Source organism: Pristiophorus japonicus, chromosome 4 (genome assembly GCF_044704955.1).
Source record: "Pristiophorus japonicus isolate sPriJap1 chromosome 4, sPriJap1.hap1, whole genome shotgun sequence".
NCBI lineage: Eukaryota > Metazoa > Chordata > Chondrichthyes > Pristiophoridae > Pristiophorus > Pristiophorus japonicus.
In genome coordinates this window covers 18,320,491-18,464,669 of record NC_091980.1, presented here as the reverse complement: position 1 = coordinate 18,464,669, position 144,179 = coordinate 18,320,491, and positions in this window count along the sequence as shown.

The window sequence follows — 144,179 nt, the reverse complement described above, 5'->3', positions numbered from 1 at the left end:
CCCGGTTCCTTTATCGTCGCTGGGTCAAAATCCTGGAACTCCCTCCCTAACAGCACTGTGAGAGTACCTTCACCACACGGACTACAGTGGTTCAAGAAGGCGGCTCACCATCACATTCGCAAGGGCAATGAGGGATGGGCAATAAATGCCGACCTTGCCAGCGACGCTCACATCCCGTGAACGAATAAAAAAAAAAAATTGGGCCTATATTTAAAGGTGGCCTATCTATGGCCAAGGGCTTGAACCTCCACTTTTTTTGCACGCTTAACGCCCACTTAGCTGCTGAAATGAATTATAACGCCCATATATCGCCCATTTTGGCACAAAATGGAAACTGGCAGGCATTGTTAGAAAACTTATCGCCGAGCGTTACTTTCCCCATGTGCTTAACGCCAGGAAAAAATATTACCACCAGCCCATTTGTTTGGGACGGAATCAGCGGATTGAGTGAAATCAACGCCCATAATATCACCCAGCGTTACTTTCCGCACGGAATTAACGCCGAGATTCAATAGTACTGCCAGCTGCTGTGTGTGCAACTCAGACATCAATGATGCCCATCACCTTGGTGCCAGTTAAAGTTTACGTTGATTGACTGTTTTTTGTCATAAAGAGCATATTTACCCAAATTAGTGGCCATGGACATCGCCCATCGTCAATTTCACCACCTCGCACACATATCGGCCACAATATCGTTCGCTCAAAAAAGCGCCCACAAAAAGTGGAACTAACCGGAATGAATGCCAGCAGTGTGGCTGGCATTTGTTAAATCCCACTCTTACGCGAGGAGCTGATATCTGAACGATTTGCCTGAAAGCGCGCTGATGTGAGTGACAATGCTGCCACACTGCTGTGTGTGCAACTCAGACATCAATGATGCCCATCACCTTGGTGCCAGTTAAAGTTTACGTTGATTGATGTTAATTTGTATTTAACCCTTTCACGATAAGGAATTACCAGTGTGTAATGGTGCAGCTATCTGAGACAATACGGTACAAGGTTATGTTCAATAACAAAAATTTAATACCAACATTGGTCTGAAATCATAAGTATCATGGGCAATAACACCCAACCCCCGCCCACACCCCACTTTTGCCACCATTGGCATAAATCACATGTTCAACATGTCCAGCAACACAGAATACAAAGGCAAAGCAGGAGCGTGGTCCCCAGCCCCCGTACATTGCAACAAATTACATACACCCAGATGGAGATATTACACAGCCATCACCTGCGCACATGCACCTCACTTTCCTTCCCCCCTCTCCTTCTTCTCCCCAACTCTACCCCTGCCCCTCCTTGCTTCACGGCACCTGGCTGAGGAGCTCCTCAGACAGTGCCTCATTGGGGGGGGGGGCGGTGAAGGCAGATGCATTGGTTGGACGGGTATGGGAGCAAGAGGTGCTAAGGGGGCAACATTCTCTGAAGCAAAAGCAGGATCTTGGTCCTTGCTCTCAACTGTCATTCGCAGTGGTGGTGCGGAACCTAGGGGTGGAGTGCCGCGCTCGGGGACCACTGGGAGGCCTGTGGCAGCAGTGTTCCTGGCTATCGCATCCAGGGCTTCCGCCATGCATGGAATGTACGCGTTCATGGTGGCCAGCTGTCAGGATACGCCCCCCAATGCTTCGATGAGCTGGTCACCAATGTCTATAGTCCTCGTGGACAACTGTACAATCTTGCCGCTGTCATGGCGCGCTCGTGGAGCAGACCTGCCGCATCCACGAGGCCTCCACGGGGTCAACCCCGTCCTGGGGACAAATGGGGTGCCCTGTGAAGAGGTGCTTGGGTCCAGTACCTCCAGAGTGGAGGCGGGAATGACCGGAGGACCACTAGGTGGCCTTGAGGTGGAATGGGTTCTGGAGCGTGGCGATGCAGCTTCTTCAAAGTCCGCGCTCTCATCCATCGAGAACAGACCCAGCGGACTGATGGGCGACAATCGGAGCTCCTCAGCACCAGATGTAATAGGATCGTCCGCCGACTCCTGCCCCGTGACCCCACCTTCTGGCCTCTGTGGCCTTGCCTGTGTAAAGTCCTTACTCTACAGCATGAAACCACACGAGGCACATTCTGGGGACAAGGTCATTCTGTGACCTTAACTCTTTATTCACAGGACTCCAAAAGTGATGACCCTGCGTGGGACCTCCCTTTTTATACCTGTGTGATCAGGTAAGGAGTGTCTCTCACACCTTGTGGTCAAGGTGTGCATCTAGGTTGAGTGTATACAGTAATACAGTGATGTTACATTGTGGTTACATACATGACATCACCTCCCCCCCCCCGCCCCCAAAGTCTTATTGGGATCATAGGTTTAGTCTTTCAGGTGGTCTACGCTCCCTCGTGGAGCGCCGCAGTTGCGGCTCTGGTTGTTGGACACTGACGTAAGTGACTGTCACCTGTGGTGATTCCGGCCTGTCCGGGCTGACCGCAGAGACTGTGCATTCTTCTGATTGCTCTTGTTGCTTGTTCACTGGCGGTGTTGTGAGCTCCATCTCATGGTCTTCTTCAGGTTCCTCCGTGTCGATGCTGAACCTCTTTTTTACTTGGTCCAGAAGCTTGCAGCATATCTGACCATTGTTGAGTTTTACCACGATGACCATATTCCCCTTTTTGTCAATTACAGTGCCCTCAAGCCATTTTGGCCCCATGGCGTGATTGAGGACGAATACAGGATAATTTATTTCTATACATCTCCCCCTCGAATTACTGTCATGGTACTCGTTTTGTGACTTGCGCTTGCCCTCAACTATGTCGGTCAGGACTGGGTGAATGAGGGACAACCGAGTTTTGAGTGTCCGTTTCCTTAGTAGCTTTGCGGGCGGGACCCCCGTGAGCGAGTGCGGTCGGGATCAATATGACAGCAGGAGACGCGATAGGCGGCATTGTAGGGAGGGTCCTTGAATCCTGAGCATACCTTGCTTAATGATTTGGACCGCGCGTTCCGCCTGGCCATTGGAGGCCGGCTTGAATGGTGCAGTCCTGACGTGGTTGATGCCATTGCCCGACATAAACTCTCGGAAGGCGGAGTTTGTGAAACATGGGCCATTATCACTAACCAGGATGTCCTGCAAGCCTTGGGTTGCAAAGACCGCACATAGGCTTTCCACGGTTGAGGATGATTGCATGAATTCAGAATGATGCACTCGATCCATTTCGAGTACGCATCGACCACAATAAGGAACATCTTACCCAAAACGGGCCCGCATAGTCAACATGAATGCGTGACCATGGCCTGGTGGGCCAGGGCCACAGGCTGAGCGGGGCCTCCCTGGGGGCATTACCCAGCTGGGCACACATCGTGCACCCGTGAACACAGTGTTCCAGGTCTGAATCAATTCCAGGCCACCAAACGTGTGACTGGGCAATGGCCTTCATCAGCACAATGCCTGGGTGCTCGCTGTGGAGTTCCCTGATGAATGCCTCCCTGCCCTTCTGGGGCATAACTACCCAGCTGCCCCATAGTAAGCAGTCGGCTTGGATGGAGAGCTCATCCATCCGTCTGTGGAATGGTCTGACCTTCTCAGGGCATGCTCTGTGTGCGGGCGTCCAATCCCCAGTCAGGACACATTTCTTAATCAGGGATAGGAGGGGATCTCTGTTTGTCCAGATTTTGATCTGGCGGGCTGTGATGGGGGAGCCTGCGCTGTCAAAGGCATTGACAGCTATGACCATCTCGGCGCTTTGCTCTGCTGCTCCCTCAGTGGTAGCCAGTGGAAGCCTGCTGAGCGCGTCAGCGCAATTTTCAGTGCCGGGCCAGTGCCGGATGGAGTAGTCATAAGCAGCCAGTGTGAGAGCCCATCGCTGTATGCGAGCTGAAGCGTTGGCACTGATAGCCTTGCTGTCTGACAACAGGGATGTTAATGGCTTGTGGTCCGTCTCTAAGTCAAAATTCCGACCAAAGAGGTACTGATGCATTTTTTTTACACCATAGACACATGCAAGCGCTTCCTTCTCGAACATCCCATATCCCCGTTCTGCTTGAGAGAGCGACCTGGAGGCATAAGCCACAGGTTGTAGTTGACCCTCAGCATTGCCCTGCTGCAACACGCACCCAACCCCATAGGACGACGTATCACATGTCAGAACCAATTTTTTACAGGGGTCATACAGGGTCAACAACTTGTTTGAACAAAGTAGGTTTTGCGCCCGATCAAAAGCCCATTCCTGACAGTCCCCCCAAAACCAATCGCAACCCTTACGCAGGAGCACGTGTAGCGGCTCCAACAATGTGCTCAAGTTCAGTAGAAAATTCCCGAAATAGTTCAACAGTCCCAGGAATGAACGCAATCCAATGTGTTGCAGGGTCTGGGTGCTCGTCGAATCAGCTCTGTTTTGGATTCGGTGGGCCGAATCCCATCTGCAGCAACCCACCTGCCCAGAAACTCAACCTCAGGAGCTAAGAACACACATTTAGGCTTCTTGAGTCGCAGGCCTACCTGGTCCAGTCGGCATAGCACCCCCTCCAAGTTGTGGAGGTGTTCCTCGGTGTCTCGACCCGTGATGAGGATGTCGTCCTGGAATACAATCGTTTCAGGAATGGATTTAAGCAGGCTTTCCATGTTTCGTTGAAAAATCGCGGCCGCTGATTGAATGCCAAATGGGCACCTGTTATAAACGAACAGTTCCTTGTGCGTGGTGATGGTGGTCAGTAGTTCAGATTCGTCGGCCAGTTCCTGGGTCATATAGGCTGAAGTGAGGTCCAACTTGGTGAACAGCTTGCCGCCTGCCAGCGTGGCGAAGAGGTCCTCCGCTCTCGGGAGCGGATATTGATCTTGTAGGGACACCCTATTGATGATGGCCTTGCAGTCGCCACAGATCCTGACAGAGCCATCCACTATTAGGACGGGAATGATGGGGCTCGCCCAGTCGCTGAATTCAAAAGGCGAGATGATGCCCTCTCTCAACGGCCGGTCCAATTTGCTCTCGATCCTTTCCCGCATCACATACGGCACCGCTCTAGCTTTGTGATGCACTGGCCTGGCGTCCGGTGTGATATGTATCCCTACTTTAGTGCCTTTGAAAGATCCGACGCCAGGTTGGAATAGTGAATCGAATTGTTGTAGGACTTGTGAACACAAACTTCGCTCCACAGATGACATTGCGTGAACATCCTCCCATTTCCAGTTCATCTCGGCTAACCAGCTGCTCCCCAACAGTGCGGGACCATTGCCCGGGACAATCCAGAGCGACAGCCGATTCACTAACCCGTTGTGCGTGACAGCTAACATTGCAATGCCTAGCACCGGAATGATTTCTTTATGTAAGTCCGTAATCGTGTCTCAATATGTGCTAATTTGGGTCTACTGGTCTTAAGTGGCCATAGCTTCTCAAATTACTGAACGCCCATGAGTGACTGGCTGGCCCCATTGTCCAGCTCCATGTGTACAGGGATACCATTTATTAAAACCCTCATCATCATTGGTGGCATTCTGGTGTATGAAATGTGAATATTCTCCACATGGACCCGCTGAACCTCGGTGTCCATCGATTTGCCCCAAAAGTCATCCTGCCTCAAAGAACCCTCTTCTGGTCCATCCACCTCATATATTAGTCTGGTTGCAGACTTTCTGCACATTCGAGCTAAGTGGCCACTGAGATTGCAGTTCCTGCAGATAAACTGTTGAAATCTGCAAGATCTAGCTGAGTGTTTTCCCCCACACCTCCAGCACGAGTTAAAGTTTCCATTGTTGGGAACAAAGGGACTATGGCCAGACATTCCGCGCTGACTGTCCCTTTGACTGCTCTTAAGTACCCTATTAGTGGGTGTCAATGGCCCCATCCCGGGCCGCATTGTCCACTGTGATGGTGTGAATGTCCGTTCAGCCTGCCATTGCCTCTGTTGAAGTCCTGCTCTAGGGTCTATTGCTGCCTGGGGAGTGTCGGACTGCCCCTGCCTGCCTGCGGGCTCTGAGTCGCATTGATGATGTTGACTCCCTGAGCCATCGCTGCGTTAGAGGCAGAATTGCGCACGTATATTATTTTCGTCTCTTCCTCCCCGCCATGAAAGTTTGAGCTATCAACGCCGCCGCTTCCAGGATCAAATCCTTAGTCTCAATTAATTTGCGGAACATTCCCGCATGACCGATGCCCTCGATAAAGAAGTCCCTTAGCATCTCCCCACTGCAGGCATCTGTGAACTTACAGAGGCTGGCCAAACGCCGGAGGTCCGCTACGAAGTTCGGTATGCTCTGTCCTTCACGATATCTGTGTCGGGCCATATGTATGCTACTCGCTGCTTTGAAGTGCTCCCTGATCAATTTGCTAAGTTCTTCAAAGGTTTTGTCCGCCGGCTTTTCGGGTGCTAGTAAGTCCTTCATGAGCGCGTAAGTCTTTGGTCCGCAGCTGGTCAAAAGATGAGCCCTTCGCTTGTCGGCCGCTGCATCCCTCCTTTCGTAACGAAACTTTGCTGAAACTTGTCGACAAAATCGTCCCAGTCTTCCCCAACACAGTACCGTTCTTCTGTGCTACCGGTGGCCATTCTCGTGGGCCGTGAATTCCTGTTTCTTGTCACCAATGTAAAGTCTTTACTCTTCAGTATGAAACCACATGAGGCACATTCTGGGGACAAGTTCACTCTGTGACCTTAACTCTTTCTTCACAGGACTCCAAAAGTGATGACCCTGCGTGGGACCTCCCTTTTTATACCTGTGTGATCAGGTAAGGAGTGTCTCCCACAAGTTCACCCCTTGTGGTCAAGGTGTGCATCTAGGTTGAGTGTATACAGTAATACAGTGGTGTTACATTGTGGTTACATACATGACAGCCTGGGGCCGTGCTGCTGGCTGAGCTGCAAGACACAAATGAGGATGTTAGAGGAGAAGGGGGTGCTAGGGTCACAAGGTGAGTCCAGTGCCACACACAGCATATGCACGACTAAAGCACCACCGCACTCAAAATCATCGCAGACATAACATTTCATGCCCATCAACACATTGTGCATTGCAATGATTTTCATTAGGCCAGCATTATTTTTATAACACTTTTAGAAACCATCTATCATATATGATTGTTCGGATATAAGTTGGTGTGGCATCAATTGAATAACATCACGCAATGGTCTAAGCTTTACTCACGTGGCATCACTTCAGGGTCTGCAGCTGCATCCGTGGCTGTCCGGGAGTACTTTCCCATGAGTGTGAGCACTCGCTCCTCCATCTCTGATGTTGCTGGGGACTGGTGGCCCCCCACCCGTTCGCCTCTGCACGGACCTCATCTTCGATAGCTTCTTCTGTAAAAGGTGACAGGACGACATGGCATGAGATCATTGCGTGATATCATTGTTATCACAGACACTGATCCAACACATAACCGACAGATGTAATCATGATTATTATGATTATTGTTATTCTTTACCTAAAGACGTACACCTTGACTGCAGGCTTTGAGTAAAACATTCCCGGTAAAAGTGCAAGACCTCACATCTGCTGATAGTCACTCATGACTGTTACAAATCAAATTATATTAGTACATAACTACATGTAAATCAATGTAACACTTTTGCGGATGGCACAAAGTCGTTCCATCGTTTGTGGCATTGGTTGCCCTCACGTACCTCGTCGATCGCCGACAAGACCATCTCTGCTATTTCGGTCCATATCCTCTGCTAAGCCTTTGGGGTGGGCTTCCCACGCCCTCCCTGTGTCAAATCACCCCAGCGTAACTCGACCTCCTGCATTTGCCTCGTCCGAGAACCTCCTGGCTCTTTTGCGGCCTCCATTGTGCTCCTCTCCCCCCTCACTGCTCTCTCCAGCTTCAGTCTCCACAGCGTGCTGTGATGCCTCCTCCTCTCTCTCCATTATGGGCCAAATTCTGTCAAATATGTGGCTGGTAACACCTTCTTTTTGATTGCCTACTTGCTGTGAAGCTCTAAAATCTCCCTCCTTCCTCCCAAAGCAGCCACACCACACCCAGACACGCCTTCAGTCCCTCTGAACTCCCTTTCTCTCTATCTCCTCTTTTGCGCATGTCATGGTGACCCTTGACCTCCAGAATTACGGGAATTGAGCATTGCCATGCCGTTGCCGCGGCCACACTTTACAGCAGGAGGTCAAAAAAATTTAACGCTCGCCGTAACGCTCATTTTCAAAAGTGGAGACTAGGTGATTTGAGAATGGGCGAGAAGCCGGCGATCTGAAAACCCTTTTTTACCGCCCACGCCGGAAATCGATAACCACAAACGTGGAGGTTCTAGCCCCAAGTGTTTTCATCAGTAGAGGTCGCGGGTTTAGGCGGTGTTGTCGAAGAAGCCTTGGCAAGTTGCTGCAGTGCATCTTGTAGATGGTACACACTGCAGCCACGGTGCGCCGGTGGTGGAGGGAGTGAATGTTTAAGGTGGTGGATGGGGTGCCAATCAAGCGGGCTGCTATGTCCATCAGTGTTGTTGGAGTTGCACTCATCCAGGCAAGTGGAGAATAGTCCATCACACTCCTGACTTGTGCCTTGTAGGGAGCCAGGAGGTGAATCATGCACGACAGAATACGCAACCTCTGACCTGCTCCTGAAGCCACAGTATTTATGTGGCTGGTCCAGTTAAGTTTCTGGTCAATGGTGACCCCCCAGGATGTTGATGGTTCAATGCTGGAAATCGGCATGGTCCCGGCCTGTAAGACCATCAGCAGGCCGGAGCCATTGGAGAGAGCAGCGTGCGGCGGCATACCACTGCAGGGAGCAGCGCGTGCTGCTGCAGGAGGGCGACGGCTGTGAAGCCAGGTCACTGATTGCAGTCTGTGCAGGCACAGCAGGAGGGGCGAAGGAGCGACAAGCCCGTGTGGTGGCTGGTGTGCAACAGCCACCACACGTTAAAATAATTCCACGCACAGGCATCTTCCACCCTTCACGATGTAGTTCTGGATCTGGAATATTAGGTCCTTCATTGAAACACCTGCGAACTCATCTCTTTTTGGCGTAGAAGCACGTCATCCTCGATACGAGGGACTGCCTATGATGATGATGATGATGATGATGGAATTGAATGTAATATCTCCAAGTTTGCTGATGATACTAAGCTGGGTGGCAGTGTGAGCTTGAGGAGGAGGCTAAGAGGCTACAGGGTGACTTGGACAGGTTAGGTAAGTGGGCAAATGCATGGCAGATGCAGTATAATGTGGATAAATGTGAGGTTATCCACTTTGGTGGCAGAAACAGGAAGGCAGAATATTATCTGAATGGCGGCAGATTAGGAAAAGGGGAAATGCAATGAAACCTGGGTGTCATGGTACATCAGCCGTTGAAAGTAGGCATGCAGGTACAGCAGGCGGTGAAGAAGACAAATGGCATGCTGGCTTTCATAGCGAGAGGATTTGAGTTCAGGAGCAGGGAGGTCTTACTGCAGTTGTACAGGGCCTTGGTGAGGCCACACCTTGAATATTGTGTACAGTTTTGGTTTCCTAATCTGAGGAAAGACATTCTTGCTATTGAGGGAGTGCAGCGAAGGTTCACCAGACTGATTCCCGGGATGGCAGGACTGACATATGAAGAAAGACTGGATCGACTAGGCTTATATTCACTGGATTTTAGAAGAATGAGAGGGGATCTCATTGAAACATATAAAATTCTGATGGGATTGGACAGGTTAGATGCAGGAAGAATGTTCCCGATTTTGGGGAAGTCCAGAACCAGGGGTCACAGTCTAAGGATAAGAGATAAGCCATTTAGGACCGAGATGAGGAGAAACTTCTTCACTCAGAGAGTTGAAAGCATCTGGAATTCTCTACCACAGAAAGTTGTTGAGGCCAGTTCGTTAGATATATTCAAAAGGGAGTTAGAAGTGGCCCTTACGGCTAAAGGGATCAAGGGGTATGGAGAGAAAGCATGAATGTGGTACTGAAGTTACATGATCAGCCATGATCATATTGAATGGTGGTGCAGGGCCGAATGTTCTACTCCTGCACCTATTTTCTATGTTTCTATGTTGCTATGGTGGGAGATTCAGCAATGGTAATGCAGTTGAATGGAAATAGGAGGTGGGTGGGGTGGCTTGACCCATCCACCTCCACAGAGGTGTGTGGGGGGCCTGACCCATCCACCTCCATGGCACGAACCTAGTATTGCAGTACTTCCAGGAACGGTGCAGTGGCTCTCGGCCTTTTGGCTAAGAGCATTGGCGCAGAGTGATCCTTGATGTGTGCAAGGTGACCTCTGGCGTTTGTGATTTGACAAAGAATTGGAAAGATTGGCAACGAAAAATTAATGCAGTTGAATGTCAAGGGGACTCTTTTGTTGGAGATTGTCTTTGCCCGGCACTAATTGAACTTCAATCCAACCTTATCAAATGTCACTCCTCCACATTCCATCTCTGGAAATGCTGTCTCATGGTGCTACATGTTATCAACAACCTTGTAAAGCACTCTGATGTTTCTCAGAGCTTGAGGAGATCTATAGAAATACAACTTCCTTCGGATTTTGCCCCTTCAATAAACTTAAGCTCATGCAAAATTTCCGTATCATAACTCACACCAAGTTTCGTGTTTGCTAACCTACAATGGATCCCAGTTTGGCAACGTCTCGCTTTTAAGTTCTCAGCTTTATTTTCGAACCCCTCCATGGCCTCGCCACTCCCTATTTTCGTATCCTTCCCAGCCCTACATCCCTCTGATACCTCTGCGCTCCTCCAATTCTGGCCTCTTGCACATCCCTGTTTTTAATCACTCCACCATTTGCGTGTCTTCAGCTGTTTAGGCCCTGAGCTCTGGAATTCCCTCACTAACCCTCTCCGCCTCGCTACCTCTCTCCTCCTTTAAGATGCTCCTTAAAACCTACCTCTTTGATCAGGCTTTTGGCCACCTGCCCTAATATCTCCTTATGTGGCATGGTGACAATTTTGTTTGATAACGCTCCTGTGAAGGACCTTGGGACGTTTTACTATGTTAAAGGTGCTATATAAAAGGAAGCTGTTGTTGTATTAAGGGAAATGAGAACAGTAATTGAGGCATTATTCTCACCATTGTAAAGGATTCTGAATTCAGAGGACACAGATTATGACTTCGGAGTAAGAAGATGAGTCAAGCAATTTTTCCATCAAGACGAGATTTGAGTTTCCAAGGAGGGCTATTCAAGCCATGGATTCAAGAGAAAATGGAGTTTGTTTCTGGGGAAAGGAGAGGGTTGTGGTGAGTTGGAAGCTATGCGTGGTTGGCCTTTACAAAATGGATTGACTTGTCTTGTCTGTTCCTACGGGTTCTTAGGTTCTTGTCTGTATTTGGCTTATATCATCCCACTCATTGAATGAAACAAGTTCTTCAAAAAATAAATAATGGAATTCACTTTAAAGTGCCAAGTTTTTGAGTGTACTGTCCAGTGTGGTACCATGCCAGTCATCCCTTGGGGTGATCCTTGGTCTGGACTGAGCAGCCTGATCTGTGCAAGGACGGATGCATCTCTGTGACAGCTATGGCTCAGTGGGTAGCACACTCACTTCTGAGTCAGAATGGTTGCAGGTTCAAGTCCCACTCCATGGATCTTGAGCACAGAAATCTAATCTGACACTGCAGTGCTGAGGGAGTGTTGCACTGTTGGAAGTGTCATCTTTCTGATGAGATGTTAAACTGAATCCATGCCTGCTCTCTCAAGATGCATAACAGATCCCATGGCACTATTTTGAAGAAGAGCAGGGGAGCTGTCCCCGGTGTCCTGGGCCAATATTTATCCCTCAATCAACATAACAGGTTATCTGGTCATTATCACATTGCTGTTTGTGGAAGCTTGCTGTGAACAAATTGGCTCCTGCTATTACAATAGTGATTACACTCCGAAAGTACTTCATTGGCTGTAAAGCGCTTTGAGATCTCCAGTGGTCGTGAAAGTCGCTATATGTATTCAAGTCGGTCTTTCTTTATGACCTGTGCTGCAAAGAGTTCTTCTGCTGCTGAAACTCTCATCCATGCTTCTGTGACCTCCAAAATCGACTGTTCCAATGCTCTCCTGTTCGGCCTTCCAGCTTCCACCCGCCATGAACTTGAGCTCATCTGAAACTCTGCTGCCCACAACCGAACTCACATCAAGTCGCGTTCGCCCATCACCTCTGTACTTGCTGACCTATGTAGGATTGTGATCCACCGACACATCCAATTTAACATGCTCAATTACCTCCATGGCCCTGCCCTGCCCGATCCCTGTAACCTCCTCCAGCCCTGTAACTCTCCAAGAACTCTGGATTCCTCAAATGCTGGCTTCTTGCACGTCTCGACTTGCGTCTCCCCACCATTGGCGGCTGTGCCTTCAGTTCTCTAGGCCCTAAACTCTGGAACTCCCTCCTTAAATCTCTCCCCCTCTCTCTGCCCCTCTTTCCTCTTTTAAGACGCGCCACCATTTGCGTGCCTTCAGCTGCATAGGCCCTGTGCCCTAGCCACTGACTCCATTCCTCTCCCCAACTTCTATCTGAGGCTGAACCAGACTGTTCGCAACCTTGGTGTCATATTGGACCCTGAAATTAGCTTTCGACCACATATCCATAGCATAACTAAGACCGCCTATTTTCACCTCCGTAACATCGCCCATCTCCGCCCACCCTTGCGTCCGCTCATCTGCTGCTGAAACCCTCATCCTTGCCTTTGTTACCTCTAGACCTGACTATTCTAACGTACTCCTGGCTGGACTCCCACATTCTAACCAGCCATGATCATATTGAATGGTGGTGCAGGCTCGAAGGGCGGAATGGCCTTCTTCTGCAACTATTTTCTATGTTTCTCCATAAACTAGAGGTGATTCAAAACTCGGCTGCCTGTGTCCTAACTCGTACCATGTCCCGCTCGCCCATCACCCCCTGTGCTCGCTGAACTACATTGGCTCCTGGTTAAGCAACACCTCGATTTCAAAATTCTCATCCTTGTTTTCAAATCCCTCCATGGCCTCACCCCTCCCTATCCCTGTAATCTCCTCCAGCCCCACGACTCCTAATTCTCTAATTCTGCCCTCTTGAACATTCCTGATTATAATCGCTGTGCATTGGTGGCTGTGCCTAGACTCTAAGCTCTCAAATGCCTGTCTAAACCTCTCTGCCTCTCTTTCCTCTTCAAGACGCTCTGTAAAACCTACCTCTTTGAACAAACTTCTGATCACCTGCCTTAATTTCTCCTTAGCGGCTTGGTGTCAATTTTTAAAAATCCCATAATACTCCTGTGAAGCACCTTGGGACGTTACATTAAAGGCGCTATATAAATACAAGTTGTTGTTGTCATTAAAACCTACCTCTTTGGTCAAGCTTTTGGTCATCTGTCTGAAAATCTCCTTCTGTGGCTCGGTGTCAATTTTTGTCTGGTTACATTGCTGTGAAGAGCCTTGGGATGTTTTACTACTATAAATGGAAGTTACATTACATAGTATTACAAAGTGCTTGCAGCACAGAAACAGACCATTCGGCCCATCAGGTCTATGCCGGTGTTTATGCTCCACACGAGCCTCCTCCCACCTTTTTTCATCTCACCCCATCAACATATACTTCGATTCCTTTCTCCCTCATGTGTTTCTCCAGCTTCAGCTCAAATGCATCTATGCTATTCACTTTGACTATTCTCTACGGTAGCTCCAGGAACTTGTGCACATAAATCTAGGCTGACGCTCCGGTACAGTACTGAGGGAGTGCTGCGCGGTCATTGGTGTTGTCTTTCAGATGAGACATTAAGCCAAAGCTCCACCTGCCCTCTCAGGTGGACATAAAAGATCCCATGGCAATATTTCGAAGAAGAGCAGGGGATTTCTCCCTGGTGTCCTGTTGCCAATATTTATCCCTCAATCCACATAACAAAAAACAGATTATCTGGTCATTATCACGTGCTGTTTGTGGGAGCTTGCTGTGCATAAATTGGCTGCCGCGATTCCTACATTGCATCAGTGACTACGCTTCAAAACGTACTTCATTGGCTGAAAAGCGCTTTGAGACGTCCAGTGGTCGTGAAAGGCGCTATGAAAATGCAAGTCTTTCTTATGGTGCGTTCCGCAGTCTGGCCAGTTGTTGTTGGCTGGTGAAGATGGGATCCGCTCAGATGTGTTGCAGTCTACAGTCGATTAGCTTACTGAAACTCTCACTTCAGGAGCAGAGGCGAGAGATTCAGGTGGATAAAGAGAATCACTCGATTAGTTAAATCCCTGAATAACGTAGGCTTTCCAATTCAGTATTCACATTATATCCGGCTTAGAAAACTATTAATAATGAATACCGAGCTTGAATCTCTAATGAATGTTAGTCACACCAGCATCATGTAAAATGTTTAAATAGAGAGGCTTCAATGACCTAATTAATGACTCCAATGTGACATTCTCATTGAATATGCTGTGCATGATGTAACATAGTTTTAATAACTGTTGAGTTTGGCTTTAAATGAATATCATATTTGTCACAAAATATGCTTGAACTATTAGGTAATAGTCACTTCATGGTGATTCAGACTGATATATTAGAACAATGAGTAACCCCTTCATATAACACTCCCTTAGGGAGCCATAAGACAACAGCATTATTATGAAGGACATATTATAAATGAAGTGCCACACACTTCAATATAGTAAAAAAAATTATTTAGTGAAATGTACAATTGACCTGGTGTCATTTTAAGTGCCTCCTTTGTGGTGGTGATCTGAAATCTTCCAGGGAGCTGCACACAATGCACATTATGTTTGAGGCTCTCGTGGAGCTGTGCACGTGACCTGTGCTAGCATTTCTTTTGGGTTCCAGCCAAGTTTCTGCCTTCCTCTACTGACGGGTGTTGGCAGGCTTCTAATGACTCTGTGCTAGGAACATAGGAACAGGAGCAGGCCATTCAGCCCCTCGAGCCTGAACAGAAAGTGCGGCACAGAAACAAGCCAGTCAGCCCAACTGGTCCATGCCGATGTTTTAGGCTCCATGAGAGCCAGCTCCCACCCGACTCCAAACTCTATCAGCATATCCCTTTGTCCGGACAAAAGCAAAATACTGCGGATGCGGGAATCTGAAATAAAAGCAGAAAATGCTGGATATCTCAGCATCTGTGGAGAGAGAAACAGAGTTAATGTTTTGATGAGCCTTCGTCAGAACTGGCAATAGTTCGAAATGTCACAGAATCTTGAGGAAGTGCTGGGGCCCTGAAAGAGGGAGGGGAGGAAAGAACAAAAGGGAAGGTCCGTGACAGGGCGGAAGGCAGGAGAGATTTGAGAGACAAAGGGGAGGGTGGGCCGAATTGAGGTGGTTTTGGCACAAGTTAGGAAACAAAAGATGAGTCTAGATAGGGTGTGAATGACGGAATAATTACCAGCTGCAATGGGAGGCAGAGAGAGACAAAATCAAAATAAAAAGGGGGAGTGGGAGTTTTTGTAAAATGTCTTTGGCTATATCCAGCTTCCCCTTAAATGCTACTCGCCTCAACTGTTCCAGATGGTAGCGAGTTCCTCAATGTAACTACTCTCTGGGTAAAGAAGTTCCTCGTAAATTCCCAATTGGATTTATTGGTGACTACTTTATATTTATGGCCCCTTGTTTTGGTCTCCCCCACAAGTGGAAACATCTCTCTAGCTTTACGCTATCGAACCCCTTGATAATCTAAATTACCTCTATCAGATCACCCCTCAGCCTTCTCTTGTCTAGAGACAAGAGCCCCAGGCCGATTTGTCTTTCCTGAGATGTACCGTCATTTAATTAGATCATAGTTGATCTGTTCCTTAACTCCATCTACCTGCCTTGGTTCCATAACCCTTAATAACCTTGCCCAACAAAAGTCTTATCCATCCCAGTTTTAAAATTTAAACATTGACCCACAGCTCTTTGAGGGAAAGAGCTCCAGATTGCCACTACCCTTTGTGTGAAGGGTTTCCAACTTCACCCTTGAACGGGCTAGCTGTAATCTTGAAGTTTTGCCCCCTTGCCTATTAAATAACGACAAGAGCAGGCTTGGCTTAGATATACCCCCCACCTCACGCCCCCCGTGGTTGAATATCTTCTCGTGCTTCATTATCTAGTCACACTCATGTAGAATGTAGCTTAACACTGTTGAATGCATGGGACACTATTCCAGCAGGAGGCACCAGCTGAAGGAAGGAGGGGGGTTGGAGAAATTGGGAACAATTGATGCGTATAGCACCAGTGTTGAACACGAAGCCTACAGTCGCAACTGATGCTAGGATTTACTGCCCGGCAACGTCTCAATTTTAAAATTGTGTGAAGAAGTGTTTCCTGACTCAAGTGAGCCTGGAGAGCGAGAGTCAGCAGGCTGTTGGCCTGCAGGTTTGTGGGGCGGGTGTGGGGCATGGGGAATGGGAGGTGGGGGGAGGGCAGGGGGCGGATAGCCCAGACGAGCCAAATGGTCGGGCCGAAAGCCTGCAGGCCGTTCCGATTACGCTCCCAGCGCAACTCTGGCAAGGAGTGTGGCAGAGGGGCCATGGACCGTGCTGGGTCCGACAGATGCCAGGGTCCTGCCCTTGCGCTGGCAGCTTTCTGGGGGTGTTGTCGGGTAGGACAGGAGTGGGACATACTGACGGCCGGGAGTGGCTGTGTTTTTGGCCCAGTGATTGACTGTCGGATCGTTGGCGTTCATTGTGCGAGGTGAGGCAAAATAGCGGGCCTCATCTAGATGCGGGGTCAAGGTTTGGGTTGTAGCCTGGGCCACCTGGACAGGAGGTTCTAGAAATTTCCGCCTCATAGTTTGGCATGCAACCAGCATAATGTGAGTAGAGCGAGGCGGGGGGGGGGGGGGGTGAGAAATGTGGGGTGGAACCCAATCACACTGGCCTCTTTCCAGCCAGCCTTATGCATTATGACAGAGGACGCAGATTTAAAATAATTGGCAAAAAAAAGTCAGAGGAGAGATGAGGAGATGAGGAGTTGTTATGATCTGGGAGGCACTGCCTGAAAGGATGATGGAAGCAGATTCAATCGTAACTTCCAAATGGGAATTGGATATATACTTGCAAAAAAGAAAAATTCACAGGGCTGTGTGGAACGTTCAAGGAATTGGGACTAATCAGATAGCTCTTTCAAAGGCTTAGGCAAAGGCACAATGGGCTAAATCACCTCCTTTTGTAGTGTAACATTGAATAGTAGGGACCAGGCAGTTCCTCCCACCCCCACTCCACCCCGCCTCCATTGTGACATCACATTTGGAGGCGGGGCTGGTGGAATGTTGGGATCCCATGGAAACCCTACCAGGTCCACCCAGTGCACAGCCAGCAGTAGCTAGGAACATCGGAACATAGGAAGAGGAACAGCCCCTTGAGCCTGTTCCGCCATTCAATGAGATCATAGCTGATTTGTGACATAACTCCATATACCCGCCTTTGGCCCGTATCCCTCAATACCTTTGGTCAACAAAAAGCCATCAATCATAGATTTAAAATTAACAATTGATCTAGCATCAACCACTGTTTGCGAAAGGGTTCCAGATTTCTATCACGCTTTGCCTAAGGTTTGTCGTAACTTCACTGCTGAATGCCCTGGCTCTAATTTTTAGGCGATGCCCCCTGGTCCTAGATTCCACAACCAATGGAAATTGTTTCTCTCTATGTGGCGATCAGTTCCCCTTATTATCTTGTAAACTTCAATCAATTCACCCGTTCATCTTCTAAATTCCAGGGTATTCAACCCTACATTGTGTAATCTCTTCTCGTGATTTAACCCTTAGAGTCCAAGTAACATTCTCGTAAATCTATGCTGCACTCCAAGGACAATATATCCTCCCTAAGGTGTGGTGCCCAGAAAAGAACATTGTACTCCAGGTGTGGTCTAACCAGGGCTTTGTAAAGCTGTAGCATGACTTCTAACTCTTTGTTTTCTAGTTGTAAGAACATAAGAATTAGGAACAGGAGTAGGCCATTCAACCCCTCGAACCTGCTCCACCATTCAATAATATCATGGCTGATCTTCGACCTCAACACTTTCCTGTACTATCCCCATATAGAATCATAGAATCATAGAAATTTGCAGCACAGAAGGGGGCCATTTCGGCCCATCGTGTCCACGCCTGCCGACCAAGAGCTATCCAGCCTAATCCCACTATCCAGCTCTTGATCCGTAGCCCTGTAGCTTATGGCACTTTAAGTGCACATCCAAGTATTTTTAAAATGTGGTAAGGGTTTCTGCCTCTCCCACCCTTTCAGGCACTAAGTTCCAAACCGCCACTACCCTCTAGATGAAGAAATTTCCCCTCATATCTCCTCTAAACCTCCCCACAATTACTTTAAACCTATGTCCCCTGGTTGTTGACCCCTCCACCAAGGGAAACAGGTCCTTCCTATCCACTCTATCCAGGCCCCTCATAATTTCATACACGTCAATCAGGTCTCCCCTCAGTCTCCTCTGTTGCAAAGAAAACAGATCCAGCATCTTTAATCTTTTCTGATAACCAAAATTCTCCAAGTCCAGGCAACCTTCTTGTAAATCTCCTCTGCACCCTTTCCAGTGCAATCACATCTTTCCTGTAATGTGATAACTAGAACTGCACACAGTCATCATCGGCAGTCCCTCAAAATTGAGGAAGACTTGCTTCCACTCTAAAAGTGAGTTCTTAGGTGACTGAACAGTCCTACACAGGAATTACTGTCTGCCACAGGTGGGACAGACAGTCGTTGAAGGAAAGGGCGGGTGGGGAATCTGGTTTGCCGCACGCTCCTTCCGCTGCCTGCGCTTGTTCCAATTGTGGCCTAACCAGTGTTTTATACAGTTCAAGCATAACCTCTTTGCTCTTGTATTCTATACCTCGACTAATAAAGGCAAGTATTCTATGTGCCTTCTTAACCACCTTATCTACCTGACCTGCTACCTTCAGGAATCTGCGGACCTGCACTCCAAGGTCCCTTTGTTCCTCTACACTTTTCAGTATCGTATCATTTAATGTGTATTTCCTTGTTAGACCTCCCCAAATGCATTACCTCACACTTATCCGGATTGAATTCCATTTGCCACTGTTCTGCCCACCTGGTCTGCACCTGGGCAGGACCGGGACCAATGTCCGAGGGGGAATATTTGCTAGTGCTGTTCGGGAGGAGTTAAACTAATATGGCAGGGGGATGGGAACCAATGCAGGGAGAGAGAGGGAAACAAAATGGAGACAAAAGCAAAAGACAGAAAGGAGATGAGTAAAAGTGGAGGGCAGAGAAACCCAAGGCAAAAAACAAAAAGGGCCACTGAACAGCAAAATTCGAAAGGGTCAAAGTGTAATAAAAAGGCAAGCATGAAAGCTCGGTGCCTCAATGCAAGGAGTATTCGGAACCCAGGAGAGGGCTCTGAGCTAGTTAGAGTGGGTGAGAACTCAGATGAACAGGACCCCAAGAAAGAATGCAAAAGGCAGGAGGCAACAGAGCAGAGTAGCACTAGGGTAAGTGTAAACCACAAGGTGACAGGAAGGGACAATATGTATGAATATAAAGGGGCTGCAGGAGGGATCAAAAATAAAAATCATGGTTTTAAAAACTAGTATTAAAACACTCTACCTAAACGCATGCAGCATTCGAAATAAAGTAAATGAGTTGACGCACAAATCATTACAAATGGGTATGATTTGGTGGCCATTACAGAAACATGGTTGCAGGGGGGCCAAGACTGGGAATTAAACATACAGGGGTATCTGACAATTTGGAAAGATAGACAAGAAGGGAAAGGAGGTGGGGTAGCTCTGTTAATAAAGGATGATATCAGGGCAATTGTGAGAGACGATATTGGCTCTAATGAACAAAATGTTGAATCATTGTGGGTGGAGATTAGAGATAGTAAGGGGAAAAAGTCACTGGTGGGCGTAGTTTATAGGCCCCCAAATAATAACTTCATGGCAGGGCAGGCAATAATCAAGGGAATAATGAAGGCACGTGAAAAAGGAACGGCAGTAATCATGGGGTATTTTAACCTACATATCGATTGGTCAAATCAAATCGCACGGGGTAGCCTGGAGGAGGAATTCATAGAATGCATACGGGATTGTTTCTTAGAACAGTATGCTACAGAACCTACAAGGGAGCAAGCTATCTTAGATCTGGTCCTGTGTAATGAGACAGGAATAATAAATGATCTCCGAGTAAAAGATCCTCTTGGAATGAGTGATCATAGTATGGTTGAATTTGTAATACAGATTGAGGGTGAGGAAGTAATGTCTCAAATGAGCGTACTATGCTTAAACAAAGGGGACTATAGTGGGATGAGGGCAGAGTTGGCTAAAGTAGACTGGAAACACAGACTAAATGGTGACACAATTGAGGAACAGTGGAGGACTTTTAAGGAGCTCTTTCATAGTGCTCAACAAAAATATATTCCAGTGAAAAAGAAGGGCGGTAAGAGAAGGGATAACCAGCCGTGGATAACCAAGGAAATAAGGGAGAGTATCAAATTAAAAACCATTACATATAAGGTGGCCAAGGTTAGTGGGAAACTAGAAGATTGGGAAAATTTTAAACGACAGCAAAGAATGACTAAGAAAGCAATAAAGAAAGGAAAGATAGATTACGAAAGTAAACTTGCGCAAAACATAAAAACAAATAGTAAAAGCTTTTACCGATATATAAAACGGAAAAGACTGACTAAAGTAAATGTTGGTCCCTTCGAAGATGAGAAGGGGGATTTAATAATGGGAAATGTGGAAATGGCTGAGACCTTAAACAATTATTTTGCTTCGGTCTTCACAGTGGAAGACACAAAAACCATGCCAAAAATTGCTGGTCACGGGAATGTGGGAAGGGAGGACCTTGAGATAATCACTATCATTACGGGGGTAGTGCTGGATAGGCTAATGGGACTCAAGGTAGACAAGTCCCCTGGTCCGGATGAAATGCATCCCAGGGTATTAAAAGAGATGACGGAAGTTATAGCAGATGCATTCGTTATAATCTACCAAAATTCTCTGGACTCTGGGGAGGTACCAGCGGATTGGAAAGCAGCTAATGTAACGCCTCTGTTTAAAAAAGAGGGCAGACAAAAGGCAGGTAACTATAGGCCGGTTAGTTTAACATCTGTAGTGGGGAAAATGCTTGAAGCTATCATTAAGGAAGAAATAGCGGGACATCTGGATAGGAATAGTGCAATCAAGCCGACGCAACATGGATTCATGAAGGGGAAATCATGTTTAACTAATTTACTGGAATTCTTTGAGGATATAACGAGCATGGTGGATAGAGGTGTACCGATGGATGTGGTATATTTCGATTTCCAAAAGGCATTCGATAAGGTGCCACACAAAAGGTTACTGCAGAAGATAAAGGTATGCGGAGTCAGAGGAAATGTACTAGCATGGATCGAGAATTGGCTGGCGAACAGAAAGCAGAGAGTCGGGATAAATGGGTCCTTTTCGGGTTGGAAATCGGTGGTTAGTGGTGTGCCACAGGGATCGGTGCTGGGACCACAACTGTTTACTGAGCTGGAAGAGGGGACAGAGTGTAGTGTAATAAAATTTGCAGATGACACAAAGATTAGTGGGAAAGCGGGTTGTGTGGAGGACACAGAGAGGTTGCAAAGAGATTTAGATAGGTTAAGCGAATGGGCGGAGGTTTGGCAGATGGAATACAATATCGGAAAGTGTGAGGTCATCCACCTTGGGGAAAAAAAACAGTAAAAGGGAATATTATTTGAATGGGGAGAAATTACAACATGCTGCGTGCAGAAGGACCTGGGGGTCCTTGTGCATGAATCCCAAAAAGTTAGTTTGCAGGTGCAGCAGGTAATCAGGAAGGCGAATGGAATGTTGGCCTTCATTGCGAGAGGGATGGAGTACAAAAGCAGGGAGGTCCTGCTGCAACTGTATAGTGTATTGGTGAGGCCGCACCTGGAGTATTGCGTGCAGTTTTGTCACCTTACTTAAGGAAGGATATACTGGCTTTGGAGGGGGTACAGAGACGATTCACTCGGCTGATTCCGGAGATGAGAGGGTTACGTTATGATGATAGATTGAGCAGACTGGTTCTTTACTCGTTGGAGTTCAGAAGGATGAGGGGTGATCTTATAGAAACATTTTAAATAATGAAAGGGATAGACAAGAAAGAAGCAGAGAGGTTGTTTCCACTGGTCGGGGAGACTAGAACTAAGGGGCACAGCCTCAAAATACGGGGGTGCCAATTTAAAACCGAGTTGAGAAGGAATTTCTTCTCCCAGAGGGTTGTGAATCTGTGGAATTCTCTGCCCAAGGAAGCAGTTGAGGCTAGCTCATTGAATGTATTCAAATCACAGATAGATAGATTTTTAACCAATAAGGGAATTAAGGGTTACGGGGAGCGGGCGGGTAAATGGAGCTGAGTCCACGGCCAGATCAGCCATGATCTTGTTGAATGGCGGAGCAGGCTCGAGGGGCTAGATGGCCTACTCCTGTTCCTAATTGTTATGTTCTTATGTTCTTACCAGTACACTGATATCTTCCTGCAATCCGCAGCTTTCTTCTTCATTATCAACCACACAGCTTATTTTAGTGTCATCTGCAAACTTCTTAATCATACCCCCAACATTCAAGTCCAAGTCATTGATTATATACCACAAAAAGCAAGGACCCAGCACTGAGCCTTCCAGAAACTCACTGGAAACAGCCTTTCAGTCACAAAAACATTCATCAACCATTACCCTTTGCTTCCTGCCTCTGAGTCAATTTTGAATCCAACTTGCCACTTTTCCCTGGATCCCATGGGCTATTACTTTCGTGACCAGTCTGCCATGTGGGACCTTATCAAAAACTTTGCTAAAATCCATGTACGCTGCATCATACGCACTGCCCTCATCGACCATCCAGGTTACCTCCTTGAAAAATTCAATCAAGTTCGTCAGACGTGACCTTCCCTTCACAAACCCATGTGACTGTCCTTGATTAATCCATGTCTTTCCAAATGAAGATTTATCCTGTCCCTCAGTATGTTCCCAATAATTTTCCTACCACTGAGGTTAGGCTGACTGGCCTGTAATTACTCAGTCTATCCCTTTCTCCCTTTTTAAACAAAAGTACAACATTAGAAGTCCTCCAATCCTCTGGCACAAAACGTGTAGCCACAGACGTTTGGAAAATGATGAGCTGAGCCTCTGCTATTTCCTCTTTTGCTTTTCTTAACATTCTGGGATACATTTCATCTGGGCCTGTGGATTTATCCACATTCAAAGTTCCAGGCCCATTAATACATCCTCTCTCACTATGTTTATCTCATCTAATATTTCACACTCCTCCTCTCTCATTACCAAGTCTGCATTGCCCCTCTCTTTTGTGAAAACAGATGCAAAGTGTTCATTAAGAATCATACCCACATCTTCTGCCTCCACACACAGATTAACTTTGTGGTCTCTAATAGATCTTTCTCTAGTTATCTTCTTGCTCTTAATATATTTATAAAACACCTTTGGGTTTTCCCAAATTTTCCCTGATTTTATCTGTCAACATTTTTTCATACCCTCTCTTTGCTTTCCTGATATCTTTTTTAATTGCACCCCTGCACTTCTTATACTGCTCAAGAATCGCTGCAATATTGAGTTCTTGGAATCTGTCATAAGCTTCCCTTTTTTTCTTTATCTTACCCTGCATGTCACTTGACATCCAGGGGGCTCTATGTTTGTTCGTGCCACCCTTTTTTTTAAGGGAACATACTTACTCTTGATATCCCTTGAGTAGCTTAATACTCAAAAATCTATCGAGCTTTGTCTTGAATATACTCAATGACTGAAGCTCCCCATTTTGGGATAGTGAATTCCAAAGATTCACCACCCTCTGAGTGAAGAGATTTCTGCTCATCTCGGTCCTAAATGGCTGACCCCTTATTCTGAGATGGTGACCCCTGGTTCAAGATTCCCCAGACAGGGGATACATCCTCCCTGCATCTACCCTGTCAAGTCCTTTAAGAATTTTGTATGTTTCAATGAGATCACCTCTAGATATAAAGGACAGCATTCCATTCACCTTTTTGAAGACCTTGTCTATCTGTCCATGATAATTTAATTAGCTATGTACATGAACCCCTAAGTTTGAGCAGGTTGGGCTTCTAATCATTGGAATTCAGAAGAATGAGAGGTGATCTTATTAAAACTGATAGGGGAGACTGGAACTAGGGGGCTAATCTTAGAATAAGGAGCCGCCCATTTAAAACTGAGATGAGGAGGAATTTCTTCTCTCAGAGGGTTGTAAATCTGTCTCAGAGAGCTGTGGAAGCTGGGCCATTGAATGAATTTAAGACAGAGGTAGACAGTTTCTTAACTGATAAGGGAATAAGGGGTTATTGGGAGCAGGCAGGGAAGTGGAGCTGAGTCCATGATCGGATCAGCCATGGTGGAGCAGGCTCGAGGGGCTGTATGGCCTACTCCTGCTCCTATTTCTTATGTTCTTATGTTCTTGGGAACTCCACTGCTTCACTAATTAGAAAGTACTCTGATTTATCTTTTTTATGTCCAAATTGGATGACCTCACAATTGCACTGGTGTAAGTTGGCTTGAATGAGCAGACATGCGAACTGTGCAATGGCCCACAGTGCACTATCCCAACAGCCATCAATCTTGGGGTGGTCGAGTGACATTGGAATGCAGCACAGCAATGAGTGAACAGCCAGCAGTGGGATGTTTAATGTTGGGACGCTGCTCCGGTGGACGTTAAATATCCCATGGCACTTCACCAAGGAAAAGCAAGGAATTGCCCCCAGTATTCCAGACCTCATCTTATCTCTCAACCAACAGCACCAGAACAGAGAGGAACTGATCATTTGCTATTCATGGGAACTTGCTCTTTGCAGATTGGTTGCTGTGATCGGCTACCTATCAGCAACAGCACTTCAGGAGTAATTCAGTAGCTGTGACTCATGTTGGTGTGTCCTGCGAGTCATGATAAGGCACGTGCAACTCTGTAACCTCCTCCAGCCCTACAAACCTCCGAGATCTCTGCGCTCCTCCAATTCTGGCCTCTTGCACATCTCTGATTTTCATCGCTCTGCCATTGGCGGCCGTGCTTGAGCCCTAATCTCTCCTTAAACCTCTCCGTCTCTCTACCTCTCGCTCTCCTCCTTTGAACGCTCCTCAAAACCACCCTCTTTCCCTGTCCTAATAGCTCCTTATGTGGCTCGGTGTCCAATTTTGTTTGAGAACGCTCCTGTGATGTTCCTTGGGACATTTTAACCACATGAAAAATGCGATATAATTGCAAGTTGTTGTATAAATGTAAATTCTTTACTTGCAAACATTGCACCACTACACCTATGAATGTGCAGTCTCCAGAGAATACAACCGCTACACCAGAAAACACATGCCGATCCAGGCCGACTTGAACAACCTACCGCCAACCCGTCTCAAATCTACAAGGCCATTTTGAACTGTTGCTGAAGCCCTTCAGTGATCTCCCCTCAGCCTTGATGACCGATAGTGAAATGCTTGGAAGAACTGTGACATATGGAATAGATTCCTTACAGAGGACCTCACAGTAACAACCTGAAGGATCAAACTTTCCTCGCAAACAGTGGACAACCCATCAATAGCCTCATAACCGGTCATGGTCGAGACTGCCAACATCTCCATAGGTGGAAGATTAAAGCATCCCCATCATGCAACTGTGAAGCTCCTAATCAGACCCTGGAACACATCATTGAGCACTGCCCTCAGAGGGAATTCGCAGGCAGCCTACAAGATATCCACGCTGTTACACCGAAAGCTTTGGCCCGGATATCTGACTTAGATATTGACATTTGATTTGCTTTTCGTTATTGTTATGTGTGCAACACTATGTAACCAGCATTCTACCACCACCAGAGGGCCTACCTGTTGGAGTCCCAAGGGATCCCAGCATTCCTTGGGAGTACTGTATATAAGCAGGCCTCCCATGCTGTACCAGGAAACAGGAGTCAGAATAAAGAGACTAAGGTCACTCTTACTCATGTCTACAGTACTCAGTCACATTGCTTTATTCGAGACATAACAGTTTATTACCACATGGAAGAAGAAGAAGAATGGAAACGCTTTGTAATAATTGGGCTGTGATTTTGTTTTTTGCAGCACCACTACTGTAAGCGAGACTGCCAGATGGGCAGCACTTCTGCACTCCTGCAAATGGAGTTTAATGTGGGGAAGTGTGAGGTCATCCACTTTGGATCCAAGGAAGATAAATCGGGGCATTTTCTAAATGATGAGAAACTAGGATCTGTAGCAGAGCAGAGAGATTTGGGAGTTCAAGTACACAAATCATCTAAAACCAGTAGACAGGAGCAAAAAGCAATCAAAAAGGCTAATAGAATGTCGGTCCTTATCTCAAGGGCTGGGACTACAAAGGGGAGGGAGTTATTCTTCAGTTGTACAGAGACTTGATCAGACCCACCTGGAGGAACTGCCTTCAGTTCTGAGAAGCGTGCCTCAGGAATGGTATATTGGCCTTCGAATGGGTGCAGTGCAGATTCACCAGACTGATACCGGGGATTAGAGGGTTAAATTAGAGGTTGCATAAACTTGACTTGTTTTTCCTTGAGGATAGAAGATTTAGGAATGATCTGATCAAAATGTTAAAAGCTTCGATAGCATTGACACAGAGAAGCTATTTCCTCTGATGGGGGAACTCAAGACCAAGGGGGCTCGATCTTAAAATGAGAGCCTTGCCATTTAGGCGGGAAATCAGGAAGACTTTTTTTTTCCCGTACAAAGGGTAAATATGGAATTATTTCTCCCTCAAAACGCTGCAGATGCGAGAAAAGCTGGAGCTGAGATTGAGATTGATAGATTTTTGCTGGGTAAGGGTCTAACGGGATAAGGAGCAAACGTGGGTGAATGGAGTTGAGCTGCAAATCAGCCAGGATGTCATTGAATGTCGGAGCAGGCCCGAGGGGCTGAATGGCCTCCTCCTTTTTCTGTGACTGTTGTGACACAGCCCAGGACCATGTTTCAGGCGGACCCCGCGTTGTATACCTGCCTGCTCGCGGAAGCCCACCGCAGAGACGGGAAGGGGTGTGGTCAACGGTGGGCAATGCTAGGTGTCTGAGCACAGACGTCTGGCGAGAACTATTTGACAAGGGATTGCCGACACCTGGGATATGCAAGTAGCGGTGGGAAGTATTGAATGCGATGGGTTCAATTCTTACCGAGGAGTACGTGGGGCAGATTTTCCCTTTAGTCGACCAGCTTTGGGCGGGTGTTCAATGCTACTATGGTAATGTCGTGCCGGAATTTGCGATCGGAGGCATACCTCCGAACTGAAACAAAATACAAACCTACCTGCTGGCTCCTGGGTTGCGAAAAAAGTTCAATTGGTTTATTTTGTTGGTTTTAATCCCCTCCCCCTTTTAATCAGGGGCACTTGATTAATGTTTACAACTAAAATAGTTGTAGAGCTGTTGTGAGAGTGGCCGAGCCACTTGAAAGCTGTGAGCCTGGTGGAGGTTCAACGGCTGCTGCTGCTACCGCTGTGTGCAACCTGAGTCTCCAGGAGAGGAGGAAGAGGCCTGGATTGTGGAGACTTCGGGTCCTCGGCCTGCAAGCGTACGCCTGCATAAAGGCCCACGGATGCCAGGGACGCAGGCGGTTTGGAAGCGCCCCCCGGGATCACATGGGCTTGGTTCTCCAAACAGAAAGGAGGATTCCATTGCTGTCATTTCCAAATAGAACCTCCTAATGACAAGCATTGGAACCTAATTCTAATAAAAAATAAATGTAACCACTTTTATATTTAAAATTAAAAATCCCTTTAATGAAGCATCTACAATAAAAAATTAATGTTATGAAAAATAATGTTAGATATTTTAAGCCGGGCCAAAATTTACATAAACTAATTTTAAATGTTTGTGGATGATTTTTAATCATTTTTAATTTTTAATTTAACAAATATATTAACCCTTTACGCTGGTGAAAGCAGGCCCTACGCCTGCTTTTACCAGGCGTAAGGGTTTCATGTGCATTTCTGGGCAGTGGTTGGGCAACGAGCCCAATTCTGTACTGGTGCGAGCGAATTTTCTTTCAGTTCGGAGCATCTGTCAAGGCGACAGATCGCAAGTTCTGGGTTTGCATGTACGCCCAAAATCTGGGCCAATGCCAACCTTGGGTTAGTGATGGCCCTCACGTCTCTGAGTCAAAAAATCGTGGGTCAAGCCCCAATCCACAGACTTGAGCACGTAATCCAGGCTGACACTTTACCGCAGTACTCTAGAGCAGGGAAACAAAGAAATGGCAGACCAATTAAACAAGTAATTTGGTTCTGTCTTCAGGAAGGGAGACACAAATAACCTTCCGGAAATACTAGAGGACCGAGGGTCTAGCGAGAAGGAGGAACTGAAGGAAATCCTTATGTCAGGAAATTGTGTAAGGGAAATTGATGGGATTGAAGGCTGATAAATCCCCAGTGCCTGATAGTCTGCATCTCAGAGTACTTAAAGAAGTGGCCCTAGAAATAGTGGATGCATTGGTGATCATTTTCCAACAGTCTATCGACTGGATCAGTTCCTATGAAGCAATGTAACACCACTTTTTAAGAAAAGAAGGGAGAGAGAAAACGGGGAATTTATAGACCGGTTAGCCTGACATTGGTAGTGGGAAAAATGTTGGAATCAGTAATTAAAGATGGAACAACAGCGCATTTGGAAAGCAGTGACAGGATCGGTCCAAGTCAGCATGGATTTATGAAAGGGAAATCATGTTTGACAAATCTTCTAGAATTTTTTGAGGATGTAACTAATAGAGTGGACAAGGGAAAACCAATGGATGTGGTGTATTTGGACTTTCAAAGGCTTTTGACAAGGTCCCACACAAGAGATTGGTGTACTAAATTAAAGCACATAGTATTGGGGGTAATGTACTGACGTGGATAGAGAACTGGTTGGCAGACAGGAAGCAGAGAGTCGGGATAAATGGGTCATTTTTAGAATGGCAGGCAGTGACTAGTAGGGTGCTGCAGGGCTCAGTGCTGGGACCCCAGCTATTTACAATATACATCAATGATTTAGGTGAAGGAATTGAGTGTAATATCTCCTAGTTTGCAGATGACACAAAGCTGTGTGGCGGTGTGAGCTGTGAGGAGGATGCTAAGAGGCTGCAGGGTGACTTGGACAGGTTAGGTGAGTGGGCAAATGCATGGCAGATGCAGTATAATGTGGATAAATGTGAGGTTATCCACTTTGGGGGCAAAAACAGGAAGGCAGAATATTATCTGAATGGCGACAGATTAGGAGAAGGGGAGGTGCAGCGAGACCTGGGTGTCATGGTACATTAGTCATTGAAAGTTGGCATACAGGTACAGCAGGCGGTGAAGAAGACAAATGGCATGTTGGCCTTCATAGCTAGGGTATTTGAGTACAGGAGCAGCGAGGTCTTACTGCAGTTGTACAGGGCCTCACCTGGAATATTGAGTTCAGTTTTGGACTCCTAATCTGAGGAAGGACGTTCTTGCTATTGAGGGAGTGCAGTGAACTTCACCAGACTGATTCCTGGGATGGCAGGATTGACTTATGAGGAGAGACTGGATCGACTGGGCCTGTATTCACTGGAGTTTAGAAGAGTGAGAGGGGATCTCATAGAACCATCTAAAATTCTGACGGGACTGGACTGGACAAGAATGTTCCCGATGTTGGGGAAGTCTAGAATCAGGGGTCACATTCGAAGGATAAGTAGTAAGCCATTTAGGACCGAGATGAGGAGAAACGTCTTCACTCAGGGAGTTGTTAACCTGTGGCATTCTCTACCACAGAAAGTTATTGATGCCAGTGAGAAACATAGAAACATAGAAAATAGGTGCAGAAGCAGGCCATTCAGCCCTTCTAGCCTGCACCGCCATTCAATGAGTTCATGGCTGAACATGAAACTTTAGTACCCACTTCCTGCTTTCTCGCCATACCCCTTGATCCCCCGAGTAGTAAGGACTTCATCTAACTTCCTTTTGAATATATTTAGTGAATTGGCCTCAACTACTTTCTGTGGTAGAGAATTCCACAGGTTCACCACTCTCTGGGTGAAGAAGTTTCTCCTCATCTTGGTCCTAAATGGCTTACCACTTATCCTTAGACTGTGACCCCTGGTTCTGGACTTCCCCAACATTGGGAACATTCTTCCTGCATCCAACCTGTCCAAACCCGTCAGAATTTTAAATGTTTCTATGAGGTCCCCTCTCACTCTTCTGAACTCCAGTGAATACAAGCCCAGTTGATCCAGTCTTTCTTGATAGGTCAGTCCCACCATCCCGGGAATCAGTCTGGTGAATCTTCGCTGCACTCCCTCAATAGCAAGAATGTCCTTCCTCAAGTTAGGAGACCAAAACTGTACACAATACTCCAGGTGTGGCCTCACCAAGGCCCTGTACAACTGTAGCAACATCTCCCTGCCCCTGTACTCAAATCCCCTTGCTATGAAGGCCAACATGCCATTTGCTTTCTTAACCGCCTGCTGTATCTGCATGCCAACCTTCAATCACTGATGTACCATGACACCCAGGTCTCGTTGCACCTTCCCTTTTCCTAATCTGTCACCATTCAGATAATAGTCTGTCTCTCTGTTTTTACCACCAAAGTGGATAACCTCACATTTATCCACATTATACTTCATCTGCCATGCATTTGCCCACTCACCTAACCTATCCAAGTCACTCTGCAGCCTCATAGCATCCTCCTCGCAGCTCACACTGCCACCCAACTTAGTGTCATCCGCAAATTTGGAGATACTACATTTAATCCCCTCGTCTAAATCATTAATGTACAATGTAAACAGCTGGGGCCCCAGCACAGAACCCTGCGATACCCCACTAGTCACTGCCTGCCATTCTGAAAAGTACCCATTTACTCCTACTCTTTGCTTCCTGTCTGACAACCAGTTCTCAATCCATGTCAGCACACTACCCCCAATCCCATGTGCTTTAACTTTGCACATTAATCTCTTGTGTGGGACCTTGTCGAAAGCCTTCTGAAAGTCCAAATATACCACATCAACTGGTTCTCCTTTGTCCACTTTACTGGAAACATCCTCAAAAAATTCCAGAAGATTTGTCAAGCATGATTTCCCTTTCACAAATCCATGCTGACTTGGACCTATCATGTCACCATATTCCAAATGCGCTGCTGTAACATCCTTAATAATTGATTCCATCATTTTACCCACTACTGAGGTCAGGCTGACCAGTCTATAATTCCCTGCTTTCTCTCTCCCTCCTTTTTTAAAAAGTGGGGTTACATTGGCTACCCTCCACTCGATAGGAACTGATCCAGAGTCAATGGAATGTTGGAAAATGACTGTCAATGCATCCGCTATTTCCAAGGCCACCTCCTTAAGTACTCTGGGATGTAGTCCATCAGGCCCTGGGGATTTATCGGCCTTCAATCCCATCAATTTCCCCAACACAATTTCTGACTAATAAAGATTTCCCTCAGTTCCTCCTCCTTACTAGACCCTCTGACCCCTTTTATATCCGGAAGGTTGTTTGTGTCCTCCTTAGTGAATACTGAACCAAAGTACTTGTTCAATTGGTATGCCATTTCTTTGTTCCCCGTTATGACTTCCCCTGATTCTGACTGCAGGGGACCTACGTTTGTCTTCACCAACCTTTTTCTCTTTACATACCTATAGAAACTTTTGCAATCCGCCTTAATGTTCCCTGCAAGCTTCTTCTCGTACTCCATTTTCCCTGCCCTAATCAAACTCTTTGTCCTCCTCTGCTGAGTTCTAAATTTCTCCCAGTCCCCAGGTTCGCTGCTATTTCTGGCCAATTTGTATGCCACTTCCTTGGCTTTAATACTATCCCTGATTTCCCTTGATAGCCACGGTTGAGCCACATTCCCTTTTGTATTTTTACGCCAGACAGGAATGTACAATTGTTTTAATTCATCCATGCGGTCTCTAAATGTCTGCCATTGCCCATCCACAGTCAACCCCTTAAGTATCATTCGCCAATCTATCCTAGCCAACTAGCCAAACTGGAAGCAATACGGTGGAGGAGGATTTCCTGGAATGCATAAGGGATGGTTTTCTAGACCAATATGTCGAGGAACCAACTAGGGGGGAGGCCATCTTAGACTGGGTGTTGTGTAATGAGAGAGGATTAATTAGCAATCTCATTGTGGGAGGCCCCTTGGGGAAGAGTGACCATAATATGGTGGAATTCTGCATTAGGATGGAGAATGAAACAGTTAATTCAGAGACCATGGTCCAGAACTTAAAGAAGGGTAACTTTGAAGGTATGAGGCATGAATTGGCTAAGATAGATTGGCTAATGATACTTAAGGGGTTGACTGTCTGGCGTAAAAATAAAAAAGGGAAGGTGGCTCAACCGTGGCTATCTAGGGAAATCAGGGATAGTATTAAAGCCAAGGAAATGGCATACAAATTGGCCAGAAATAGCAGCGAACCTGGGGACTGGGAGAAATTTAGAACTCAGCAGAGGAGGACAAAGGGTTTGATTAGGGCAGGGAAAATGGAGTACGAGAAGAAGCTTGCAGGGAACATTAAGGCGGATTGCAAAAGTTTCTATAGGTATGTAAAGAGAAAAAGGTTAGTAAAGACAAACGTAGGTCCCCTGCAGTCAGAATCAGGGGAAGTCATAACGGGGAACAAAGAAATGGCAGACCAATTGAACAAGTATTTTGGTTCAGTATTCACTAAGGAGGACACAAACAACCTTCCGGATATAAAAGTGGTCAGAGGGTCTATTAAGGAGGAGGAACTGAGGGAAATCTTTATTAGTCGGGAAATTGTGTTGGGGAAATTGATGGGATTGAAGGCCGATAAATCCCCAGGGCCTGAGGGACTGCATCCCAGAGTACTTAAGGAGATGGCCTTGGAAATAGCGGATGCATTGACAGTCATTTTCCAACATTCCATTGACTCTGGATCAGTTCCTATCGAGTGGAGGGTAGCCAATGTAACCCCACTTTTTAAAAAAGGAGGGAGAGAGAAAACAGGGAATTATAGACCGGTCAGCCTGACCTCAGTAGTGGGTAAAATGATGGAATCAATTATTAAGGATGTCATAGCAGCGCATTTGGAAAATGGTGACATGATAGGTCCAAGTCAGCATGGATTTGTGAAAGGGAGATCATGCTTGACAAATCTTCTGGAATTTTTTGAGGATGTTTCCAATAAAGTGGACAAAGGAGTACCAGTTGATGTGGTATATTTGGACTTTCAGAAGGCTTTCGACAAGGTCCCACACAGGAGATTAATGTGCAAAGTTAAAGCACATGGGATTGGGGGTAGTGTGCTGACGTGGATTGAGAACTGGTTGTCAGACAGGAAGCAAAGAGTAGGAGTAAATGGGTACTTTTCGGAATGGCAGGCAGTGACTAGTGGGGTACCGCAGGGTTCTGTGCTGGGGCCCCAGCTGTTTACATTGTACATTAATGATTTAGACGAGGGGATTAAATGTAGTATCTCCAAATTTGCGGATGACACTAAGTTGGGTGGCAGTGTGAGCTGCGAGGAGGATGCTATGAGGCTACAGAGCGACTTGGATAGGTTAGGTGAGTGGGCAAATGCGTGGCAGATGAAGTATAATGTGGATAAATGTGAGGTTATCCACTTTGGTGGTAAAAACAGAGAGACAGACTATTATCTGAATGGTGACAGATTAGGAAAAGGGAAGGTGCAACGAGACCTGGGTGTCATGGTACATCAGTGATTGAAGGTTGGCATGCAGGTACAGCAGGCGGTTAAGAAAGCAAATGGCATGTTGGCCTTCATAGCGAGGGGATTTGAGTACAGGGGCAGGGAGGTGTTGCTACAGTTGTACAGGGCCTTGGTGAGGCCACACCTGGAGTATTGTGTACAGTTTTGGTCTCCTAACTTGAGGAAGGACATTCTTGCTATTGAGGGAGTGCAGCGAAGATTCACCAGACTGATTCCCGGGATGGTGGGACTGACCTATCAAGAAAGACTGGATCAACTGGGCTTGTATTCACTGGAGTTCAGAAGAGTGAGAGGGGACCTCATAGAAACATTTAAAATTCTGACGGGTTTGGACAGGTTGGATGCAGGAAGAATGTTCCCAATGTTGGGGAAGTCCAGAACCAGGGGTCACAGTCTAAGGATAAGGGGTAAGCCATTTAGGACCGAGATAAGGAGAAACTTCTTCACCCAGAGAGTGGTGAACCTGTGGAATTCTCTACCACAGAAAGTAGTTGAGGCCAATTCACTAAATATATTCAAAAGGGAGTTAGATGAAGTCCTTTCTACTCGGGGGATCAAGGGGTATGGCGTGAAAGCAGGAAGTGGGTACTGAAGTTTCATGTTCAGCCATGAACTCATTGAATGGCGGTGCAGGCTAGAAGGGCTGAATGGCCTGCTCCTGCACCTATTTTCTATGTTTCTATGTTAATTCACGCCTCATACCTTCAAAGTTACCCTTCTTTAAGTTCTGGACCATGGTCTCTGAATTAACTGTTTCATTCTCCATCCGAATGCAGAATTCCACCATATTATGGTCACTCTTCCCCAAGGGGCCTCGCACAATGAGATTGCTAATGAATCCTCTCTCATTACACAACACCCAGTCTAAGATGGCCTCCCCCCTAGTTGGTTCCTCGACATATTGGTCTAGAAAACCATCCCTTATGCACTCCAGGAAATCCTCCTCCACCGTATTGCTTCCAGTTTGGCTAGCCCAATCTATGTGCATATTAAAGTCACCCATTATAACTGCTGCACCTTTATTGCATGCACTCCTAATTTCCTGTTTGATGCCCTCCCCAACATCACTACTACTGTTTGGAGGTCTGTACACAACTCCCACTAACGTTTTTTGCCCTTTAGTGTTCTGCAGCTCTACCCATATAGATCCACATCATCCAAGCTAATGTCTTTCCTAACTATTGCATTAATCTCCTCTTTAACCAGCAATGCTACCTCACCTCCTTTTCCTTTTATTCTATCCTTCCTGAATGTTGAATACCCCTGGATGTTGAGTTCCCAGCCCTGAACATCCTGGAGCCACGTCTCCGTAATCCCAATCACATCATATTTGTTAACATCTATTTGCACAGTTAATTCATCCACCTTATTGTGGATACTCCTTGCATTAAGACACAAAGCCTTCAGGCTTGTTTTTTTAACACCCTTTGTCCTTTTAGAATTTTGCTGTACAGTGGCCCTTTTTGTTCTTTGCCTTGGGTTTCTCTGCCCTCCACTTTTCCTCATCTCCTTTCTGTCTTTTGCTTTTGCCTCCTTTTTGTCTCCCTCTGTCTCCCTGCATTGGTTCCCATCCCCCTGCCATATTAGTTTAACTCCTCCCCAACAGCACTAGCAAACACTCCCCCTAGGACATTGGTTCTGGTCCTGCCCAGGTGCAGACCGTCCGGTTTGTACTGGTCCCACCTCCCCCAGAACCGGTTCCAATGCCCCAGGAATTTGAATCCCTCCCTGCTGCACCAATGCTCAAGCCACATATTTATCTGCGCTATCCTGCGATTTCTACTCTGACTAGCATGTGGCACTGGTAGCAATCCCGTGATTACTACTTTTGAGGTCCTACTTTTTAATTTAGCTCCTAGCTCCTTAAATTCGTTTCGTAGGACCTCATCCCATTTTTTTACCTATGTCGTTGGTACCAATGTGCACCACGACAACTGGCTGTTCTCCCTCCCATTTCAGAATGTCCTGCACCCGCTCCGAGACATCCTTGACCCTTGCACCAGGGAGGCAACATACCATCCTGGAGTCTCGGTTGCGGCCGCAGAAACGCCTATCTATTCCCCTCACCATTGAATCCCCTATCACTATCGCGCTCCCACTCTTTTTCCTGCCCTCCTGTGCTGCAGAGCCAGCCATGGTGCCATGTACTTGGCTGCTGCTGCCCTCCCCTGATGAGTCATCCCCCCCAATAGTACTCAAAGCGGTGTATCTGTTTTGCAGGGGGATGACCACAGGGGACCCCTGCACTACCTTTCTTGCACTGCTCTTCCTGCTGGTCTTCCATTCCCTATCTGGCTGTGGACCCTTCTCCGGTAAGACCAACTCACTACATGTGATACTCACGTCATTCTCAGCATCGTGGATGCTCCAGAGTGAATCCACCCTCAGCTCCAATTCCGCAACGTGGACCGTCAGGAGCTCGAGGCGGATACACTTCCCACACACGTAGTCCCCAGGGACACCGGAAGTGTCCCAGAGTTCCCACATGGTACAGGAGGAGCATAACACGTGACCGAGCTCTCCTGCCATGCCTTAACCCTTAGATACCCTTAAATTGGTAATAACAATGTTACAGTTCACTTACTGATATAAAAAAGAAAAAGAAAAGCTATTCACCAATCACCAGCCAATCACTTACCCCATTGGCTGTGACGTCACTTTTTGATTCCTTTCTACTTCTATTTTGCTTTCTCTCCCGCTGTAGCTGCACTGGTACGCCTTTATAGGCCGCTCCGACGCTGCTCCCACCTCTCGCCAACTGCCGCTGGTACTCGAGCTCACGCTGGGCCTTTATAGGCCACTCCGACGCTGTTCGTTAGATATATTCAAGAGAGAGTTAGATATGGCCCTTACGGCTAAAGGGATCAATGGGTATGGAGAGAAAGCAGGAAAGGGGTACTGAGGTGAATGATCAGTCATGATCTTATTGAATGGTGGTGCAGGCTCGAAGGGCCGAATGGCCTACTCCTGCACCTATTTTCTATGTTTCTATGTTTACTGAGGGTGTGCTACACTGTCGAAGGTTCCGTCTTTCGGATGAGACGTTAAAGCGAGGCCCCGTCTGCCCTCTCAGGTGGCACTGTCGGAATGAAGAGCAGGGTTCTCCCTGCTGTCCTGACCTGTATTTATCTCTCAACCAATATAGTAAAAACAGATCTGGTCATTATCATCATCATCATCATCATAGGTAGTCCCTCGGATGACTTGCTTCCACAATAAAAATTAGTTCTCAGGTGAATGAAGAGTCCAATGTGTCACAGGTGGGGCAGACGGTGGTTGAAGGAATGGTGGGTAGGGTCCTTGATTTGCCGTGCGCTCCTTCCGCTTTCGACGCTTGGCTTTAGCTTGCTCTCGGCATAGAGACTTAAGGTGTTGAGTGCCTTCCCGTATGCTTTCCCTTCACTTTGGGCTGTCTTGCGCCAGGGATTCCCAAGTGTCAGTGGGGATGTTATATTTTTTAAAGGAGGTTTTGAGGGTGTCCTTGAAACATTTCCTCTGCCCACCTGGGGCTCACTTGCCATGTCAGAGCTCCGAGTAGAGCGCTTGTTTTGGAAGTCTCGTGTCAGGCATGCGGACGATGTTACCCGCCCAGAGGAGCTGATCGAGCGTGTTCAATGCTTCGATGCTGGGGATGTTGGTCTGAGCGAGAACACTGACGTCGGTGCGCATATCATGGCAATGGATTTGCAGGATCTTGCGGAGGCAGCATTGGTGGTACCTCTCCAGTGTTTTGAGGTGTCTGCTGTACATAATCCATGTATCTGAGCCATATAGGAGGGCGGGTATCACCACTGCTCTGTAGACCATGTGCTTGATGCCGGGTTTGAGGTCCTGGTCTTCAAACACTCTCTTCCTCAGGTGACCGAAGGCTGCACTGGCACACTGAAGGCAGTGTTGGACCTCATCGTCGATATTTGTCCTTGTTGACAGTAGGATCCAGAAGTATGGAAAATGGTCCACGTTGTCCAAAGCCGCGGCATGGATTTTGACAACTGGGAGCTGTGCTGTGTGGCGGGGGCAAGATGGACGAGGACCTTCATCTTACGAATGTTTACGTAAGGCCCATGCTCTCGTATGCCTCGGTGAAGGTGTTGACAATGGCTTGGAGTGCGGTCTCCGAGTGTGTGCAGATGCAGGAATCGTCTGTCCCCTGTAATTCGATTGTGGACGATGGGTCGAACTTGGATCTGGCTTGGAGGCGGTGGAGGTTGAACAGTTTCCCGCTTGTCCTGTAATTTAGCTCCACTCCACCCTTGCTGAGAGTGAGATGGAGCATTGCAGCAAGGAAGATCGAGTAGGGCGTAGGTACGATTACACAGCCTTGCTTGACCCCAGTCTGAACGTGGATTGGGTCTGTGGTGGAACCATTGGTCAGGATCATGGCTTGTATGTCATCATGGAGCAGATGGAGGATGATGACAAACTTTTGAGGGCATTCGAATCTGAGGAGGACGCTCCATAATCATTCACGGTTGACAGTGTTGAAGGCTTTTCTAAGATCAAAGAAGGCCATGTACAGGGGTTGGTGCTTTTCCCTGCATTTCTTTTGTTTCGGTCACGTAGTGAAGATCATGTCCATTGTAGCCCTTAGTGGGCAGAATCCGCATTGCGACTCTGGGAGGACCTCTTCAGCCAATGGGAGAAGGCAATTGAGGAGGATTCTTGCGATGACTTTCCTGGTGGTCAACAGCAGAGAGATTCCTCTGCAGTTACCGCAGTCGGACTTGTCACCTTTCTTGAAGATGGTCATGATTACAGTGTCTCTGAGATCTCCTGGCATGATCTCTTCCTTCCAGATAAGAGAAAATGAGGTCATGAATGAGCGGTAGTCGTGCTTCTCCGCCATGTTTTAGTGTTTTGGCGGGGATTCTATCTGCTCCTGATGGCTTGTTGTTCTTCAGTTGTTGGATGGCCTTTTCAACTTTGTGCCGGGCTGGGATTGTGCTGAAATGGTGGCGGGTAGCATGCTGTGGGATAGAGCCGAGGGCACTCACATCGAAGAGCCACCGATTAAGGAGATCCTCGAAGTGCTCCTTCCAGCGGGCACTGACTGCCTCTCTGTCCTTGATGAGTTCCTTTCCGTTCTTGACCAGCAGTGGGGTAGGGCCTTTGGTGCTTGGGCCATTGGTCGTCTTGACCGTGCTGAAAAATCCTCGCATGTCGTGGTTGTCGGCTAACTGCTGGATTTCTTGAGCTTTCTCCACGCACCGTCTGATCTCTAGATCACAGGTTTTCTGTTAGACCTCGGCCTTCAGACGCCTGCCGAGTTGCTTTCTTACCCTCGAGTTGTGTTGCTGCTTCCAATTGAAGAATGCCTTGCGGTTACGACATGTTAGGTCCTGGATCTCCTGGTCGTTCTCGCCCAAACAGTCTTGCTGTTTCCTGGTCGAGTGACTGAGCGTCTCTTCACTGGTGCTATTTATGGAGGCCTTGAGGGCAGACTCAGCACTGTGGACACTCTGCGTCTCCGGGTCACTGGGAGTGGTCAGGTTAACAGTGAGGCGCAGGCTGAATAGGGTTTTCTTATTGGGATCTTTGAGTGCTCCGGCGTTGATTTTCCTGCGGCATTGTTTCTGTTGCCATCGCTGTTTTGGGGCAATGTTGATGGCGATGGCAGAGCAAATTATGCGGTGGTCTGTCCAGCAGTCGCCAGCTCCTGTCATGGCACGGGTGATGCGCACGTCTTTGCGGTCCCTCGCTCGGACAATCACTTAGTCATGAGGCGTTCATAAACTTCGTAGGGGGAGTCTCTGAGATGGCCCACTGGCTCGTTTTTTACGGTGAAGCCAACCCGATGGAGGCGTCGTTCTTCCTCTGGTTTGCATTTCCAGAAGGTGTAGTCACCACCTTGTTCTTTGAGCTGGACTTCCCCTGCCCACTGGGTCTTACTTAGGGCAGTGATGTCGACATCGAAGCACTTGAGTTCCTGAGCAACGACAGCGGTGCGGCGTTCCAGTCTGTTGCTGTTGGGGTTGTCCATGAACGGCTGACATTCTAGGTCCTGAACTTAAAGTGTGGAAGATGCCTGCACGTATATTCTTTTAACGTTGGGTGGCCGTTGCACACCAGCTACCACATGGACTTGACAGTGCAAGGTCTTGGTCCAGTGGCAAGGGGATCCAAGGTGACTGGAGACCAGGCTCTGCTGTATGGGCCGAGTTCATACAGACAGGCCTACTCCTACTCTCCTACTGTCCTCCTTCCTCCTTTCCACAGGAACTCTCTCCTTGAGATTCACAGTGTAGTCCTCGCGACACCTCGTTGTTGGCCTGTTCTGTTCCTTTCCTTGGCCACTCCTTGGCCTCAACCTCACCGCCCCTGGGCTTCCAACCTCCGCTTTGAGTCCCGACCTCTGCTCTGGGTCCCGACCTCCGCTCTGGGTCTTGACACCCGACTCCTCCTGGCCCCAACCTCCAACTTCTGCCTCCTCCTGGCCCTGACTCCTCCTGGCCCCAACCTCCATCTCCTCCTGACCCCGACACCTCCTGCTTCCTGACTCTCCGACGCCTCCTGGCCCCGACCCCTCTGCTGGGCTTGGTCTTGCTCCACGACACCCCAACAATCAGCTCCCTGGACACCGATGACCTTGATGTAGTCGCCCTCTGGGGAAAGCTTGCGTTGCTCCCTGCTGGCTGCTCCTCCTGCTCCTCTGTTCCCACCCAGGTCGGCTCGGGTCTGCGCTGCGGGTCTGGTCATTATCACATTGCTGTTTGCGGGACCTTGCTGTGCACAAATTGACGGCTGTGTCTCCTACATTGCAACATTGACTGCACTTCAAAAGTACATGGTTGTGAAATGCTTTGGGACGTCCTGAGGTCATGAAAGGCACTGTATAAAAGCAAGTCTTCTTAGTATAACATCACTCCATCATTTCTCTACTTTGAACACTACTTGCCATACTTGGACATGCATAGTCAACGTCTGTCATCACTGCTGCCGGAAAATCCTGGCAGTGACAGCAATCGGTGGGGAGCTGGCTCAGCAGATATTTAACCAATTTTTCCACCTCTTCCCACCTCATTAACAGAGTGATGTGTTGCACCAAATCTCTTGGCCTACTCCATGCAGTTGACCAACATCTTGTATTTATGTAATGCCATTGACACAGTAAAACATCCCAAGGCACGTCACAGGAGCGTAAATCGGACAAAATTTGATCATGCATGTCCAAATATAGCAAGCAGTGTTCAAAGTAGACAATAATGATGGAGTGATGTTATATCAAATAAAGAATTGCATTTATATAGCGCCTTTCATGACTTCGGGATGTCCCAAAGCATTCCACAGCAAATTAAGTACTTTTGAAGTGCAGTCAATGTTGTAATGTAGGAGACACAGCAACCAATTTGTGCACAGCAAGCTCCCACAGACAGCAATGGGATAATGACCAGATCTGTTTTGACTGACGCTGGTTGAGAGATAAACATAGGACAGGACACCAGGGAAAACACCCCTGCTCTTCCTCCGATAGTGTCGTGCGATCCGTGCCATAGAAGGGGATGTGAGGACAGGAACCAAAAGCTTGGTCAAAGATGTAGGTTTTAAGGAGCGACTTAAAGGAGGAAAGAGAGGTAGAGAGGTGGAGAGGTTTAGGGAGGGAATTCCAGACTTAGGGTCCCAGCAGCTGAAGGCACGGCCTCCAATGGTCACGAATGAAGTCAATCAGTTTAAACAGGGAAATACATCCAGAAAGTAACATCTGGAAGATCTCTGACTTGCACGTCTGTGTTTATCAATGAGAGACAGGGCTGTGTCGCAGAATGATTAGCACGGCCCATTGATTTTGCTGCTCTTCTGGCTCCATACACCTAGCACAATACCAGCCCGCAGACATTGAATCTCTCGAGCAACTGATAACAGTCGTCCAAAATTGAAATCTTAGTTTGTTTGAAATCTGGTGTGTTTTTAAAAAAGAATTGGAACAGCATTGGATTGCTGTGATCTATCTGCTGTGCTTCTGCCATTTATTGGGCCCAAATTTGGTCCTATGTTTTTTTCGGCGCACCTCCGAGCCCCCTGCCAACATTTTACATCAGAACAGCAGTGCCAAAAAAAATCCGTCCGATCATGGCCGATTCTCGGGCCGTCTGTGAAACTGGCATGGCGCAGAAGAAAGAAAGGGGGGGGGGCGGAGCTAGGTCCCGGCGCTGAAAGCAGTGTCGGGACCTCTGCACATGAGCACTAGAGTCTGCGCACATGTGCAGTCGCTCCTGGCAGGCCGTTTCGGCAAACGCGCGTTGCAGGCTGTGTGAGAGGGACCGAAGCACACCGTCCCTAGCCCTGGCCGAATGGGCTCCCTCATCGGCGGCCCGCTGCATTCCCTAAGTTAGGAATTCTATTTTTTATTTGTTATTTACGGATTGATTTTGGTGCTTTAGGTGCAGGGTTCCTTCTATTTTATTTGTTAACTAATTGCTTATTACTTTTTGTGCTTTGTTTGGTGCTTTAAATGTAGTTACTTGCGCCGATTCCTTAACTGTAAGTAAGGTCTTTCTGTGTGGACAAAAGTGGACACATACACTGCCCTAAGTTAGTTTAGTACAACTTTTTTCTGGCCAAATTGGCATTAATGGTGTAAGTGGCTGGGAACGCCCCCTTTTAAAAAAAAATGACCTAACAAAAAACCTAACTAACTCACTTACACTGGCGCAAATTAAATGGCCATATTTGCAACTAAAAAGATGCACCAGAAAAATCAAGTTACACCAAAAAAACCGGTGCAACTCATGGGGAAATTTGGGCCCGTAATAGTGCACCGGCCTTTCGATAGTCGACTCCCAAAACAAACACTCTACTCGGAACACCGTTACGGCAAGCGAGTCCCAAGTGGGCAGAGGAAACGCTTCAAGGATACCCTCAAAGCCTCCTTGAAAAAGTGCAACATCCCCACCGGCCCCCAGGAATCCCTGGCCCAAGACCGCTCAAAGTGGAGGAAGAGCATCCGGGAAGGCACCGAAAACCTCGGGTCTCTTCGCCGGGAGCAAGTTGAAGCCAACTACAAACAGCGGAAGGAGCGTACGACAACCCAAGCACCCCACACACCCGTCCCTTCCACCACCGTCTGCCCTTTCTGTGACAGAGACTGTAGATCCCGCATTGGACTCATCAGTCACCTGAGAACTCATATTAGTGTGGAAGCTTTAAAGTCCTTACTCTACAGCATGAAACCACACGAGGCACATTCTGGGGACAAGGTCACTCTGTGACCTGCTCTCTTTATTTACAGGACTCCAAAGACAATGACCCTGCGAGGGACCTCCCTTTTTATACCTGTGTGACCAGGTAAGGAGTGTCTCCCACAAGTTCACCCCTTGTGGTCAAGGTGTGCATCAAGGTCGAGCGTATACAGTAATACAGTGGTGTTACATTGTGGTGACATACATGACACAAACAATTCATCCTCGACTCAGAGGGAGTGCCGAAGAAGAAGGAAGGAGAAGACCGGCCTTAAGAAAAGATTGAAAGCACATGGAAAATACATATTTTGTGTTGTGTATAATGTTGAGCAGCCAGCTGTCACTTGGCTGTTGTAGCTCTGTACTTCCTGCCTGCAATGGATCAGGGTGACCACAGCCTCACATGGCGTTTGAAACAAAGCTTGACATTGATAAAGCATGTGTGAGGCTCCAGTACATCATTTGCCTGATTGGTTCCTTTTGAGAGGGAGGTTGTTTGGTCAGCTCCATTGGGAGGACTGACACTGAAAGATCAACATAGGCATTCTGCTTGATTCATAACCTTCTTGTTCTGGCAGCAGTGCTGCCAACACTGAGGATCTGACACCAAGTTAAAAATCTATTAAAAAATCGCTGAATTGCCTAATGGGTAAAATGACTGCATGATGTAGTACCAAGAATAACAGACCAGAACAAAGTCCCAGGTTTGATCTTCAGTCTGGTTTCAATTAGTTTATTTCAACCAAGGTAACATATTGGAACATTACAATTGACCTCACTGACCGAGGCTATATAGGGAATAATCTTCCCTGACCACTATCAATTGACATTTGCTGGAAGGTCCGTGTGTGGCTAGGAATGCCATCATCATCATCATAGGCAGTCCCTTGGTATCGAGGAAGACTTGCTTCCACTCTTAACATGAGTTCTTAGGTGGCTGTACAGTCCAATATGAGAACCACAGTCTCTGTCACAGGTGGGACAAATAGTCGTTGAGGGAAGGGGTGGGTGGGACTGGTTTGCCGCACGCTCTTTCCGCTGCCTGCACTTGATTTCTGCATGCTCTCGGCGACGAGACTCGAGTTGCTCAGCGCCCTCCCGGATGCACTTCCTCCACTTAGGGTGGTCTTTGGCCAGGGACTCCCAGGTGTCGGTGGGGATGTTGCACTTTATCAGCGAGGCTTTGTGGGTGTCCTTGTAACGTTTCCGCTGCCCACCTTTGGCTCGTTTGCCGTGAAGAAGTTCCAAGTAGAGCGTTTGCTTTGGGAGTCTCGTGTCTGGCATGCGAGCTGTGTGGCCTGCCCAGCGGAGCTGATCAAGTGTGGTCAGTGCTTCGATATCGGGGATGTTGGCCTGGACGAGGACGCTAACGTTGGTGCGTCCGTCCTCCCAGGGGATTAGTAGGATCTTGCGGAGTCATCATTGATGGTATTTCTCCAGCGACTTGAGGTGTCTCGGAGCATAGGGACATAGGAACCGAGTAGGCCATTTAGCCCCTTCAGCCTATTCCACCTGATTCAACTGTATCTCAACTCAACTTACCCACCTTGGTTCCATAACCCCTTAAAACCCTTGCCTAACAATACTCTCAGTTTTGAAATTGTCAATTGACACCCCAGCCTCAGCAGCTTTTTGGGGGGAGGGAGTTCCAGATTTGCACTACCCTTGATGTGAAGAAGTGCTTCCTGACATCAGGCCTGAACATCCTGGATCTCATTTTAAGGTTATGCCTCTTGGCCATTGGTTAACAACTGCATCTGGCTTGGGTTTTATACCCCCCCGTCCTTCCCATGGTTGAATATCTCCCACTGCTTCATTTTCTAGATGTGCTCATGAAGAATGGTGGCGGTATGTTGCTGAACCCATGGGACTGTATTCCTGCACGAGGAACTGCCTGAGGGAAGGTGAGTAGATGGAATTAAGATACACATCGGCCAGGCTCTCATTGAAGGGCGGAACAGTTTGGTGGGGCTCAATGGGATCCTCCTATGGTGCTATGTAGATGAAACTGGGGGAAAATGGATGTGGTTAGCTCCATGGCTGAACATATAACCTGCAGTTCCAACTGTTCCTATGATTTTATGTCCAGCAAAGTCTCGATTTTTAAAATTCTCATCCTCGTTTTCAAATCCCTCCAAGATCTCATCCCTCCCTATCACTGTTGCCTCCTCCAGACCTACAACCAATGCTCACTCTAATTTTTCTCCCTGCACGGACCCTTTCAATTTGTGGTGCGCGCAGTATCCCTTTCAGCGGCAGCGCTGGTAAGCCACCTGCGCGGGACCTCAAAATTGGCACGCGGCCGGCACCTGAGGGGAAACATGGCCTATTGACCGCCGAGAGCTCTGTGCTCCTCCAATTCTGGCATCTTGCACATCCTTGATTTTCATCGCTCCACCATTGGCTGCCGCGCCTTCAGCTGTCTGGGTCCTAAACTCTGGAATTCCCTCCCTAAACCTCTCCGACTCTCCACATCTCTCGCCTCCTTTAACGTGCTCCCTAAAACCTCCCTCTTTGACCAAACTTTTGGTCACCTGCCCTAATATCGCCTTCTGCGGCTCGGTATCAAATTTTGTTTGATAACGTCTTCTGTCAAGCACCTTGGGACGTCTTACTACATTAAAGGCGCTATATAAATGCAGGTTGTAGTTATTGTTCGCGTCTTGAGAGTGAAAAAGAAAAGAAAGACTTGCATTTATTTAGCGCTTTTCACGACCACCGGATGTCTCAAAGCTCTTTACAGCCAAGGAAGTACTTTTGGAGGGTAGTCACTGTTGTAATGTGGGAAATGCGGCAGCCAATTTGCGCACAGCAAGCTCCCACAAACAGCAATATGATAATGACCAGATAATCTGTTTTTTTGTTATGTTGATTGAGGGGTAAATAATGGACAGGACACCGAGGATAACTCCCCGGCTCTTCTTCGAAATAGTGCCATGGGATCGTTTACGTGACCTGAGAGGGCAGACGGGGCCTCGGTTTAACGACTCAACCGAAAGACGGCACCTCCGACAGTGCAGCACTCCCTCAGCACTGGATTGCCAGCCTAGATTTATGTGCTCTGGTCCCCTGGCGTGAACAGATTTCGGCACAGCTTGCATAACTTGCTTCAGCAAGAGTGAACTGAAAGCCATTATGCTGAGGCACACGACCATGTTCACTGTGTACCCTGGGTACTTGTGTGGGCATGAAAGATTAATGATGCTTTTTGTGTTTGGGTGCATGATGCTCTAGAATGACAGCACGCTGTACAGCCTTCATTCCGTCTAATTAATCCTTAATTGAAGGGCCGATTGCTCCCTCAGGACATCTTCACTCTTCGGATTGTATGACACACACTGTTTGTTAAGACTCTGAGACAACAAGGCATATCGATCTGTTATAATGTTTACATGGATACTTATCTTAATATGTCCCACATAAAATGATTGCTTAAGCTCTCCGATCTGTTCTCACTTTCTACTTCTGTCGATCTGTTCACTTTTATCTCTGCAGTTAATGTGTTGGCTCCTATCTGTCCCATTTTTCATTGTTAATTTTAAAAAATTCTGTCGGGATGTGACCGTCACTGGCAAGGCCGGCATTTATTGCCCATCCCCATGTCCTTTGAGAAGGTGGTGGTGAGCCGTCTGCTTGAACCGCTGCTGTCGGTGTGGTGAAGGTTACTCTCACAGTGCTGTTAGGGAGGGTGTGCCTGGATTTTGACCCAGCGACGATGAAGGAACGGCAGCTATGTGTTCAGGCTGGTATGGTGTGTGACGTGCAGGGGAACCTGGAGAAGATCGTTGCTGCCATGAACCTGCTACGCTCGCCGTTTAATGAGGATCGCCATCTCATTGCACATTTTTTTCTGATCCAACACTTCTGGCCCCTCCTCTTTTCTCGCCTCTTTTGCTGAAGGTTCCACAGATAAAAACCACCCTCTGGCAGCTTGCCCAAGTAACTATTCCTCAGCCAATGTCAGCAGGCTTGCTGGCCTGTGGGTGATGGGAAGATGATGTCACAACCACCCCTGATCCTGACTTCACCGGATGTTGGTACGCATACGCGTTCGAGCAGGAATCCTTGGATAGAAGTTAAAACTGGGAACGCCTTGGTACAATAGCATGACAGCTGTTTGACGGATGATACGGCGGTGAGAAATTATATGAATGTGACCGATAGAGGAGAGATTGTTCCGAGGTTCACACGAAAAAATGTAGACAAAATATTACATTTCTATTGCAACTCCAAAGAAGGGTCCAACTAGATTGATTCCTGGGATGAGAGGGCTGTCCTATGTGGAGATATTGAGTAGAATGAGACTATGCTCTCCCGAGTTTAGAAGAATGAGAGGTGATCTCATTGAAATTCGAAGAGGGCTTGAAAAGGTAGATGCTAAGAGGCTGTTTCCACTGACTAAAGAAGGGGGAAGCGGGTGGTTTCACAGTCTCAAGGTAAGGGGTTCACCATGATGAGGGCAATACGGTTGGCGTGGACTTTCAAAAGGTGTTTGATAAAGTGCCACCGAATAGGCTTGCCAGCAAAGTTGAAGACCCTGGACAGCGGCATGGATTCGAAATTGGCTAAGTGGCAGGAAGCAAAGAGCAGTGGTGAACGGTTGTTTTTCAGACTGGAGGAAGGTATACAATGGTGTTCCACAGGGGTCGGTTCTAGGACCACTGCTTTTCTTGATATATATTAATGACTTGGACTTGGGTGGTACAGGGCACAGTTTCAAAATTTGCAGATTGACACAAAACTTGGAAGTATAGTGAACAGTGAGGAGGATAGTGATCGACGTCAAGAAGACATCGGCAGGCTTGGGAAATGGTCGGACACGTGGCAGATTAAATTTAACGCAGAATAGTGCGAAGAGCTACATTTTGGTAGGAAGAATGATGAGAGGCAATATAAATTAAAGGATACAATCCTAAAGGGGGTGCATGAACAGAAAGACCTGGGGGTATGCGTGCAAAAAATCCATTGAGTTCGCAGGGAAGGTTGAGAAACTGGTTAAAAAAGCTTACGGTATCCTGGGCTTCATAAATAGAGGCAAAGTGTACACAAGCAAGGAAGTTATAATGAAGCTGTATAAAAAACTGGTTCGGCCTCAACAGGAGACTCATCAGGGGAGGGCAGCAGCAGCCAAGTTCATGGCACCCTGGGTGGCTCTGCTGCACAGGAGGGCAGGAAAAAGAGTGGGAGAGCTATAGTGATAGGGGATTCGATTGTAAGGGGAATAGATAGGTGTTTCTGCGGCCGCAACCGAGACTCCAGGATGGTATGTTGCCTCCCTGGTGCAAAGGTCAAGGATTCCCAGAGCGGGTGCATGGCATTCTGAAAAGGGAGGGTGAACAGCCAGTTGGCGTGGTGCATATAGGTACCAATGTTATAGGTAAAAAATGGGATGAGGTCCTACAAGACGAATTTAGGGAGCTAGCCGCTAAATTAAAAATTAGGACCTCAAAAGTAGTAATCTCAGGATTGCTACCAGTGCCACGTGCTAGTCAAAGTAGGAATCGCAGGATAGCTCAGATGAATATGTGGCTTGAGGAGTGGTGCACAAGGGAGAGATTCAAATTCCTGGGACATTGGAACCGGTTCTGGGGGAGGTGGGACCAGTACAAACCGGACGGTCTGCACCTTGGCAGGATCGGAACCAATGTCCTAGGAGGAGTGTTTGCTAATGCTGTTGGGGAGAAGTTAAACAATATGACAGGGGGATGGGAACCTATGCAGGGAGAAAGAGGGAAGTAGAATGGGGGCAGAAGCAAAAGATAGAAAGAACAAAAGTAAAAGTGGAGGGCAGAGAAATCTAAGGCAAAAAGCAAAAAGGGCCACATGACAGCAAAATTCTAAAAGGGCAAAGTGTGTTCGAAAGAGAGGCTAGATGGTCTACTCCTGCTCCTAATTCTTATGATTTATGAGCCTGACATCAGTAGTGGGGAAAATGTTGGAATCAATTATTAAGGATGAAATAGCAGCGCATTTGGAAAGCAATGACAGGATCGGTCCAAGTCAGCATGGATTTATGAAGGGGAATCATGCTTGACAAATCTTCTGGAATTTTTTGAGGATGCAATTAGTAGAGTGGACAAGGGAAAACCAGTGGATGTGGTGTATTTGGACTTTCAAAAGGCTTTTGACAAGGTCCCACACAAGAGATTGGTGTACAAAATCAAAGCACATGGTATTGGGGGTAATATACTGACGTGGATAGAGAACTGGTTGGCAGACAGGAAGTTGAGAGTCGGGATAAATGGGTCCTTTTCGGAATGGCAGGCAGTGACTAGTGGGGTGCCGCAGGGCTCAGTGCTGGGACCCCAGCCCTTTACAATATACATCAATGATTTGGATGACGGAATTGAGTGTAATATCTCCACGTTTGCAGATGACACTAAACTGGGTGGCGGTGTGAGCTTGAGGGGGACGCTAGGAGGCTGCAGGTTGACTTGGACAGGTTAGGTGAGTGGGAAAATGCATGACAGATGCAGTGTAATGTGGATAAATGTGAGGTTATCCACTTTGGGGGCAAAAACGCGAAGACAGAATATTATCTGAATGGCGGCAGATTCGGAAAAGGGGAGATACAACGAGACCTGGGTGTCATGGATCATCAGTCATTGAAAGTTGGCATACAGGTACAGCTGGTGGTGAAGAAGGCAAATGGTATGTTGGCCTTCATAGCTAGGGGATTTGAGTATAGGAGCAGGGAAGTATTGCAGTTGTACAGGGCCTTGATGAGGCCTCACCTGGAATATTGTGTTCAGTTTTGGTCTCCTAATCTGAGGAAGGACATTCTTGCTATTGAGGGTGTGCAGCAAAGGTTCACCAGGCTGATTCCCGGGATGGCAGGACTGACATATGAGAAGAGACTTGATACATTGGAGTTTAGATGGATGAGAGGGGATCTCATGGAAACATATAAGATTCTGACGGGACGGGACAGGTTAGATGCAGGTAGAATGTTCCCGATGTTGTGGAAGTCTAAAACCAGGGGACACAGTCTTAGGATAAGGGGTCGGCCATTTAGCACTGAGATGAGGAGAAACTTCTTCACTCAGAGAGTTGTTAACCTGTGGAATTCCCTGCCGCAGAGAGTTGTTGATGCCAGTTCATTGGATGTATTAAAGAGGGAGTTAGATATGGTCCTTACGGCTAAGGGGATCAAGGGGTTTGGAGAGAAAGCAGGAAAGGGATGGTGAAGGAATGATCAGCCATGATCTTATTGAATGGTGGTGCAGGCTCGAAGGGCCGAATGGCCTACTCCTGCACCTATTTTCTATGTTTCTATGTTTTTATGTCTCCCTCAATCGCACTGTACATTGGTAGCCCCACATTTGCGCGGATCTGTGATGTTGCTGGTTCGCAGAACATCAGGGCGTTTACGCAACAGAATCTATCCGAGGAATGGAGACCCACAGCTCCTGTCTGCACTGCACTCCAGTAGTGGCGAAGCACCTTAAATCATCTTTCAGTAATTGCAGTTATCAGGGGACAAAAATGCCAAGGTCTTGAAAACCTCTCTGATGCCGACACAAGGAAAGAAAGTAAAAGGCACATGAGATGAATGGAAAAGATGCCTTACGAACAACAAGAAAACACTGCTTTGAACTGACGTAAATGGGCTGCGGATACTCGCTGCTTTTGTGTATTACCGTAATGATCCCATCAAGACAGCATGAAACTCTCAATGAATCCTGCCTCTAAATGGAAAAAGTGGAGCCGAAAATGTAAAGGTCTTTTATGTATGACTGAATGGCAGTCTTGATGGGTCCCACTTACCTCTCAGCAGGAACAAATTTCCTGAGTTGCATCCATAATCAAACACACTATCTCCTCTCTTCTTTCTTGAGGCTGTAATGAACTAATACCATCTAGATAGCCATGCTTATCCTTTAGCTATGGGGGAGTTGAAACAGCTTCAGGCAGTGCCTAGATTCTTTCCATCCTCTTTTCCTATGTTACAGCAATGACAACACTTCAAAAGTACTTAATTGGCTGTAAAGTTCTATGGGAAGTACTGAGGACATGAAAGGCGCTATAGAGATGCAAGTTCGTTTTTTCATTTTTGAAATTTTTCCATTGGGACCTGAGTGTTGCTGGCAAGGCCAGCATTTATTGCCCATCCCTAATTGCCTTTGAGAAAGTGGTGGTGAGCCGCCCTTGTCTTTCTAGGTGGTAGAGGTCGCGGGTTTGGGAGGTTCTGTCAAAGAAGCCTTGGTGATTTGCTGCAGGGCATCTACTGGATGGTACGCACTGCAGATATGGTGTGCTGGTGGTGGAGGGAGTGAATATTTAAGGTGGTGGATGGGTGACAATCAAGCGGGCTGCTTTATTAAGGATGGTGTCGAACTTCTTCAGTGTTGTTGGAGCTGCACTCATCTGGACAAGTGGAGAGTGTTCCATCACGCTACTGACTTGTACCTTGTAGAATATGGAAAGGCTTTGGGGAGTTAGGAGGTGAAACACTCACCACAGAATACCCAGCCTCTGACCTGCTCTTGTAGTCACAGTATTTATGTGGCTGGTCCAGTTAAGCTTCTGGTCAATGGTGACTCTCCAGGATGTTGAAGGTGGAGGATTTGACGATGATAATGTTAATGAATGTCAAGGTTAGACTTATTCTTTTTGGAGATGGTCATTACCTGGCACTTGTGTGGCGCAAATGTTAATTGCCGCTTATCAGCCGATGCCTGAATATTGCCCAGACCTTGTTGCACGTGGGCACGGACTGCTTCATTATCTCAGGAGTTGCAAATGGAACTGAACACTGTGCAGTCATCAGCGAAGATCCCCACTTCTGACCTTATGATGGAGGGAAGGTCATTGATGAAGCAGCTGAAGATGGTTGGGCCTAGGACACTGCCCGGAGGAACTCCTACAGCGATGTCCTAGGGCTGAGATGATTGACCTCCAACAACCACAACCATATGTACCTTCCCTCTTTGAGACTTGAGCCCATGTTCCCTGGTTCCAGGGTTTGTGGCAATGTTGTATGTGTAATCTTGCTTTAGCTCAATTTATTGCTGTTGTTTTTGGTGTTCTTTACTATAAGCCATGGCCCATCACTGAGGTTTCTCAACACAATAAATCCAGTTTCTCCCTAATCTCTACAATTGCCTTACATCTTTACCTTCTTAAAATTATATTGTGATAAAGTGCCACATTCCTGGGCCACAGGAGCCTTCTCTTTACCAGATGTCCCATTCTTTCCTTCCCTCTCTGCTATTCTGCTGCAAACATTTAAATCTTCTCTGGACCTGCTTTTTATTTCCATACTTGTCCTTTTTATATACGGTGTCAGCTGTGGCTCAGTGGGTAGCACAGTTGCCTCTGAGTCAGAAGGTTGTGGGCTCAATTCCCACTCCAGGGACTTGAGCACAGCAGTCTACGTTGACACTGCAGTACCGTGCTGAGGGAGTGTTGCACTGTCGGAGGTGCAGTCTTTCGGATGAGATGTTAGAGCGAAGCCCCGTCTGCTCTCTCGGGTGGACGTAAAAGATCCCATGGCACTATTTCGAAGAAGAGCAGAGGAGTTATTCCCTGTGCCCTGGCCAATATTTATCCCTCAGTCAACATCACTAACAAAATATTATCTGGTCATTATCACATTGCTGTTAGTGGGAACTTGCTGCGTGCAAATTGGCTGCCATGTTTCCTACATTACAAAGGGCCCAATTTTCAGGTTCTGGCGAAAACGGCGCACCTCCGAGACTTACGTAACCTGACTGGGCTCGAAGGTGCGCCGGAAGCTTCTTCAGCAATTCTCCGGTCCTCCTGGAGCGTGGCGTGGCGCAGTGTAGTCTCCCTGGAGCGGAGCAAGCCGATCGCAGCCTGCAGGGGGGCGGGGCTAGGTATCATGCCTTCTTGTCAGTGTCGGCAGCGTTGCGCATGCGCGTTGGAGCATGCGCGCCTGCGCAATGGCTCGGAGGGGAGGGGAAGGGAGGGGAGCGTGGGTACAGGGATGGAGGGGGAGTGTGGGTACCGAGGTGGGGAGGGGGGCAGCGTGGCTACCGGGGTGGGGAGGGGGGGGGTGCGTAGCAACAGGGATGGAGGGGGGAGCATGGCAAGGGATGGAGGAGCGTGGGTTGGGAGGCACTCAATGATCGAAGGGCCGGAGGAGAGAGCAGGGGTGCCTCCTTCCAGCCTTCGCCCCCCCCCTCCACACTCACCCACACACACCCCCTCCCACACCCCCACACACACCCCCTCCCACACCCCCACACACACCCCCACACACACAAACGCAGACCACACACACCGCCCCCCCCCACCCCTCACTGTCAGATACAGAGAGAGAGAGACACTACAGAGAGAGACACTGACAGAGACACCTCCCCTTCACATTAAGGGAGGACTTCTATTTCTTATTAATTAATTGCTTATTACTTTTTGTGCTTCGTTTAGTGCTTGGTGCTTTTAATGTACTGCTTTATTTAGTGCTTAGTGCTTTAAATATCCTTTGCTTCTTTAATGTTGTTGTGAAGGTGTTTATGGAAAATCCTCTAACTTCCCTTCCCCCCTGCCCCTGTTGTGATGTTCATGTGTCCTTTGTGTTTAATGCTTCCCACCCCCTGTCTCTGGCTGTGCCTGCACTAAACTTAACTCTAGGTAAGGTTTTTCAGAACTTACAAAAGTGGACACTTACTCCATCCTAATTTACTTTGTCGTAAATTTTCACTGCCGAAACTTGCAAAACACCCCCTTTTGAAAAAAAAAAATCTTACCTAAAGCCAACCTAAACTAACTCACTAGAACTGGAGCAAACTAATATCTGAGAATTGCAATTTCTAACATACTCCAAACTAAACTAGTTGCTCCAAAAAACTAGGAGCAACTCCACCCGAAACTTGGGCCCTACACTCCAACAGTATTTCATTGGCTGTAAAGCACTTTGAGACGTTCGGTGGTTGTAAAAAATGCAAGTCTTTCTTTCTTTCCTTCCTTTCTTCCTTCCTTCCTTCCTCCCTTCCTCCCTCACCAATTTTGTCATTTAATCACTCCTGCCTACTGCCCGATCAGACCTTTCCCTTTTGTTCTTATCTTGCTGCCCCCACCTCCGCAACCGTTTCCCTGGCTCTGCACTTGCTTAAAAGCTGTTCATGTCGAACATCTTCCACTTCTGGTGAAAGCTCTGTGCAAAATCTGAATCTGAACAAATAGGTGGAAAAAAGGACCATACCATGCCCGTGGGGATGTGGAAGAGTCTCCTAAAGCAGCAGGGCCATGGGGCTGAGGGGCAGAGGCCATGGGTGGACATTTGCCAGGTCATAGGATATGGACATTATGGATCAATACTTCCTGGGCCTTCTGGGGTAATGGAGACTGGATTGTATATTCCCCAGCCGCCAAGAAAACAGACACAACAGATGGCCATCACCTCTGACAGACTGCCATGGAAGTGAACTCCTTAGACAGACAAGGCCACTCGATTATCAAGAATGCGAGCACAACAGATGAATGGCGCGCAAACGAGATGCAGACACTTCAAAGCATTTAGATCCATCGCGTTATTATTTCGGCGGACTATAGATGGAGAGGTGCTAAAACCATAACGAAGAGTTTTGTTGGAGGATCGGATTCCAGGGTGAAGCCAGCACCTGTTTAACAATGATACAGGGCACAGTGGCCTTGAGTTATATTGCTGGCTCGGTGGTGACCTTGCACAATTGTGTAAAGCTCATTTCGCTGTGGCTCAGTGGGTAGCTCTGTCGCCTCTGAGTCAGAAGGTTGTGAGTTCAAGTCCCGCTCTAGGGACTTGAGCACATAAATCTAGGCTGAAACTCCAATGCAGTGCTGAGGGAGCACTGCACTACTAGAGGTGCTGTCTTTCAGATGAGACGTTAAACCGAGGCCCTGTCTGCCCTGTCAGGTGGATGTCAAAGATCCCATGGCAATATTTCGATGAAGAGCAGGGGAGTTCCCCAGTGTCCTGGCCAATATTTATCCCTCAATCAACATAACGAAACAGATTATCTGGTCATTTTCACATTGCTGTGTGTGGGAGCTTGCTGTGTGCAAATTGGCTGCCGCGTTTCCTCCATTACAACAGTGATTACACTCCAAAATTACTTCATTGGCTGTAAAGCACTTTGAGACGTCTGGTGGTTGTGAAAGGCGCTATGTAAATGCAAGTCTTTCTTTCTTAGTGTCCTAAACACTAGTTAAATATGCCCTTTCAAACTGATCTGATGGGACAGTTGGCTCTCTGATAACAGTAAAAAGGTTGAAAATAAACTTTAAATAAGTTAGGAACTTTGCTGCCAGGTGTTAGGGGAGATATGAAGGGAAAGTAACGCGAAACTACCTTCTGTAAGTTCTCTCACAACTCTGGCCTAAGTGCCTTTCAGGTGACTTTACTTGAGTTCCAATGCACAGTTCTCGGCAGCCGTCGTTAGAACGGCAACCTGTTATGTCATACATCAGTGTGAAGTTACTGTGCAGCATAAAGGGCTACAGGTTAGCACTGCCCAAGCTGTTGTCTTCTTGGACTGTGTGTAGCCTCGTGGGTCACGTGACATGTTTCAAAGAAGGAAAGAAGGACTTGCATTTATATCATCATCATCAGCAGTCCCTTGGAATCGAGGCACTCTTAACATGAGTCCTTAGGTGGCTGTACAGTCCAATACCAGAGCCACAGTCCCTGTCACAGGTGGGACAGACAGTCGTTGAGGGAAGGGGTGGGTGGGACAGGTTTGCCGCACGCTCCTTCCGCTGTCTGCGCTTGATTTCTGCACGCTCTCGGCGACGAGACTCGAGGTGCTCAGCGCCCTCCCGGATGCACTTCCTCCACTTAGGGCGGTCTTTGGCCAGGGACTCCCAGGTGTTGGTGGGGATGTTGCACTTTATCAGGGAGGCTTTGAGGGTGTCCTTGCAACGTTTCTACTGCCCACCTTTGGCTCGTTTGCCGTGAAGAAGTTCCGAGTCGAGCGCTTGCTTTGGGAGTTTTGTGTCTGGCATGCGAGCTATGTGGCCTGCCCAGAGGAGCTGATCGAGTGTGGTCAGTGCTTCGATGCTGGGGATGTTGGCCTGGCCGAGGACGCTAACGTTGGTGCATCTGTCCTCCCAGGGGATTTGTAGGATCTTGCGGAGATATCGTTGCTGGTTTATGTCCAGCGACTTGAAATGTCTGCTATACATGGTCCATATTTCTGAGCCATACAGGAGGGCAGATATTACTACAGCCCTGTAGACCATGAGCTTGGTGACAGCGAGGACACCGAGGCAGTTAGGGCCAGCTAGAAGGAGCACATCGAAGATCCCCTCAATCGAGACTCTGCCTTTGACTCGAGTGCTCTCGACTCCATTCCGCAGCATGCTACCCGCCACCACCTCAGTAAGACCCCAATACTACACGAGGTCGAAAAAGCCATAAGACAGCTAAAAAAACAACAAGGCTATGAGAGAGGATGGAATCCTGCTGAGGCACTGAAGTATGGCAGAGAGGCATTGTTGGTGCGAATACATGCATTTATATAGCGCCTTTCATGACCAGCGGACTTCCCAAAGTGCTTCACAACCAATGAACTACTTTCGAAGTGTAGCCACTATTGTAATGTAGGAAACATGGTCACCAATTTGCACACAGCAAGCTCCCACAGACAGTAATGTGATAATGACCAGATAATCTGTTTTAGTTATGTTGATCGAGGGATAACTATTGTTCAGGGCACCGGGGATAACTCCCCTGCTCTTCTTTAAAATAGTGCTGTGGGATCTTTTACATCTACCTGGGTGACCAGGCAGGAGCTCGGTTTAACGGCAGCGCTCCCTCAGTACTGCATGGGAGTGTCAGCCTAGATTTTTGTGTTCATGTATCTCGTGTGGGGCTTCACCCCCACAACCTTCTGACTCAGAGGTCAGAGCACTGCCCACTGAGCCACTGGCTGCCAAAGCATTGTCCTTGTTGGAGGAGAAATGTTTTTACGTCGCGAGTTATTATGAATGCACGACCTGATCGGGTGCTGGAAGCAGGTAACTTTCAAATGGGAACTGGATATATACGTGAAAAAGGAATAAAAGAATTGCAGGTTTCTGGGGAATGAATAGGGAGAGTGGGCCGAATTGGATAACTCCTTCAACAGGCACCGTCGGCTGAATTTCCTCCTTCTGTGCTGTAAGATTATGGGCCTGAAATTCCGATTGAGGTCTTCCCGCGGGCAAATGAGTGAAATAGGGAAAAAAGATGCGCACTTACCTGTTGCTGCTGCGCCCGTTGGAACTTCCGAGCCTGAGGCCTCTGGTGACTGCGTGTCGCAGCGCGTGCACGTGGGGATGTGCGCAGGCCGGGATCTGGTGGCAGCAGCCAATCAGGTGAAGTGTAGATTCTCATTCATAGTACAGGCAACTCTCGATTATCTGTACACGATCTAACAGAGAATCCGCTGCAACGGCACACGGCCGACCACACGCACTACCCAGCCGGATTTGTCTTTCCACTGAAGTCTGATACTGCCCGTTTTATTGTGTTTATCTCATCTCTGCACATCTGAAACCGTGTACTTATTGGGGATATTTTAACTCTTGGCCAGAGTGTAAGTCGGACGATGTGTGGTCGAACAGCTGTTACACATCTCTCCTGATTTTCGGACGCCAGAAGCGATCCCGTTTGCACTCTCGCCAAAAGTTTAAATGAAACGCATTGTAATGTGAAAGGAAGATTTCTTAAGAGTAGTCGACGGGAAAGGAATGGGGCCGTTGCTGTTTCTGTTGTGGTGCTAAATAAACATGCATGGCTCGAGTGGGGACCTTGCATGCTGGCACCATCCGGCTTGTCTGTGCTCTTTCTCCGCCGATCAATGATGGTCTCACTTTTTCATAAAATGCATTTACAGCGATACACATCTACACAAGTTGATAACACCAGTCATAACATGTTGGTTGTGCAGAAAGGAGGTAAGAAATAAAAAGATTGCAGGATGCAAGCAAGACTGACGGAAAATGTACTCTATTGAACTCGCCCTAGTGGCAAAATCGTTTACCCGGAATAGCCCAATCACCGAGGGCCCCGGATAATCGAGAGTTGTCTGTAATAGGAGTTCGGTAAGTCCGGAACGCCTATTACTATAAATGAGAAACCACCTCTAAACACCCAAAACACAATAAAAAATAGAAAATAAACTACATATTTAACATTCATTAAAATTAAAGTTCTAATAAAAAATATATATATTTTTAAGATTTTTAATTAAGCCTTAAAATAAACTTACTGTCGTAGGGAAGGTTTTAAAAAATAAAATGTGGTTTTATAACTTTATTTTTAATGTGTTTGTGTATTTTTAAACACTTGCACCTGTAAAAGTAGGTTATAAGCCTGTTTGTTCAGGCGCAAGATTTTAAAGGATATTTGCAGGGCAAGATATTCGTAAATATCGGAAAGCCAGAAACTTGACAGATCGGAAAAATCGGTTTTCAGCGCATGCACATCGGAATTTCAGGGCCAATATGATATGAATCACAGGCAGTATTTTGGACACCTAACATTGAGGCCAATTTTTCTTAACTGCAGCAGGTCATCAGGGATCTGCTCAAACCTCCATCCAACTACTCGTGCAGCATCGCAGGAACTGTATATGGTGACAACATCTGAGGAGCATTTGAACCTGAGGGACATGGAGTGATTCAACTGACCCCGGGTTCAAGCAGATTAAAATAATAATGGCAAAGTTATTGCTTTACCAGAAGGTGGGCTGCACAATCAACACTTACAACAACAACTTGTATTTATATAGCTCCTTAAGCACAGTGAAATGTCCCAAGGTGCGTCACAGGAGTATTATGTGATAAAAGTTTGACATCAAGCAGCATAATTTAGCTAGGAGCTAAATTAAAGCATAGGACCTCAAACGTAGTAATCTCGGGATTGCTACCAGAGCCACGTGCTAGTCAGAGTAGGAATCGCAGGATAGCTCAGATGAATACATGGCTTGAGCAGTGGTGCAGTAGGGAGGGATTCAAATTCCTGGGGCATTGGAACCGGTTCTGGGGGAGGTGGGACCAGTACAAACCGGACGGTCTGCACCTGGGCAGGACCGGAACCAATGTCCTAGGGGGAGTGTTTGCTAGTGCTGTTGGTGAGGAGTTAAACTAATATGGCAGGGGGATGGGAACCAATGCAGGGAGACAGAGGGAAACAAAAAGGAGACAAAAGCAAAAGACAGAAAGGAGATGAGTAAAAGTGGAGAGCAGAGAAACTCAAGTCAAAAAACAAAAAGGGCCACTGAATATAAAGGGGCGGCAGGAGGGGTCAAAACTAAAAATCATGGTTTAAAAACTAGGATTAAAACACTCTACCTAAACGCACACAGCATTCGAAATAAATAAAAGAGTTGATGGCACAAATCATTACAAATGGGTATGATTTGGTGGCCATTACAGAAACATGGTTGCAGGGTGGCCAAGACTGGGAATTAAACATACAGGGATATCTGACGATTCGGAAAGATAGACAAGAAGGGAAAGGAGGTGGGGTAGCTCTGTTAATAAAGGATGATATCAGGGCAGTTGTGAGAGACAATATTGGCTCGAATGAACAAAATGTTGAATCATTGTGGGTGGAGATTAGAGATAGTAAGGGGAAAAAGTCACTGGTGGGCGTAGTTTATAGGCCCCCAAATAATAACTTCACGGTGGGGCGGGCAATAATCAAGGGAATAATGCAGGCATGTGAAAAAGGAACGGCAGTAGTCATGGGGGATTTTAACCTACATATCGATTGGTCAAATCAAATCGCACGGGGTAGCCTGGAGGAGGAATTCATAGAATGCATACGGGATTGTTTCTTAGAACAATATGTTACAGAACCTACAAGGGAGCAAGCTATCTTAGATCTGGTCCTGTGTAATGAGACAGGAAAAATAAAGGATCTCCTCGTAAAAGATCCTTTCGGAATGAGTGATCACAGTATGGATGAATTTGTAATACAGATTGAGGGTGAGGAAGTTGTGTCAGAAACGAGCATACTATGCTTAAACAAAGGGGACTACAGTGGGATGAGGGCAGAGTTAGCTAAAGTAGACTGGAAACACAGACTAAACGGTGGCACAATTGAGGAACAGTGGAGGACTTTTAAGGACTCTTTCATAGTGTGCAACAAAAATATATTCCAGTGAAAAAGAAGGGCGGTAAGAGAAGGGATAACCAGCCATGGATAACCAAGGAAATAAAGGAGAGTATCAAATTAAAGACCAATGCCAATAAGGTGGCCAAGGTTAGTGGGAAACCAGAAAATTGGGAACATTTTAAACGACAGCAAAGAATGACTAAAAAAGCAATAAAGAAAGGAAAGATAGATTACGAAGGTAAACTTGCGCAAAACATAAAAACAGATAGTAAAAGCTTTTACAGATATATAAAACGGAAAAGAGTGACTAAAGTAAATGTTGGTCCCTTAGAAGATGAGAAGGGGGATTTAATAATGGGAAAAGTGGAAATGGCTGAGACCTGAAACAATTATTTTGCTTCGGTCTTCACAGTGGAAGACACAAAAACCATGCCAAAAATTGCTGGTCACAGGAATGTGGGAAGGGAGGACTTGAGATGATCACTATCACTAGGGGGGTAGTGCTGGACAGGCTAATGGGACTCAAGGTAAACAAGTCCCCTGGTCCTGATGAAATGCATCCCAGGGTATTAAAAGAGATGGCGGAAGTTATAGCAGATGCATTCGTTATAATCTACCAAAATTCTCTGGACTCTGGGGAGGTACCAGCGGATTGGAAAGCAGCTAATGTAACGCCTCTGTTTAAGAAAGGGGGCAGACAAAAGGCAGGTAACTATAGGCCAGTTAGTTTAACATCTGTAGTGGGGAAAATGCTTGAAACTATGATTCAGGAAGAAATAGCGGGACATCTAGATAGGAATAGTGCAATCAAGCAGACGCAGCATGGATTCATGAAGGGGAAATCATGTTTAACTAATTTACTGGAATTCTTTGAGGATATAACGAGCATGGTGGATAGAGGTGTACCGATGGATGTGGTGTATTTAGATTTCCAAAAGGCATTTGATAAGGTGCCACACAAAAGGTTACTGCAGAAGATAGAGGTACGCGGAGTCAGAGGAAATATATTAGCATGGATAGAGAATTGGCTGGCTAACAGAAAGCAGAGAGTCAGGATAAATGGATCCTTTTCGGGTTGGAAATCGGTGGTTAGTGGTGTGCCACAGGGATTGGTGCTGGGACCACAACTGTTTACAATATACATAGATGACCTGGAAGAGGGGACAGAGTGTAGTGTGACAAAATTTGCAGATGACACAAAGATTAGTGGGAAAGCGGGTTGTGTAGAGGACACAGAGAGGCTGCAAAGAGATTTGGATAGGTTAAGCGAATGGGCTAAGGTTTGGCAGATGGAATACAACGTTGGAAAGTGTGAGGTCATCCACCTTGGGAAAAAAAACAGTAAAAGGGAATATTATTTGAATGGGGAGAAATTACAACATGCTGAGGTGCAGAGGGACCAGGTGGTCCTTGTGCATGAATCCCAAAAAGTTAGCTTGCAGGTGCAGCAGGTAATCAGGAAGGCGAATGGAATGTTGGCCTTCATTGCGAGAGGGATGGAGTACAAAAGCAGGGAGGTCCTGCTGCAACTGTATAGGGTATTGGTGAGGCCGCTCCTGGAGTACTGCGTGCAGTTTTGGTCACCTTACTTAAGGAAGGATATACTGGCTTTGGAAAGGGTTAAAGACGATTCACTAGGCTGATTCCGGAGATGAGGGGGTTACCTTATGATGATAGATTGAGTAGACTGGGAGTTCAGAAGGATGAGGGGTGATCTTATAGAAACATTTAAAATAATGAAAGGGACAGACAAGATAGAGGCAGAGAGGTTGTTTCCACTGGCTGGGGAGACTAGAACTAGGGGGCACAGCCTCAAAATACGGGGGAGCCAATTTAAAACTGAGTTGAGAAGGAATTTCTTCTCCCAGAGGGTTGTGAATCTGTAGAATTCTCTGCCCAAGGAAGCAGTTGAGGCTAGCTTATTGAATGTATTCAAGTCACAAATAGATAGATTTTTAACCAATAAGGGAATTAAGGGTTACGGAGAGCGGACGGGTAAGTGGAGCTGAGTCCACGGCCAGATCAGCCATGATCTTGTTGAATGGCGGAGCAGGCTCGAGGGGCTAGATGGCCTACTCCTGTTCCTAATTCTTCTGTTCTTATGTTCTTATAAGTAAAAATTAGCGCAGTGTCGGGGAGGACGAAAACCCCCTCATTTTACCCAGAAGGAAAAGGGCTGTGGGATCAGTCTGTGCTGTGAATTGAAACCGATGGAAGGAAAACTTTGGGACACAAATGAATGGAGACCCCCCCCACCGCCCCAGTGTTTGGACTCATAGGAAAGGAAATTTAATTTGGAACTATCTACCAGAAAGTTTGAAATCCTAAAGTGCACATGGAAGAAACTACGAACTTTAATCGAATTTGGGATTTTTAAAAGGTGTATGTTGGGTCTGCAAGAAAAGGGGTGGAGTCAATATCAAAAGGGCCAGTTTGGACATTGGAACTAATCAAATTGTCTGGGAACTTATACCCTCGAAACTCGCCCCTTGAAAACATTAGCATTTAAACAATGCCACATACATATTCCAACACCTTTTTCATCAGGCATAGAAATATCTGGCTCAGGCCAGACTAGCACAATGGCTACAGGAGGCCAATGCAATCAACACCCACTCAAACCTTGAGTAGGTTAAGATCAGTGGAAAAAAAACCTAAAAATCTAAAACTGCTGCATTTTTCAAAATCAAAAAGTCCACCAATGAGAAGAACGACTTCAGCAGGAGAGGCGGACTGAATAATCTGGCTATAAAAAAGGGGTTTCTGACGTAGTGAAAAAGAAGTGATGATTTTCCCTGCCCTCGTCATCCAATGACCACAACCACAAGCCTCTCGACACTGAAGGAAAACCGGTGTCCGAAGACACCGAAGATAGAAGAAACAAACCACCAGACTGCGGAAGGCACAGTAGTGAGTATAACCTCTGGTCCCCAGAACTCCCAACTCAGTTAGGCCAGGAAAGGTGGGAGGTTGGGCATTGTATTGCTAAACTGGTGTAAAGATTTTCGTTGGGTCCGTTTTAGTGGGATTTAGGGAGATTGTTTTGTTGGTGTATTGCTGTTTGTTGAGTTAATTGGAAGCCTAAAGTTCCTCTTGGAATCACCTTGTCTCAGTGCTATTGTATTACATCTCCTGATCGTGAGTCTTATGTCAGAACCATGTAAGGGAAGCTAGGAGCGCCTCGAAAACGCTCAACTGTGTGTCACAGGCTAGGGAAGAAGGGGTTAGGAGTGTTTGACACTCATAGGTGCCTCACAGGCTAGGCATAAGCTGTGGGGACGCACGAGTCTCAAAACCCCCTTCATAAGCTGTGGACACAGTCTCTCCAGGGGTGCTCTTGCAGCACTCAGGGTACCTCACAGGCCAGGCATAAGCTATGAGGGCAGAAGCCCAGAGAGAGACACCCAAGGCACAACAACCCTGTGAAAACCCCTTACAGCAGGTGACCAAAAGTTTGGTGAAAGAGGTATGTTTTAAGGAGCATCTTGAAGGAGGAGAGAGAGCTAGGGAGGCGGAGAGGTTTAGGCAGGGATTTCCAGAGCTTGGGTCCTAGGCAAGCGAAGGCACGGCCACCAATGGTTGAGCGATTACAATCAGGGATGCTCATGAGGGCAGAATTAGAGGAGCGCAGACATCTCAGGGGGTTGTGGGGCTCGAAGGGATTACAGAGATAGAGAGGGATGAAGCCATGGAGGCATTTGAAAATAAGGATGAGAATTTTGAAATCGAGGTGTTGCTTAACTGGGAACCAACGTCGGTCAGCGAGCACAGGGGGTGATGGGTGAGCGGGACGTGATTCGAGTTAGGACACGGGCTGCCGAGTTTTGGATCACCTCTAGTTTACATAGGGTAGAATGTGGGAGGCCAGCCGGAGTGCGTTGGAATAGTCAAGTCTAGAGGTAACAAAGGCACGGGTGAGGGCTTCAGCAGTGGATGAGCTGAGGCAAGGGCGGAGATGGGCGATGCTACGGAGGTGGAAAGAGGTGGGAAACTTGGGACACAAAATGGCCACCAATGTGAAAACAATCGGCGGAAATGGGATGGGTGGTGGGGAGGGGGGCAACAGTTTTCAACCTTCTCTCTCTCCCTGTCTGTCTCCGTCTCAGTCTTTCTCTGGCTTGTTATCTTCATTCCCTTCTAGAATAAAAATTACCTAACATGTAAATGAAGTCAATGTTGACTTGAGAGAGAGAGAGAGAGAGCCTGTAGAGATGGGCTGTCATTCACCGCAGTTGTGAGTTCATAAGCTATAGATTATTCATCGTAGAACAAAGAGCCTTAACTTAATAAAACATTGATTTTTAACCTTTGCTGCCACATCAAGGATAATGGAAATACCAGATATGTTTTATCACGGGAGGTGTTTAACAACTTGGTGTGCACATTAATCACAGTCTGCTCGTACTAGATTGAAGTTGCCAGAAGAACAAAAGAACAATATCACAAATATTTCGGCCTGGAGACTTGGGTTTCACCTCAGCAACAAGGCCCAGGAAGATTATCTTAGCAAATGCACTCCCCACTGCCCCGCCTCCACACACACACACACACACACACACACACACTGTGTTAGATCAGCTATGATCTAATCGAATGGAGCAGCAGACTCGAGGAGCTGAATGGCCTCCTCCTGTTCCTATGCTGGAGGTACCGTCTTTCAGACGAGACATTGAACCAAGGCCCCGTCTGCCCTCTCGGGTGGATGTAAAAGATCCCACAACACTATTTTGAAGAAGAACTGGGATGCCCTGTCCAATATTTATCCCTCAATCAACACCAAAAACAGATTATCTGGTCATTATCTCATTGCTGTTTGTGGGAGCTTGCTGTGCGCAAATTGAATGCCGTGTTTCCCACATTACAAGTGACTGCACTCCAAAAGTACTTAATTGGTTGTAAAGTGCTTTGAGATGTCCAGTGGTCATGAAAGGTGCTATATGAATGCAAGTCTTACTTTCAATTGGATAAATACTTGAAAATAAAAATTTATAGACCTATCAGGAAGGAGCAATATTGAGGGACTAATTGGACGGCTCTTTCAAAGTGCGGACACAGGCACGATGGGCCGAATGGCCCCTTTCTGCTCTGTAAGATTCAATGTTCATATTTCGGAATCTATGAAGAACATACTCCTGTGATGTCAACAGCTAGCTTGTTTACATGAGCGCAGAATCCAGTTATGTTCCAGAACTAATACAAAAGCAAAATACTGCGGATGATGGAATCTGAAATAAAAACAGAAAATGCTGGAAATCTCAGCGGGTCAGGCAGCATCTGTGGAGCGAGAAGCACAGTTAACGTTTTGGATTGATGACCCTTCGTCAGAACTGGCGAATGTTTGAAAAGAACAGATTCTTAAGGAGCACTGAAAGGGGGAGGGAAGGAAAGAACAAAAGGGAAGGTCTGTGATAGGGTGAAAGACAGGAGAGATTAGAGAGTCAAAAGGGATGATGGACCGACTTGAGATGGTAATGGCAGAAGTTAGAAAAAGGTTAGTCTAGATAGGGTGTGAATGACGGAATAATGACCAACTGCCATGGGAGACAAAGAGAAAAAAAAACATAAGATCAGGGATGGTGGGGGTGGGGGGGCGGGGAGCCAAAAATGGGCAGATCGGCCCAATTTCCCTTTTGTCTCTCTAATCTCTCCTGCCTTCCACCCTATCACAGACCTTCCCTTATGGTCTAAAATTGTTGATTTCGATGTTGAGTCCAGAAGGCTGTAAAGTGCCTGTTTTTCTCTCCACAGATGCTGCCTGACTCGTTGAGATGTTCCATAACTAGTGTGTTTATACGTGTTTGACGAACATCCCTCTGTTGCCATGGAGTAAACGTCAGGCGAGCCTCGGCCTTCCATTCTGGAGTAGTCAAACTTCCGCGGGCAAAAGTGAAGCTTATCAACAAGCAGATCGAAAACCCCATGGACTGCAGCAGCTAATCAGCTGGAACCAACTCTCTGTGCCTGTTCCCACAGTCTCAATCCTGTCGGTGTATACATGTATTGTCAGTAGGTCAAAGAGCAATTGAGCGCTCTTTCCCCATCACCCTCCACCCCCCCGGTCCCTCCCCATCCCACGAGGAATCAACAGTTTCCAGGATGGTGATAATATGCTTTCCCCTCGGACTCTTGGTATAACATTTGAGACTTGGCCTTAGACCTTATCTGGGATTCAGCAGCGCTCAGGCTGCACATTATCATTAACACATCACAAAGAAACAGCACTTCTAATGGCCTGAGGCTAGCAGCACAAATTTTAACTGTTAATTTCCGCTAAATTAATCTTTCAATCTACTACTTCCAATTTGAGGCCGGCATTCTAATTAATTTTCTTTGGTGACAAGCTACACTTATCTCTCCAGTTATTACTTCAAGGGTTCCCCGTCATTAACGCTGGTATTGCGATTTGTGTATTTTAAACACATTGGGCTGGACTTCCAGGCCCTCCCACCCCGGTTGAAATGGGGCCTGAAAACGGAGCAAGAACATATAAGAAATAGGAGCAGGAGGAGGTCATTCAGCCCCTCAAGCCTGCTCCGCCATTCAATAAGATGATCTTCTACCTCAACTCCACTTTCCTGCATTGTCCCCATTTCCCATGATCCCCTTCATATTCAAAAATCTGTCGATCTCTGTCCTGAATATACTCGAAGACTGAGCCTCCACAACCCACTGGGGTAGAGCATTCCAAAGATTCAACACTCTCTGAGTGCAGAAGTTTCTCCTTATCTCAATCCTAAATGGCCGACCATTGTTCTGAGACTGTGACCCCTGGTTCTAGACTCACCAGCCAGAGGAAACATCCTCCCTACATCTACCCTGACAAGCCCTGTAAGAATGTTGTATGTTTCAATGAGACCAACTCTCATTCTTCTAAACTCTAGAGACTATAGGCCGAGTGTCCTCAATCTCTCCTCATAGGACAATCCCCCCATCCCAGGAATCAGTCTTGTGAACTTTTGTTGCACTCTCTCTCTCTGACAAATTTACTGGAGCTCTTTGAAGATGTAACGAGCCTGGTGGATAAGGGGGAACCAGTGGATGTGGTCTATTTGGATTTCTAGAAGGCATTCGATAAGGTGCCACATAAAAGGTTACTGCACAAGATAAAAGTTCATGGGGTTGGGGGTAATATATTAGCATGGATAGAGGATTGGCTAACTAACAGAAAACAGAGAGTCAGGATAAATGGTTCATTTTCTGGTTGGCAAACAGTAACTAGTGGAGTGCTGCAGGGATAGGTGCTGGGGCTCAACTCGTTCCAATCTATATTAATGACTTGGATAAAGGGACTGAGTGTAATGTAGCCAAGTTTGCTGATGATACAAAGATGGATGGGAAAGCAAATTATGAGTAGGACACAAAAAATCTGCAAAAGGATATAGAAAGGCTATGTGAGTGGGCAAAAATTTGGCAGATGGAGTATAATGTGGGAAAATGTCAGGTTATCAACTTTGTCAGAAAAAAATAGAAAAGCAAATTATAATTTAAATGGAGAAAAATTGCAAAGTGCTGCAGTACAGGGGGACCTGGGGGTCCTCTTGCATGAAACACGAAAAAATGCAAGCAATCAGGAAGGCAAATGGAATGTTGACCTTTATTGCAAGGGAGATGGAGTATAAAAGCAGAGAATTCCTGCTACAGCTGTATAGGGTATTGGTGAGGCCACACCTGGAGTACTGCGTACAGTTTTGGTCTCCATATTTAAGGAATGATATAATTGCATTGAAGGTTGTTCACAGAAGGTTCACTAGGTTAATTCAGGAGATGAGGAGGTTGAATTATGAAGATAGGTTGAGTGGGTTGGGCCTATACTCTTTGGAGTTTAGAAGAATAGGAGGTGATCGTTTCGAAACATATAAGATAATGAGGGGGCTCAACAAGGTGGATGCAGAGAGGATATTTCCACTCATAGGGGAAACTAAAACTAGGGGACATAGTCTCAGAATAAAACTGAGATGAGGAGGAATTTCTTCTCTCAGAGTGTTGGAACTCTATGGAATTCTCTGCCTCAGAGAGCTGTGGAGGCTGGGTCATTGAATATATTTAAGGAGGAGGATACAGATTTTTCAGCCATAAGGGAATAAAGGGTTATGGGGAGCAGGTAAGGAAATGGAGCTGTCCAAGATCAGATCAGCCATGATCTTATTAAATGTCGGAGCAGGCTCGAGGTGCCAGGTGACCTTCTCCTGCTCCTATTTCTGATGTTCTTATGTTAGTTAGCCTGACATCAGTCGTAGGGAAAATGCTAAAATCTATTATTAAGGACTTTATAACAGGACATTTAGAAAATAATAATAATTGAATTGGGCACAGTCAACACGGATTTATGAAAGGGAAATCATGTTTGACAAATCTGTTAGAGTTATTTGAGGTTGTAACTAGTAGAATTGATAAGGGGGAATCAGTGGATGTGGTGTATTTGGATTTTCAGAAGGCATTCAATAAGGTGCTACACAAGATGTTATTAAACAAAATTTGGGATCATGGGTTTGGGGGTAATATATTAGTATGGATTGAGGATTGGTTAACGGACAGAAAATAGCGAGTTGGAATAAACGGGTCATTTTCGGGTTGACAGACTGTAACTAATGGAGTACCACATGGATCTGTACTTGGGCCCCAGCTAGTCACAATCTATATCAATGAATAGGATGAGGGGACCAAATGTAATGTATCCTGAAGTTTGCTGAAGATACAAAGCTAACTGGGAATGTAAGTTGTGAGGAGGATGCAACGAGGTTTCAAGGGGATATAGACAGGCTAAGTGAGTGGGCAAGAACATGGCAAATGGAATATAATGTGGAGAAATATGAAGTTATCCAATTTGGTAGGAAAAATAGAAAAGCAAGGTAATTTTTAAACGGTGAGAGATTGGGAAATGTTAGTGTTCAGAGGGACCTGGCTGTCCTTGTACACGAATTACTGAAAATTAACATGCAGGTACAGCAAGCAATAAAGAAAGCCATGGTATGTTGGCCTTTATTATAAGAGGATTTGAGTATAAGAGTAAAGATATCTTATTGCAATTATATAGGGCCCTGGTGAGACCGCACCTGACGTATTGTGTACAGTTCTGGTCTTCTTACCTAAGGAACGAGCTAGCCAATCCTCTATCCATGCTAATATATTACCCCCAACCCCGTGAACTTTTATCTTGTGCAGTAACCTTTTATGTGGCACCTTATCGAATGACTTCTAGAAATCCAAATAGACCACATCTACTGGTTCCCCCTTATCCACCAGGCTTGTTACATCTTCAAAGAGCTTCAGTAAATTTGTCAAACATGGTTTCCCTTTCATAAAACCATGCTGACTCTGTATGCTTTTCCAAATGTCCTGCTACTGCTTCCTTAATAAAGGACTCCAGCATTTTCCCAACCACAGATATTAGGCTAACTGGCCCATAGTTTCCTGCTTTTTGTCTGCCCCCTTATTTAAATACGGTCGTTACATTTGCGGTTTTCTAATCCGCTGGAACCGCCTCAGAATTCAGGGGATTTTAGTAGATTACAACCAATGCATCCACTATCTCTGTAGCCACTTCTTTTAAGATCCCAGGATGTAAGCCATCAGGTCCAGGGGACTTGTCCGCCTTTAGTCCCATTATTTTACTGAGTACACTTCATTAATGATTGTATTAAGTTCTTCCCTCCCTATAGCCCCTTGATTATCCACTATGGGGATGTTTTTAGTGTCTTCTATCTTGAAGACCAATACAAAATATTTGTTCACTGTCTACCATTTCCCTATTCTCCATTATTAATTCCCCAGTCTCATCCTCTAGGGGACCAACATTTACTTTAGCCACTCTTTTCCTTTTTATGTACTTGTAGAAACTCTTGCTATCTGTTTTTATATTTCGTGCTAGTTTACTTTCATAAATTATCTTCCCTCTCTTTATCATTATTTTAGTTGTTCTTTGATGGTTTTTAAAAAGTTTCTCAATCCTCTGGCCTCCCACTAGTCTTGGCCACATTGTATGCCCTTGTTTTCAATTTGATACCATCCCTTATTTCCTTAGTTAGCCACGGATGGTTATCCCTTCTCTTACAGTCTTTCCTTCTCATTGGGATATATTTATGTTGAGAGTTATGAAATATCTCCTTAAATGTCTGCCACTGCTCATCAACCGTCCAACACTTTAATCTATTTTCCACGTCCACTTTAACCAACTCTGCTTTCATACCTTGTAGTCTCATTTATTTAAGCTTAGGACGCTGGTTTGAGATCTAATTTTCTCCTCGTCCAACTGAATTTGAAATTCAAGCATGTTATGGTCACTCATTCTTTGAGTATCATTTACTAGGAAATCATATATTAATCTTGTCTGTCGTTCCCCATTTTTTCTCTCACTCCTTTGTTAAACAGCAGGATTACATTAGCTACCTTTATTGCCCCTAGTCTTGGCCGAAGGGTTTGCTGGTCTGCTCCCCCGCTCCTAGCCCTGGCCAAATGGCCTCTCGGTCCGCTCCCCTGCCCCTATCCCAGGCCGAATGGCCTCCTCCCTCCAGGTACCTGCACCTAACTTCACCCGAAAGGCTTCCCCACCCCCCGCCTCACTCCCTACCCCACCCCCCCCGCCTCTCTGTTACCTCTCCTGCTGCCCTACTGCTGCTGTCAGTGCATCTTCTGCACTTACCTGCACTGATTCTTTAACTCTCCAGAAGGCTTTTGTGCAGAGGCCACATACACTGGCCTAAGAAGAACTGGATAAACTCTCAGCTGGCCAAACTTGCCTAACTGGCCAGAATTGGCGTGGGTGGCAGGTTACGCCTCCCTTTTGGCTGAAAAAAAAACTTACCCCAAAAAAACATAACTAACTGAGTTACGCTCGTGCAAATTGATCGGGGAAACGGTGTTTTTTTAACTTAGGCCAAAAAAAGCAGCCTGCTCCAAAATAACGGCGCACTCACTGGGGAAAGTTGAGTCCAATGAGGGGTGATCTTCTCGAAACATATGAGTTAATGAGGGGGCTCGACAAGGTGGATGCAGAGAGGATATTTCCACTCATAGTGGAAACTAAAACTAGGGGACAGAGTCTCAGAATAAGCAGCCGCCCATTTAAAACTGAAATGAGGAGGAATTTCTTCTCTCAGAGGGTTGTAAATCTGTGGAATTCTCTGCCCCAGAGAACTGTGGAGGCTGGGTCATTGAATATATTTACGGTGGAGATAGACAGATTTTTGAGCGATAAGGGAGTAAAGGGTTATGGGGAGCGGGCAGGGAAGTGGAGCTGAGTCCATGATCAGATCAGCCATGATCTTATTGAATGGCGGAGCAGGCTCGAGGGGCCGAATGGCCTAATCCTGCTCCTGTTTCTTATGTTCTTTGGTTCTTTTGGCAATCACCTTAAATCTGTGTCCTCTGGTTACCGAGTATAATAAGTTTCACGTATCGGAAATGTTTCTTCTTGCAAGGAAGGTGATGGGCTGCTCTATTGTTGTCGAGTCTCTGATCCAGACATCCGGCCCATGTGTCTTTTGCTGCAGTGTCCATGTTTCTGGCCACAAACCAGCTCCGCTCTCTCAGTGCTGCGCTTGTCTCCTACCCTCGCGTTGCTGTAGGTCCCACGGATTTAACTCAACTCTGGCTGGAAATGTTTGCAAGTCTTTTTTGCGTGATTTGGAATTGACGCCCACAACAGCGGGGAGGAGGGTGGACGAGTGATTCTGAATATTGTGACATCATAAACTGGAGCAACGGATGCCAGCAAGAATAGGGAGCGATCGGGAACGCAAGACAGATCTTGCATCTTTCGCCACCTCGGGACGTCCCCGCGCGCTCAACAGCCAAAGAAGTATATTTGAAGTGTGGTCACTCGCGTAATGTTGGAAAAGCAGCAGCCAATTCGCGTACAGCAAATGCTACCTTGATGTCAAGGGCAGTCACTCTCACCTCACCTCTGGAAGTCAACGCTTTTGTCCATGTTTGGACCAAGGCTGTAATGAGGTCTGGAGTAGAGTGTTCGTGGTGGAATAGTCCATAATTTCTCTGCAGGTAGTGTGCAGTGCAATTTTTTGGGGCATAACCTTATGTATAGCTGAAGCTTAGGTTACGTCAAGCCTGTGTTCTATTGCATGATTAGTTTAACTATTCCACAGGCCTGTATTGAGGACATCGTCAGATTTTATTTGTGAAGTTTATGGTCAGCTTTAGTGAGTCTTCTAGGTCGGCATGTGTGCATCACTCTGCTTAAAAAGAGAAGAGAAGTGAGATAGATCTTCTAAGCTGTGCACATGCCTGGCCATGCAGTAATCTGCAAGGTCCCATGCAGGACGATCACCTCCTTTAAATTGTAAATAATGCACAGAAATTTAACAGGACTGCGCATTGAAATAAACAGCCCACTCTCAACACAGCGTGGCTTCGAGGGAGCTTAGGTGAGGAATACCACAGCTTTGAGGTCCTGGGAACGGAGATGGGGGGGGGGTGGCAGGGGGGTGGGGGGGGCGGGGGAAATTGCGGTCGGAGGTTTCCTTCGTACGAACGTCTCTGACCCGGAAAAAATTTACAAAAGTACCTGGTGGTCCCGGAGGAACGTAGGATTCCGGTCGGAAGCCTAGATTTGCTACACAGCGCATGGGAAGATGCCTTTCAGGTATGTATGTACATGCTGGAGTCACGTGGGCCTGGACTACCAATCACTATGCAGTATTCTCATTGATAAAAATGGGAGCTCTGTTTGTACGGGTTCCCATTGCTATCAATGGGAAAAAAACACACTGAAATACAGCATAGTAAATAAATAAAACACCTCACATATTTAAAGTTAATTGAAATTAAATGTAATTAAATGTTTTACAAAAAATATATATTTTTGGGAATTTTTTTAATAGGGTTAAAAATAAACTTACCTTAATGGACAGGATTTTTAATGTAAAAATGAGTGTTTAAGTTTAATTTTTATATGTTTTAAAAGTGTTACGCTGGTAAAAGTAGGCTGTGTGCCTGCTTTCATCAGGCGCAAGAATTTGAAGGACATTCGCTAGGCATGAGTTGGGCAAATAGCCCAATCTCTCCCGAGTGGATGTCCTTCTCCCGGGGATGTGGAGGATCTGTTGACAGATCGCAAATGCCGGTTTTCGGTGCATGTGCATCTCGCCCTGAAACCCGGCTTTTGTGAGGCCTCGCCAGGTCCTTGTCCATTGCGTACGGACCCGGCGAGGCCGCAACTTTTGGCCCAGTGTAAACGGCATTGCAATGACTCTTGTTTTCGACGCGACTAAGGCACAGAAAAAGAGCAACAGAGAAGAAAATACTAATGGAAGATGGACGCTTCCTGTTTGTTCTTGGGCTGTGAGTGACGTTGGTGGACATTATCCCAAGGTGTCATAAGGCATTAAATAGTATGGGACTGGAATCACATTAGACCAGTCCTGGTATCGATGGTAAGTCCCTTCGCTGAAGGAAAGTAGTGGATCAATTGGGTTTTTACAGCGGCCCAGCTGTGTTTCTCGGAAGACACTGTGAGTTTAGATGACCAACCAACTCACGTCCAGCCATCAGAAGAATCCACTGTGGTCAATGCCCAGCCCCAAGTCGTGAGAGACTCGGAAAGCACTGGGATTGTACTGAGACGTTCAACCAGGGAGCGAAGGTCTCCGGACCGTCTGAACTTGTAATATGGACGTGCCTAGAACTGGGCATGGGGGAATGATGTAATGTATGTACATAAGGTCTGCCCACCACAGGGGGCACTGCCATCGGAGGTCCTAGGGTCACAGGTACACATGTGCTGGGCCCGGTATATAACCTGAACTTCAGCTTTGTATCTTCACTTTGGAAGCCATTAAAGACTGACCAGGTTACACCTAGTCACTGGCTCACAGTACGGAGTTCATTGTATCATTTCACATACAACTCAAATTACCAGATTTATTGACACAAAAGCAAAACAATGGGGATGCTGGAAATCTGAAATAAAAACAGAAAATACTCAGCGGGTCAGGCCACACCTGTGGAGAAACAGAGTTAACGTTTTTCTGGAGTACTGCATAAAATTTTGGTCTCCGAATTTTAGGAGGGATATACTTGCATTGGAGGCAATTCAGAGAAGATTCACGAGGTTGATTCCGGAGATGAAGGGGTTGTCTTATGAGGAACGGTTGAGCAGGTTGGGCCTGTACTCATTGGAGTTTAGAAGAATGAGAGGTGATCTTATTGAAACATATAAGATTCTGAGGGGGCTTGACAGGGTAGATGCAGAGAGGATGTTTCCCCTCGTGGAGGAATCTAGAACCAGGGGGCATAGGTTCAGAATAAGGCGTCGCCCATTTAAAATGGAAATGAAGAGGAATTTCTTCTCTCAGATGATCGTGAATCTTTGGAAATCTCTAGCCCAGAGAGCAGCGCAGGCTGGGTTATTGAATATTTTTAAGGCGGAGAAAGACAGATATTTGAATGATAAGGGAGTCATGGCTTATGGGGAACGGGCAGGGAAGTGGAGTTGAGACCAAGATCAAATCAACCATGATCTTATTGAATGGCAGAGCAGGCTCGCAGGGCTAAATGGCCTACTTCTGCTCCTATTTCTTATTATGTTGATGACCTTTTGTCAGAAGCACATTTATTGAGTCCAGCCTCATTTGCTTGCCCTGATGAGATTTGAACCCATAACCGTAGGCTACTACCCTCTCTTAAACATTGACTGGGAGGCTGCATGGTTATCCATTTCCATCTAAGTTATATTCCTTCATTGGAAGAAATGCCAATATTCTACATTTTGTTTCAGCAGTGCCACATTTATTAATTGATGCTAATCTATAAGCTGTCAAACGCCTGTTGGATAGACGATCAATACGTCTACATATGATTGTAAATAAAGGCAAGTGGCCTGAAATATTAAAATGCTTTAAAATCCCAGCCCACCTCCCCCCTCCCTCCACCGCTATAAAAAATTGAAATAGATTCAAATTAAAGTACAATTTTAAAAGGGGTGCAGGAACAGAGAGACCTGGGGGGGTGTACGTACACAAGTCTTTGAAGGTGACAGTACAAGTTGTGAAGGCTGTTAGCATGTGGTAGCCTCGACTTTATAACCAGAGGCATAGAGTACAAACAGCAAGGAAGTTATTGCGAAACTTTGATAAATCACTGCTTTGGCCCCAGTTGAAGTTCTTTGTCCAGTTCAGGGCACCGCACTTTGGAAGGACGTCAAGGCCTTAGAGAGGGTGCAGAGATTTACTAGAATGGTACCTGGGATGCAGGACTGCAGTTTCGTGGAGAGACCAGAGAAACTGACACTCTTCTCATTAGAGGAGAGAAGGTTATGGGGAGACGTAATGGAGGTGTTCAAAATGATGAAGGCTTTTGTTAGAGTAAATAAGGAGAAACTGTTTCCTGTGGCAGAAGGGTTGGTAAATCAAAGGACACCGATTTACAGTCCTCCTGCGTTGTATCATTCTATGATTCCATGAAGTAAATCTAACGGGTCTGGGCTTATCTGAACCTACCTGTTGAAGATATGCTACGTTAATCTTCACGGATCTTCTCCTGTAATGTTGGGAAAACACGAAAATCACAGGCGTGTTTAAGCCGTTTCTCCGTATTTTAAAGTGGACCTTTCGTCAAAGTCACCTTCAAGACCAACGGGAGAACACCTCCTGTGGAAATTCAACCCCATGGTGAGGAACCCATTGGTGTGACCAATTTGCCATGGTGGTGCAGAGTAGTGTGCCAAGCCCAGTTGGTAGCGCCCTCGTCTCTGAGTCAGAAAGTTGTGGGCTCAAGTCCCACTCCAGAGACTTAAGCACAAATGTCTAAGCTGACGTTCCAGTGCAGTGCCAAGGGAGTTCTGCACTGACAGGAGATGCCGTCTTTCAGATGAGACGTTAAACCGAGGCCCTGTGTGCTCTCTCAGGTGGAAGTAAAAGATCCCATGGCATTATTTTGAAGAAGAATGAGAGGGGACCTCATAGAAACGTTTAAAATTCTGACGGGTTTAGACAGGTTGGATGCAGGAAGAATGTTCCCAATGTTGGGGAAGTCCAGAACCAGGGGTCACAGTCTAAGGATAAGGGGTAAGCCATTTAGGACCGAGATGAGGAGAAACTTCTTCACCCAGAGAGTGGTGAATCTGTGGAATTCTCTACCACAGAAAATAGTTGAGGCCAATTCACTAAATATATTCAAAAGGGAGTTAGATGAAGTCCTTACTACTAGGGGGAATCAAGGGGTATGGCGAGAAAGCAGGAAGGGGGGTACTGAATTTGCATGTTCAGCCATGAACTCATTGAATGGCGGTGCAGGCTAGAAGGGCCGAATGGCCTACTCCTGCACCTATTTTCTATGTTTCTATGTTTCTATGTAAAAGCAGGGAAGTTATCCCCGGTGTCCTGGCCAATATTTATCCCTCAATCAACATCACTAAAACAGATTATCTGGTCATTATCATACTGTTGTTGGTGGCACCTTTCTGTGCACAAATTGGCTGCCGCGTTTCCTACATTACAACAGTGACTACACTCCAACAGTACTTCATTGGCTGTAAAGCGCTTTGCGATGTCTGGAGGCTGTGAAAGACGGTGTAGAAATGCCAGTTCTTTCATTTATTTCTTTCCACTGATGGATTATTTGGTAGGAGGCACTGCCTAAATACGTGGAACTGAGAAGCACAGATTAGGACGATGTTTGTTGAATCACGGAGTTAATTGTTATCCGATGGGGGGGCAGTAAGGTTGTTATATTTGACCTTGAGACCCCCTGAGCTAAGGGAAGGGAAAAGTCAACCAGAGATCCTTTTGAGTGACTCGCAATGGAAAGTGTGATAATGTGTGCTCAATAAGATACTTCCCCAAGATTAAATAGCTTGCCAACACTCATGGTTTGGACAGTGTAATATAGAGCTGCCCTAGTAGACTACTGTTCCACCTAGTGGACTATTGTGGCAATGCAACTGTGGAGGTAGATAATAAAAAGATCATGTGACAAGGTCACATGGCACGTTCTGTAGCATCATCTTGTGAAGTGCATTTAGTGACACCGTAAAGAATATATTACAGAAGAATAGGCAAAATACCAGAGGGAAGTGGAGTGACTGCGTTCCGAAGAGGAAGGAAACAAACAGGATGAAGGTTGGGCAGCAATCATTCTTGCTCAATAGATGATGGCCAGGGTCATGCATTAGCATGAGAAAGTACAGTTCTTTTTTTATCTATTCATAATGTCGCCATTTGATTTGGGAACGCACGCTTGCACAATCAAACTGCAATTTTCTTTCTGTTTTGTCCTTTCATGTCCTCTCTGTGTTTAATTATCTTACAATCATTATGTATTATTCAATCGTTATAACTCATTTTTCTCTCTTTAATCATCTTGTGTCCGTTTGGGTGAGCTAATAAACATTAAATATTAAAACACAATTTTGAAGTGTCCCTCAGAAGGACTCACAGTCCCCGATCCTGTCAGTGCAGATCATTGAGATTGCTAATAGACGGAAACCAGTTGATCTATGGATCAGCCCAACTGGTTAATTGTTTTTATGTTTAAGGCCAAAGAGATTTGAGGGATTTATGTGACCCGTTCGGTGACAGCAGGTTGGTGGAGATTTCAGCCAAACTTGGGCTGACTGCTTTTTGTTTGTTTTCAACATTACCAACAGACATTAACATTACGAAACCGCAAGCAGTTATTCTTCATGTGGGGCCCTAGAGAATGCTGGGAGGCCATTTCAAAGAGAGCTAGGCTTGAACGCATATCTCGCTTTTCACAATCTCAGCCTGAGACAAGCTGTATCACAACCAATGAAATATTTTTGAAGTGAAGTCACTAATGTCGGATACGCGGCAGCCAATCAGGGCACACCAAGATCCCACAAGCAGCAATGTGATAATGACCGGATAATCTCTTTTAGGTTTAAGTTGAGGGATAAATATTGTCCGGGACACCGGGGGAACTCCCTTGCTCGTCCTCAAAATAGAGCCCTGGGAACTTTTTACATCCACCTGAGAGGGCAGACCGGGCCGTGGTTTAACGTCTCATCTGAAAGACGGCACCTCGAGACTTCATCATCATCATCATAGGCAGTCCCTCGGAATCGAGGAAGACTTGCTTCCACTCTTAGCATGAGTCCTTAGGTGGTTGTACAGTCCAATACGAGAGCCACAGTCCTTGTTACAGGTGGGACAGATAGTCATCGAGGAAAGGGTGAGTCTGTTTGCCGCACGCTCTTTCCGCTGCCTGCGCTTGATTTTTGCATGTTCTCGGCGATGAGACTCGAGGTGCTCAGTGCCCTCCCGGACGTTCTTCCTCCACTTAGGGCGGTCTTTGGCCAGGGACTCCCAGGTGTCAGTGGGGATGTTGCACTTTATCAGGGAGGCTTTGAGGGTGTCCTTGTAACGTTTCCTCTGCCCACCTTTGGCTCGTTTGCCGTGAAGGAGTTCCGAGTAGAGCGCTTGCTTTGGGAGTCTCGTGTCAGGCATGCGGACAATGTGGCCTTGCCCAGCCGAGCTGATCAAGTGTGGTCAGTGCTGCATTGCTGGGGATGTTGGCCTGGTCGAGGACGCTAATGTTGGTGCGTCTGTCCTCCCAGAGGATTCGAGGCTTAGAGATCTGATGGCAGAGCCACCAATGGTGGAGCAAAGTAAGAGGGGGAATGCACAAAAATCCAGAATTGGAGGAGCGCAGAGCTCTTGGAGGATTGTGGGGCTGGTGGAGGTTATCAGGAATGCACCATGTGAAATATTTTCACGTAAAGGAAAAATTTAAATTTGATAACTTTTAAAATACAGTTTGAGTGATCTGGAATATTCAGGCAATTTAAAATAACTACCATTGATCATTGTCACATCTACTGTTGTATTGGAAGAAAAGCATTTTCACATCTTCTGCTCCTACAACATCTACAGAGTTATTACAACACCAGGTTTTATGAGCGTGTACCATGCTATAAATACTTTATGAGGTTTTCAGGATGCTTTTCACACAGCCATAATCCAGGAATAATAATCTCTGTTGAAAACTGGATAAGAGATCCCTATTTTTCATCAAGATGTGTTCTCTGCTAATGCAGTCACTCTGTCATGTGCATTCAGGAGCCTGCACTGTTATGCAAACATAAGAAATAGGAGCAGGAGTAGGCCATTCGGCCCCTCGAGCCTGCTCCGCCATTCAATAAGATCATGGCTGATCTGATCTTGGCCTCAACTCCACTTTCCTGCCCGCTCCCCATCACCCTTGACTCCCCTATAGTTCAAAAGTCTGTCTGTCTCCACCTTAAATATATTCAATGACCCAGCCTCTGCAGCTCTCTGAGAAGAAATTCCTCCTCAGCTCCATCTTAAATTGGCGGCCCCTTATTCTGAAACCTTTCCCCCTAGTTCTAGGTTCCCCCACGAGGGGAAACATCCTCTCAGTATCCACCCCGTCGAGCCCCCTCAGAATCTTATGTGTTTCAAAAAGATCACCTCTCATTCGTCTAAACTCCAATGAGTATAGGCCCAACCTGCTCAATCCCAATGGAAACAACTTTGTTCAATTCTTGCTGGAAGAACATCCTGGTTTCTGAGCAAGAACTGTAAGCTGATATGTGTGGATTTACCAATAGTTACCTTTGCAATCTTGGCGTTCAAATGCATTTGTATCAGATTACTTGGTTAGCTATTTAATGAAGGTACCATCACAATAGGTGTTATCATCATCAGCATAGGCAGTCCCTCGAAGCGAGGATGACTTGCTTTAACGCCAAAAAGATTTCACAGGTGCTTCAATGAAGGACCTAATATTCCAAATCCCGAACTACATCTTGAAGGCTGGAAGATGCCTGTGCGTGGATTTTTTAACTGTTGCACACCAGCCACCACACGGGCTTGACAGAGCTAGGTCTTGGTCCAGTGGCAAGGATTACTCAAGACGACTGGAGACCAGCTCTGTTGCACGGACCCAGCGCGCACACATATCACAGTGTGGGCTGGCCCCTGCAGCCCCTGGGCCCTCGCGTCTTCTGAGCCCCAAACACATGCCTCTCCTGGGCCCCGGTCATTTCCCCCTCCAAACTCTTGCCGCTCCTTCGCCCCTCCTGCTGTGCCTGCCCGCACTGCAATCAGCGACCTGGCTTCGCAGCCGTCGCCCTCCTGCAGCAGCGCGCGCTGCTCCATGCAGTGGCATGCCGCATCACGCTGCTCCCTCCAATGGCCCCGGCCTCCAGTGAAATAGGGGATGAGGTCATTGCTAAGACACCCAACACCTAAAACAAATGATCTGATCATTAGCAACAAGAGCAAAAATTTGCATTTTTATAGCACTTTTGACATAGTAAATTATCCCAAGGCGATTCGCAGGACCGTTTTCAAACAACAATTGACAGCAGAAGGAGATATTAGTTTGGCCAAATAGGTAGGTTTTAAGGAGCGGCTTAATGGAGGAGAAGGAGGTAGAGAGGCGGAGAGGTTTAGGCAGGGAATTCCAGAGCTTGGTGTGCAGGCAGCTGAAGGCATTGTTGTGTATTGCTCTGGTACATTAAATGTATGATAAGTACAACGGTGCACCACAGAGGGCGCTGTGGTGGGAGACCTGAAAGTACCTGCACGAGGCAGCATAAAAGGCTGCCCACCACACCTGTGGAGCATTCTGGAGCTGTTCAATAAAGGATTAAGGTCACAGCAGTTAGATCAACACCAGACCATGTGAAAATAGTGATTTGTGTGCTACATACATTACATTGGTGATGAGGAAGTGGACGAACTCCACGCAACCATGGTTACTCTGGGCTCGCTAAAGGATTTTACCGTGGGCAATGATTGGGAGGCCTTTACGGAAAGGCTCGAGTACTACTTCACAGCAAACAATCTGACGGAGGACACTAATGCACTGAGAGAGAAGCGTAAGGCGATACTGCTCTCTAGTTGTGGCGATTAGGTTTACTGTCTCGTCAGGGATTTGCTGGCACCTGGGAGCGCCAGGGACAAGTCATATGAGGAGCTGATTGAACTCATTCTTGACCAGTTGAAACCGAAGGAGAGCATCCTCAAGGCCAGATACAAATTTTACCATCTCTGCAGACCCGAGGGCCAGGATGTCACCAAATATGCTGCGGACCTCAGGAGACTCATGGCGCCGTGTGATTTTGGGGCACACCTTGATGAGGCGCTGCGGGACATTTTCATCATGGGGATTGGCCATGAGGGCCTCCTTTACAATGCTAGCCACAGAACCCACAGTCACTCTGACAAAGGCCATCACCATCAGCTGGGCATATATGACCTCGACATGCAGCACCAAGCAAATGATCCACACACTCTCGAACCCGGCAGGCACTGTCCACAGGATAGCGCCCAACATGGACAAAACTGCAGAACGTGGCTCTGCCCGGGGCAGAGAGCATGGACCTCAGGATCCTGGAACTCAGAGTCCGCTGAGGGGGGCCAATCAAGCAGCACCATGCTGGCGCTGCGGAGGAAGCCAGGGGGCTCACCGGTGCAGGTTTGCGGAGTACATGTGCAATACCTGCCACATTAAAGGCCACCTTCAGCGCATGTGTAAAAGAAATCGGACTCACCGTGTGGCTGAGGAGATGGGGGATGATCCACTGTTCAGTGAGGAGCAGGCAGAAGAAGGTGAGGTGTTGGGACTGTATACATGCACCGATGATTCGCCCCCAGTGATAATGGAAGTAAAAATTGACGGAGTCCCAGTGAGTATGGCAGTGGATACGGGATCGGGTCCGTCTTTGATGAGTCAGAGAACTTTTGATAAACTGTGGGGTAACCCAGCCGCACGATCCAAGCTGGTCCCGGTCACGGCAAAGCTGCGTACTTACATCAAGGAACTGATTCCTGTTCTCGGCAGAGCGGATGTGCAGGTGTCTCACGGGGGAGAGGCGCACGGTTTACCTTTATGGGTCATTGCAGGCGATGGGCCGACGCTCCTCGGCAGAAGATGGTTGGGAAAGGTCCGTGGGAGCTGGGAAGACTTCTTCACTCCTCCACAGACTGCTGCTTCCCGGGTTTCCAAAGAGCGGCGCCGACCGAGCTGGAGCTGCAGCAGCAGCCCAGAACTCCTGGCCCCAAGCAATCCTGCAGCCTCAGCCTCCACTCAAGGCTACAGGTGCGGGCCCATTGCTGTGGTGCGGGCCGGCGGGGCGCTGCGGTCCATCGGTGGTCGGGCGACCCACGCAGCGGAACAGTCGGGCGACGGCAGTGGCTGCGATGGTGGCGGCCACGGAGGCAGCAGGAGAGGCGGCCATGGAGGCAGCAGGAGAGGCGGCCATGGAGGCAGCAGGAGAGGCGGCCACGGAGGCAGCAGGAGAGGAGGCCATGGAGGCAGCAGGAGAGGAGGCCACGGAGGCAGCAGGAGAGGCGGCCACGGAGGCAGCAGGAGAGGAGGCCATGGAGGCAGCAGGAGAGGCGGCCATGGAGGCAGCAGGAGAGGAGGCCATGGAGGCAGCAGGAGAGGGGGCCATGGAGGCAGCAGGAGAGGAGGCCATGGAGGCAGCAGGAGAGGAGGCCACGGAGGCAGCAGGAGAGGAGGCCATGGAGGCAGCAGGAGAGGAGGCCATGGAGGCAGCAGGAGAGGCGGCCACGGAGGCAGCAGGAGAGGCGGCCACGGAGGCAGCAGGAGAGGAGGCCATGGAGGCAGCAGGAGAGGAGGCCATGGAGGCAGCAGGAGAGGAGGCCATGGAGGCAGCAGGAGAGGAGGCCATGGAGGCAGCAGGAGAGGAGGCCACGGAGGCAGCAGGAGAGGCGGCCACGGAGGCAGCAGGAGAGGCGGCCACGGAGGCAGCAGGAGAGGAGGCCACGGAGGCAGCATGAGAGGTGGCCATGGAGGTAGCAGGAGAGGCGGCCACGGAGGCAGCAGGAGAGGAGGCCACGGAGGCAGCATGAGAGGCGGCCACGGAGGCAGCAGGAGAGGAAGCCACAGAGGCAGCAGGAGAGGAGGCCACGGAGGCAGCAGGAGAGGAGGCCATGGAGGCAGCAGGAGAGGAGGCCATGGAGGCAGCAGGAGAGGAGGCCATGGAGGCAGCAGGAGAGGAGGCCATGGAGGCAGCAGGAGAGGAGGCCATGGAGGCAGCAGGAGAGGAGGCCATGGAGGCAACAGGAGAGGAGGCCATGGAGGCAGCAGGAGAGGAGGACATGGAGGCAGCAGGAGAGGAGGCCATGGAGGCAGCAGGAGAGGCGGCCATGGAGGCAGCAGGAGAGGCAGCCACGGAGGCAGTGGAGGCTGCGGCCAGGGCGGGCGCGGCAGCAAGCAAACCGGCGCCGCCGCTGATGATTGTTGTTTCTCATTTTGTAACGAAACGGCGCGCCAAGTTTGAGAGCACCAGCATCGAGTATGTCCAGCAGCGCCAGAGGAAGAGGATCGTGGACAAATGCCTGCTACCTCTCACACGTATTGCTCTGGTACATTAAATATATGATAAGTACAATGGTGCACCACAGAGGGCGCTGTGGCGGGAGACCTGAAAGTACCTGCACGAGGCAGTATAAAAGGCTGCACACCACACCTGTGGAGCACTCTGGAGCTGTTCAATAAAGGACTAAGGTCACAGCAGTTAGATCAACACCAGACCGTGTGGAGTCAGTGATTTGTGTGGTACATACATCACAGGCATGGCCGGCAATAGTGGAACGATAAAAATTGGGGATGCGCAAGAGGCCAAAATTGGATGAGCATAGAGATCTCGGAGGGCTTTAGGGCTAGGGGAGGTTACAGAGATCAGGAGAGGTGAGGCCATGTAGGGATTTGAAAACAAGGATGAGAATTTTAAAATCCGGGCTCTGGACTTGGTTAGCGTGGAAAAGGGTAATGGGGGAACGGGACTTGGTGTGAGTTAACATATGGCGGTAGAAGTTTGGATGAGCTAAGGTTATGGAGGGTGGAAGATGAGAGGCCGGAGGTAACAAAGGCATGGATGAAGGTTTCAACAGCATTGATGTTTGTGGGGCCTTGCTGTGTGCAAATTGGCTGTCGCATTTCCTACATTTCAAAAAGTGACTGCACTTAAAAATGTATTTCATGAACTGTAAAGTGCTTCAGGACTGGTTGTGGTTGTGACAAACGCTATATAAATGCAAGTTCTTCCTTTCAATCCTGACCTGGGCATGCATGTAGAATTTCCGCACTGCTGGCTTTACAGTTCACGGTTTCCCCATGGCTCGAAACCTAATTGAATTAATGAATGTATGAGCAGACGCAGTCAAGTCCACTCATGTCTCTTTGTTCCTATTCTTGCTGTAGGAAGACATCAAATTGTTACATCAACTGGTAAATTGGAGGAGGAGGAGGTTGAGGGTGAATTTTTACAATGCAGTAATTCTTAGAGTTCTCAATGTCTATATGGGTCAATAAACCTTTAGCTTCTCCACTCTCCCATTATGTAATTTCCCTCAGAGCAACCTATCTTTAGCTTACAGCAGATAATAATGATCTTAAGGTTGTCCACAGCTTTTATTTTCATTAACACAGAAGAAGCTTTCCTTTATTGCTTAAGTCGCTATCTGAATAATGTATCGTTGGCTCATTAGCTATCATTTTCTTTCGCTCCTAACTTCTGTGTTTTTCTTTTACTCGAATTATTTATTTTATCTTTTGCCCGACTCCGCCTTTACCCCAGCTCATCTGCTGCTGAAATCCTCATTAATGCCTTTATTACCTCTAGGCTTGACAACTCCAATGCTCTCCTGCCCCCGTCTTCATCCTCCACCCTCCATAAGCTTAAGCTCATCCAAAACCCGGCTGCCTGTGTCCTAACTCGCACCAAGTCCCGCTCACCCATCACCCCCTGTGCTCGTTGACCTACATTGGCTCCCGGTTAAGCAACGCCTCGTTATTATAATTCGCAGCCTTGTTTTCAGATTTCTCCGGGGCCTCACTCTCTCCCTATATCTGTAACTTCCTCCAGCCCCACAACCACCTGAGATTTCAGCACTCTTCCAATTCCGGCCTCTTGCGCATCCTCGATTTTCATCGCTCCACCATTGCCGGCCGTGCCTTCAGCTGCCTAGGCCCTATGCTCTGGAACTCCCTGCCTAAACCTCTCCGCATCTCTACCTCTCTTTCCTCCTTTAAGCGGCTCCTTAAAACTTACCTTATCTGTCCTAATATTTCCTTATGTGGCTCATTGGTGAATTTTGTTGGATAACGCTCCTGTCGAAGTGTCTTGGGATGTTTTTACTAAGTCAAAGGCACTATATAAATGCAATTTGTTGATGTTGTTATTTTTCTCCTGAAGGCCATCCCACAGGTCCCATTCAGACCCCAATTGTGTGGCTACACTCTGTATGTAAGGCCAGACAGTAAGGAGGTCATTCTAACCTAACCCACTCACAGGAAGCTGACTGATTTCGATTGGCCGCACATGTTACATAAGAACATAAGAATTAGGAGCAGGAGTAGGCCACACGGCCCCTAGAGCCTGCTCTGCCATTCAGTAATGGCTGACCTTCGACCTCAACTCCACGATCCCCATATCCCTTGATTTTCCCTCGACTCCAAACATCTATTGATCTCAGCCTTGAATATACTTAAAATCTGAGCATTCACTGCAATTTGGGGTAGACAATTCCAAAGATTCACAACCCTCTGAGTGAAGCAATTTCTCCTAATCTCAATCTTAATTGGCCAACCCTTTATCCTGAGACTATGCCCCTCCCAAATGTTATTTTCCACGTATTACAATGGAAAGCAAAAATCGGGCGGGATGTAAAACGGGCGCCCGATTTGATCCTGTCAGCTTCTCGCCTGGCATGATGAGTCACAATTACCCTGTAATTGTTGGCAGGGTCATCATCGGCAGTCCCTCGAAATCGAGGAAGACTTGCTTCCATTCTAAAAGTGAGTTCTCAGGTGACTGTACAGTCCAATACGGGAAATACAGTCTCTGTCACAGGTGGGACAGACAGTCGTTGAAGCAAAGGGTGGGCGGGGAGTCTGGTTTGCCGCACGCTCCTTCCACTGCCTGTGCTTGTTTTCTGCATGTTTTCGGCGACGAGACTCGAGGTGCTCAGCGCCCTCCCGGATTCACTTCCTCCACTTAGGGCGGTCTTTGGCCAGGGACTCTCAGGTGTCAGTGGGAATGTTGCACTTTATCAAGGAGGTTTTGAGGGTGTCCTTGAGATGTACAGGACTGGTGGGAGCAGCAAGCCCAGGCTTGTCCTGACTCGATGTCAATAGATAGAAAGAACCTGCTCATATATAGCGCCTTTCACCATCCCAGGGCGTCCCAAAGCACTTCACAGCCAATTAAGAATTTTAAAAATATAGTCACTGTTATAATGGAGGAAAAGCGGCAGCTAGTTTGCAAGATCACACAAACATCAGTGTGATAATGAGCAGATTATTTGTTTTATTTAGTGCTGTTAGTTGTGGGTTAAAATGTTGGCCAGGGCACAAGGGAGAACATAAGAACATATGAACTTAAGAAATAGGAGCAGGAATAGGCCATACAGCCCCTCGAGACTGCTCCGCCATTTAATACGATCATGGCTGATCTGATCATGGACTCAGCTCCACTTCCCCCCCATTCCCCTTATCCCCTTAGCGTTTAAGAAACTGTCTATTTCTGACTTAAAGTTATTCAATGTTCCAGCTTTCTGAGGCAGCGAATTCCACAGGTTCACAACTTTCTGAAAGAAGAAATTCCTCCTCATCTCAGTTTTAAATGGGCAGCCCCTTATTCTAAGATTATGCCCTCTAGTTCTAGTCTCTCCCATCAGTGGAAACATCCTCTCTGCATCCACCTTGTCAAGCCCCCTCATAATTTTATACATTTTGATAAGATCACCTCTCAATCTTCTGAATTCCAATGAATAGAGGCCCAACCTACTCAACCTTTCCTCATAAGTCTATCCCCTCATCTCTGGAATCAACCAAATGCACCTTCTCTGAACTGCCTCCAATGCAAGTATATCCTTTCGTAAATATGGAAACACAGTATTCCGGTTGTGGCCTCAACAATACCTTGTACAACTGTAGCAAGACTTCCCTGCTTTTACACTCCATCCCCGTTGCAATAAAGGCCAAGATACCATTGGCCGTCCTGATCACTTGCTGTACCTGCATACTATCCCTTTGTGTTTCATGCACAAGTACCCCCAGGTCCCGCTGTACTGCGGCACTTTGCAATCTTTCTCCATTTAAATAATAACTTGCTGTTTGATTTTTTCTGCCAAAGTGCATGACCTCATATTTTCCGACATTATACTCCATGTGCCAAATTTTTGCCCACGCACTTAGCCTGTCTATGTCCTTTTGCAGGTTTTTTGTGTCCTCCTCACACATTGCTTTTCCTCCCAGCTTTGTGTCGTCAGCAAACTTTGCTACGTTATACTCAGTCACTTCTTCAAAGTCGTTAATAGAGATTTTGAATAGTTGGGGTCCCAGCACTGATCCCTGTGGCACCCCACTAGTTACTGGTTGCCAACCAAAGAATGAACCATTTATCCCGACTCGCTGTTCTCGAGCTAATTCTCTATCCATGCTAATATATTACCCACAACCCCGTGAACTTTTATTTTGTGCAGTAACCTTTTATGTGGCACCTTGTCAAATGCCTTCTGGAAGTCCAAATACACCACATCCATTGGTTCCCCTTTATCCACCCTGTTCGTTACATCCTCAAAGAACTCCAGCAAATTTGTCAAACATAACTTCCCCTTCATAAATCCATGCTGACTCTACCTGACCGAATTTTGCTTTTCCAAATGTCCTGCTACTGCTTCTTTAATAACGGACTCAACATTTTCCCAACCACAGATGTTAGGCTTACTGCTCTAAAGTTTCCTGCTTTTTGACTGCCTCCTTTTTTAAATTGGGGCGTTACATTTGCAGTTTTCCAATCTGCTGGAACCTCCCCAGAATCCAGGGAATTTTGGTAAATTTCTACCAATGCATCCACAATCCCACTCCAGAGACTTGAGCACAAAAATCTAGGCTGGCTTTTGAAGGTGCCGTCATTCGGATGAGTCATTAAATCGAGGCCCCGTCTGCTCTCTCATGTGGACGTAAAAGATCCCATGGCACTGTTTCGAAGAAGAGCAGGGGAGTTATTTTTCCCTCAATCAACATAATAAAAATAGATTATCTGGTCATTAACACATTGCTGTTTGTGGGAGCTTGCGCGCAAATTGGCTGCTGCATTTCCCACATTACATCAGTGACTGCACTCCAAAAAGTACTTCATTGGCTGTAAAGCGCGATGAGATGTCCGGTTGTCGTGAAAGGTGCTATATAAATCCAAGTCTTTCTTTGTTTTTCTTTCACTTTAACAGAGATGTGAACCAATTTAAAATGCAGGCCTGTTCACTCCTGTTAAAGAAATGGACACAGTTGAGCTTCCCTGCACTAATATCGCAGCCTAATTTCTGGGCTTCAGTGCTGTTGATGAGGTTACACACGCCAGATAAATGTCCATTTCTGATGAAAAATTGTTCTCTTCCTTTAAACCCCCACCTTTTGCGACATTAATTTGAAGAAATCAGCTGCATTTTTTCAATCATCATTTTTCCAAAGTCGTGATTAATCTGCAGTTGCCTTTGCGCGCGGACGGCACGGAAGGCTGCTCCGGTGAGGAAACGTTATTGATTGCACGATAAATGGTGACACTGATGGTGACCCAAATGATAGGCTAATGCTGCCCTCAGTCATATTTTATTCTAATGGATTTTCGCTTTATAGAGAAATCTGGCACTGGAAACGACTGTAGGCTTCAGGATTGAATGCAGAAAGGGTATTCTGGTGGCCTCCTTCCATCTGTCTGAAGCAGTTGTATCATGCGCTGGGACTTCCAAGTGCTCCAGAATCTGCCCCATTTACATTGCGTGTCCTACATCAACATCATCACAGGCGGTCCCTCGAAGCGAGGATGACTTGCTTCCACACCAAAAAGGGATGAGTTTACAGGTGTTTCAATGAAGGACCTAATATTCCGGATCCCGAACGACATCCTGAAGGGTGGAAGATGCCATTGCGTGGATTTTTTTCACGTGGGGTGGCCGTTGCACACCAGCCACCACACGGGCTTGACAGAGCTAGGTCTTGGTCCAGTGGCAAGGATTAACCAAGATGACTGGAGACTGTTGTGTATCTGTAAAGCATGCACTCCCATGTTCCGCCACCAGGGAGTGCATCCCCTGAAGTCCCAAGGGATCCCAGCATCCCTTGGGAGCACTATATATAAGCCGGCCCCTAAGGCCTGTTCCTCACTCTGGAGTGTCTTAATAAAGACTGAGGTCACTGTTACTTTAACCTCCCTGTGTGTAGCCTCATCTGTGTTAGGAACACAATAACTGGTGATGAGAATACGAATCCAACGCAAAGATGCAGCAAACTGTGGGCATCCTGGAGAAGTTCTCGGAGGGTGAGGACTGGGAAGCCTATATCGAAAGCTAGACCAGTATTTGTAGCCAACGAGCTGGACGGAGAAGGAAGCGCTGCAAAAAGGAGAGCGGTCCTCCTCACAGTCTGCGGGGCAACGACCTACAGCCTCAGGAAGAATCTTCTGGCTCCGGTGAAACCCACAGAAAAGTCATATGACGAGCTGTGTACACTGGTTCGGGAGCAGCTTAACCTGAGGGCGAGCGTGCTGATGGCAAGGTATCGGTTCTACACGTGCCAGCGATCTGAAGGTCAGGAAGTGGCGAGCTACGTCGCCGAGCTAAGGCGACAAGCAGGACAATGTGAGTTTGATGGCTACCTGGAGCAAATGCTCAGAGAGTTTTTTTACTGGACATTGGCCACGAAACCATTCTACCAAAACTTTTGTCTGTAGAGACGCTGGCCCTCAGTAAGGCCATTGCAATAGCACAGGCGTTTATGTCCACCAGTGATAACACCAAACAAATCTCTCAGCACACAAGTGCTAGCAATGTTCATGAATTAACTGGAACTGTGTTTGCAAGCAGAAATGTACAGGGCAGAACCCACGAGTCTGTAACTGCCAGCAGGCCTCAGGTGACCCAGATGACTCAGAGTCCCCAACAAAGGATGAATGCAAGGCAATTCACACCTTGTTGGCATTGTGGAGGCTTCCATTCAGCCTATTCATGCCGCTTCAAAGGGTATGTTTGCAAGAGCTGTGGAACAATGGGGCACCTCCACCGAGCTTGCAAATGAGCTGCAAGATCTGCAAAACCTGCTAACCACCACGTGGCAGAGGAAGATTGGTCCATGGTGGATCAAAGCAATTTCGAGCCTCAGAGAGAGGAGGCAGATGCTGAAATGCACAGGGTGCACACATTTTTGACGAAATGTCCATCTATAATGCTAAACGTAAAATTGAATGGCTAACCCGTAGTCATGGAACTGGACACTGGCGCTAGCCAATCCATCATGAGTAAAAAGATGTTTGAGAGACTGTAGTGCAACAAGGCATTCAGATCAACCCTGAGCCCCATCCACATGAAACTGAGAATGTACACCAAAGAGCTTATCACTGTTCTGGGCAGCGCCATGGTCAAAGTCACCTACGAGGGCACGGTGCACGAACTGCCACTCTGGATTGTCCTGGGCGATGGCCCCACACTGCTTGGAAGGAGCTGGCTGGGCAAAATCCGCTGGAACTGGGATGACATCCAAGCGCTATCACATGTGGATGAGGCCTCATGTACCCAAGTTCTTAACAAATTTCCTTCCCTTTTTGAGCCAGGCATTGAGAAATTTTCCAGGGCGAAGGTGCGGATCCACTTGGTCCCAGAGGCACGACCCATTCACCACAAGGCATGAGCGGTACCTCACATGATGAGGGAGTGAGTGGAAATCAAGTTGGACAGGCTGCAATGCGAGGGCATCATCTCCCCAGTGGAATTCAGCGAGTGGGCCAGCCCAATTGTTCCAATACTCAAAAGTGATGGCACAGTCAGGATTTGCTGCGATTATAAAGTAACTATTAATCGTTTCTCGCTACAGGACCAATACCCACTACCTAAGGCAGACGGCCTATTTGCGACGCTGGCAGGAGGCAAGACGTTCACCAAGCTCGACCTGACTTCGGCCTACATGACGCAGGAGTTGGAGGAGCTCTTCGAATGGCCTCACCTGCATCAGCACGCAGAAGGGACTGTTCATCTACAACAGATGACCATTTGGAATTCGGTCGGCTGCAGCGACCTTCCAGAGAAACATGGAGAGCCTACTCAAGTTGGTACCAACACGGTGGTCTTTCAGGACGACATATTAGTCATGGGTCGGGACACCGCCGAGCACCTACAAAACCTGGAGGAGGTCCTCCAGCGACTGGATCGCGGAGGGCTGCGGCTGAAGAGGTCGAAATGCGGCTTCATGGCAACAGAAGTGGAGTTTTGGGGGAGAAAGATCGCGGTGGACGGCATTCGGCCCACAGACGCCAAGACAGAGGCTATCAGGAACGCGCCGAGGCCACAGAATGTCACGGAGCTGCGGTCGTTCCTGAGACTCCTCAACTATTTTAGTAACTTCCTACTGGGGTTAAGCACCCTTTTAGAGCCCCTACATGTGTTATTGCACAAAGTTGAGAACTGGGTATGGGGAAAAAAAACAAGTAATTGCTTTTGAGAAAGCCAGAAACATTTTCGGCTCCAACAAGCTGCTTGTATTGTATAACTCATGTAAAAGACTTGTGCTAGCATGTGACGCATCGTCGTACGGAGTCGGGTGTGTATTACAACAAGCTAACGTTGCCCACAGGCATCACATCAAAAAGTTGGAAGCTTTCCATATGCGTAGTCTCAGATCTATACTCCACATACGCTGGCAAGACCGGGTGTCAAACTTTGAGGTTCTGGAGAGAGCAGAATTATCTAGCATCGAGGTGATGATCATGCGAGCCCAGTTCCGGTGGGCTGGACATGTCATTCACATGGATGAGTCAAGGATCCCTCGTCAGCTTCTTGACGGCGAGCTCTGTGAAGGTCGTAGACACCAAGGGCGCCCCCGCAAGCGCTACAAAGATTGCATCAAGGCTAACCTCCAGTACTGTGGCATCCGACCAAAGGACCTCGAGAATACAGCAGCTAATAAAGTCCAGTGGCGAACCCTCACGAGGACTGCCTGCCAGACCTTCGAAGAAAGCCGATGTCAACGCCTGCGGGACATTAGAGATAGATGGCATCAGGTGGCAGTACTGTCAGCATCAGGCACATCGAACTTCCCTTGTCCAACGTGCAAGAGACTATGTGCATCCAGAATTGGATAATACAACCACTTGAAGACACATGCCATTGATAATTAGCACATCAACGTCTTTGTTGGATACGGCAGACTACCAAGAACGTTGCAGGGAAGCTGCAACCTGTCGCCTATGCTTCCAGGAGGTTGTCTAAGGCTGAGAGGACCGACAGCATGATTGAGAAAGAGGCATTAGCATGTGTTTTCGGGGTGAAGAAAATGCATCAGTAACTGTTTGGCCTCAAAACCGATCACAAGCCCCTCACATCCCTGTTCGCTGAAAACAAGGGGATAAATACTAAAGCCTCAGACCGCATACAAAGATGGGCACTCGCGCTATCAGCATATATCTATACCATCCGCCACAGGCCAGGCATAGAGAACTGTGCGGATGCTCTCAGTCGGCTACCATTGCCCACCATGGGGGTGGAAATGGCACAGCCTGCATACTTGTTGATGGTGGCGCAGCCCGCAGACTTGTTGATGGTCATGGAAGCGTTTGAAAATGATAAATCACCTGTCACGGCCTGCCAGATTTGGACTTGGACAAGCCAAGATCCTCTGCTGTCCCTAGTAAAAAACTGTGTAGTGCATGGGAGCTGGGCCAGCATCCCTGTTGAAATGCAAGAGCCAATCAAGCCGTTCCAGCGGCGAAAGGACGAGCTGTCCATTCAGGCAGACTGCCTGTTGTGGGGTAACCGCGTAGTGCTACCAAAAAAGGGCAGGGATACGTTCATCTCGGATCTCCACAGCACACACCCGAGTATAGTAATGATGAAAGTGATAGCCAGATCCCATGTGTGGTGGCCCGGTATCGACTCTGACTTAGAGTCCTGTGTACGGCAATGCAGCGTATGTGCTCAGCTGAGCAACGCGCCCAGAAAGGCATCACTAAGTTTGTGGTCCTGGCCCTCCAGACCATGGTCGAGGATCCATGTTGACTATGTAGGCCCGTTTCTCGGTAAAATGTTCCTGGTGGTGGTGGATGCTTTTTCAAAATGGATTGAATGTGAAATAATGTCGGGAAACACCGCCACCGCCACCATTGAAAGCCTGAGGGCCATGTTTGCCACCCACGGCCTGCCTACATGTTTGCCACCCATGGCCTGTCTGACATACTAGTCAGTGACAATGGGCCATGTTTCACCAGTGCCGAATTTAAAGAATTCATGACCTGCAATGGGATCAAACATGTCACCTCGGCCCCATTTAAACCAGCCTCCAATGGGCAGGCAGAGCGAGCAGTACAAACCATCAAACCATCAAACAGAGCCTTAAACGAGAAGGCTCACTCCAAACCTGCCTGTCCAGAGTACTGCTCAGCTACCGTACGAGACCCCACTTGCTCACAGGGGTGCCCCCGGCTGAGCTACTCATGAAAAGGACACTTAAAACCAGACTCTCTCTGGTTCACCCCAACCTGCATGATCAGGTAGAGAGCTGGCGGCAGCAACAAAATGTAAACGATGGTCGCGCCACTGTGTCACGGGAAATTGATCTGAATGACCCTGTGTATGTGCTAAACTATGGACATGGTCCCAAGTGGATCGCGGGGGACAGTGATAGTTAAAGAAGGGAGTAGGGTGTTTGTAGTCAAACTAGACAATGGACAAATTTGCAGAAAGCACCTGGACCAAACGAGGCTGCGGTTCACAGACTGCCCTGAACAACCCACAGCAGACACCACCTTTTTCGAGCCCACAACACACACCCAAAGGATCAACGACACCACCCCGGACCAGGAAATCGAACCCATCATGCCCAACAGCCCAGCAAGGCCAGGCTCACCCAGCAGCCCTGCAGGGCCAACAACACGCCAGCCCAGTGAGCGCACAGCAAACACACCAGAACAGACATTTGTACCGAGGCGGTCCACCAGGGAAAGAAAGGCTCCCGACCGCCTCACCTTGTAAATAGTTTTCACTTTGACTTTCGGGGGGAGTGATGTTGTGTATCTGTAAAGCATGCACTCCCATGTTCCACCACCAGGGAGCTCATCCCCTGAAGTCCCAAGGGATCCCAGCATCCCTTGGGAGCACTGTATATAAGCTGGCCTCTAAGGCCTGTTCCTCACTCTGGAGTGTCATATAAAAGACTGAGGTCACTGTTACTTTAACCTCCCTGTGTGCAGTCTCATCTGTGTTCGGAATACAATAGAGACCAGCTCTGCTGCACGGACCTAGTGCGCACACATATCGCAGTGTGGGCTGGCCCGTGCTGCCCCTCGGCCCTCACCTCTTCTGGGCCGAATATCACAGGCCTGACAGCAACGGGGAAAGCGCTGCACAGGCGGCAACTTGCACACGGACAGTTGTGTGTCAGTGTTTGCGGGTGAGTCTTTCACTGTTGCTGTCGGTCCACCGGAACACCCACCATGTAACATACCGCTAATGTTAATGGGGCCACCCATGAGATGGGTATTCAGCCTCAGCCCAACGTGTAGCCACACTCGGCTTTGAGTCACATTAAATGTCATGGATTCAAGTCCCACTCCAGGAACCTGCGCAAGTAATCCAGGCTGACGCTTGCAATGCTAGCACTGAGGGAACGTTGCACTGTCGAGGGTGTCGTCTTTCAGATGAGATGCTAAACTGAGGCCCCATCTGCTCTCTCAGGTGAGTGTGAAAGATCCCACGGCACTATTTCGAAGAAGAGCAGCGGAGTTATCCCCAATGTCCCCTGGCCCATATTTCATCATCATCACCATCATAGACAGTCCCTCGAAATCGAGGAAGACTTGCTTCCACTCCAAAAGTGAGTTCTCAGGTGACTGTACAGTCCAATACGGGAATTACCGTCTCTGTCACAGATGAGGCAGACAGTGGTTGGAGGAAAAGTTGGGTGGGGAGTCTGGTTTGCCACACGCTCTTTCTGCTGCCTGCGTTTGATTTCTGCATGCTCTCGGCGACGAGACTCGAGGTGCTCACCGCCCTCCCGGATGCTCTTCCTCCACTTAGGATGGTCTTTGGCCAGGGACTCTAAGGTCTCGTTGGGTATGTTGCACTTTGTGAAGGAAGCTTTGAGGGTGTCCTTGAAACATTTTCTCTGCCCACCTGGGGCTCGCTTGTCGTGTACGAGTTCTGAGTAGAGCGCTTGCTTTGGGAGTCTTGTGTTCGGCATGTGGACAATACAGCCTGCCCAACGGAGCTGGTTGAGTGTGGTCAGTGTTTTGATGCTGGGGATGTTGGCTTGATCGAGAACACTGACGTTGATGCGTCTGTCCTCCCAGGGGATTTGTAGGATCTTGCGGAGGCATCGTTGGTGGTATACCTCCAGCGATTTGAGGTGTCTACTGTATATGGTCCACGTCTCTGAGCCATACATGAGGGTGGGTATCATTGCAGCCCTGTAAATCATGAGCTAGGTGTCGGATTTGAGGGCCTGATCTTTGAACACTCTCTTCCTCAGGCGGCCGATGGTTGCGCTGGTGCACTGGAGGCGGTGTTGAACCTTGTTGTCGATGTCTGCCCTTGCTGATAGGTTCCCGAGGTATGGAAAGTGGTCCACGTTGTCCGTGGTGTCCGTGGATCTTGATGACGGGGGGACAATGTATCGTCAACATCTTCACCGAGGCATACGAAAGCATGGACCTTATACTAAACATCCGTATGACAAAGGTCCTCCACCAACCTGACCCCGCCACAATATTTATCCCTCAATCAACATCACTTAAAACAGATTACCTATTTGTTATCACATTGTTGTTTGTGGGAGTTTGCTGTGCGCAAATTGGTTGGCGTGTTTCCTACATTGCAGCAGTGACTACACTACAACAGTACTTAATTGGCTGTGAAATGATATGGGACATCCTGAGATTGTGAAAGGTGCTATATAAATGCAAGTTCTTTCTTTTTCTAATCAACATGTTTTGCTTAAAACATAAAACAGGCCAAAAAAAAAAACCTAGTATTTAAATAATGCCTTTCACATCCTCAAGACAAAAGTGTTTCTGAGCCAATGAATTACTTCTGGTGTTCAGTCACTGTTCTGTAGGCAAATACGGCAGCTGGTTTGCACACAGTAAGGTGCCAAATGAAGGAATGGCCAAGTCATTTGTTCTGGCAATGTTGGGTGATTATTCCACTCTATAAGCCAGAGACTTTGAGGCCGATTGTAATGACCTCTACTGCTGCTCCAGTTTGGCATCAGCTAATTCAGCACAGACTGAGGATCCCAGCAAGGGATCTTCAAATAGAACCAGGGGTCACAGTCTCAGAATAAGGGGTCGGCCATTGAAGACTGAGATGGGGAGAAACTTCTTCACTCAGAGGGTGGTGAGTCTTTGGAATTCTCTGCCCCAGAGGGCTGTGGAGGCTCAGTCTTTGAGTATATTCAAGACAGAGATAGATACATTTTTGGATATTAAGGGAATCAAGGGATCTGGGGATAGTGCAAAAAAGTGGAGTTGAGGTAGAAGATCAGCCATGATCTTATTGAATGGCGGAGCAGGCTCGAGGGGCCGAATGGCCTCCTGCTGCTCCTAATTCTTAAGTTCTCATGTAAGGTTTGTTACTGTCCTGACAACTCATTGAATTGGGTCTTGAGATAACCCAGCTTATTGAATCTGCTATATTTGCAACAGTGTGGGGGTAAGCTGAGTCCTGCATGAAATTCTGGCACGTGTACAGTCAATGGAAGGTGATAGCACAACAACAACAACAACTTGCATTTATATCGCGCCTTTAACATAGTAAAATATCCCAAGGCAGCAATATCAATAAAAGCATTTTTGACACCGAGCCACAGAAGGAGATATCAAGACATGTGACCAAATGCTTGGTTTTAATGAGCAACTTAAAGGAGGTGAGAGAAGTAGACAGGCGGAGAGGTTTAGCTCGGAAATTCCGGATCTTATGGCCGAGGCAACTGAAAGCATGGCCACCGATGGTGGAACAATGAAAATCGGGGATGTACAAAGGGCCAGAATCATAGGATCGCAGAGATCTCGAAGTGTTGTAGGGCTGCAGGAGCATAAGAATCAGACTTGTAGGGTTGGAGGAGGTTGCAGAGGCGAGGCCATGGAGGGATTCAAAAGTAAGGATGAGAACTTTTTGAACTGAGACGTTGTCGGACTGGGAGCCTGTGTAGGTCCGCGAGCACGAGGGTGATGGATGAACGAGACTTGGAGCGAGTTAAGGTAAGGGCAGCAGAGATTTGGATCAGCACAAGGCTATGTAGGGTGGAAGATGGGAGGCTCGTCAGGAAAGCATTGAAACAGTGAAGTCCAGGTGTAACAAAGGCATAGATGAGGGTTGCATCAGCAGGTGAGCTGAGCCTGGATGGAGTCGGGAGATGTTACAGAGGTGGAAGTAGGCGGTCTTGGGTGATGGAGCAGATATAGGGTCAGAAGCTCATCTCGGTGTCAAATAAAACACTATGGTTCGAACTGACTCGCTAGCTTCAGACAGTTGCCAGGGATGGAAATGGTAGCCAGGGGTCGGAGTTAGTGGCGGGGACCGAAGGCACCTGGTGTGCCCTCCCGTGTCCAGTGGTGCACCGCAGGGGCCGAAGGCCTCAAGCGGACAACATGTGCTCCTTCTTCCGGGCCACCCGGGCACAGAGAAGGCCGCGGAGAAGAGGCAGGCGGCCAGAAACCCTACTCCCCACCCCCAACCCATCCCTGCCCCGGGCCGTGTCCAACCTGGACCTGTGGATGGCCACCTTGGTACTCCCTAGTACGTCTCATGTGAAGGATGGCACTTCTTGCAGTGTGGCACTGAGGCTTCAGTCTAGATCATGTGCTTCAGTGCTTTACAGCAAAATTCTAAAAGGACAAAGGGTGTTAAAAGAACAAGCCTGAAGGCTTTGTGTCTTAATGCAAGGAGTATCCGCAATAAAGTGGATGAATTAACTGTGCAAGTAGATGTTAACAAATATGATGTGATTGGGATTACGGAGACGTGGCTCCAGGATGATCAGGGCTGGGAACTCAACATCCAGGGGTATTCAACATTCAGGAAAGATAGAATAAAAGGAAAAGGAGGTGGGGTAGCATTGCTGGTTAAGGAGCAAATTAAGGCAATAGTTCGGAAGGACATTAGCTTGGATGATGTGGAATCTATATGGGTAGAGCTGCAGAATACCAAAGGACAAAAAACGTTAGTAGGAGTTGTGTACAGACCTCCAAACAGTAGTAGTGATGTTGGGGAGGGCATCAAACATGAAATTAGGGGTGCGTGCAATAAAGGTGCAGCAGTTATAATGGGTGACTTTAATATGCACATAGATTGGGTTAACCAAACTGGAAGCAATACGGTAGAGGAGGATTTCCTGGAGTGCATAAGGGATGGTTTTTTAGACCAATATGTCGAGGAACCAACTAGGGGGGAGGCCATCTTAGACTGGGTGTTGTGTAATGAGAGAGGATTAATTAGCAATCTCGTTGTGCGAGGCCCCTTGGGGAAGAGTGACCATAATATGGTGGAATTCTGCATTAGGATGGAGAATGAAACAGTTAATTCAGAGACCATGGTCCAGAACTTAAAGAAGGGTAACTTTGAAGGTATGAGGCGTGAATTGGCTAGGATAGATTGCCGAATGATACTGAAGGGGTTGACTGTGGATGGGCAATGGCAGACATTTAGAGACCGCATGGATGAACTACAACAATTGTACATTCCTGTCTGTCGTAAAAATAAAAAAGGGAAGGTGGCTCAACCGTGGCTATCAAGGGAAATCAGGGATAGCATTAAAGCCAAGGAAGTGGCATACAAATTGGCCAGAAATAGCAGAGAACCCGGGTACTGGGAGAAATTTAGAACTCAGCAGAGGAGGCCAAAGGGTTTGATTAAGGCAGGGAAAATGGAGTCGAGAAGAAGCTTGCAGGGAACATTAAGACGGATTGCAAAAGTTTCTATAGATATGTAAAGAGAAAAAGGTTAGTAAAGACAAACGTAGGTCCCCTGCAGTCAGAATCAGGGGAAGTCATAACGGGGAACAAAGAAATGGCGGACCAATTGAACAAGTACTTTGGTTCGGTATTCACTGAGGAGGACACAAACAACCTTCCGGATATAAAAGGGGTCGGAGGGTCTAGTAAGGAGGAGGAACTGAGGGAAATCCTTATTAGTCGGGAAATTGTGTTGGGGAAATTGATGGGATTGAAGGCCGATAAATCCCCAGGGCCTGATGGACTGCATCCCAGAGTACTTAAGGAGGTGGCCTTGGAAATAGTGGATGCATTGACAGTCATTTTCCAACATTCCATTGATTCTGGATCAGTTCCTATGGAGTGGAGGGTAGCCAATGTAACCCCACTTTTTAAAAAAGGAGGGAGAGAGAAAACAGGGAATTACAGACCGGTCAGCCTGACATCGGTAGTGGGTAAAATGATGGAATCAATTATTAAGGATGTCATCGCAGTGCATTTGGAAAGAGGTAATATGATAGGTCCAAGTCAGCATGGATTTGTGAAAGGGAAATCATGCTTGACAAATCTTCTGGAATTTTTTGAGGATGTTTCCAGTAGAGTGGACAAGGGAGAACCAGTTGATGTGGTATATTTGGACTTTCAGAAGGCTTTCGACAAGGTCCCACACAAGAGATTAATGTGCAAAGTTAAAGCACATGGGATTGGGGGTAGTGTGCTGACATGGATTGAGAACTGGTTGTCAGACAGGAAGCAAAGAGTAGGAGTAAATGGGGACTTTTCAGAATGGCAGGCAGTGACTAGTGAGGTACCGCAAGGTTCTGTGCTGGGGCCCCAGCTGTTTACACTGTACATTAATGATTTAGACGAGGGGATTAAATGTAGTATCTCCAAATTTGCGGATGACACTAAGTTGGGTGGCAGTGTGAGCTGCAAGGAGGATTCTATGAGGCTGCAGAGCGACTTGGATAGGTTAGGTGAGTGGGCAAATGCATGGCAGATGAAGTATAATGTGGATAAATGTGAGGTTATCCACTTTGGTGGTAAAAACAGAGAGACAGACTATTATCTGAATGGTGACAGATTAGGAAAAGGGCAGGTGCAAAGAGACCTGGGTGTCATGGTACATCAGTCATTGAAGGTTGGCATGCAGGTACAGCAGGCGGTTAAGAAAGCAAATGGCATGTTGGCCTTCATAGTGAGGGGATTTGAGTACAAGGGCAGGGAGGTGTTGCTACAATTGTACAGGGCCTTGGTGAGGCCACACCTGGAGTATTGTGTACAGTTTTGGTCTCCTAACCTGAGGAAGGACATTCTTACTATTGAGGGAGTGCAGCGAAGGTTCACCAGATTGATTCCCGGGATGGCGGGACTGACCTATCAAGAAAGACTGGATGAACTGGGCTTGTATTCACTGGAGTTCAGAAGAATGAGAGGGGACCTCATAGAAACGTTTAAAATTCTGACAGGGTTAGACAGGTTAGATGCAGGAAGAATGTTCCCAATGTTGGGGAAGTCCAGAACCAGGGGACACAGTCTAGGGATAAGGGGGAAGCCATTTAGGACCGAGATGAGGAGGAATTTCTTCACCCAGAGAGTGGTGAACCTGTGGAATTCTCTACCACAGAAAGTTGTTGAGGCCAATTCACTAAATATATTCAAAAAGGAGTTAGATGAAGTCCTTACTACTAGGGGAATCAAGGGGTATGGCGTGAAAGCAGGAATGGGGTACTGAAGTTGCATGTTCAGCCATGAACTCATTGGATGGTGGTGCAGGCTAGAAGGGCCGAATGGCCTACTCCTGCACCTATTTTCTATGTTTCTATGTTTCTATGTTTATGTTGGGCTCAGACCCATACGTTAGCTGGGTAGAAACACACCTTGTCCGTACCACTTTGCCGCCTGTTACATTGAAGTCAATGGAATTGAATATCGGGCCCATGGGGTCCCCACAATTTCTGGGTTTAGGTATGCGAAGTGCATGTGCCTAAACCTGGCACTTGCGATCTGTCAGAAAACCTTTTGACAGAACGCAGGCATGCGAAGGAAAAGGGCCTCCGCCAGCGAGGGTTGGGCTATTTGCACCACTCCTGCCCAGTGAATGACCTTCACATTCTTACGCTGGTAAAAGGAGGCATAAGGCCTGCTTTTACCAGTGTAACAGCTTTAAAAAGTAGAAAAATAAAACGTTATCACTCATGTATATATTAAAAACCCTGTCCCTTCAGGTAAATTTACTTTTAGCCCTGTTAAAACATATTTTTAAAAATTCAAAAAAATAAATATTTGTATAAAATATTGAATTGAATGGCATTTTAATTAATTTTAAATATGTAATATGTTTTTCAAACTTATTTTCAATGATTCTGTGTTTTTTGAGGGTATTCCCATTCATATATATGGAATCACCAAAAGTATGAATGGGAATCCCCTACTGTGATAGGTTGGGCCCGCCCATGTGATCCCAGAGATCTGTATGAAACCCGTACGATCCTAGGCGACATGGGCCCCTACACTGGCCTTCACGTAGAGCCCCAGGACCGCAAGTCCCCGAACCTCCAGGACCACTAGGTACTTTCGTAAAAATTATTGCGGTCGGAGGCATCCGCCTGAGGGAAATCTCCGCCTGCAATTTCTGGGCCATTGTTTTGCACGAGCGCCCACGGTAAGTTCCTTTCCCAATGACTCAGAGGTAAGGGTGTTACCAACCAAGTCCAGCTGACACTTCAATTCTGGATTACATCAAGACTCACATAAGGTGGTTGCTGGTTTCTCCTGATAGATTATCAGTGTAAACATTATCAGATCGTTCTGCTCCGTCGTTCACCCATTCCTGCGTGTTAATGGATTTCATCAGTGTCAGCTGTGGGTAGCAACCTCACCTCTGAGTCAGAAGGTTGTGGGTTCAGGTCCCACTCCAGGGACTCGAGCACAAAAATCCAAGCTGATACTCCCAGTGCAGTGCTGAGGGAGTGCTGCAGCATCGGAGGTGCCGTCTTTCAGATGAGACATCAAACCGAGGCCCCGTCTGCCCTCTCAGGTGGACGTGAAAGATTCCATGGCGCTATTTCGAAGAAGAGCAGGAGAGTTATCCCCAGTGTCCTGGCCAATATATTTATCCCTCAATCAACATCACTAAATACAGATGATCTGATCATTGTCACATTGCTGTTTGTGGGAGCTTGCTGTGCGCAAATTGGCTGCCGCGTTTCTCACATTACAAGTGACTACACTTTAAAATAGTACTTAATTTGCTGTGAAGTGCTTTGGGACATCCTGAGGTTGTGAAAGGTGCTATAGAAATGCAAGTTTTTCTTTTTCATTTCATGCTAAACTTGTTTTCTTCCATAACTTGCCTTGTGTTTATGTAAGGTTGACAGTGTGTATATATTGCAAACATTTTTGATCGTGTGAGATCCGAGCTTCCTCAGAGCATCTCGTTAACGGTACGTAGACATTTGAGATAGGCAGAGGTAACCATTAAGGGTGGTTCCTGTGTCTAACATCTGGTGTTCTATGAACTTCACTTTTGAATATTTGGTAACCTGGCAATAAAGTCATAAACAACCATAAGGCAGGACACAATCTTGACCCCGTGACTTGATGGGAGCACAGAATAACTCGGGAGAAATTACACCAGAGTACAAAACGGCAAGTCACGGATTTCCCATAACCCAATCGATCCTTTTTGAAAAGCGTGGGAATTGTGGACTTGCATCACTGTGTGTAAGAGCAAATGTGGATTTTTGTATGTGAAGTTCATCCAATTGCAGCCCAGCCTTTGTTAAGTTTGGAACACACAACATAATCTGACGGCACGTGATCCATTCCACCGTGAGTGAAAGTTCCTATTCTGGTCGCACAGTTGATTCGAATTCCCATGAACAAATACTAAAGACGGAAGATTTTCCATTCGGCCGAACATCTGTAGCTAACTGGGCTACTTGCCCGGAATGCTGTGCATCAAACTGTGCGGAGAAATATTTAGCTCCCCGATGACCGAGTGAGCACATGGATTGCCCAGTGTGTTCGTGAATAATACAGAATGAGAAAGGTTCAGTGTCCATTCTGGGCTGTGGAGCTAGCTAGCTGGGTTTGGTGGAGTTGGTGGTGCAGGTTGATATACCGGTCTTAGCACATCCTGATCACCAGCCAGTGAAGCAGAGTGATATTTCCCATGTACACTGTCTCGAACAATATTATAAATGCAACCATAAAGAAAACAACTTTCATGACCTCAGGAAGTCCCAAAGCATTTCACATTCAATGCCAAGCTTTATTAAAAGTGCAGTCGCTGTTGTAAGGAAGGAAATCCAACTTGGTATCCAACTTGAGCACAGCAAGATTCCACAAACAGCCATGTGATAATAATCTGCTTTTAGTAATGTTGGTTTACATAAGAACATAAGAACATAAGAATTAGGAACAGGAATAGGCCATCTAGCCCCTCGAGCCTGCTCCGCCATTCAACAAGATCATGGCTGATCTGGCCGTGGACTCAGCTCCACTTACCCGCCCGCTCCCCTTAACCCTTAATTCCCTTATTGGTTAAAAATATTGGGACAAATAAGTTAGGGACAAATATTGGCCAGGACACCAGGGAGAACTCTCTTGCTCTTCTTTGAATGAAAGGAAAAAGAAAGACTTGAATTTATATCGCGCCTTTCACAACCACCGGACATCTCAAAGCGCTTTACAGCCAATGAAGTACTTTTGAAGTGTGGTCACTGTTGTAATGTAGGAAACTGTAGAAAATGTATGCTGTGGGACCTTTTACGTCCACCGAAAAATTTCACATCTCACCCGAAAGGCAGTACCGCCGACAGTGCAACACTCCCTCAGCACTTCATTGCAGTGTCAGCCTAGATTTTTGTGCTCAAGTCTCTTGTGTGGGATGTAAACCCACAACCTTCTGACTGAGAGGCAGGCTAGTTACTAATAAGCCACAGCTGACAGCACTTATTTACTGTGTGGAAATTGACACTGGGGTTTGTTTATATAACAATGACTATAAAAGTAATTCATTGCTTGTGTTGCACTTCGGGATATCTTGTGAGACGATATAAATGGCATGATTTATTAACATTTCTTTCATCACCTTCAGTCCATTTTGTTTGCTTGTCTTTTTTTTTGCAGAAAGTAGTGATGTTCGTTCTGCATCTTGTAGCAACAAAAAAATTACGAAATTATTGATTTTGTCCAAACCTATAATGGGACATTGCAACAACAACTTGCATTTATATATCACCTTTAACATAGTAAAGCAACAGAAACATTAGACAATAGTTGGTTTTGCCCAGATCTACAATGGGATATTACAACAACAACAACTTTCATATATATAGCACCTTTAACATAGCAAAACGTCTCAAGGTGCTTCACAGCAGTTTATCAGATAAAATTTGACACAAGCCACATAAGGAGATATTAGGACAGGAGTTTGGTCACAGAGGTAGGTTCTAAGAAGCATCTTAAAGGAGGAAAGAGAGGTAGAGAGGTGGAGAGGTTTGGGAGGGAGTTCCAGAGCTTAGGGCCTAGGCAACAGAAGGCACAGTCACCAATACTGGAGGGATGAAAATCGGGGTTGATCAAGAAAATTTGATGAGCACAGACATCTTGGAGTGTTTTAGAGTTGCAGGAGGTTACAGAGATAGTGAGGGGCAAGGCCATAGGGCAAGGCCATAGAGGGATTTGAAACAACCTGTATTTATATAGCGCCTTTATTGTAGTAAAAAGTCTGAAGGCACTTTACAGGGGCGTTATCAGACAAAATTTGACACCGAGCCACATAAGGAGTTAGTTGGACAGGTGATCAAAAGCTTGGGCAAAGCGATGGGTTTTAAGGTGCGTCTTAAAGGAAGAAAGACTTGCATATATATAGTGCCTTTCGCGACCACCGGATGTCTCAAAGCGCTTTACAGCCAATGAAGTACTTTTGGAGTGTCGTCACTGTTTTAATGTAGCAAACATGGCAGCCAAATTGTGCACAGAAGCTCCCACAAACAGCAATGTGATAATGACCAGATAATCTGTTTTAGTGATGTTGATTTGAATGGCCTACTCCTGCACCTATTTTCTATTGTTCTATGTTTCTATGCTCTTCCTCCAATTAGGACGGTCTTGGGCCCGGGATTCCCTGGTGTCAGTGGGGATGTTGCACTTTATCAAGGAGGCTTTGAGGGTGTCCTTGAAATGTTTCCTCTGTCCACCTGGGGCTCGCTTGCTGTGTAGGAGTTCCGAGTAGAGCTCTTGCTTAAAAAGTCTTGTGTCGGGCATGTGAACAATGTGGCCCGCCCAACGGAGCTGGTCGAGCGTGGGCAGAGCTTCGATGCTGGGGATGTTGGCCTGAGCGAGAACACTGACGTTGGTGTGTCTATCCTCCCAGGTGATTTTCAGGATCCTGCGGAGGCAGCGCTGGTGGTACTAATCCAGCGCTTTGCAGTGTCTACTGTCTCTGAGCCACATAAGAAGCCTTTATATGGTCTCTGACAAACTTCTGACTCAGCGGCAAGGGTGCTACCCACTGAGCCACAACTGAGGAAGGAGGAATGAGGCAGGGAGGTTTAGGGAGGGAATCCATAATAATGGGTTAACATTGATTATATAAACGCACATTCCAGTTTTTGTGTTGTGCTTTGTTTTGTGCAGTTTATATATTATCTCTTGCCATAAAGGAGAGAATGACAAGGTATTCAAGCGGTATGTTGCCTGGGGCAATACAGCATTTTTGCTCGTCAACACCCTCCCACTGTATTCCATATCAGCAGGCAATCGAGCTTTGTTCATGTAGCCTTTCCTTGGCAGAACAGTAGCTCAGACGATCCTGTATTGCAAGGGAAGAAATTCATCCCTTAAACGTTTTCTTTGGACTGGAAATTTGAGGTAAAAAAAAATAGCTTCTCAGCTTCTGGTTTGCCGTAATTCTCAGACTGAGGTCCTCGTACGTTCTCCTGAAAGGATTGTGTGTGTGTCTATTGTATGACACCGAGACGCAGGTGAGCTAGGCCTTTCAGCTTTCAAAGCAGCAGGAAGCACCTGGCTCCTGTACTCTCCAATGAACTGACCTTTCGATATTTACATGCAAAGCCAGTGAATGGAGGGAAGGATGCAGCATACCTGAACAATGATGGGAACAGAGAGTAGATCAGTGCTGAAGGCACTAATACTGCTGCTCGCACACAATAACTGGGTTATCAGGACGCTCAAGTTCCCACGGTACAACTCAATCAGCTGCTCACTCTGTCTGTCCCATTACAGGGGATTTTTTTCTTGCTGTTGAAAAAAGGCTTCCGTAGTGTAGTGGTTGTGTTCCAGTGGATCTGGACTAACTCTCCGGAGGACACGAGTTCAGAATCCCAGCGTGGCAATTTGAGAATTGAATATTGCAATGTAAATAAAAGGCCGGCATCTGGAAAAGTGACTGTGATGTTGTTATGTTGTCATAAAAATCCGACGGGAGTCACATGTAGGCAAGGGTGGCAGGTTTACTTCCTGAAAGCACATCAGTATGTCGGGAATCTTTGTAAATCTTACTGTAGTTGAAGGATTAGAATTATTATGACCCAGTGTCAGCTGTGGCTCAGTGGGTAGCACAGTTGCCTCAGGAGTCAGAAGGTTGTGGGTTCATAATCCCACTCCTGGGACTTGAGTCCATAAATCTCGGCTGTCACTCCAGTGCTGAGTGCTGAGGGACTGCTGCACTGTTCAATGAAGAGCAGGGGAGTTATCCCTGGTGTCCTGGCCAATATTAATCCCTCAATCAACATAACAGAAACAGATTACCTGGTCATTATTGTTATGTTCATAATAAAGTAATGTAACTGAGTACTGTAGACATGAGTAAGTGTGATCTTAGCTCCTTTATTCCAACTCCAGAGTGTTGGTACAGCATGGGAGGCCTGCTTATATACAGTGCTCCCAAGGGATGCTGGGATCCCTTGGGACTCCAACAGGTATGCCCTCTGGTGGCGGTATGTTACAGGTTACCTAGGGTTGCATACATAACAATGATCACATTGCTATTTGTGGGAGCTTGCTATGCGCAAATTCGCTGTCGCGTTCCCCACATTTCGACAGTGAGTACTTTATTGGGTGTAAATTGCTTTTTGACAAACCGTGGTTGTGAAAGGCGCTATATAAATGCAAGTCTTTCTTTTATGATTTGAAGCAAGCGGGGTTCAAGGAGGAGGTACAACTGAAACCCTGATGTGTTACTAGTCCGCTACCAGCAAACTAGAGTTGGCACCTGACTGGCAGCATAAACCAGAAGCTGGAGATATCCAGCGACATCAAAGTTGACGGTTTCGGTATGGAACAGCCTCCATTATGGATTAAAGTAGTTGGTGATCAGCCAGCGAACACACATGGCCGCCACATATTAGTCAACCACGTGGCTGAATGTTTCGGGGGAGAAATTCGGGTGAGCTCCGTCGGGGCTTCAACTTTTGACAGCTGGAAAGATTAGCGCCAGGCACTAATTGAGTCTCAGCTGGCTGTAAATTCGGCATTAGTGCTCCACTTCCTTCCTGGAGCGCTGGAGGACGCAGGCGCGGCGGTAGGTGTGCAGCGTTGCACACTGGGCCGTGCAGCGCTGCCGCGATCCCAGGCACCTTCCCTCCCTTAAAGGGACAGGCCATCGCTGCAGGCTCTGCACTGGGACCAGTGAGCTGGTCCCCAACGACAGCAGCCGCGATCCGGCCCGATCCGACCCCACGCGCTCCCGCAGAGTACCGGGCTGATCGATCGCAGGCCGAAGAGGAATCTGAAAAATTGAAAATAAGCATTTGAACAATTTTGATACCAACATCACCTTTTACTTGTGCCCCCGAAGTGCCCGGCTTGCCTAGCAATGCCCGCCTCTTGCAGTTGTCGGTGCTGTCGGCCGCGATGCTGCAGGGGGCGGAACCAAAGTTCGGGTCCGGGGTGTTACCGAGGCGATGCGCACGGCCAATGACATCATGATCTCCGGGCGCAGGAGATCGGGGCGCAATGTGTTCCCGCCCCTGCAAACCTCTTGACCACTTCACCAGGGGTCTTTCATCTCGCTGAGCCCGGTCAGTAAGTTGTTAGCGCCCCGTTATCGGCCCCCCGGAGGCGATACCGGGAGTCGCTAAGGAGGCCGATTTCTAGACCATAATCTTTTTTTAATGGAAGCTTGATAAATTAGTCAAGTTGACTCACCCCTCCCCATCTCTGTAACCTCCTCCAGCCCAACAGCTGAAGAGATGTCTGCGTTCCTTAAATTCTGCTCCCTTGCGCATCCCTGATTATAATCGCTCCACCATTGGCGGCCGTGCCTTCAGCTGCAGAGGCCTCAAGTTCTGAACTCCCTCCCTAAACCTCTCCACCTCTCTAACTCTCTTTCCTCCTTTAATACACTCCTTAAAACCTACCTCTTTGACCAAGTCGACTCTAAAATCTCTTTTTGTGGCTCGGTGTCAAATTTTGTTTTGCAACGCTCCTTCCTGTGTTGTGCCTTGGGATGTTGTACTATGTTAATAGCACTATAGCTATGCAAGTTATTGTTGTTAACCAAAACACACCTAATTTTAGCCTGCCAAGCAGAAATATTAGCACCCACAATCTCCAGGCGTTAAAAATCATCGGCAGGTTTCTAGTTACAAAGTTCTTTATTGAGATCCACACAATATATTGGCGAACTTGATGCCTGCAGTGTGTGCTTGTGTCAGTGTATGTGTGAAGAGTGTGCAATACAAGGGCCAGTGCTTTGTTGTGGAAATATGAAAATCGTGTTGTTTGAAAACCTACCCGCACGCCCTCATCTGAATTCCACGTACTCACCCGCGCCAAGTCCCGCTCACCCAGCACTCCCGGCCTCTCGCTGACCTACATGGGCTCCCATTCCCCCAGCATTTCCAATTTAAAATTCTCGTCCTTGTGGTTAAATTCCATTCATGGCCTCGCCCCTTCCTATCTCTGTAAACTCCTGCCGCCTTGCAATTCACCACCCTGCCCCACCTCTCCCACCCCCAGAAAGAACGACTTGGGTTTATATAGCGTCTTTCATGACCACCGGACGTCTCAAAGCTCTTTACAATCGATGCGTTCCTCCAATTCTGGCCTCTTGCACATCGTCCCTCCCTTCGTCCCACCATTGGCAGCTGTGCCTTCAACCACATGGGCCCCAAGTTCTGGAATTTTCTCCCTTAACCCCTCTACACCTCCTCTCCTCTCCTAAAGACCAACACTTTTTGACCAAGCACCTTTTTTTGACACGCCATCCATTTTTATCTGATTACTTGCGTTTCTATTGGGCATTTCACTGCTTTGGGACGTCCCAATGTTCTTAACAGCCAATGAAGTACTTTTAAAGTGTAGTCATTGTCGGAAACACAGCAGCCAATTTGCACACAGCAAGCTCCCACAAACAGCAATGTGATAATGACCAGATAATCTGTTTTCGTGATGTTGGTTTGGGATAAATGTTGGCCGGGACACCTGGGTGAACGCCTCTGCTCTTAAAGTGCAGCTGAGAGATATTTTACCTTCACATAAGAGTGAGCAGATGGGGTTTTAGTGTGTCGTCTCATCTGAAAGGCGGCATCTCCGGCAGAGCAGCACTCCCTCAATCCTGCACTGGGATTGTCGGCCTAGATTATGTGCTCAAGTCCCTGCAGCGGCAATTGAATCCATAACCTTCTGACTCGGGGGAGGGCAAGAGTCCGACCCGCTGAGCCAAAGCTGCCACGTAGCCTCACATCTCAGCAGTACTGAATGAGTGCTACATTGTCAGCTGTTCGATGAACCTTTAAAACAGAGGTCCCATCTGCCAAGTTCAGGTGGACTTAAAAGAATCCATGGCGTTACTTGAATAAGAGCAATGACTTAGCCAGCATTGCGCCCTCATAAAAAAAGCCCAGAGCATCAAGTTATTTGTTTCATTAATGCGACCCCAGTGTGGGCAAAATGGCGGCCGAACATGCCCTAGGGTTACCAGCCACCCAGGGTTGTCCTTGAATTACAGATTGATCTCCAGCAAGCAATCCAGGAGAAAAATCTAAGGGTTATTAAAATAATGTGTGTTTTTTTCCATTTTCTTCTAATGCATTTGTTTATTAGTTATCTAACTATTGGAGAATGCTCACAGGTTTACAGAACGGCTGCATTGTGAGTGTCTGAGCCAATCATTTGTTGTTGACACAACTCAATAAAACCCCAGGCAGTTGAGTCCAGGACATCCACGAGATGAGGCATGCAGTTGTGAGCCTAGTGGATGAACTGGTAATGTGTCGTGTGATTATTAAACCTTTGTTAATAAGCCAATTAGTTCTTAATAGCAATATGTTGCTATGAATTCTTAAGCAAAGAACCCATGAAGCAAAGACATTAGAGGGGTTGGGGGAAAGGCTGTTTGATTGGGGGCGATAGGTCATGATGAAACCTCCAGGAATACATCCAACCAGCATTGGCAACCCTTGCCTACATAACAACATAAGAACATAAGAAATAGGAGCAGGAGTAGGCCATTTGGCTCCTCGAGCCTGCTCCGCCATTTAATAAGATCATGGACTCAGCTCCACTTCCCTGCCCGCTCCCCATAACCCCTTATTCCCTTATCGCTCAAAAATCTGTCTATCTCCACCTTTAATATATTCATTGACCCAGCCTCCACAGGCTTCTGAGGCAGATAATTCTACAAATTTACAACCCTCTGAGAGAAGAAATTTCTCCTCATCTCAGTTTTAAATGGGCGGCCCCTTATTCTGAGACTATGTCCCCCAGTTTTAATTTCCCCTATGAGTGTGGAAATATCCTCTCTGCATCCACTGTGTCGAGGGCCCTCATTATCTTATATGTTTCGATAAGATCACCTCTCATTCTTCTGAACTCCAATGAGTATAGGCCCAACCTACTCAACCTATCTTCATAAATCAACCTTGTCATCTCTGGAATCAACCTAGTGAACCTTCTCTGAACAGCCACCAATGCATGACCTCCCCAGAATCCAGGCAATTTTGGTAGATTACAGCCACTTCTTTTAAGACCCTAGGATGTAAGCCATCAGATTCCGAGGACTTGGCTGCCTTTAGATCCATTATTTTATCGAGTACTACTTCTTGTGTGATGGTATCATCCCTCCCTATAGCCACTTGAATAGCTGCACAAGATAAAAACAAGGGCATACAAAGTGGCCAAAACTAGTTGGAGGACAGAAGACTGGGAAGCTTTTAAAAGCCAGCAAAGAATGACTAAAAAAAATTATTAAGAAAGGGAAGATAGACTATTAAAGTAAACTAGAGCAAAATATAAAAACAGATAGCAAGAGTTTCAAAAAGTATATAAAAAGGAAAAGGGTGGCTAAAGTAAATGTTGGTTCCTTAGAGGATGAGACCGGGGAATTAGTAATGGGGAACATGGAGATGGCAGAAACTCGAAACAAATATTTTGTATCAGTCGTTACGGTAGAGGCACTAACAATTTCCCAACCACAGATGATACCAGCGGATAGCCTAGGGGCTATGGCGGGGGGGGGGGGGGGGGGTGGGGGAGAGGAACTTAACACAATCACAATCACTAAGGAGGTGGTACTCAGTAAGATAACGGGACTAAAGGCAGATAAATCCCCTGGACCTGATGGCTTGCATCCTAGGGTCTTAAGAGAAGTAGCGGCAAGGATTGTGGATGCATTGGTTGTAATTTACCAACATTTTCTGGATTCTGGGGAGGCCCCAGCAGATTGGAAAACTGCAAATGTAACGCCCCTATTTAAAAAAGGAGTCAGACAAAAAGCAGGAAAATATAGACCATTAGCCTAACATCAGTGGTTGGGAAAATGTTGCAGTCCATTATTAAAGAAGCAGTAGCAGGACATTTGGAAAAGCAAAATTTGGTCAGGCAGAGTTAGCATGAATTTATGAAGGGGAAGTCATGTTTGACAAATTTGCTGCAGTTCTTTGAGGATGAAACGAACAGGGTGGATAAAGGAGAACCAGTGGACGTGGTGTATTTCGATTTCCAGAAGGCATTTGCCTCATAAAAGGTTACTGCACAAGATAATAGTTCACGGGGTTGGGTGCAATATATTAGCATGGATAGAGGATTGGCTAACTAACAGAGAACAGAGAGTCAGAATAAATGGTTCATTCTCTGGTTGGCAACCAGTAATTAGTGGGGTGCCGCAGGGATCAGTGCTGGGACCCCAACTAGTTACAATCTATATGAATGACTTGGAAGAAGGGACTGAGTATAACGTAGCCAAGTTTGCTGATGATACAAAAATGAGAGGAAAAGCAATGTGTGAGAAGGACACAAAAAATCTGCAAAAGGACATAGACAGGCTAAGTGAATGGGCAAAAATTTGGCAAATGGAGTATAATGTTGGAAAGTGTGAGATCATACACTTTGGCAGAAAAAAATGATAGAGCAAGTTATTATTTAAATAGAGAAAGATTGCAAAGTGCTGCAGTACAGCGGGGCCTGGGTGTATTTGTGCATGAAACACAAAAGTATAGTATGCAGGTACAGCAAATGATCAGGAAGGCCAATGGTATCTTGGCCTTTATTGCAAAGGGGATGGAGTATAAAAGCAAGGATGTCTTACTACAGCTATATAAGGTATTGGTGAGGCTACACCTGGAATACTGCGTGCAGTTTTGGTTTCCATATTTACGAAAGGATATACTTATTTTGGAGGCAGTTCAGAGAAGGTTCACTCGGTTGATTCCGGGGATGAGGGGGTTGACTTATGAGGAAAGGTTGAGTAGGTTGGGTATCTACTCATTGGAATTCAGAAGAATGAGAGGTGATCTTCTCGAAATGTATAAGATTATGAGGGGGCTTGACAAGGTGGATGCAGAGAGGATGTTTCCACTGATGGGAGGGACTAGAACTAGAGAGCATGATCTTAGAATAAGGAGCCGCCCATTTAAAACAGAGATGAGGAGAAATTTCTTCTCTCAGAGGGTTGTTAATCTGTGGAATTTGCTGCCTCAGAGAGCTGTGGAAGCTGAGACATTGAATACATTTAAGACAGAAATAGACAGTTTCTTAAACGGTAAGAGGATAAGGGGTTATGGGGAGCGGGCGGGAAGTGGAGCGGAGTCCATGATCAGATCAACCATGATCTTATTGAATGGCGGAGCAGGCTCGAGGGGCCATATGGCCTACTCCTGTTCCTATTTCTTATGTTTTTCTGTTCTTACGTGATGCACTTTGAGATGTTCTGAGAGACACGATAAGGTGTTATTTAATTGTAAGCTTCAAAAAGAAGCCTTTTATGCTTTGTGTAAACAGATGGGCTCCTAATCGTGAAAGGTTAAGATAGAGTGGATACAGAGAGACTGTTCCCACTTGTGGGGAAGAGCATAACTAGAGGCCATCAATATAAGATAGTCACCAAGAAATCCAATAGGGAGTTCAGGAGAAACTTCTTTACCCAAAGAGTGGTGAGAATGTGGAACTCACTATCACAGGGAGTGGTTGAAGCGAATAGGATAGATGCATTTAAAGGGAGGCTAGACAAGCATATGAGGGAGGAGGGAATAGAGGGTTATGCTGATAGATTTAGATGAGGAAAGATGGGAGGAGGCTTGAGTGGAGCATAAACGCTGGCATTGATGCGATGGGCCGAATGGCCTGTTTCTGTGCCGTAGATCCTATGTATGTAATTGTCTCAGGTCTAACTTGTATCGCCTGGTACTTAATGTGGAAACATACTTTATAGCAGGAACGAGATCCTTAGCACGCACCAAGAAAATCAATCCCCTGCAGTTATGTTTCAGGCAAGAAAAAACTGCTTAGAGAAGACAATGATTAGGTGACGAAGAGAAAATAACATTTGGACAGCATTACAACCTGCAGCAGGAGATTTAGTTGAACACAATGGGCCACAATGCAGTAGTCAACCACCGTTTCACTGCTATGATCCTATATATAGGCCGTTAGTCATTCAGCAACAATAAATCAGAGTCTGAGAGGTCACACATTTCCATTTTGCCCGCTCTTTGTATCTCTCACTTTTTCTCACGGGAGTACATTGTTTTCATTATTAGTAAAAGCCAGCGGAGTAATGCCTCCTCTGATGATTTGTGTTCGAGAAACAATGGGCTACATTTAAATATGTCTTTTTAAAATTATTTTTTGCCAATATCCTGTTATTCCAAAATTCATTTGCCCGAATCCTAACTTGCACCAAGTCCCGTTTATCCATCGCCCCCCCCGCCTGTGCTCGCCGACTTACATTGGCTCTCGGTCTGGCAATGCTTCGATTAATAAAATTCTCAGCCTTGTTTCCAAATCCCTCCACGGCCTCGCACGCCGTCCTATTTCCTCCTCCAGCCCCTACCACCTCTCGAGATCTCTGCGCTCCTCCAATCCTGGCTTCTTGCGCACACCCTGATTTGCTTCATTTCACCATTGGCGGCCGTGCATTCAGCTGTCGAAGCTCGAACATCCGGAATTCCCTCCCATTTAACCAATTCATTTTTGAAAGTTAGCATTGAATCTGCTTCCACCATCCTGAGAGGCAGAGCGTTCCTGATCATAACAACTCGCTGCGTGAAAGAAAAATTCTCCTCTTCTCCCCCTTGTTTTTTTTGCCAATTATCTTAAATCTGCGTCCTCTGGTTACTGACCCTCCTGCCAGTGGTAACAGTTCACCCCGACCTACTCAATCAAAACCCTTCTTAATTTTGAACACCTCTATTAAATCTCCCCATGATGTTCTCTGCTCCAAGGAGAACAATCCCAACTTCTCCAACCTCTCCACAGAACTGAAGTCCCTCATCCCTGCTACCATTGTAGACAATCTCCGCTGCATCGTCTCCAAGGCCTTGACTTCCTTCTTAAAGTGTGGTGCCCAGAATTGGACACACTATTCCAGCTGAAGCCTACCCAGTGCCTTATAAGAACATAAGAGCACAAGAAATAGGAGCAGGAGTATGTCATTCGGTCCCAGGAATCAGTCCAGTGCACTGTTGCACTGCCTCTATGGCAAGTATGTCCTTCCTTAGGTAAGGAGAGCAAAACTGTACACAATGGCCTAGAAATCCCGGTCAGCTGTTTCCCGTGGGCGATCGGCTAAAAAAGGGAAAAAAGATGCGCAATTAGCTGTTCCTGCTGCGCCCACGACCAATCCCGGTCCTGCGGCCTCCACTGGCTGCGCGTCGCAACGCGTGCACGTCTGGACGTCCATATACTGGAGCTGCAGGCACATGGCTCTGGGCAGCCAATCAAGTTAAAGTATGTTCTCATTCATAATAATGGGAACTCCATAAGATTGAAAAACACCCCACAAACACCCAAAATACTAATTAAAAAATAGAAAATATACACCACATATTTATCATTAATTTAAATTTATCATTAATGTTCCCGATTTAAAAAAAAAGTTTTTTTAATTATGGTTTAAAATAAACTTACTATAATGGGGATGGTTTTTAACAATAAAATGTGTTTTTTACATTTTATTTTATGTTTTTGTGTGTCTTAAAACTCTTACGCCTGTAAAAGTAGGCTATGTGCCTGCTTTTATCACGCCCAAGAGTTTTTTCAGGACATTTGTTGGGCAAGATATAGGTAAATACCACAATCTTGTCCATGCAAATGTCCTCGCTCCCAAGACACAGAGGATCTGTTAAGCCAGAAGAAGGCAAATGGTATGTTGACCTTCATAGCTAGGGGATTTGAGTATAAGAGCAGGGAGGTCTTATTGCAGTTGTACAGGGCCTTGGTGAGGCCTCACCTGGAATATTGTGTTCAGTTTTGGTCTCCTAATCTGAGGAAGGATGTTCTTGCTATTGAGGGAGTACATGAAGGTTCACCAGATTGATTCCCGGGGTGGCAGGACTGACATATGAGGAGAGACTGGATCGACTGGGCCTGTATTCATTGGAGTTTAGAAGGATGAGAGGGGATCTCATAGAAATATCTAAAATTCTGATGGGACTGGACAGGTTAGATGCAGGAAGAATGTTCCCGATGTTGGGGAGGTCCAGAACCAGAAGACACAGTCTAAGGATAAGGAGTAAGCCCTTTAGGATTGAGATGAGGAGAAACTTCTTCACTTAGAGTTGTTAACCTGTGGAATTCCCTACCGCAGAGAGTTGTTGATGCCAGTTCATTGGATGAATGCAAGAGGGAGTTAGATATGGCCCTTACGGCTCAAGGGATCAAGGGGTATGGAGAGAAAGCAGGAAATGAGTACTGAGGTGAATGATCAGCCATGATCTTATTGAATGGTGGTGCAGGCTTGATGGGCCGAATGGCCTACTCCTGCACCTATTTTCTATGTTTCTATGTTTCTATGTTTGCTCTTATAGTCAAATCCTCTTGTAATAAAGGCCAAATTTGCTTTCTCAATTGCTTGCTGTACCTACATGTTAACTTTTAGTGCTTCGTGTACAAATACATCCAGGTCCCTCTGAACACTGACATTTCCCAATCTCACACCGTTTAAAAAATACTCTGCTTTTCTATTTTTCCTACCAAAGTGGATAACTTCACATTTCTCCACATTATATTCCATTTTATAAAGGAAGGTTTAGCATAACTTTCTTGCTTTTGTTCTCTGTGCCTCTATTTATAAATCAAAGGACCGTGTACTTTTTTAACAGCTTTAACAACTTGCCCTGCCACCTTCAAAGACTTGTGCACATAACCTCCCAGGTTTCTCTGCCATAATACAGCCTGACACGTTATGGAGCTACTGAGAGAGTTGCGTGAATATTCGAGATGATACTCTTTAATGAGTAGCATCTCCGTTGCTCTGGCGTTTTTTTTTGGATGTGAATGATTCCATGGCACCATTTGAAGAAGAACAAGGAATTCTCCAGCTGTCCTGGCCACCATTGATCCCTCAACCAACACGACTCCAAAAACAGACGAACTGCATTGCGCAAGTCCCGGAATGGTGATGCCGTGGTTGCCTTTGAAGGTTAGGATCTTTGAGTCAATTCTCTGGGATACAGGCAGTCAGTGGAGCTTGTCAAGGTTCGGGGCCGTGGGTTGTGAGTGTTAAGGCAGATGAGAACTCTTTGGGCTAGATATTCTCCGACTTTGCGACCGTTTTTTTGGCCGATATTTCACCACATTTGGCGAAAAAACGGTTGGCGGCAATTTCGGCGACGTGTTGCGGCAGCAGTTTTCAAATACTGCTGGGGAGAGGAGCGCCGCTGTGCAAGACCTGAAATAGCGTTTTCGCCAAAAATTTGGCTCTCCCGCACCCGTATTCTGTGCAAAAAGTACCGCTGCAGCTTTGGAGCAGCAGTAAGTATGAAGACCTTCAAAAAAGGTAAGTTGAAGTTTTTATTTGTTAATTATTTTTCAGCGATTCAACAGATAAGTGTCTTGTAAATGTTTTGTGAATTTTTTTTTTGTTGGTTTTTTCCAATTTTTTTTTGGTGTTTTCCACCCTCGCAAGGCCCAACTCGCAGCGGTATCAGCCTCAGACTAAAATTGGCGAGGATCGCGGTTTGTGCAGTGAATCCTCATGCAACGCCGATTTTTACTGCTGCACAAATTAAAGTTTGAATTTCTGGCCTGACAGCGATAGCAAAGCGAAAACGATAATTTTGGCAAAAAAAAAAATGCCGTTTTTGCTGAGAACCAGATTTCTAGCCCAACGAGTTCTATTTCATGAAGGGTGGTGATGTGGACACAGAGAACATTGAAGATATCCAGTCATAGGGTGATAACAGCATAGATTATAGTCTTTGCATGTGAGCAAGTGGGATGGAGGCAGGATGGTGTTTTGCAGGAAAGTGACATTGTTAATGAATTGAAAGTGGGTGAGAAGCTGAACACTTCAAGGTTTCTGTACCTCTGGGCTGAAGTTGAGATGGAAGACAGGAAGGTTGATTAAAGTCAAGTGCCAGAGGTGCTTGCAGGAGCTGAAGAAGTAAGCTCCAGTTAGAGGTAGAGATAGCTTTGACTCGTGAATGGCTTAGTGTGAGATTAGCAGTTGGAGAGAGAGAGAGAGAACATAAGAACATAAGAAATAGGAGCACGAGTCGAGCCTGCTCCGCCATTTAATATCATGGCTGATCTTCTACCTCAATTCCCTTTTCACGCACAATCCCTATATCCCTTGGTTCCCTTAGTGTCCAAAGAGGGAACACTCCTGTGGTCGACGGAAGGTAGAGCTTAATGTTATTTGTGAAAGCTGCCACCATTCTTCTGATTACACTGTCGAAGCGTAGCATCCAAACAAGAGGGCCAAAGGTGAAGCCCTAGGGTACACTAGAGTTAACCAGGAATGATCTTCACATCTAGGGTACAACAGACAGGAGTGTAAACTTAAGCAAACAATACGGCAGAAGTGAAATGTGGTGGCGAGATGTTAGAAGAGGATGGAATGATTGATAATGGAGAAGAAAATGATTACAGTAAACTCTCGTTTACCTGGGATCGAATGTAACGGAAAACCTGCCGAATTTAAAATATTGCGAGATTCGGCAATTTAATTGTCACACACGTGAATATCTCGCTCACTTCAACTATCGCAAACGTGGACAGGTTGCTCAATTACACATAAATTGACGCAGGCGTGGACTTCTTGCTCACTTTTCAATTGTCACACACATTGAAAGCAGTTCATTGCAATGCATCAGTCTGTTGAGTGTCCTTGTTCAAAACACCCTGAAATCAAACAATTTAAAATACCTTCTGACAGCACCAAAAGCAAATGAAGCGTTCGGAAACGAAAAGTATTGAACATTCAGCAGAAATGAGAAATTATAAAGAAGTCTGAAGCTGGCAGAAGTGTGTGTACTTTGATGGACGAATATGAAGTTGGATCATCAACAATTTATCATATCAAGAAGCAAAAGAAATATTTAGAAAGTTTCCCCGCTGCTTCTGAATCTCCCGTGAAGTCAATGTCCCGCAAGAATTTGCGAAAGCTGAAGCTTGACAAACTGGACCAAGTGCTTTATGAATGGTTTGCTTTGAAATGGTCTGAAGGTGTGGCAATTTCAGGGTCAATGATTACAGCAAAGGCCAAGGACTTCAAGATGAAAATGAATTTAACTGAAGAGTGCATTTTTTCAGAAGGCTGGCTCACACGTTTTAAACATCGCCACGGCATTCACCAGCTGGATGTAATGGGCGAAAAAAAATCCACAGACAATGAGGCCGCACAGAATTATTTCAGAACATTTGCTGAAATGGTGCAGGAAATGAAATTGACCGCAGATCAAATATACAACGCCGAAGTAGCAATTGAAGAAGGAGCAATGGCAGAATAAGCAAATTTAACAGAATAAAATAATAAAATAACATGAACTAACTATTTTGATTCATTTATTAGACATTTATTTTTAATTTAGAAAAGTTATGAATCAAGTTTAATTTATTTTATTACGTTCACGTGCAAATAACATGAACTAAATCTTCATTTTATTTATTCGACCATATAAATTTAGCACTTTTCAATTATTTGTTTTATATTTTGAAAAGTTATGAATTAATTTTCAATCTGAATAGCTCATTGGAAAGAGCCGATCAAGATCTATACGATACGATATATAAAATATTTTGTGGGTGGATCGATCACCTTCAAATATTAACATTAAGATGTAAACTCGCCTTGTCACGTATCCTATATGGCTACTGTTTGTAGTATCACAAGGTGTGCCACCAGAGGGCGCAGCAGTGGGAGACTTGTAGGTTACCTGTACAGGTGTGCCTGGCCTAGTATAAAAGGCAGGCCAGCAGGTGTGATCCTCACTCTGGAGTTATCAATAAAGGATTGAGGTTACTACAATTCAAGTACATCACATTGCCTCGTGGAGTCATTATCAGAGCAGTCAAGGACATAACAATTGGCGACGAGATTACGGACTTTCATGCAAAAATGGCTACCCTTGGTACGTTGCAGCAGTTCGCCGATGATGATGATTAGGATGCCTTTGTGGAGAGGCGCGACCATTTCTTCACCGCAAACGACCTGGCAGGAGACAACCTGGCCATGCTGGCTGGCAAACGCAGAGCTATATCCTGCTAACCAGTTGTGGGCCCACCGTCTATGGCCTCGTCAGGGACTTGCTGGCACCAGCGAAGACAATGACCAAGACGTACGAGGTGCTCGTAACACTTATCCATGAGCAACTCAAGCCCAAGGAGAGCATCCTCACAGCCAGACACCAGTTTTATAGACACTGACGGCCCGAAGGCCAGGAGATTGTGAAATATGCTGCAGACCTCAGAAGGCCGGTGGCATAGTGTGATTTCGGCAACCACCTCACCAAAGCGCTGCGGGATATCTTTGTCATCGGAATCGGCCATGAGGGCCTTCTTCATAAGCTACTGTCTGCAGATACCACAGTCACACTGCAGAAGGCCATCTCCGTGAGCCAGGCATTCATGACCTCGACCTGCGTCTCTAGGCGGATGACTCATCCTCAGGACTCAAACCCGGCAAGTACTGTGCACAGAATGGCGCATTTTAGAGGCTGGGCTGTAGAAGGTGAATCTTCTCAGGGAGAGAGAACAGGCCCCTGAGTCCCTTAACTCAGAGTCCGCCGAGGGGGGCTAATCGAGTCGCACCATGCTGGCGCTGTGGAGGGAATCACAGGGCACACCAGTGCCATTTTAATGACTATGTGTGCAACGGCTGCAGCACAAACGGCCACCTCTCGAGAATGTGTAAAAGAAGTATGACTCACTGTGTTGATGAAGAGTCTGCAGATGGCCATGAATTCAATGCGGATTATGAAGAGGTGGTCAGAGAGGCAGCTCAGCCCCACGATGAGGTATATAGCATGTTTACCTGCACAACCGAATGTTGTCCATTGAGGATGGAAGTCGAGATAAATGGCGTTCCAGTCTTCATGGAAGTGGACACGGGGGCGAGCCAGTCAGTGATGAATCAAGAAACCTTTGAGAGGCTATGGGACAATCAATCTGAACGACCTAATTTGGTCCCGATTCAGGCAAAGCTGCGCACCTACACCAATGAACTCATCCAGTCTTTGGTAATGCGGAGGTAAAGGTAATCCATGGTGGCATGGTGCACAAGTTACCCCTGTGGATTGTTGCAGGTGATAGACCAACGCTACTCCGAAGAAGGTGGATGGAGACAATCCATTGGCGCTGGGAAGATTTCATCCCTCCAGCGATTGATGTCCCCAGTGCTCAGAGGCAAAGCAAGCCCCCACCTGAGGTTGGATCCAGCACCAGAGAGCAGACCAGCACAGCACCCGATGCACAGACCGCTCAGCACGACTGCGTGGAGATGATCCAGCTGAGACGACCTGAACGCACCTTCCAGGCTCCAGTGGCAGGACTCCGGAGGAAGAAAATTGGATCCAAAGGCAACTTCCCAGCTTCAGTGGCAGAACCCGGGGATAAGAGGACCACAGCAGTCGGCATCGTGGATGGAAGAAAGATGGCGCCCAAACCATGAGGTGAAGCGCTGAAGAAAAGATGGCAGCGGCCAGACCATGAGGTGCAGCGCTGATGGAGCAACACGTGGCACTAACCGGAGAAGAGGATTGGGGTAAAGATAGCAAGGCTATCTTAAAGGAGGCCAGCAACCCATCACACTTAAAGGGACAGTTCCACACTCTCGATCAATGTAACAGCAACTGTGAGTTAGATGTAAAATGTGTAATTGATAATCAGAGTTGTGTACATGCAATAAGCAAGCAAAAGTTGCGCAATTGCGATCGGAGCTACAGGTTATTTACATAAGTAATGCGATGTTGTGCGATGTAGGATTTCAACTGCATACAGTCAATGCAGCGGGCTAACACCCATCGGGAGCACACAGGTCCAGCGAGCTACCCAATGCTGTAGCCTGCGTTCCTGGGACCAGAGTGATGCACCACTGAGTGTGGCCACAAGCAGCTAATCTATACAAGCTGCAGAGCAAGCGATGTCAGGAGGGCAATGACACCGGTATCGATACTTTGCCCCTGATTGGCTCCACCTCTCAGGCACCCGATGGCACAAACCGCCACGAGCCTGAAAGAGCAAACTGCGCTAAGGCGCAGCCCCCAGACCCTGTCGCGAACCAAGGCTACACCTGGGAACGAAGGGTCATCCGCAATGGTTCCCCGAAATGGGACTGGGACCAGCCAGGATTCCAAACAAAATAACGCCCAGGCAAGTGAGTCAGCAGTTCCCAGTGCACTGCTAGACGACTGCTCCTCAGGGAGCAGCAGCGACTCGGGGCGCAAGGAGAGGACAGGGAGGTCAGAGGCATCTGTGAACCTGCCCGATGTTAGGAGAAATGGAAAAGGCCCCGAGAGCAGGCAACTTGAGCCAACCGGGTTCCCACTGCCAGCATTGGGCACCGCTCCACCACCAGACTACCTGGACACCATCCAGCAGTTCTGGCACTAGTTTGTCCTCACACACCAGTGCTGACCCCAGTACTGACTCCAAGTATATTCCAAGTATGTACCTCACGATTCAAATGTACTTACCTCACCATGGAACCACAAATGCCATAATGTAAATTAAATTTTTTGGGGGGGACTTGAATGTATATGAATGTAATGAGCCATCTGTATGTGGGGGTGGGGGAGCAGAGAATGGAGTGGTCATGGGTGCACAAGCAGAAACCACCAGCAGCTCCATTGCCAATGAAACACCACCTACTCACCCAAAATGGGAACAACCCTCCAAGGGTCAACCAGATAGAGCTAAGCCCAGAGCACAGTCAATGCAATGTAGGATACATGACATCACTCTCCCCCAAGTCCTTAGTGCGATTTGCACTAAGAACTTGGGGAAGAGTGATGTTTTGTATTCTACTTGGTTACTGCTTGTACTATTACAAGGTGTGCCAACAGAGGGCACTACAGTGGGAGACTTGTAGGTTACCCGTACAGGTGTGCCAGGCCTAGTATAAAAGGCAGGCCACCATGTGTGATCCTCACTCTGGAGTTACATTAAATGGACTAAGGTCACTACAGTTCAAGCATAACATATTGTCTCGTGGAGTCATTATTAGAGCATCTGAAGACATAACAGAATGATTGATAATGGAGAAGAAAATGATTACAGTAAACTCTCGTTTACCCGGATACGAATGTAACGGAAAACCTGCCGTAACGTAATTTAAAATATTGCGAGATTCGGCAATTTAACTGTCACACACGTGAATATCTCGCTCACTTCAACTATCGCAAACGTGGACAGGTTGCTCAATTACACATAAATTGACGCAGGCGTGGACTTCTTGCTCACTTTTCAATTGTCACACACATTGAAAGCAGTTCATTGCAATGCATCAGTCTGTTGAGTGTCCTTGTTCAAAACACCCTGAAATCAAACAATTTAAAATACCTTCTGACAGCACCAAAAGCAAATGCAGCATTCGGAAACGAAAAGTATTGAACATTCAGCAGAAATGAGAAATTATAAAGAAGTCTGAAGCTGGCAGAAGTGTGTGTACTTTGATGGACGAATATGAAGTTGGATCATCAACAATTTATGATATCAAGAAGCAAAAGAAATATTTAGAAAGTTTCCCCGCTGCTTCTGAATCTCCCGTGAAGTCAATGTCCCGCAAGAATTTGCGAAAGCTGAAGCTTGACAAACTGGACCAAGTGCTTTATGAATGGTTTGCTTTGAAACGGTCTGAAGGTGTGGCAATTTCAGGGTCAATGATTACAGCAAAGGCCAAGGACTTCAAGATGAAAAGGAATTTAACTGAAGAGTGCATTTTTTTCAGAAGGCTGGCTCACACGTTTTAAACATCGCCACGGCATTCACCAGCTGGATGTAATGGGCGAAAAAAAATCCACAGACAATGAGGCCGCACAGAATTATTTCAGAACATTTGCTGAAATGGTGCAGGAAATGAAATTGACTGCAGCTCAAATATACAACGCCGAAGTAGCAATTGAAGAAGAAGCAATGGCAGAATAAGCAAATTTAACAGAATAAAATAATAAAATAACATGAACTAACTATTTTGATTCATTTATTAGACATTTATTTTTAATTTAGAAAAGTTATGAATCAATTTCATTTATTTTATTACATTCACATTCAAATAACGAACTAAATCTTCATTTTATTTATTTGACATTATAAATTTAGCACTTGTCAATTATTTGTTTTATATTATGAAACGTTATTCAATCTGAATAGCTCATTGGAAAGAGCGAATCAAGATCTAGACGATACGATATATTAAATATTTCGTGGATAGAAACATAGAAATTATTTGCAAGAGTCGGCCATTCGGCCCTTTGAGCCTGCACCACCATTCAATAAGATCATGGTTGATCATTCAACCTCAGTACCCCTTTCCTGCTTTCTCTCCATAACCCTTAATGCCTTTGGCCATAAGGGCCATATCTAACTCCCTTTTGAATAAATCTAACGAACTGGCCTCAACAACTTTCTGCGATAGAGAATTCCACAAGTTAACCACTCTCTGAATGAAGAAGTTTCTCCTCATCACCTAAATGGCTTACTCCTTATCCTTAGTCTGTGACCCCTGGTTCTGGAACTCCCCAGCAACGGGAACATTCTTTCTGCCTCTAACCTGTCCAATCCCGTCAGAATTTTACATGTTTCTATGAGATCCCCTCGCATTCTTCTAAACTCCAGTGGAGACAAGCCCAGTTGATCCAGTCTCTCCTCATATGTCAGTCCTGCCATCCCGGGAATCACCTTTAAAAAGTAACTTTAAAATGTAAACTCGCCCTATCGGAAAATGTGTTTACCTGGAGTTACCAAATCCCCAAACAATTCGGTAAACGAGAGTTTACTGTAGTTTGAATGTTAATGAGCTGCTGTCGCATTCACAGAGCTGCATGTTGGTGCTATTGGCCAGCGGGATCTCGGTGAGGGTGGACATAATGTGGCAGGAATGGTGGAAACTGGATTGAAGGGCCTTGAACATGGAATGTTGGGAAGAGTATGAAGCTGCATGTTCTCGGGATTTGGAAAGGAAAGAAAAGATTGGAGATAATTGTGTGGGTGCGGGGTGGGGGGGCGGCGTTGAGAGGTTTATTTAGGAAGATGGGGTAAAAACAGCAACTTGGACCATACCAGAAGAAAGGGATATATGTTGGCACGGACGCAGAAAGAAAGAGGAAGCTTCTGGCCATAGAAACATAGTAACATAGAAAATAGGTGCACGAGCCTGCGCCACCATTCAATAAGATCATGGCTGATCATTCACCTGCCATGAGCTTGGCCAGGAAGAGATGGGCTTCATGGATGAGATACATTTGGTTGAGCTGAGGAGAAAGCATGGAGATGATGGTGGCTTGGTTGGGAATAGGCCAGAGCAAAGTGCTTAAGGTCAGGAAGGCAGAGGGGAGGGCTAACAGTCAGGGTGTATGATGGGGAGGAGTCAGAGAAAGTACAAACTCCTCAGATGAATGCATTGACACATTCAAATGCTAATGTTGCATAGCATATTTTCACTCCATTGTACTAGAGTTTCAGCCGTGGCTCACTCTCGCCTCTGAGACCGAAGGTTGTGGATTCAAATCCCACTCCAAAGACTTGAGCACATAATCTATGCTGATACTCCCAGTACGAAAGGAGCGCTGGACTGTCAACAAGTCCCAGGTTTCAGATGAGGCGTTTCTGGTGAGAAATCTGCTCCCTCACATGGATGCAAAAGATCCCATGGTACTTTTTCAAAGAAGAGTTCTCCCCGCTGTCCTGACCAATAATCTATCCCTCAACCAACATCATTAAAAATCAAATGATCTGGTCATTTATCTCATTGCTGTTTGTGGGAGCTTGCTGCGCGCAAAATCGGCATTTCCTACATTACAACAGTGGTGACACTTCTAAAGTACTTCATTGGCTGCAAAGCGCATTGGGGGCGTCCTGCGGTTGTGAAAGGCGCTACATAAATGTAAGTTCTTTCTTTCTAGAGGGATGAGCTTTAGTGGGCCAAATGGCCTTTTCTCATCATTCTGCTCCCTCACTCGGTCTGACATAGCAAGGCACCGCCTTTAACTACTGAGCCACCAGGGGAAATGTTCTAGTTTGCTCATTACCATCAGAAATGGAATGCATTTAGAGCAGTGGGTGGTTAGATATCCCATGGGCAGTAATCAGTTATCTGCTGCCCACCCAGAACAACAGCAAGATTCAGAAATCCATAAAGATAACATGATCAGTCCCAGAGGTAATTATCAGTAACAGCTTTCACAGTCGTGTTACTGGAAGGAGAGAAATAATTCATATTCATTTTTGTTTATAACTAATTTTTTCACTTTTCCTCCCTGCTTTCTCATCAGGAGGTTGGGATGGGCAATGGAGTTTCCCATGACTAATGGGAATGCTGTTAACAACAGAAGTGACACAAATGTTGGCCAAAAGGCCAATCTGCCATCACCTCTGCCCCAGGTAGAAGTGCTGTGTGCAGTGCCCCTTCAAATGATCCGGCTGAGAATTGATGAATCGTCCCTGGGGTCAGTACACTCTGAACTTGTGGATAAAAGGCTCGTGGTCCAGCATTGTACATCAAGTGTCGCACAAAACAACAGTGGCCAAGGTCACTTGTATGCCCTTGAACTGCCAATACATCTTGATGGGCCATTATACATTTTGGATGTACTGGGAACCATGTGTTGCTCGACTCAGTTACTTAATATAGCTGTACATATGTTGGGAGCAATGTTTTTTTTAGGATTACATAGGATTACACAGGATATACGGCACAATAACAGACCATTCGGCCCAACCAGTCCATGCCAGCGTTTATGCTCCATTCGAGCCTCCTCCCATCTTTCCTCATCTAAATCGATCAGCTTAACCCTCTGTTCTCTTCTCCCTCATATGCTTGTCCAACATCATCATCGTATCGAGGATGACTTGCTTCCATGCCAAAAAGGAATGAGTTCACATGTGAACTTCAATGAAGGACCTAATATTCCAGGTCCTGAACTACATGTTGAAGGGTGGAAGATGCCTGTGCGTGGATTTTTTTTAACGTGGGGTGGCCGTTGCACACCAGCCACCACACGGGCTTGACAGCGTTAGGTCTTGGTCCAGTGGCAAGGGTTAACCAAGACGACTGGAGACCAGCTCTGCTACACGGACCTAGTGCGCGCACATATCGCAGTGTGGGCTGGCCCGTGCTGCCCCTGGGCCCTCGCCTCTTCTGAGCCTCTCCTGGGCCCCGATCACATCCCTCGACAAACTCTTGCTGCTCCTGCGCCCCAATCGTGCCGCTTCTGCTGTACTTGCCCACACTCCAATCAGCGACCTGGATCTTGGTGACGTCCAACCCAGTCGCCCTCTTCACAGCCGTTGCTCTCCAGCACGCGCTGTTCCATGAAGTGGTACCCTCCTTTGAAGGCCCCGACCTGCTGGATAGTCCTTGTAGGTCGGGGTCGCCTCCTTCTCTAGCCTCCTCTTAAATGCCTCTATACTATTCGCTTCAATCACTCCCTGGGGTAGCAAGTTCCACATTCTCTCCACTCTTTGGGAAAATAAGTTTCTGCTGAATTCCCTATCGGATTTCTTAATGATGATCTTATATTGATGGCAGCTAAGATATGCTCTTCCCCACATGGAAACATTCTCTCTGTATCCACGCTATCAAAACCTTTCATAATTTTAAAGACCTCTATTAGTTTACCCCTCAGCTTTCTTTTTTCAAGACGAGAGAGAGACCCAGCCTGTCCATCCTTTCCCAATATGTATACCCTCGCATTTCTGCTTCCCTCCTTGTAAATTTTCTCTGCACCCTCTCCACTGGCTCCATATCCTTATTTGTAATATGACGACCAGAACTGTACGCAGTAATCTCAGAGTGGTCTAACCAAGGTTCGATACCAGCTTTAGCATAACTTCCCTACTTTTCAATATAACTTCCCTATTTTTCAATTGAGACAATCTGTTTGGTTTTGGCCATTTGGGTTCAGTTGGAATGAGGGCAGTTCTGGGTTTACATGTTGTTGGCCGGTGACATGTTTCAAAGTTAGTAGTTGGAACTGAATTCAGTGCTATACTCCCTGCTACCTTGGACACATTGGACACACTGCGGTCAGCAGTGAAGCGATGGCGTTCATCTGTTGGTCCCGAAGTAAGTTTCCCTCAAAGATCTCGCAATCTCTGTGGCAAGAAGTTCGGCTTTTCTGATGCGTACCTGAAATCGGCGCAAGTTAATGGGGAATCCCTAACGCGAGCTGCTGTGATATCAACAAGCTGTCTGAGCAGCCAGTCAAAACGCAGAATTCTCACAGACAGCGAACTAGGGAGTGTGTACGTTCCTTTGATTACAACTTTAATTTTTTTTGTGGGCAAAACAAAGACTGGGGCTCTCACGTGGGGAAATGGCAAAACTGGAATTAAGATCCACAAATTTAAAAAAATGAAACACATTTTTTAAAACATTTCTTAAAACTTTTTATTTTCATTAAAATTGATAAATTTGACACTCCACAAAATTAAAATTAGTTTTTCAGGGCCATAACCTTTGTTTCGCAGTCAATATGCTGTAAAAACCCCAGATGCATTTAATCCAATTGGGGTATTTAACAGCGGCATTACCGTGGAAGAGACAACGTTTTCGGCAGTTTCCCTAATTTGACAGATTACACTTGTTGCTGGCTATGGGCGATGGGGGGAGGGGAGGGGGAGAGTGGCAGGGGGGCATGCATTGGGTGCCACCGTGCAGCCAGAGTCGGAGCAGTGAACGACTGACTGAAACTTCAGGATTTCTGCGTCAGGATGCGCATGTGCTACATCCTGAAGTTGCGGTCAGTTTCAAAGGGGTAATAACGGCGAACAATGACATACATAAGAACATAAGAAATAGGAGCAGGAGTAGGCCATTTGGCCCCTCGAGCCTGCTCCACCATTCAATAAGATCATAGCTGATCTGATCCTGGACTCAACTCCACTTCCCTGCCCGTTCCCCATAAACCTCGACTCCCCTGTAGTTCAAAAATCTGTCTAACTCCACCTTAAATATATTCAAAGACCCAGCCTCCACTGGGCCAGAGAATTCCAAAGATTCACATCCCTCAGAGAGAAGAAATTCCTCCTCATTTCCATTTTAAATGGGCGACCCCTTATTCTGAAACTATGCTCCCTAGTTCCAGATTCCCTCACGAGGGGAAACATCCTCTCTGCATCTACCCTGCCAAGCCCCCTCAGAATCTTATACGTTTCAATAAGATCACCTCTCGTTCTTCTAAACTCCAGTTCGCCTCCGCAAATTCCGGGCCATTAGAGTTTGTATCATTCTGAAATTGAGACATTCTGAGATTGGTTGAGATTCTCTGATTAAAATTAGCCAACATCTGACCGTAGCTCAATGGGCCGATTCCCCGTGGTGTGTGCTACTGGACCATATGGACGAGAGTGGTCCCAAATGTTAGCTCTAGTCTGTTTCTCAGTCATTGTGGTAATAAGGGTGCTACAGTCGACCTAACGCCCCTGGGCTAGGGAAGGGAATAAATCACTGTGCTTGCCCCCATCTGACCACTTTATGGCTCTCCATCGTGGAATGACATAAAAGAAAGTCTTACATTTATATAACGTCTTTCACGACCACCGGATGTCTCAAAGCCTTTTACAGCCAATGTAATAGTGTAGTCACTGTTAATATGTGGGAAACGCGGCAGCCACTTTGCGCACAGCAAGCTCCCACAAACAGCAATGTGATAATGACCAGGCAATCTGTTTTTGGTGATGTTGATTGAGGGATAAATATTGGCTAGGACACTGGGGATAACTCCCCATGCTCGTCTTCAAAATAGTGCCATTGGATCTTTTACGTCCACCTGAGAGGGCAGACGGGGCCTCGGTTTAACTACTCATCTGAAGGATGAATGGGTACACTTTGGACATTGGATGAGATTAGACACAGAGTTAGACGCAATCATAATGCCTTCCCTAGTCAAACATTTTGCACTTGAAGCATATCATGTAAATTTGGGCACACACTGCGCAAGATTTTCTAACGATAATTATAGGCAATTCATCATTCAAGAATGGCAACCTGAAAAAGAAAGAACTTGCAATTTATATAGCGCCTTTCACAACTTCAAGATGTTCTAAAGCACTTTAAATTCAATGAAGTAATGAAGTATTCACTGTTGTAATTTAGGAAACACAGCAACCAATTTGCACACAACAAGGTCTCACAAACAGCAATGTGATAATGACGAGATAATCCGTTTTAGCGATGTTGGTTGAGGGATAAATATTGGTCAGGGCAGCGAGGAGATCTCCCCTGGTCTTCTTAGAAATTGTTCGACGGGATCTTTTGCATCCTGCTGAGAGATCTTGCAAGGCCTCGGTTTAATGTTTAATGTCTAACGCATTCCTTCGGTACTGCAATGAAGTGTCAGTCTGGATTACATGCTGAAATCCCTGGAGTGGAACTTGAACCCACTACCATCCAGATCCCAAGGCGAGATTGCTACCCACTGAGCCAAGGCTGATGGCACGGTTGAATGACCACGGGGAATCCAGCAAAGTTCTAACTGTACCACAATAAAAGTCACCGGCCTCCAGGAGAGGAAAGAGGCATCTGAAAGAAAACTGGAGAAAAAGGAACACCCAAAAAATTATGCCACAACCTAATCACCCAGACTCAAGTAAAGATTCTAGCATTGAAAATGTTCAACAACAACAACAACTTGTACTTATATAGCATCTTTAACGTCCCAAGGCTCTTAACAGGAATATTATGAGATAAAAAATTTGACACCGAGCCGCATAAGTAGAATTTAGCGCAGCTAACCAAAAGCTTGGTCAAAGAGGTATGTTTTAAGGATTGTCTTGAAGGAGGAAAGAGAGGTAGAGAGATGGAGAGGTTTAGGCAGGGAGTTCCAGAGCTTGGGGCCGAGGCAACAGAAGCCACGGCCACCAATGGTTGAGTGATTATAATCAAGGATGTCCGCCTCACAGTCAGGGCAAGTGGAGAAGAGACAATTATTTTAATTTTGCTGCACTCCTGACAGATTAGTCTCTGATATTTGCATATACCAATTTTTGGCTTGCAAGTCAAACAATGACCGTGGCCCTTTAAGAAGAATGATGTGGGTTTTTTTTTAGTACGTACTTTAGAGACACATGAATAAATAGCCCACAGGTGATTGACTGAGTACGTGATTTATAAGCTGATGGTAAATAGTCAGCAGGATATGACAGGGAGAAATGTGTCAACAATTAAAATATTGATCGGCCTGTCAATACTTAGTTGTGATTTATGACTTACAATGGAATCATTCACCGCTGCCAAAACCACCAGTTTCAATATGTATCCTGACTGGGAGCTTGCTGCGAGAGGATAACAAACTCAGAAACGGATCATGTGTTAAGCCAAGAGAGTCCGTGACAGCCTCGCCTCCTGCTGTGTTTATGTTACTGAGCTGTTTCACATTGGCTATGGACATGCATAGCACTTCAACGCCAACTTTATTTATATAGTGCCCGCAACGTCGCAAAATATCCCAAAGCACCTCACAGAGGGATGAGGACAAAATCAATGTCAAAGCAAATTATTTTTGATGAATTCTGAAGTGGTCTCTCGGCAAATTCAGCATTCATTCTGTACTAGAGTGTTCTGCAAACAACAATGAGATGCAGTTGAGGGAGGAAGAATGGGGAGAGGCAATATATACGAAATGCCACAATTTTAAAAGGTTTACAGGAACAGAGAAACCTGGAGGCTCGTGTACACAAATCTTAGAAGGTGGCAAGACAAGTTGATTAGGCTGTTAAGAAAGCATATGGGATCCTTGGGTTTTATAAGGAGGAGGCAGAGAGCACAAACGCAAGGAAGTTATGCTAAACCTTTATAAATCACTGCTTAGGCCTCAGCTGGAGTATTGTGTGCAATTCTGGGCGCCACACTTTGGAAAGATGTCAAGTCATTGGAAGGTGAACGCCATTTTAACCACGGGCCCATCATCATCAGAGGCAGTCCCTTGAAATCGAGGAAGACTTGCTTCCACTCTAAAAGTGAGTTCTCAGATAACGGAACCGTCCAATACAGGAATTACAGTCTCTGTCACAGGTGGGACAGACAGGCGTTGAAGGAAAGAGGTGGGTGGGCAGTCTGGTTTGCCGCACGCTCCTTCCGCTGCCTGCGCTTGCTTTCTGCATGCTCTCGGCGACGAGACTCGAGGGGCTCAGCGCCCTCCCGGATGCTCTTCCTCCACTTAGGGCGGTCTTTGGCCAGGGACTCCCAGGTGCCGGTGGGGATGTTGCATTTAATCAAGGAGACTTTGAGGTTGTCCTTGAAACGTTTCCTCTGCCCACCTGGGGCTCGCTTGCCGTGTAGGAGTTCCGAGCAGAGCGCGCTTGCTTTGGGAGTCTTGTGTCGGGCATGCTCAACCTACCCTGCCACCTTCAACGATTTGAGCACATATATCTTCAGGTCTCTCTGTTCATGCACACACTTTAGGATTGTACCCTTTAGTATCCTTTCAACAAAAGAGGGGTTTTACTGAGAAACAATGCACTCTGCAGCTTATATGCCCATTTATGTGCTATTGTGGATTGCTTGTGGTATTGCACATGGGAAAAGGGAGCAAGTGTAGGCCTATATTCCTTAGAGTTTAGAAGAATGAGAGGTGATCTCATTGAAAATGTATAAAATCCTTAAGGGTAGATGGTGAGAAGCTGTTTCCCCTGGCTGTTGAATCTAGGGGTCAAAGTCTCAGAATAATGGGTCAGCCGTTTAGGAGAAAAAATTTCTTCACTCAAAGATTTGAGAAACTGTGGAATTCTCCACCCCTGAGGGCTCTGGAGACTCAATCGTTGAGTATATCCAAGACAGAGATCGATAGATTTTTGGATACTAAGGGAACCAAGGGCTATGGGGATAGTGCAGGAAAGTGGAGTTGAAGTAGAAGATCAGCCATGATCTTATTGAATGGCGGAACAGGCTCGAGGGGCCGAATGGCCTATTCCTGCTCCTGTTTCTTATGTTTTTATGTTCTTTTAGGCGAACAGGGTTAGTGGACAAAGGCAGTCAGTCAAAATTCAGTTCCCATTCACACATACTAACAACTCCATTATAACTTGCCTCGCCCCCCCCGTTTAACGGTAGCAGCCTAAGACGGTTGTCAAACTGTATTAAACCCTGCTGCCAATAATGGCACAGCAGCGCCTCCACGGGGAGCAGGGTGTAATTACAATGCAGCAGCTGAACAAAGGCAGTTCCCATTATAAAGGTCCAATGAGGTTTTTTTAAATATAATATAAAACTATCCAAGAAACGTGACATTTTGTTCTTCCACTGCAGAAGCCTAACTTCAAACCTGGCTGGGACGGATGAGATGGAAGTCTCCACTCCGCCAGCCATCGAGACCTGTGAAAGGGGCGTCAAGTGTCTCCATCCACTTTCTCGTGGGGCCTGGTCCACATTACAAAAACTACCTGTTTTGAGCTCTGACTGCAGAGCTTGTATCAGTATTTCCAAAGCAGCAGACATATAGAAAGAAAGTCTTGCATTTATATAGCGTCTTTCACGACTACAAAATGTCGCAAAGCACTTTTACAGCCAATTTGATAGAGAATTCAAACAGGCTGCATTCAGTCAGGCTGTGAAAATTCACAGACCCCAAGTCAAAGCTGCTACGTGCAACTCAGCATGTTGCATTAAGTCATCAATCAACTTGACATTTTAGGACCTTGGGTAGTGAGCCAATTAAAGGTTAAAAGACTATCAATTGAGCTAATAAGGTCAAAGAAGGCGAGTTCCTTTCTGTAAATTGAACTAGGTATAAGTACAGCCATTTTGGCCATGTGGTCTCAGAAGGACAAAGGCCTGGCTTAAAGCCAAGAGCTTGTTGCAGCTGCCAGAATAAAATTACATTAAAACTACAACCGGAGTTCGTATTTCATTGGAAATTAAGAGATCTAATAATTTTGGCGTCACGAACATGATCGCTGAGGAAAGAAACTGAATTTTGAACATCGGACCTACATACTGAGGTAAGGACTCCTCGTTATAAAATTCCTCAGTCAAAAGTCTAAATTCGCCTCTCCTTCTACGCGATTCCGAAAGCCTCCGGTTTGCGAACCCTCCAGTTGGTAGTCAGCTCGAGGTCCCATAGACGTCTAACTTCGGCGGTGTGTTAGTTAATTAATCACCGACCTATCTATCAGCTGGAAAGCCTACGACTTGAGACCCCAGTAAAGAAATCAGTATTATGGCAGCAGGAGATAACAGCAAAGAATTGCCTACAACTGTTAAAGGCGGGCGGGCACCACCTGAGGTTTCAAAAGATGAAATCCTCGAACAGTTGAAAGAATACATAGAGCAACAATTCAACTTATCTAAAACCTGTATTAAGATCGAACAAAAGTACGGAACCTCCAAAGGACAATGGTCCTTGGACGAGATTAAAAGGGTCTGGGGAAAAACGACCCGTATGAAAAATAAAGAGCGAACTAGATGGTCCCTAGCCGTTATGGGAAGATCCGAAAGCGGAATGAAATTATAATGCGTTCCCAACATGATCGAGAACTGACCAGTACAAAGGACCAATTGAAAGCTGTTTGTGCACAGCTGCGGCAGATAAGACTTGAACTTGAAAAATCGGAAGCGGAAGTTAAAGATCTTAAAGGTGAAATTAAAGAATGGAAAAAATCATTAGGTCAAGAGACAGTAATAGGAAAAGGAAAATGTATCGGTCAATTCCCAGGGTACCCATGTTTGGATAAATTAAAAGTGCAAACCCAAAGACACGACTGAGGAATAGATACGGATTCTGAATCCTCTGACAATACAGGGTCGGAGGATGAAGAATTAGGGGTGCGCTTTGCCCTGTTTAAAAAAAGACGAGTTGTAGTCAAATCAGAAGAGACTGCGGATGAGGGCGGAACCAAAAAAACGAAGAAAAAAGTGTATGCAGAATATTTAGTTCATGATCCAGCAGACCCAGAGAAAATTGAAAAATGGTCCAAGGAATTGCCCATTCCAAAGAAAGGGGGAGTGAAAACGTGGGACCAATTGGACCACTTAAGAAATATATATCAACTTCATCCCTGGGACGGAGTGCAAATTTTGACCAGAATGGTGCCAAAAACACAGGGAAGAAAATTGCACGATAATGTAGAAGAAGCTTTGGGGCAGGATGAGCAAGAATTAAACGCAGGATGGGAGGTGATTAAACACTGGCTGCAAGCCTTCAGTCCAGCTAAGTCAGACTGGGGAAAAATTGCAGCCTGCCAACAGAAAGGAACAGAGGAGGTCCTGGAGTATGACGAGCGGTTTAGATGCAAGTGGCTAGAACATTCGGGTATGAATAATACGGATGAGGAAATGGATGAACAAGTGTTTGGACCCCTGAAAGCAGCTTTCGTGGCAGGTCTAAAGCCAGAACTGTCCAAAATGCTTAAGGTAGTGTTACCGGACTGGGAAGGTAGAGGAACTACCTTTGCAGCATTGGTGGATCGATGTAACCAATTAGACCGGGATATGGGAGCTAAAGTCCGAGCTGTACAGGCTATGGGATGGAAATCCCAGGATTCCGATAAACAGTTATGAGGAAAATTACCCGGAAAATTACCCGGAAGGTCACTGGGCCAAGACGTGCAGGGCAAAACAGCAAGGTCGTGGCCGGGGAAGAGGACACAGCCAGGGATACAATTCAGCCAACAAACCAGGCTTGTCACAAGATACCGACCTCATAGAAGCATTTAAGCGACAAACAGTACAACAACAGAAGGAGTTACTTGGGATAGCAAAAAACGATTAGAGCCCACCCTGGCCCCACTCCTCGCAATAATACAACAAAGGGGAGATGGGCTATATATAACTGTGAGGGTGGGCGATAAGGATGTGGACTGTCTTTTAAACACAGGGGCGGAATTAACATGCTTACCCCTACAATATGGAGACTTTTTGCCGTTGGATGGTAGGGCACGTACAGCCTATGGAGTTGGGAGCCATAAAATGGAAATTAAAAGGACAACACCGGTACTTATAGGGCTGGGTCCACATGAACTAACCACGCCGATCTGGATAGGCCCAGTAGATCAACCTCTTTTGGGAATGGACGTTCTAATCCAAATAGATTCATCGTTGCATTTCGAGAATGGTCGGGTGACATGGTCAATTAGAACTTTGAAGAAAGAAGAATTGAAGGAACACCCGATATGGGCTAAAGATAAGAACGATTGTGGCCTACTCCAGATGGAGCCTGCGTCATTTACTGGGATCAAGCCTCCATGCACTAAACAGTATCCCATCAGTCCAACTGCCATCGCGAGAATCTTACCGGTTATTCAGCAATTGGAGAAACAAGGGGTGCTTATTAAAACGCATAGCTCCTCCAATAGCCCCGTGTGGCCGGTACAGAAATCTAATGAGACTTGGCAATTGACTGTCGATTATAGGAAAGCGAACCTGTGTATTGATCAAAAAGCTCCTTTGGTCGTAGATCCCTCCACCATTTTTAATGCCCTCAAACTGGAACATAAATATTTCTTGGTTATAGATATGGCCAACGGATTTTGGTCGGTGCCTCTGGCACCGGAGGTTCGACAGTGGTTTGCTTTCACTGTCCAAGGACAACAGTATACTTGGACCCGGTTACCGCAGGGTTTCCACAACAGCCCTACGGTATTCCACATGGCTTTACAAAGCCATTTGCGAGAATTACCTCCCCTGTCATCCACAGTCATCCAATACGTAGACGATATCCTGCTAGCTTCAAACACGGAAGAAAAGCATGAACAAGATTTACGAGCTTTGCTGGACCATTTCGGCTGAAAGGACATAAAGCCAGCATCGACAAAGCACAAATATCCCAAGAAGAGGTTTATACCTGGGACAAAAGATTTCACACGGCAAGAGGGAACTTACCCAGGATAGAACTGCAGCCATTTGGGCTGCTAAAAAACCCACCATTATTCAGGAACTGAGGTCTTTTTTGGGATTGTGTAACTTCAACAGAAATTGGATTGACTCCTTCACACAGCTTGCTCAGCCATTGAATGATATCTTGAGGGGGAAACGTGCCTCTAAAGAAGCCATCACCCTCACTAAGGAACAGCAAGAGGCCTTCCTGAGTTTGAAAAAGGCTTTGTGTTCGGCACTGGCTCTGGGAATCCCCGACAGTGGTAAGCCATTTACCCTGTTTGTCCATGAGAAAGAAGGATATATGACAGCTATACTGACACAAGAACATGGGGATCGGCAAAGACCTATTGGCTATTATTCGGCAAAACTGGATGCGGTAGCCCTCGGATGGGGAAGTTGCCTAAGGGCTATGGAAGCTACATGTCGAGCGGTAATGATCACTGCGGGTCTAGTCCTCGACCAAAAGCTGATTGTCAAGTGTCCCCACAACGTACATGCTTTGCTGTCTATAAATAGAATGTCTCAGGTGACGGCAGCAAGATGGACCCACTGGATAGCTGTTTTGGAAGCTCCTAATCTCCATATCTTCTGGGTCAGCCCAGTTAATCCCACAACTATGCTCCCGATGTCAGAATCAAGGGAGCAAGAGGGGGGAGAATGTGAAGAGCATGACTGTGTGGAGATTTTAAAAGAAACAGAAGAAGCAGCCTTAGCAGCAGAGGAGCCTCTGCACAACCCAGACCTCATCCTGTTTATAGATGGCTTCTCCTTTGTTGACAATGGTACCAGAAAAGCAGGATGGGCAGTTACAACCTTATCTGAGGTAGTGGCAAAAGGATGTTTACCCTCAGGAATGTCAGCACAACAGGCCGAGTTACGGGCCCTGTCAGAAGCATGTCGAATAGCAGAAGGACAGACAGCTAATGTCGACACAGATTCGCGTTATGCTTTTGGAGTCACTCACGACTTTGGTCTGTTATGGCGGAAAAGGGGATTCCTCACTGCTGCTGGTACACCTATCGGAAATGGAAAAGAAGTCCGAGACTTACTAGAGCCCTACTACAATTATCTCAGGAAGTGTCCATCCTGAAGTGTAAGGCCCATACCAAGGAAAACACCATGGAAGCACAGTGAAATGCCCGAGCCGACCAGGCTACTAAAGATGCCGCCTCACAGGGCGTTCCCCCAGAAGGACCAACACAGATGTGCAGATTGAAAGCACTCAGGACTCTGACACGAGACCTTCAAACAATGCAAGGCGAGTGCTCCCGAGAGGAAAAATGGACATGGATTGAGGAAGGAATTAAGCTATGTGAAGATGGTAGAAACATAGAAAATAGGTGCAGGAGCAGGCCATTCAGCCCTTCTAGCCTGCACCGCCATTCAATGAGTTCATGGCTGAACATGAAACTTCAGTACCCACTTCCTGCTTTCACGCCATACCCCTTGATCCCCCGAGTAGTAAGGACTTCATCTAACTCCCTTTTGAATATATTTAGTGAATTGGCCTCAACTGCTTTCTGTGGTAGTGAATTACACAGGTTCACCACTCTCTGGGTGAAGAAGTTTCTCCTTATCTCGGTCCAAAATGGCTTACCCCTTATCCTTAGACTGTGACCCCTGGTTCTGGACTTCCCCAACATTGGGAACATTCTTCCTGCATCCAACCTGTCCAAACCCGTCAGAATTTTAAACGTTTCTATGAGGTCCCCTCTCACTCTTCTGAACTCCAGTGAATACAAGCCCAGTTGATCCAGTCTTTCTTGATAGGTCAGTCCCACCGTCCCGGGAATCAGTCTGGTGAATCTTCGCTGCACTCCCTCAATAGCAAGAATGTCCTTCCTCAAGTTAGGAGACCAAAACTTTACACAATACTCCAGGTGTGGCCTCACCAAGGCCCTGTACAACTGTAGCAACACCTCCCTGCCCCTGTACTCAAATCCCCTCGCTATGAAGGCCAACATGCCATTTGCTTTCTTAACCGCCTGCTGTACCTGCATGCCAACCTTCAATGACTGATGTACCATGACACCCAGGTCTCGTTGCACCTTCCCTTTTCCTAATCTGTCACCATTCAGATAATAGTTTGTCTCTCTGTTTTTACCACCAAAGTGGATAACCTCACATTTATCCACATTATACTTCATCTGCCACGCATTTGCCCACTCACCTAACCTATCCAAGTCACTCTGCAGCCTCATAGCATCCTTCTCGCAGCTCACACTGCCACCCAACTTAGTGTCATCTGCAAATTTGGAGATACTACATTTAATCCCCTCGTCTAAATCATTAATGTACAATGTAAACAGCTGGGGCCCCAGCACAGAACCCTGCGGTACCCCACTAGTCACTGCCTGCCATTCCGAAAAGTACCCATTTACTCCTACTCTTTGCTTCCTGTCTGACAACCAGTTCTCAATCCACGTCAGCACACTACCCCCAATCCCATGTGCTTTAACTTTGCACATTAATCTCCTGTGTGGGACCTTGTCGAAAGCCTTCTGAAAGTCCAAATATACCACATCAACTGGTACTCCTTTGTCCACTTTATTGGAAACATCCTCAAAAAATTCCAGAAGATTTGTCAAGCATGATCTCCCTTTCACAAATCCATGCTGACTTGGACCTATCATGTCACCATTTTCCAAATGCGCTGCTATGACATCCTTAATAATTGATTCCATCATTTTACCCACTACTGAGGTCAGGCTGACCGGTCTATAATTCCCTGCTTTCTCTCTCCCTCCTTTTTTAAAAAGTGGGGTTACATTGGCTACCCTCCACTCGATAGGAACTGATCCAGAGTCAATGGAATGTTGGAAAATGACTGTCAATGCATCCGCTATTTCCAAGGCCACCTTCTTAAGTACTCTGGGATGCAGTCCATCAGGCCCTGGGGATTTATCGGCCTTCAATCCCATCAATTTCCCCAACACAATTTCCCGACTAATAAAGATTTCCCTCAGTTCCTCCTCCTTACTAGACCTTCTGACCCCTTTTATGTCCGGAAGGTTGTTTGTGTCCTCCTTAGTGAATACTGAACCAAAGTACTTGTTCAATTGGTCTGCCATTTCTTTGTTCCCCGTTATGACTTCCCCTGATTCTGACTGCAGGGGACCTATGTTTGTCTTTACTAACCTTTTTCTCTTTACATATCTATAGAAACTTTTGCAATCCGCCTTAATGTTCCCTGCAAGCTTCTTCTCGTACTCCATTTTCCCTGCCCTAATCAAACCCTTTGTCCTCCTCTGCTGAGTTCTAAATTTCTCCCAGTCCCCAGGTTCGCTGCTATTTCTGGCCAATTTGTATGCCATTACCTTGGCTTTAATACTATCCCTGATTTCCCTAGATAGCCACGGTTGAGCCACCTTCCCTTTTTTATTTTTACGCCAGGCAGGAATGTACAATTGTTGTAATTCATCCATGCGGTCTCTAAATGTCTGCCATTGCCCATCCACAGTCAACCCCTTAAGTATCATTAGCCAATCTATCTTAGCCAATTCATGCCTCATACCTTCAAAGTTACCCTTCTTTAAGTTCTGGACCATGGTCTCTGAATTAACTGTTTCATTCTCCATCCTAATGCAGAATTCCACCATATTATGGTCACTCTTCCCCAAGGGGCCTCGCACAATGAGATTGATAATGAATCCTCTCTCATTACACAACACCCAGTCTAAGATGGCCTCCCCCCTAGTTGGTTCCTCGACATATTGGTCTAGAAAACCATCCCTTATGCACTCCAGGAAATCCTCCTCCACCGTATTGCTTCCAGTTTGGCTAGCCCAATCTATGTGCATATTAAAGTCACCCATTATAACTGCTGCACCTTTATTGCATGCACCCCTAATTTCCTGTTTGATGCCCTCCCCAACATCACTACTACTGTTTGGAGGTCTGTACACAACTCCCACTAACGTTTTTTGCCCTTTGGTGTTCTGCAGCTCTACCCATATAGATTCCACATCATCCAAGCTAATGTCTTTCCTAACTATTCCATTAATCTCCTCTTTAACCAGCAATGCTACCTCACCTCCTTTTCCTTTTATTCTATCCTTCCTGAATGTTGAATACCCCTGGATGTTGAGTTCCCAGCCCTGAACATCCTGGAGCCACGTCTCCATAATCCCAATCACATCATATTTGTTAACATCTATTTGCACAGTTAATTCATCCACCTTATTGCGGATACTCCTTGCATTAAGACACAAAGCCTTCAGGCTTGCTTTTTTAACTCCCTTTGTCCTTTTAGAATTTTGCTGTACAGTGGCCCTTTTTGTTCTTTGCCTTGGGTTTTTCTGCCCTCCACTTTTCCTCATCTCCTTTCTGTCTTTTGCTTTTGCCTCATTTTTGTCTCCCTCTGTCTCCCTGCATAGGTTCCCATCCCCCTGCAATATTAGTTTAACTCCTCCCCAACAGCACGAGCAAACACTCCCCCTAGGACATTGGTTCCGGTCCTGCCCAGGTGCAGACCGTCCGGTTTGTACTGGTCCCACCTCTCCCAGAACCGGTTCCAATGCCCCAAGAATTTGAATCCCTCCCTGCTGCACCACTGCTCAAGCCATGTATTCATCTGCGCTATCCTGCGATTCCTACTCTGACTAGCACGTGGCACTGGTAGCAATCCCGAGATTACTACTTTTGAGGTCCTACTTTTTAATTTAGCTCCTAGCTCCTTAAATTCTTTTCGTAGGACCTCATCCCTTTTTTTTACCTATGTCGTTGGTACCAATGCGCACCACGACAACTGGCTGTTCTCCCTCCCATTTCAGAATGTCCTGCACCCGCTCCGAGACATCCTTGACCCTTGCACCAGGGAGGCAACATACCATCCTGGAGTCTCGGTTGCGTCCGCAGAAACGCCTATCTATTCCCCTCACCATCGAATCCCCTATCACTATCGCGCTCCCAATCTTTTTCCTGCCCTCCTTTGCAGCAGAGCCACCTACGGTGCCATGAACTTGGCTGTTGCTGCCCTCCCCTGATGAGTCATCCTCCCCAACAGTACTCAAAGCAGTGTATCTGTTTTGCAGGGGGATGACCGCAGGGACCCCTGCACTATCTTTCTTGCACTGCTCTTCCTGCTGGTCTTCCATTCCCTATCTGGCTGTGGACCCTTCTCCTGCTGTAAGACCAACTCACTACACGTGATACTCACGTCATTCTCAGCATCGTGGATGCTTCAGAGTGAATCCACCCTCAGCTCCAATTCCGCAACGCGGACCGTCAAGAGCTCGAGGCGGATACACTTCCCACACACGTAGCGCCCAGGGACACCGGAAGTGTCCCCGAGTTCCCACATGGTACAGGAGGAGCATATCACGTGACCGAGCTCTCCTGCCATGTCTTAACCTTAGATACCCTTAAATTGGTGATAACAATGTTACAGTTCACTTACTGATATAAAAAATAAAAGAAAAGCTACTCACCAATCACCAGCCAATCACTTACCCCATTGGCTGTGACGTCACTTTTTGATTACTTTCTACTTCTATTTTGCTTTCTCTCCCGCTGTAGCTGCACCGGTACGCTTTTGATAGGTCGCTCCCCTCTCACCAACTGCCGCTGGCTCTCGATCTCCCGCTGGGCTTTTGATAGGTCGCTCCCCTCTCACCAACTGCCGCTGGCTCTCGATCTCCCGCTGGGCTTTTGATAGGTCGCTCCCCTCTCATCAACTGCCGCTGGCTCTCGATCTCCCGCTGGGCTTTTGATAGTGTCTGGAGACAAAGAGTTACCGACAAGCCAGTCACGCCACAAGCGCTTATGCCTTTTTTAGCCCAACAGATCCACTCGTGGGGACATTTGGCCTCACAACAGATGACGTCACGGTTCCAGAAAAGCTGGTGGGGTCAGGGATTTAAAAAACATGCCCAGCTGGTAGCAGACCGCAGTGTGGTCTGCCAGAAAAATAATTCTGGACCCATCACGGTAATGCCCCAACTGAAGCCCCTGCCCCTGTCAGACCATTCCAGCATCTGCAGGTCGATTATATATCTCTTCCTTCATGCCAAGGATACACTAACATTCTTGTCATGGTCGACAGATTCTCTAGATGGGTAGAAGCTGTCCCAACTAAAAGAGCCACAGCCAATCACACTGCAAAGGTCTTGTGTAAGGATTACATTCCGTGATGGGGAGTCCCGAGTAGCATTGACTCAGATCAGGGAACACACTTCACAGGTGCTGTCTGCCAAGAAGTCTGTAGGTTACTGAACATTACGTGGGATTTACACTGTCCTTATCATCCACAATCATCAGGACAAGTAGAGTGAATGAATCGAACTCTGAAACAACGGCTTACCAAATATCACCAAGAAGGAACACCATGGCCCCAGGCACTACCAATAGTGCTATGTAGCATTAGTGCAACCCCGAACAGAACTACAAGTCTCAGCCCATTTGAAATTATAACAGGAAGACCCATGCCGCTGCCAGGAACTATTGATTTACGGAAAGCTGATGTTCACTTAATGAGTGACACTTTGTTATCATACTGTCAGAACCTAACCAATGCTATTAGTTCTGTATCCCGACAGGTATCGGCAGCTTGGGGTAATCCACCCGAAGGAGGACACGACATCATCCCGGGAGTCTGGGTGTATGTGAAAAAGTTGCAGAAAGAACCTTTGGGTGCCAAGTGGGAGGGACCTTATCAAGTGTTATTGACCACCCAGGCAGCTGTTAAAGCCCAAGGAAAGAAAGCCTGGATCCACGCTTCACATGTTAAACGAGCACCCGTAACTGAAGCTGAAATCTAATCAGGACAATTACTTTTTGCCAAAATGTATACATTTACTGTATTACTGACTGTAGGTATTCTAGGCATAGGCCTACTTCTTACTAACCGACCCTCTGCACCAAAGGGAAATAGTAGGGTAGCAAGGTAATTATAGTAACTGCTCCCGGAATTCTGAAAAGGGAGGTACTTGCGCCCTACTCGGAACTGAGTGTTGCACATATATCCCAGATAGCTCTGAAGAAAATACCCACTTAGCGGAGCATATCCAAAAGGAGGTAGAAAAACTTAAACAACCCCCATCATTCACTTTGTGATGCGGAGCCACTGAATGGCTAGGTTCAATAGGAACTTCATTCGTGGAAGGTTTAATTCTAGTTGTAATTATTTTACTTTTATATTGTTTGTTTATGTTGATTAAATGTTGTTGCGATCAGGCGGCTGTAGCTGCTGTCCCGCAGGTGAGACACCTTGCAGGTCCCAGCAGACTGTCTGTACATGGCACAGGGGTATGTTATGCTTAAGGGAAGATTGTTTACTGGTTGAATTAAGATATTGATTTGGATTAAATTGGAATAAGGTTAATTAACCTACTAAAACCAGACTTCCATTGTGGTCACGATGGAACTCGGGTTGGTGTAAATTTGTGTGGAAGCTACTAGTCCGGACATGTGGCGAAACACATCAACAAATTTTAGAAGGAAACTCTATTAACATGTATGAAATTATTTTGTAGAATGTTTAATCAGTGATACCTGATGTTTTATGATTCAATTTGTGAAAGAATCAAAGCGGGGATTGATAGAGAATGCAAACAGGCTGTATTCAGTCAGGCTGTGAAAATTCACAGACCCCAAGTCAAAGCTGCTACATCCGACTTAGCATGTTGCATTTAGTCATCAATCAACTTGACATTTTAGGACCTTGGGTAACGAGCCAATTAAAAGTTAAAAGACTATCAATTGAGCCAATAAGGTCAAAGAAGGCGAGTTATTTTCTGTAAATTGAACCAGGTATAAGTACAGACATTTTGGCCATGTGGTCTCAGAAGGACAAAGGCCTGGCTTAAAGCCAAGAGCTTGTTGCAGCTGCCAGA